Source organism: Phaseolus vulgaris, chromosome 6, assembly GCF_000499845.2.
Source record: "Phaseolus vulgaris cultivar G19833 chromosome 6, P. vulgaris v2.0, whole genome shotgun sequence".
In the NCBI taxonomy this organism is placed as follows: Eukaryota; Viridiplantae; Streptophyta; class Magnoliopsida; order Fabales; family Fabaceae; genus Phaseolus; species Phaseolus vulgaris.
Window position 1 is genome coordinate 24197721 of NC_023754.2, and position 139732 is coordinate 24337452.

Below are 139732 nucleotides of genomic sequence, written 5' to 3' on the forward strand. Positions count from 1 at the left end.
ATTTATTTAGTGTCATCTTTTAATTAGATAATCTTATAATTTTAATAAATAAAAAATAAAATATTCATTTATTTAATAATAAAAAAAGTAAATAAATTATTTTTATTTATTTTAAAATAAGTTAATATTTTTTACCACTATTTTTGCACAATAATACACATATATATATTTAAATTATTTTAAAAAATAATAAAACTATAAAAATGGCAAAACATATAATTACTTCGTCTATATAATTCTTTAATACTATTTTTACAAAATTATATATATATATATATATATATATATATATATTAAATTGTATTACTTTTTGCTAAAGTTGCCGTTTCTGTAAAAATATTAAAAACATAATTAGTTTATTCTAAATCCTCCTTTGAACTAAATTTTACAAAATGTAAACCCCATTCTACTCGAACACAAATAGACATCTGACTGTGATGAACGCCCTGAAAATTTACAGTGACGAAAATCCAGCAGCACAAGTAATGGGCGTCTGTGGCTGTATAAGGACTCACCCATAGTCCATGATGTATTTATGTTGTTATATAATTTTCCATGACTGTATTCATTTTGAGATGATATAATTTCACCGTCACAATGGTTGGGTTGGGTTGGGTGAACTAAATTTTTGGTATGGTGGTGAGATCCAAATGATAAACCTCCAAACTTCATGGCAGAGGTATATATGAACTGCATGGATGCTATATCTGCCGAGATGATGATGTCCAAACTTCAACCTAATGAGATTTCACATTCTGAATCGTACAACTTGTGTGCTGCCAACTCCTACGAGCTATCTATGAATTGCGTGACGGAAATTCTGTACAAAAAACGCATTCAGTATGTCGTCTGGAAGGAATCATGACGAATAGGGGCTCTGCCCATGAAATCCCGATCTTGTAGAAGTAAAAGGCTCCGCTGTCAAAATCAAGACAAACAAATTGCAATATGGTTAATTTCAAAACAAAATTACTTCATAGAAATACACTTAAAAACACTCGTTAGCTTAAAAAAAGTCAAGAGTTCCAAGAACATGGATGAAAAATAATTATTTGAAACACTTCTAAGTACAAAATATACTGAATACTCAACCTACAAGGATGTACAAACACTTCTAAATGGACTCATGCAGTAAGGGTGGACAAAAAATTCAAAATTCAAAATCTAATCCATAATTATCCATATCCATATTAGTTTTCATCCATTTAAATGGATTTATTTCAAATCTAAATCCATATTTTTGGATCCTATCCATTTAATTGAATATGGATTAGATATAAATTGGATACATTTTTGGATTATCCAAATTGCATTTTGGGATAGATTTTGACTTGGCCTGAGCCAAGTTATGCTAAGACAAACTAGCCGATGTCGAACATGCTAATGTTGAGCCGAACAAGCCCACACCAATGTCGAGCTGAGCAAACTCGGGTTGATGTCGAGCCGAACGAGTCCGAGTTAATGTCAAGTCTCCTGTGCCCAGGCCAATGTCGAGTCAATTGGGCCCAAGCCAACGTCTAGTCTCTCGGGCTCGAGCCGACGTCAAGCCGGCCACGGTCAATGTCAAGTGGAGCGGGCCCAAGCCGATGTCAAGTCGACTGGGCCCTGACCAATGTCGAGCCGAACGAGCCCGAACCGAGGTAGAGTCTCCCGGGCCCGAGCTGATGTCAAGTCGATTGGGCCTAGACCAATGTCGAGCTGAACGGGCCCGAGCAGTCTCCCGGGCTCAAGCCGATGTCGAGTCGATTGGCCCCAGGCCAATGTCGAGCTGAGCAGGCCCAAGCCAATTTTGAGACTCCCGGGCCCTAGCCGATGTCGAGCCGAACGGGCCCAGGTCGTTGTCAAGTCGAGCGATCTCGAGCCGATGTCGAGTCATCAGGGACCGGACAATGTCGAGTGGAGCGGGCACAAATCGATGTAGAGTCGATTGGGCCCTGGCTAATGTCAAGTCGAGCGAGCCTGAATCGATGTCGAGCCGATGTCTAGTGGAGCGAACCCGAATCTATGTCGAGTCGATTGGGCCCAGGCTAATGTCAAGACGATTGGGCCTAGGCTAATGTCAAGACGATTGAGCCCAGGCTAATGTCAAGACGATTGGGCCCTGGCTAATGTCGAGTTGATTGGGCCATGGCTAATGTCTAGCCGAGCGAGCTCTAGCCGATGTCAAGACGTCCGGGCCTAGATTGATGTCTAGTTGTTCGGGCCTAGACCGATGTCGAGTCGTTCGGGCTCAGATCGATTTCGAGTCGTCTGGGTTCATGCGGATGTCGAGTTCGGATTCAGATCGATTTTAAGTAGAGATGGCCTGGGCCGATATCGAGTCGAGCATCCCGGGCCGATGTTGAGTCAAAGGGCCCGACCCAATGTCGAGTATCCCGGGCCCGGGCCAGTGTCGAGTTGAGTTGGCCGGAGCCGATGTCGAGCAGAACAGGCCCAGGCCGATCTCAAGCCAAGAGGGCTTGAGTCAATGTCGAGTCGTTCAGGCCAGGACAATGTCGAGTGGAGCAGGCACAGATCGATGTCGAGTCAATTGGGCCCTGGATAATGTCGAGTCGTCCGAGTTTAGGTCGATGTCGAGTTGTCCGGTATCAAGCAAAACGGGCTCGAACCGATGTCGAGTCGTTCAACCAGAACTGATGTTGAGTAGTTCAGGCCCGAATCGCTGTCAAGTCGTCTTGTCCCGGACAGATGTCGAGTGGAGCGGGCCCTGATCAATGTTGATTCGATTGAGAGCCCTGGCTAATGTCACGCCAAGCGGATCGATGCCAAGTCGTCCGGGATCGGGCTGATATCTAGTGGTGCGGGCCCGGGTCGATGTCGTGTTGATTGGGCCATGGCTAATATCGAGCCGAGCAGGCTCGAGCCAATGTTGAGTCGTCTGAGCCCATATCTATGTCGAGTCGTCCGAGCCCGGACTGATGCCGAGTCGTTCGGGCTCAGACTCATGTTGAGTCGTCCTGGCCCGAACCACTCTAGAGTCGTCTGGTCCCAGACCGATGTCGAGTGGAGCGGGCCCGGATCGATGTCGAGTCGATTGGGCCCGAACCGATGTCAAGTTATCCGGGATCGATCTGATGTCGAGTGGAGTGGGCCCGAATCGATGTCGTGTCGATTGGGCCATGGCTAATGTCGAGCAGAGCGGACCGATGTCGAGTCGTCCGGGTTCGGACCGATGTTTATTCTTCCAGGATCGAGTCGATGTCAAGTGGATCGGGCCCGGGTCGATGTCGAGTCAATTGGGCCCTGGCTAATGTCGAGCCAAGCAGGTCTGAGCCGATGTCAAGCGTATCGGGCCCGAACCGATGACAAGTCGAGCGGGCCTCTGCTATTGTCGAGTTGAGCATTCCCGAGTCGATGTCGAGCCTAGCTGGATCGGGACGATGTCAAGCCGAGCTGGCTTGGGCCGATATCGAGCCGAGCATCCCAGGCTAATGTCGAGTCGTCGGGCCCACGCCAACGTCGAGCCGAACTGGCTAGCCCAATGTCGAGCTGAGCAAGCCCAACTGATGTCGAGTCTCTAGGGTCGAGGCTACTGTTCAGAGGTCTGAAACCGGGCCGATGTCAAGCCGAGCGGGCTCGAGCCAATGTCGAGTCTCACGGTCCCAGGCTGATGTCGAGCCGAACGGGCCGAGGCCAAAGTCGAGATAAGCAAACCCGGGCTGATGTCGAGCCGAACAGGCACGAACCAATGTAGAGTTCATTGTGCCCAAGCCAATGTCGAGCCGATTGGGCCTTAGCCAACGTCGAGTCTCCCGGGCTTGGGCCGATGTCAAGCCAAATGGGCCACGATCGATGTCGAGTGGGACAAGCCCGAGTCGATGTCAAGTTGATTGGGCCCTTACCAATGACGAGCCGAACAAGCTCGAACCGAAGTCGAGTCGATTGGGCCTGACCAATGTCGAGACGATAGGGCTTGACCCAATGTTGAGTCTCTCGGGCCCAAGCCAATGTTGAGTGGAACAAGCCCGGGCCAATGTTGAGTCTCTCGGGCCCAAGCGAATGTCGAGTGGAACGGGCCCGGGCCAATGGGCTCGAACCGATGTCAAATAGATCGGGCCCAGGCTATTGTTGAGTCGATAGGTCCAGACTGATGTTGAGTGGTCCAGAACCATACCATTGTCTACTCATCCGGTCCTGGACCTATGTCGAGTCGTCCGGGTTCGGGCCGATGTCAAGTCGTCCAGGATCGAGCCGATGTCTAGTGGAGAGGATCCGAGTCGATGTCGTGTAGATTGGGACCTGGCTAACGTCAAGTTCAGCAGGCTCGAGCTGATGTCGAGTCAACCGGGCCTGGGCCATTGTTGAGTCGTCTGAGCCCGGACTAATGTCGAGTTGAGCGGGCCTGGATCGATGTTGAGTCAATTGGGCCCTAGCTAAGATTGAGCCGAGCGGACCGATGTCGAGTCAGTCGGGCTCGACCCGAGTTCGAGTTATCTGGGCCCGAACTAATGTTGAGTAGTATGGGCTCGGGCCGATGTTGAGTCGTCTGGGCTTGAACCGATGTCGAGTGGAGCGGACCCGAATCGATGTCGAGTCAATTGGGCCTTGGCAAATGTCGAGTCGAGCAGACCGATGTCGAGTCGTTCAGGTTCGGGATGAGGCTTATCCGTCCAGGATCGAGTCGATGCCGTGTGGAGCGGGCCCTGGCTAATGTCGAGCCAAGCGAGCCCGGGCCGATGTTAAGCCGACCGGGCTTGGGCCGATGTCAAGTCGAGCTGGCTCTGGCCATTTTCAAGCCGAGCATTCCCCAGTCGATGTCGAGCCTAGCTGGCCCGGGCCGATATCGAGCCAAGCATCCCGGGCTAATGTCGAGTCATCGGGCCCATGCTGACATAGAGTTGAACGGGAGTTGAGCAAATCCGACCGATATCAAGTCGAACGGGCCCATGCCAGTGTCGAGTCTCCCGAGCCTAGGCCGATGTTGAGTGGAACGGGCTCGAACCGATGTCGAGCCAAGTGGGCCCGAGCCAATGTCGAGTCTCCCGGGCCCAAGCTGATGTCGAGCCGAACAGGCCCAGACCAATGTATAGTTGAGCAAATTCGAGCTGATGTCGTCAAACGAGACCAGGTGAATATCAAATCTCCTGGGCCCAGGCCAATGAATTTTAACATGTCTAGGTCATATCCATGCTTCCTAGTCCTATTGACTTCATCAATTTTTCAGTGAGAAACACAATTTTAGATAAAACTTACCTTCGTCGTCTTCATCTCCATTTTGACTAGTAAAGAATGGGGTGAGGTAGTTTTTATCAATTGCTGTAAAAGATGCAGCACTGCAACGAAGAAGCAAAGAGAAATTAGATTGGCAACATCATTATATACCTAACCCTATTTGCAGTTTCAGAACATAGACGATACCTCTTGTGCAATTCTTTTAGCTTCATCTTGATTTTGTTCCCTGAAGATGACTCTTCATTGTAAGGAGGAGCAATATAACCATTTCTTCCATCAAAATTCTTGCAAAAAAAATAAAAAAATTTGAAAGATTATCCATTGTCAGAGTCATCTTGGGACTGTCAAAATTGTGTACATCTAATATTGACGGGTGATGCCTACAGATGCAAATTTCAAGGTAAAAGACATACAAGAAACTCCGCAGAAGTAGAATAAACACACAAAATTGTCTTAAATGGCATTATTTGTTGTAAAACTTACTGTGACAGTACCAACTGAAGCCAAAGGGCTATCGTCATCACCACCTACAACATCTAGAGCTTCCAGCATGGTACCTGTTGAACCACCAATTAGCAATACCTGAAAAAATAGTTTGAGGTTGAAATTACTGCTCAGGGATGGGAATTAAACAAAAGCTCGGGGTAAAAGTTTCCTACCTGCTAATGACCTAAATAAGAAAATTAAATGAATTGGACAAATCTTTAACTACGCATCACTGATCTCATATTACTCATCCACCTCAAATTATTATCTTCTCTACACTTAGTTTTTGCCCTTGTAGGCACTATGTATGCAAATAATATTTACAATGTACACAATATACAACATCGTCAAGTACCTTACACTACCCCTTATTTATATTTTACAGTAATTAGCTTAGTGAATGGACAAGAGTGTGCCTACCGTCAAAACAACTATTGCAGTAGTTGCAGTAAAGATGGTCTGTCCATGTCCTTCTGGAAGATCATGAACGGATTGCAGAGCAAGCGCAAAAGCCATTGCACCTCGAAGTCCTATTCACGTGCACAAAGTGAACAACTTAGGCATGGCATTATAGAATATGCCACAGGCAAGAAGTAGTTTATTTTATAGACAGAATTAATCAATCTTTCACCGTAAATTCGAAGATTTAAGTTTTGTTGAATTTCTTACCACTATACCAAAGTGCCTTCTGATATTTTGGAGGTATCCTTCGATGACTGGGTCTGACCACATTTACCAAATAAGCACAAGAGAAGACATTTGCAGCCCTGCAAATAGAAACCCAAGAATATAATTTACAACTTCTAAGAGAAATGCAAAAGTATAAATATGCTTAAAATGGCATGCAAATATTTATACTGAAGAAAACTATCCAAAATGCCAGAAATGAGCATGTGCCACAGTAATCAAGACATAAAATGATATCAATCAGTATAAATTAAATACCTTGCAATTCCGATAAATATCTGAAGTGGTTATTATATGGGTTAAGGAAGAAGCACCAAGAAGAAAATAAAATGCTAAGGTAATATAAATGACATATCACAGCAGTTCCAATTTGAGGCCAAAAAGGATACAATGGAGAAGAATATAAATCCAACATGTGACCAGCTATGTTGCTCCATAGCAATATCAAAGCCCATGTATATAAATCTGTACAACACAAGACAAAAGGTGTGCACATCATTCAGAGGAAATGTAAAAACACAACAGGGTAAGTACCACAAATGAAATCCTCCTTACACAAATGTTTCAGCTAAAGATGATATCAACTCGAAAAAGGCTGATGCAAATCTTTGAGAACTTTGTGACAAATTGGAATATGCATAATGCTTCATGACCTAAAAAAAAACAAAAACAAAGCACAAGAATACTCATAAAGATGTCTTAACATGGACATGAAACAACACAAACTATATATATGTGTGCGTGTGCGCGTGCGTGTGGATGGACCAAATTACACCATGTAAGTTATGCCAAATGTTACACCGTTCAATATCCTTTGCTTGGATCATATTCTTTTAAAAGTCACTGTTAGATTGAAAGTTTCTATCACATAGATCATTTATACAAAACTTTATATTAATCTAAAATTATTTGATGCGCCTTTTATATAGATTAAGATTGACGTAATGCATTGCATACTTTTCAAAATATGCTAAAATATGAATAATTTAATCATCTTGTTATTGTGTCTCAGTGTTAACAAAATAGACATGAATAACCACCATGATATTAAATTATAATAAGCTTGGATTGACAAAATTCACGTTTTATATAAAATTATTAATAGTGTAACTTACACCAGTGTACTTTAATCCCTCCTCATATGTATACGTGTAAACAATATGTACTTACTATTCCAGTGAACAGTATTGATACAATACCAGACAGACCAAGGCCTTCAGCAAGCATGTACCTAAAAAAGAAAATATTTTCGTATTGATTTACATCATGAATGAAAGTTGAGAAGATTGTATGAAAGTTATGAACAAAGGATCCAAGAAGACATCTTACGAGAAATATGGGAAAAGGACAAATAGACAGCTCTCCAAGTTCTGAAGGCTGAATGGAACCATAAAATTCTTCTGATCAGTTTATTCCAAACATGATGGAATCATCAAACAACAAATCTTCCCATCAAAACTAATATAAAATACTTACTTGTCAATATCTAATCCTGCATACTTAAATAGGTTCTGGTAGTCAAGGTTTCACAACATATTTTTACTTATAAATCTGACCAAAATGAGTACTACAAATATATAGAACAAGAATGGATTTCAAAGGATATCAAAGCAGATATAAATCCAACTCCAACACCTGCAAAATCACCAAATGAATCACAACTAAGGAATAGCATCTGTGATGCAAAAGTTGACAAAATAAAACTAGTTCCTTAGTGAGGCTCCCCCACTCCCCTGAACCACAACCTAAACAGAACATTTTATAAAGACTGACCTGCTGACATTGACCCTACAAAAGTCTCCAAAAACCGAACAACCACCATGAATAAATTTTGTCCAGATGGATCAGCTTTAACAGATGACATTGTCCTGCAAAGTACGTGCTTAAGTTAAAAATGAACCTTAATGATATTGGTCTACTTCAGATAAAAGCCATATACTTCAGACATTCAGGTACCTGTACAAAGAAATAGCCATCTGCCCATAACACAAGAGGGAGGATTAAGACAAAAGAAAAAACAAAAATAACATTAGAAAAAACAATGAAAAAGATCATCCAATTAGCACTATCTATCTTTAACCATATCTGCACTACAGAAAAAAAAATTATGTGCATTCTCCAGCAACAGGAACTTACTGCATCATTCAAAACAGATTCCCCAAAAACCAAGGCGTATAGATTGACATCAGTGCCCAGCTCCTGCAAATAACAAAGGTGAAGTTCCATGTTAGAAATTAAATATATCATAAGATATAGATTTATTGTGCATATGCGGTCAGGATTAAGATGAAGGAAAACAGAAGACGAGCTCAGATAGAAAATAGGAAAGCACAAAGTTTAGTGGTCAATAGCAAGCTATAGCAGGATAGTGGAGCGGCCCTAGGCCACTATGGGCCTCAAATAGCAGCCAAAGTAGCAACTTTTACAAGATATAGCAGCACTACCATGATAAAGGCTTCAAAAAGGTATTTATTTTACCCCTATAACTAGTATTATCACCGGTGGATGACAGAATGGCAAAATTCAGCCATATAAAGATGCCATTGCAGCCTATGGCACTGCTACAACAGACCTTCCTTCACAAATTGCCTAAGGCAGTTGGCAAGAAATTCACCACACCAATCCACCATGGTGACCATGTTGCTGCAATTAAACAACATTTGCCTCAAACATCATTCTTTGGGGTTTTTTCGGGGTAAAATATTCCACAAGTTACCATTGTTTTGACCTTAATTTTTCACACTTTATATGACTACTTATCCTATTTCCATTCTTTCTTATTCCTTTGAACTTGCCAATTCACATTCTGCTAATTTTTTATTCACCCTAGATTGATGGTCATTCTGTGTGTAAACTTTACTAATGATTTATCCGGAATTTCTTTAATTTTGGGGGTTTTGTTTATTACTTATAAGTGTCGTATAAATTATTTAGTTTGTTTATAATATATATAATGGAGGTCATCCCACTCTTGCTTTTATGGACCACTATCTCAGATTGATAACTACGGCACAAATCTCTAATTTGATTCATAACTAGGCCATTTCATCCAGTTCTTGATGAGATGGTGAAGAATATTATAGAATTGTAAAATTTTAAATTTTCCTCACTATGGCTTCATGTTATTTTCCTGTTACGTACTATTAATGAAAATATGTTCTATAATGATATTTTTTGTCATTCATAATTTATTTATGGCATTATACCAAATGTTTATGATAATCTAAACCAAGATCTGAACTTGTGTGAAAAATGTAGAAACATGAGCAAAAAAAACAGACATAGAAGGGAATGTTAATCAACATGGCTATTGACATTCCACTGCCTTTTGTATTGGACATGCATATTGGATTAATGAACCTTATGGCTCACAAACTAGGATATTGAAACGTGCATATGGACTAACAGACTAAAGGTATAAATGGAAGAATTACAAAATAAAGAGGAAAATCACCTGAAATATGGACAAAACAGTAACAGGATCAGTAGCTGATATAAGAGCACCAAACATCAGGCACTCTACGAAAGGTAGCTTATACATTAGAAAGAGCACACCACCAAGATAACTGCAGCATAGATGAAAAATAATAAGCAATTAATTGAAAAAATTCCTCATACAATCAATAGCACACTATGGCAGCAGTATAGTAGAATAGTGGAGTGGAGAGGAGCTGCCTTGAACCACTGTGGGATTCAAATAGCAGAGTGGTTTTCAATGGCGACCATTGTGGCTACTATAGCAGCAAAAATGGATTTTTCTGCGGGATAGCAGCACTACCATGATACAGCCTTCAAAAAACCCATTGTTACCCTAGAACACCATTTTGTGGGGGTTTTCGGGTAAAATATTTCACAAAAAAGTAACCTTAGTTTTGACCTCTGTTCCTATACATTTTTTTCGCGTGTTCTTTCTTCTCCTTCCTGGGTCACATTCGGATAATTTTTATCTAATTTGCTATATTCATTTCCTATTATTTTCACAACGATATTTCATGTTTTGACATTACTATCATGTTATTATTGTTTCAACATTGATGGTGATTGTGTTTAACTTGTGAGCTATTATTTATCATGAATTTCTTTAATTTTGGGCATTTTTTTATTGAGTATTTATGTGTAGAATACACTTGTAATATGTATTCTAACTAAGCTTCTAAAACCTGCAATTGCAATTTCAGCCACAAGGTCAAAATTCTTAGGATCACAGTGACCACAATTATGACTGCATTGACCGCATTTGTCAACAGTATAGCACAATATCAAGGATTGCAGCGAAAATACTACCAGTACCATGACCACAATTTGAAACCTTTCATAACATTTAAATGGTGGTCATCCTGCTTCCCCTTATCTCTGGATAGCATTTTCAAAGTTAGTCGCTAAGAACCACTATCAAATATTCAAGATTGATAAAGGTCTGTCTGGATGAGTTTCTCTATAAACACATATAAGAAGAAAAAAACTTAAACTTACATAAAAGAACTTCCATAATTTAGCCTAATAAGAACGCGTACCAATTACACCAAAAGAGAGGTTAAAAAAAACTTACACCAAGATACCCGTAACAATTGAAGCTATAAAGGTGCCGAGGATAGCAAATGTGACAATTGCTCCAAAATTCGAGAAAAATGGTTTCTGCAAATGAATAACACCATTAACACCAAGTCAAAAGGCTTGTCCTAGAGAACAGAAGACTTGTTTGGGTAGAGGCAAAAAAGAGTTTCTGAGAGCTTCTCTACTGGAAATATAGAGGGATTCTTTTCTCGGTAAACAAATTCTCAAAAGACGTTCTAGCTTCGTATCCAAACAAGCTAAAACACATGTCTAGACAAAAGAGCACAGTGGAGGAACTCACAGGTGCGAGACTGAACCCAGACTGAGTAAGAGGAGTCAAGAAAAACACGAGATAGTGTAGCCACAATACATGATTAAAACAAATAACTAAAAATTCGAGGAAAAGAAAACAATAACAGTATCTATCAGAGGATATAATATGATAGGAGGTAGCAAGAACAGGAAGAAAAACTCCTCGTGAAAATTGAACCACGCCCTGTACAAATTTCACAATCCAAATGTCAGCTCCGGAAAATAAATTCAAAAAACCAATAACAGAGTTCATTATTAGTGAAAACAACCTGATACTAGTCTCGGTGTCTGAAATGTTTGCCAGAATGCCAACAATTAACCCTGGAGAGTGAAAGTTAGGTTAAAAAAACGGGAAAAAAGAAAAAAGAAAGTTCAAGAAAGGAAAGAGAAGGTACCTATGAGAAGAGAAGCACTGGCTTCGGGGATGATGTAAACCTTCTTGCGACGGAGAACGTGGCCGAGGACGAAGGACAGGACGAGCATCATGATCTGCAGAAGGATTCCGACGCCGGCAGCTTGTTGGTCCTTGCCGGGAGCCTTGCGAGTGTCGGCCGGAGAAATTTCAATCTCCGAAGCCATTGTCCTTGCCGAAAGCAATTATCCGATTGCTTCCGATTGCGATTGGATTTCTTGGCGAATCAGAACAGAACGCTGTTCTCTCAACAACTCTGTTCTGATCAGATTCTCTCTTTCAATTCCTTTTCTCCACTCTTCTTTCTTACCTCTACGACTCCGCTTCTGCAAAGAACAATAAATAATAGTAAAATAATAAACACATAATTTAACTACAATATTATTTTAGTGTAAATAAAAACTATGATTATAAATTATTCACTCTTACGATAATTTCTTAAAAAAAATCAGTAAATAGGGTATAAATTTATTCATCTAATAACATTTTGTATAGTTAAATTTGTTTTATATTAGTTTTTGGCTAACCTTCGTTTTTTTTTTCACCATAACTAATTAACGGTCTAACAATTTCTCCCCACCGTATTAGTCATGTACACCACCACATATTAACAATTTCACCTTCTAGAAACACTTTATATATTTGACTAACATTATTTCTAAGGAAAATGGTAATAAAAAAATATTACATCAATGGTATCTGAAAATCAAATGTGCAAATTTGAGCTGAGGGTTTTATGGATTGAGTTAGACTTAAAATTCATTTTGTAATATGGTATCAGAGTCATCTCGATCTTATTTTAGCGAGTGTTTGTTGAATCTATCGTGTCACTCACTATCGACTGTTATCGGACCACACACAAGCAGTTACCCTTAAGGTTAGGAATGTGTTGGAGATGCAAAGATCATGAAGTAGTTTTATGAGATTAAATTAGACTTAAAGTTTACTTCGTAATAAATGATAAGTAAATAATAAAATATTTTATGAATATAAGAAAAATAGTTTTTAATTAATTATTAATGGCAAAAGCCTTTGTAATTAGTTGTGTTATTAACTATAGTCAAATTTTCTTCTTTGCGTGTGCTGCCGAGTCACGTAACAAGAAAAAAGTGCACTTTTGACTTATCCTTACAGTACTGCGTGATAAAAGAAAAGTGATTCTACTTTTAATTTTAAGAACTTTATTTAAGATAAGATGTGTTTTCTTCTTCTTTTGCATGAGGTTGATTGTTTAATTGGCATGTAGTACGATTGTTGAAGTTTTATTCTGTTAATTAATACAAAAGTATTTAAATTTTAAAATAACTATTGTAAAAATCAATAAACTTAGTGTATATTAGTTTGTGATAAAATCAAATATATAAAATTTATATTTTGAATATATATATAGTTATAGTTATAGATGGAATTTATTTATAAAGAAACTAACCAAAATTAAATAAAAAGTGATGTTGAAAACTGAATATTGCATTTGATCAATAATAACATCACTTAGAAATTGATGCAAAAAATAATTTAAATATACATCTATCTTTTCAAAACAAAACTATAATAAAATTTCAAACTTAAAAAGTGACACTCAAATACGACAATTAACTAACTACACAAACTATTTCAATAAATCTTAAATCAACCAATATTATCAATTTTGTTGTGAAAAAATAGTATTCAAATGTTTTTTCTATACTCATTCTTTGAAAGTTTATTTAAATTTTATTTTGTAGGAATATATTTTAGATAATTAGAATGATTGTATTTTGTTAAAAATAATCTAGAGTTTAAAGATCCATTGAAATAAAAATTGTGCTTGAACCGACTTTAGAAAAAAAGAAGGCAGAATAAAGAAAATAGTTAAAATAATTATTTTCAAATTTTGTACTTTAGTAATACCCTAAAGAATAATTGAAATTAAGAAAGCTTTATCTTTTTGTCAAACTAAACACCATTTTCTTCTTATTTATTGACCGGTTAAAAACAGAATAGCTTTTTTTGTTAGATACATTGGTCAACAGTGATATATCTACGTTAAATTTATGGCTATTTTAATAAACAATTTTCTGTTCGATATGATATTTTTTTATAATAATGTAAATTCTTTTACTATACAATGTAAAATATATTTTTGCAATTCAATATATGGGTTTGGTAGAGTTAGTTATAACTACACTTCATGGTTGTGTGGTTGAAGTAGGGAATCAGAGTAGGAGCAGTGGACGAAGATGATTATGCGCTCATTAGCGCCAAACCTTAGACAGAACACGAGTTCCAGACTCAACCCCAACCACCTTTCAAACATCATCGGAAACATCAAACATTCTTTTTACCACCAAACTTTCAGAACCAACTTTTCGTCATCATCTGTCACTCATTTCCGCCAAGACATTTCCCAAACCAACTACCTAATCGCCTCCCACGTTCGCCGAGGCGATCCTGTCTCCGCATGGATCCTCTTTCACTCTTTACGTCGCGCGCGTGCCGTTGTCGATGCCTACACCTTCACCTCCGTCTTGCGCGCTTGTACTCTCTTGCATGTTTCTCAACTCGGGATACAAGTCCATGCCCAAATGCTCAAAACCGGTGCTGATTCCGGAACCGTCGCGAAAACCTCGCTGGTGGATATGTACTCGAAGTGTGGGTCTTTGGACGAGGCAGTGAAGGTGTTTGACGAAATGAGTCAGCGAGATGTTGTCGCTTGGAACGCTTTGCTTTCGTGTTTTTTGCGGTGCGATCTTCCTGTTGAGGCTGTTGGGGTTCTTAGGGCAATGGGGAGGGAGAATGTTGAGGTTAGTGAGTTTACTTTGTGTTCTGCGTTGAAGTGTTGCGCTTCTTTGAGGGCGTTGGAGCTTGGAAGGCAGGTTCATGGTTTGGTGGTGTGTATGGGGCGTGACATGGTTGTTTTGAGCACTGCTCTTATTGATTTTTACTCCAGTGTTGGGTGTGTTGATGATGCTTTGAAGGTTTTTTGTAGTTTGAAGGGTTCGAAGGATGATATGATTTATAACTCGTTGGTTTCTGGGTGTGTTAGGAATAGGAGGTATGGTGAGGCATTTAGAGTTATGGGCTCGGTGAGGCCCAATGCTGTTGCGCTTACCAGTGCTCTGGTGGGGTGCTCTGAGAATTTGGATTTGTGGGCAGGGAAGCAGATGCACTGTGTTGCGGTTCGACAAGGTTTTACTCGTGAGACTCAGCTGTGTAATGCTCTGTTGGATATGTATGGGAAATGTGGGAAGGTTTCGCATGCCCAGTTGTTGTTTGATGGAATTTGTGAGAAGGATGTGATTTCTTGGACTTGTATGATTGACGCTTATGGAAGAAATGGGCGGGGACCTGAAGCTGTTTTGCTGTTTCAGGAGATGAGGATGAGGAAAGAAGGGAGGAAGGTGTTGCCGAATTCCGTGACTTTTTTGTCTGTTTTATCCGCTTGTGGTCACTCTGGACTGGTGGAGGAAGGCAAAAAATGTTTCAAATTGTTGAGGGAGAAGTATGGTCTTGAACCAGATCCAGAGCACTATGCTTGCTACATAGATATATTAGGCCGAGCGGGTAACATAGAAGGGGTATGGTCTGCGTATCACAATATGGTTGAGCAGGGTACTAGGCTTACTGCAGGAATATGGGTAGCATTGTTGAATGCCTGCAGTCTTAATCAAGATGTTGAAAGAGGTGAATTGGCTGCAAAGCATCTCTTGCAGTTGGAACCCAATAAATCTAGCTATATTGTTCTTGTATCAAACTTCTATGCAGCCATTGGCAGGTGGGATCGTGTTGATGAACTGAGAAGCATCATGAGGTCAAAAGGGTTGCTCAAGGAAGCTGGGAATAGTTGGATTAAAGTTCTGGGCTTCAACCAACATGTCAGGTCACTATCTGTTTGATTGTTCAGCTAGACGGAAGTGAACCTTTACTGTTATTGGTGGATTCTGTTGTACTTGCCAGTATAAAAACATCATTAGCTACATTTGATCCCGCAGTGCGTATCTATCAACCCCTCATTCTTTTAGATCATTGATTAGCATTTGATGTTAACAGATCAACCAGTAAGTTACTTTTTCCCTATTCCTCCAAAACATTTCATCTATCCATTCCTTTGACTTGTAAGAAGTGGTTCATATGATTTGATTCACGATCAATTCATCGTCAGTGACAGGTTCTGAAATAGTACACTCGTGATCGTGTCTGACATGTAGAGAGGAATGTACCTTAGTGCAGTGTAGCATGTATATAGTCAATAGTCAATCTTTTAAAAGACTATTGTCCAATTTATATAATTGATTTTATAGATTAAGTGCATATGTTTACAATTGTGGTATGCGAGGTGTTGTCATGATGATATAAATGCTATAGGAATTAACCTTTTTGGTTTGTCTTTCCGTGATTTTTTCTCTCGCTTTTCTTTGTCACTGTTATCTGCTGTGTGGCTCTTTATGCGACTATTTGTAGTTAAGTTTGTGGCACAACATACTTAGTAATTTCTTACACCCCCAAAAAAGGATATATTTTACCTTCGGACATTACCGAGTGTTACTCTTTGTACGGTACACCACAAATGAGTAAAAAGAAATATCACCATCATGATAACCTCTACTGTTTCGATGTCCAATTGTCCCTCTCTCCCTTGCTTATATTAATTTGACAACTCCATTTTAACTTTTTTTACCGGGAATTTTCACTTTACTGTGCTAATGCCTCTTTTACAAGAAGCACTAAAAAATTTCCAGCTCCGGTTTTGAGATGGACAAGATTTATTGATAATAAATTTTCATAGATAAAATACACCTAAACGTGGACTAAATTGATATTTTAGAATCAAACCAAATTGAATAAAAAATGAAACGAGTTTTCAGATTTTATTGGTTATCCATCTCTCTGAGTCCATGCTTAAAGAATCTACTTTCCTGGTGGTAGTGATGCTTAGATATCAATTAATACATGGTTTCTACTCTAATTTGCATTACAGTTCATGAAAATGAGAGATGCTAGGATAGTGAGATAAGATTTGGTTGCCTAACTCGGAGACCAAGTAGGAAACAATGATCTGATTGATGTGACTACTACCTTGACCAACCAGCTATTTTATGACGCATATGAACAATATTGCATTGCATTGACAAAACTGTCTAGAATCCATTGTGAAATAAGTTAATAGTGAAAATCTAATTGTAAATTTGTTGCATGTTTGTCACACTGGTTTATCTCATTAAACTACTAGCTTTTTTTTGTGATAGACATCGGGTGCTGCTAGTTCTTCCAAGTTTGTGAGCCGCGAGATGAGCAAAGTTGAAGCCTTTGGAAGGTTTGTTGTCCATTTGTTAGTAAAATGTTATTATGTAAAATTAATTTTGTGTTTGGGTTATAGCTTATTGGTGTTAAAAACATATGAAGGAGTTTATGAAAAGAAAAAGACTTCAACTTAAAACTCAATCAAAGCCAACCATGAAATTAATTCCTTCTGACAAATTTGTGTGAATGTCCGTGTTCAGGTTATACTTTCTCCAGTTGATTCTGTAGCAGATACCTATCGTGCATTACTACCTGAGGGTACACGTACACCCATGGAATTCCAACGCACCCTTGAGCTTAAGGTTATAAATTATAATTAGCTTGTTCTATCGAAATCTCTAGTTGATTAATTGCTGGTTTTTGCATAATTTCTTTGTTCTGGACCTCTGATTATTGAGAAGATGTCTGCCAAGGCTCTTCTTATAGAATATATAAAATAAATTTATAGTTAAGTCGACGACTGTATAAAATTATTCAGTTCATTGTCAATTTGGCTCACTAATTCTAGCTGAGCAGTCATAAGCAAATATGTCATCCTCTTGGGATAACAGTAATGTTATATATGCAAATTTGAGGACCTAACAAAGCAGCACTTTGAGGAATCAATTGGTGAAAATTAGTAATTTAGAAAATCTGTCATTGTAACAAATAAAAGATCGGTAATTCAATGGACATTACATCTTAGGAAAGAAGTAATGCTATATCGCAGACTTGAGGAGCTTACATAGATTAGTAATTTTGGCAAATCTATCACTGTAGCAGATCACGGATCACTAATTCTATAGTCATCTTTGGTAAATTAAAATGTTATAACCAGTAATCTGATAGGAACCCTGCTGTGTCGTTACAGAAAAAGTGGTAGTAATCCTAATTAGACTGGTATAATGAGAAAAGGAAAAATGAAAAGATATAAAATTTCATCGATGAGTTGCAAGTCTCTCTTCCCAAATCTTACCAAATTCATGGCCACTTCTCTCTTAGTCTATCTTAGCTCAAATCCTCAATAATTCTGCCGTGGCACCCACCATGGACGTGGTGCCGATTGATGACTGATTTACGGTAAGTATACCGTGTTGTTAAAAGTAATAATTTGTTCCTAAAGACGGATATGCAATCCACAAAGAACACAAGTAAAATATTCATTAAATAGAAAACAAAATAACAAAGTTTGTTGGAAGTTTATTATGGTATCAATGATTATTGTTGGAAGTTTTTTTACCTGCATTATTAATTGATCGGGCCAAATGTTGAATAGATGTCAATGTCATTCCTGAAACAATATTTGTAATATGAATAGTATTATTTCTCCTTTCTCTATAAGTTTTTCTTCGTATAGATATTCCATTTGTCTTTTAAAATAGTGTACTAACCACGTTCAGTAACATGTGTGTTACTTGGTGTTGCTTCGTTACCGTTAGGTCCTTCAAATGTCAAGTTAAATGAATGAATGAATAAAATTATACAAAAAAATTATTAAAAAATAATATTTGTTGTGTTATATAATATTTTTGTTACCTGCACTATTTATTGACCGAGCCAAATGTCGAATAGATGACAATCTCCTCCTTGAAACAATATTTGTCATATCAAGAATATTGTTTTTTCTTTCTCTTTAAGTTTTTCCTCGTATAGATATTGCATCTGACTTTTTAAATACTTTTTGGAAATTGACATCTTAAGCATAAAAGTGTACTAACCAAGTTCAGTAACATGTGTGTTACTTGGTCCTACTTCGTTATCGTTAGATCCTTCAAATATCAAGTTAAATGAATGAATGAATAAAATATAATAAAAAAAATTAAAAAATATTTGTTGTGTTATATAACATATTTTTTACCTGCATTATTAATTGATCGAGTCAAATGTCGAATAGATGTCAATCTCCTTCCTGAAACAATAGTTTTAATATGAATAATATTATTTATCATTTCTATATAAGTTTTTGTTCGTATAGATATTTCATTTCGCTTTTAAAATATTATTTAAAAATTGACTTATTATGCATAAAAGTGTACTAACCAGGTTCAGTAACATGTGTGTTACTTGGTCCTGCTTCGTTATCATTAGATCCTTCAAATGTCAAGTTAAATGAATGAATGAATCTATAAAACTATAAAAAAAATTAAAAAATAATTTTTGTTGTGTTATATAACATGTTTGTTACCTGCATTATTGATTGATCGAGCCAAATGTCGAATAGATTTCAATCTCCTTTCTTTATAAGTTCTGCGTTGTGTAGATAGCTCATTTGTCCTTTGTTCAATGGTCATTCTTCGTTTTCTTAGAAAAATTATGTAAAAAATTCTAAAATATAAATCAAAACTAAAAGTAAAATAAATTATGAAAACACTTTCATAAACAATTAAAAAACATCAAATAATAGTATTATAGTACACATCAAAAGCAAGTGTTACTAATTTTAATGACAAATCACTAATGCAAAACAAACATACAGCAAGAATTATAGTTGACATTTTTTTTTATATGAGTGGTAAACGAAAACAATCAAAAGCACCAAACAATATTGATTTATGAAATAAAAATATAAAATAAATAATTAGTATGTGACAAAAAATTAGATAGCATAAATAAAAAGTATCTTCAGAAAATAAATATGTATGTAAAATATGATAATATTTAAAAAAAACATATTTTTAAGTATAATTTAAATATATTTTTAATTTATGTGATTTTTTATTATTTAAATACAAAAATTAATTTTAGTTCTTGAAATTAAGTATTGGGAGTCACTACTGTTAATAATTTAAGTAAGTATTGAAAACGTTACAGTTAATTTTTTATTTTTTATTAAATATAATTTAATTATGTTTTTATTTTATGCCATTAATGAGTAACAGAGTCTTCAACTCGGTAACGATTTCATCCATTCGAATCCAACCCCGAACCATCTACTATTCTTTTCTTTTTGCAATCTAATGGATTTGGTTGGCTTCCAATTTTGATTTCTCTGTACCCAACAAAATCCCAAATCACTAAATCCCAAATTCCAAATCACTAAATCCCAAATTCCAAATCAGAACCCATGCACACAAAGTGATATTTTTCATGAATTAAAGGCAAAGTTTTATCGAGGGTTCAGATTCGAAAATCCAAAGGAGATTCCAAGACTCGTATAATTAGAAAAGCTATTTAAAAAATGGTGCTGCTACCCTCCATCAGTATCAGTTGAAAATTCAAGAACGAAGTTTGAATTTTCGGAAAATTCAAGAACGGACAGTACATCAACATGCGGACTGCTTATGATCATTTCTCAATGATACACTTTTATCCGGTAAGTTTTTTTTCTGTTAAAATCCTAAACTTTTTTTATGGTGTTATTGTCATCATACATTGCATGAAAGAACAAAACTCTAAATCTAAAGATATGTTACATATTGCATTTCTATCTTTTACTTTATCTACTTTATAATTGAAAAAAAAATACATACTTGAATATGTGAATCTGGAATGATATTACAGAAAAGCCGTTTGAAAAAGGTGTTTAATGATATAAAAGATAAACAGAAAAATATGCAATTTTGAAATTTTCCCGAACAAGTCTCATTTTGTAATGTTTAATTTTAAATTTAAGATATAAAATAAAATTAAAACTGCTTTTAAAAATAAAATTAAATAAAAATATAAGAATAAAATTAAAAAAAATAAAATAACAATTAAAAAGGAGAATCCCTTTATATATAGTTATAAATAAAATATGTAAAACTGTTTAAATTCTTAAATTAGATATTATATTATAGTTATTTTATCTGTTAATATCTATCATATATTTTAATATAAAATATTAGTTAAATATATACTTATCATTGTGGCGGTTCACCCCTCCTATGGTGGAATATCTTCTTTTTCCTTTATTATTCACTTTTCAAAATCTTGATTTTGGGCTTGGCCCAAAAACCCCAAGCCAGAATAAAAGAGGGAATAAGTTCTTTGCGAACGTAAATCTTTTTTCACGAAGAGAGTCCTCTTTTACGAACGTGAATCTTCTTCACGGAGCGAGAACGCTAAGCCTGGAAAGCAATTATAAGATGAGCCTTCTTGGTCGTCGAGTCTCCTTTGAGTCATCTATGGTAAAAACTTACTTCCTCATCCGTTTTTCTGTTATTTTCTCTTCTCTTTTCACATGTTCTTTATCTAGGTGCTGCTCTGCTTTTATATTTCTGTGTTTTTTCTCTTAAAATTTCTGAACCAATTATTTGTTTTTTCTTACGTTTGCTTATAAAACATTGTTCCCAATTATTTTTCCACTTATAGATAATGTCAAGCACCCAAAACCAAACCCATGCATGCTCAAATTACTAAATGAAATATTAGTGTTTTTTAATCATGTTAAGAGTTTGTGATGACAATCATGAGAATGTTGAAAATATTATGAAATCAGTTTGTCATTATGCTATTTTTAATACGTTTGTCATTTTTGTCGTTTTTTTAGTGGGTGTAAATTTGTCCGCCATGCCATTTTCGATATTTATATTACGGATTATTTGCTGACCGCCATAGGGGTTATCAGCTATTGATAACACTGCCATTTACAAACCTTACCATAAGTCTTATTACCCTAGTACATGGATTATATGAAGATACTGATATAATTGCTGAAGAATCGAAACTGATGAGGAGCATGCAATGCATAAATCCAACTGAAGATATGTACAAAATAAACCAAATAGTTAAATTATCTATACTAGTTAATATTCCGTAATGGTTCATGCTTTGCTTATGGATTCTATCACATGAGGCATATCATTTGGTTTTTCAGAAGCAACTGAATGCATGATTTGCAAACTATTCTTCATGTTTGGATGATTTGACTTGTGTTTTCAGGGTCTGAAAAAAAAAGCTGATCAACAAAACATTCTTCATGACACCAACAAACTTGGGCCTGGAATTAAGCAAACTCAGGTTGCACCTACAATTGTGCCAGCAGCTCCTGTGGTATCTAGCCCCTCTGCGGTTGAACTCATCGCGTCGAGAGAGGATGTTCTAACTAGGGCTTCTGCACTTGGACGAGTAGCTGCCGCGTCGAGAGAGGATGTTCTAACTAGGGCTTCTGCACTTGGACGAGGAGCTGCCACCACTGGGTTCAAGCGCTTCCTAGCTATAACTGAAGCTACCAAAGACAGGAAGGATGGGCCTTTCAGGAAGCTCTTTAATCCGTAATCAAGATAGTGCTACAACCCCATTTTTTTGGCCAGTGCCCTTAAGCTTTTTGTGTTTTTTTCTTCTTCTCTTTGATTTTTTATGTAAGTTTAATATCATGTTTATCTGATTTGACTCGAACAACTGATAGCTGATAATACAGAGATCTATGTACAAATTTGCATCATTCCTTCTGTAGCTAGTAAGGCATCACACTATCTAGGTAATCAAGGACGGTTAAAATTGACATGTATGTTTGCTGCATTGTGGAAGTGTTGAATTTTGTGTAATTGATCTTGAGCTTTATGGTAGAGCCTAGAGGAAGATCTTATGCTAAGAGGGGAAGGATAAGGAATATGTAACTGTTAGTTTAGGAATGATACCAGGAAAAGCAGTTACTAACCGGAGATTTTTATTTTGAAAAAATGAAACCAACCGGATGCGAATTCTATTTTCTATTTTATTCTTATTCTAATATTTATTTTATTATGAATATTTGGTATTTTTGTTAAATGTGAACTAGATTTTAAAAATATAATATAGTTTTGTTTTAGAAACTGCTTTTTCAATATGTAAGTATCTGCGAAAAATTACAAAATATATATAAATTATTTAGTTTTTTTTTCTCCTTTGGTTTCTATTTTCAATTATTTTTTTTATACTTTTACTTATTTATTTTATGTTGTAATTCGATTTTTATTTAAAAATACGTAAATAAAAATAATAATAATAAATGGTATATTTTATGCAACTTGATTATTATTATAATTTAATTAATTTAGATATTCGTTAACCTAAAACAGAAAGACATCTCAAGTATAATTTTTTTTATTTCGTCTTCCATCTAAAAAAAATCAATTTTTTTCATTAATATATATATATATATATAATTTGATATTTAAAAGATATAAATAGTATTTCATTTAAATACAAATAGATATATGATAATACAAATTTAATAATACGATAAAATACACATAAATAATTAACAAATTTCACTTAATATCAAAACTACACTTATTTAGTTAAAATTTATTTGTTTAACTTTTTAAATATATTAAAATTAGTGTAACTTTAAAGGTGAAAAATAATCTAGATTGAGTGGTTAAAATAACATCATGCAGTGAGGTCCTATAAAAAACAAGTAATTATCATGCCTTAATGCCTTTTTATTCTTAATTCAACCATAAATACTGACAACTAATATTGATACAGAACATATATAGATATAATCATATATATATATATATATATATATATATATAAAAGTACAACTAATATTGATAGAATGTATAAGTAAATTAAAATTTCTTAAATAACCAATCAATATTTTACGAAATTGCAATAAAATACATTTTAAAAAGGAAAAATCAAATATATTATTATTTTTTGTTAAATTATATACAATTTGATAAATATATAAAAATTATAATAATAATTTATATGAATTTTTGAATAAATTATAACGGATTATATTCATTGATACATAAATAAAATATATGGGTAAATTTCCTTTTATTTCCATAACTAACACCCTTTTACTTTTATTTCCCTATCTAGCACCCTTTTGTTTTTATTTCTCTATCTAGCATCCTTTTATTTTTTATTTCCCTATCTAGCATCATTTAAAAAATAAATAAAAAAATAACAAATTAATTTTTTTTATAATTTTATTTTGAATGCATTAAAAAATAAGTATTTTTAATGTTTAAAATAGTTAGAAATATAATTAATGAATAGAGAAATGAGGTTTTACAAAATAAAAATTAAAAATTAAAAATGTTTAGTTTAAAATTATTTTTTAAGAATAAAGAAAATAAGAAATTAAACCTTACAACAATATAAAAGTTGAATTTATAAACATAAATTAATATTTATTTTTATTATTATTGATGGTGTAATCCTGTTAATTTCAAGTAAAAAATATTGAACTGTCTACCCTAAATGCAAAATCTTAAAAAAAACTAATGCAAATGCTACACTTAATACTTAAAAATGAGAAGAAAAAAATACAAAAATAAATAAGTATAGAAAATAAAAACAACAATAATAAAATAAAAACAAAAATAAATAAACAATGGCAGAAAAAAATAATTAAAAACAACAATAATAAAATAAAAACAAAAAACAAAAATAAATAAACAATGGTAGAAAAAAAACAATTAAAAAATATAAGATATAAAATAAAGACAAAACAAAATAAAATAAATATAAAAGATATAAAAATAAATAAAAATCCAAGCAATATAAAGATAAGAGATATAAGACGATACTAAATAAGCAGATGTTGGATCATAAAAAAGAAATGAAAGATGACCATTCATTTAATATTTTATTCAATGGTACATTAAATAGTTTGTGCAAAATGAAACATAACATAATTAATGATGAGAAGTGTACAATCCAATAATGTTGGGACATGTTCTTTTTGTGTGTCCTGATGTTTGACAATATGAACATTTTTTTGTTCGATCATGTTGTTCTCTTATGTTCATATCAGTCTTTATTCGACTTAACTTAGGTCTCCCCCTTGATGTTATTTTCATGTCAGGACTTGGGCATAGTATTTGACCAGTGTATGTAAACCAATACTCTTCATTTTTTAGTTTCATCAAATAGTCTTTAATAACATGAAAGATTTGTTGTAATGTTGTTGTTTTTATTTTCTATATTTATTTATTTTTACATTTTTCTTCTTTTTATTTTTAACCATTATAGCAATTGCATTAGTTTTTTAGGATTTTGCATTTAGGGTAGATAAACACTTCAATATTATTTGTGCGTTCAATATTAATTAATACTAATTGACTTTGATTTTTTTATAATTATATCTTGTATTTTTTACTTGAAATTAACATAATTAGATCATCAATAATAATAAAAATAAATATTAATTTATGTTTATAGATTTAATTTTTATGTTGTTTTACAGTTTAATTTTTTATTTTCTTCATTTAAAAAAAAATTAGACTAAACATTTTTAATTTATTACTTTTTTATTTTTATTTTGTAAAAACTTATTTATTTATTTATTGATTATATTTCTAATAATTTTAAATATTAAAAATATTTATTTTTAATATATTAAAAATTGAAATTATAAAATATTTAATATATTATTTATTTATTTATTTTTGAAATGGTGTTAAATAGAAAAATAAAAAGTAAAAGGATGCTAAATAGAAAAAAAAAATGCTAAACAGGAAAAAAAAAAAAAAGTGTAAATGGTGCTTAAAATATAATAGATACTTGTGATTTTTGTGTATTGGAGATTTCGTTATAAATTGTAATTTTTATGAATTTGTACAACAACATCACATACTATCTCCATTATTGTTTAGTTTTCCTTTATCTGGAAGAAGTTTGAAGGAACGTTTAGGGTTTGAAGTTGTGAGTTTTGTTTCTGAAATCCAATCGGAACAGTGAGAGAGAGAAATGGCGTTGAAATTTTTGAACAAGAAGGGATGGCACACGGGGAGTTTGAGGAACATAGAGAACGTGTGGAAGGCTGAACAGAAGCATGAAGCGGAGCAGAAGAAGTTGGAGGAGCTTCGCAAGCAGATCCAGGAGGAGAGAGACCGCACCGAGTTTCGTCTTCTTCAGGAGAAAGCTGGCCTCGTTCCGTAATTTCTGTTTCCCATTCAATTCAATTCAATTCCTAAATTTCGATTTCGTTAGGCTTTTCATTTTCGATTTCGTTAGGCTTTTCATTTTCGATTTCGTTAGGTTTTTCATTTTCGATTTCGTTAGGGTTTTTATTTTCGATTTCGTTGGGGTTTTCATTTTCGATTTCTCATTCCTGTTTCATTGCAGGCACCAGGAGAGGTTGGAATTTCTGTACGATTCGGGATTGTCCGTCGGGAAATCTTCCAATTCCGAAGGATTCAAGGTCCTTGAACAGTTGCCGAAATCTGATGCGGCGGATGCTCCAGGCTCCTCTGCTTCTAAGGTGTGTTGGTGTGTTGTGAACTGCTAGGGTTTTTGTTTTTATTATGGGTAGGGTTTGTTTGATGTGAATTGGTTTACTTACGATTGAATGGGTTTGTTTGCTGTAGGAGGGTGCAAGCGTGCCTGGGGCATTGTTTGAGGAGAAGCCTCAGTCTGCCAATGATACTTGGCGGAAGCTCCATTCTGACCCCTTGCTCATGATCCGCCAACGTGAGCAGGAGGAGCTGGCAAAGATAAAAAACAACCCTGTTAAGATGGCTATGATAAAGAAATCGGTAAGTTTTTTTCTTCTTTTTTTTATTGTAAAATGAGATGCCATTGCCTGTCATTAACAACTTCAGATATAGATTATGCTTCCCTTTTCATACCAGTTATTGTTATTCTTAAGATATGCTATTTTTGTTTTATAAACTGTTTGTTTCAAAGGAACTGAGGAGAGGGGAGGGAAATAAAACCCTTTAATATTAAAGGGGAGGCATGAGTTGCAGGGGGAGGGATTTTGGCCTCCTAATTTCCCCTGCCATGCACTCTGAACTTCTAACCAAACACTTGAAGGAAATCGTAATTTAAAAATTTCACTCACATCACATCTAGCTAAACATTATTAAACACATCTTAATTTTAGAAGTTTCCCTACCACCTAGTCTGGATCACATAGTATTGGACTTTCAGTAGCAATAAGAAGATCCATTTTCAATAATTTAATAATCTTAGGGGAAAAAGAATTGGTTATTAACTATCCATTAATTACATTAATCCATGTAATCCTTTTGCAAACCCCTCCTCCCCCAATGGCCCATTTTTTTTTGGATTAGAGTTAAGTATGGATGGATTGTTTGGACTGTGAATAATGGATTACTTTCACCTTTGGGTGCAAACCTGTGCCCATAGCAGCCACGTAAGTGTCCATGCAATTTGAGGCTGCTGCTCTCTTTCCTAGTGACTTTTGCTTCTGTCTGATATGGTGTATAATTCTATGAAATTTAGAACTGCATTGCTTTTTGCAAACTCATGTAGGCCTTTTATTTTTTTCTTCTTCTTTGATTAGCTGATTGGGTTTAGATTTTGAAGAATCTTTAAATTGCTTATGAAAACAATTGTTATGGTTTACTTTCAGCAAGACCTATTGTTTAATGTTGTGTCTAATTTAGGGCCTGTCTTAGTAATGCCTGGTATTGTTGTTAGATTGAAGGAACTGAAGACAAGGAGAAAGCACATAAAAAGGAAAAGAGGAAGAAGCACCGTTCTAGTAAATCAAAGCATAAAAAACAGTCTGATTCAGAAGATGATCCTACTGAAGGGAGGAAAAGGAGTGATAATGGAAATATTTACAAGAATCATAATAAGGCTCAATCTGATTCAGGGTATCAATCAGATGAAAGAGAAAATACGAGGAAGGATCACTATGAAGACAAAAAATACAGGGAAAGATCACCCGGCCACCAACAGAGACAGAGAAAGGGAAAAGACTACAATGAAGGTGCTGATGACAGAAATTATAGCAGGTCGAAGTCAGAGAGGAGTGTCCGTAACAGTCAATCAAATCCAGGGTATGAATCAACTGAAGTTGAAAAGAGAAGGATGAATCACTATGAAGATAGAAAATACAGAGAGAGATCACCCAGTCACCAACAGAGACAAAGAAATGACAAAGACTACAAAGAAGATGCTGGTGACAGGAATTATAATAGGTCTAAGTCAGAAAGATATGGTTCAGAAGATCAGTCCAATATAGATGCCCCAAAAAGTGGAGGTGGGCGATTTTCTGAAACAAGCTCCAACAGATATTCTTCTTCACATGAACATGGATATAAGCGCAGAAACGTGGCTCCTAAGCTTTCAGAAGAAGAGCGGGCTGCTAAACTTAGGCAGATGCAATTGGCTGCCGAAGTGCATGAAGAACAGAGATGGAAACGTATAAAGAAGGCTGAGGAGTCTGATGCACGTGAAGCAGTCCAGAATAATAACGCTAGTGGCAATAATTTCTTGGATAGTACTCAGAAAAGTGTTTATGGTGCAGACAAAGGGGGAAGTGCATCAATAGCTGAGAGTGTTCGTCGTCGGACATATTATTCTCAAGGCAGGTCTGGTGGTGAAGGAAATGCATTTCGGCGATGAATTCTGTGTCTTTACTTCACCAATGTAGTAGACATCCCTCCTGCATCTGTCTTCTTTCTTGGACTCCTTTGTTGTATAATATGTCAAAAACTGTTTAATTTCTATTCGATAATATATGAAGAATTCATAGTTCACTTTTTTCATTACTAATTTCTAATGTTCCTTGATGGTATACTGTAATTTTATTATTATTCTCATTAATTATGAATGATACTCAAGATATTTATATAATTAATTTAAATCAATTATTTAATTCAAAATAAGTTTTCAATTTATATATTAAAAACTTGACTAAATTTAAAAGACCAATGAATAATCTTTTTATTTATTTTCAGACTTTCGTATGTTAAAATTGGATAGCAAACTTAAAAGTGAACATTTTTTAAAGTACGTGTAATTTAGTTTGCTTTTTTTTTTTAATTCCAAATGTCAAGAACTACCAAAAAATCCTTTAAAATGTCAATTAGCATTATGTTAAATTTTAACTTTTTTATAAAATCCATCCAACATATTTTCAAACATACTCGTGTGTTAAAATTTATAGTAAACAAATTAAAATTAAGCATTTTTTTAAATTAAGTCTCATTTAATTTTTCTTTTCAATTTCAAATGTTAATAAGATAAAAAAAGAAAACTTTTCAAATGTCAATTAGCATCATGTCATATTTTAAATGCATTTCCATGTAATAGCTACTCAATACACATTTAAATTATCCATTATGTTAGGATTTTTAAAGTAAATCAATTATTTTCAAGTGGAATTGAGCTCAAATTTAATTTGATTCAACCAACTTTCATGCATTCAATTTTTCATCCAAAAAAATTAACATAGTCTCAAAATTGTTTCAATATAACTAATGGTCCTATTTGAATTAAACAAAATTTCTTTGAATGGAGGATATGAAGGCAGTGTACCCTGATGGCCCCAGTGCACACATGAAGGCAAAAGAAAATCACAGGTTGCTGGTTCACAATAAAAGGGAGTGCTTTTGTTCTTAATGCAGCAAGTAGCTAAGCTAGTGATATCATATAGCTATGCACTGTTAACTATGCAACGTTTCCTCCTTGATTAATAATGTGGCACAGATTACAGTTGCATGTCTCTCTCATCAGTTTTTTATAAGTAATAAGGCTTTAAATGAAGGCCAAATCATCATGTCATGTCAACTCCTACACTTATTGTAACTCTCATCAACAGCTAATCATGATTACACTTACTATTAATGAATTTCTGCCGACAGACACTTTGGTAACTAATATCTTATGATGGTATGGGGCCTCTGCATAGTAACATTTCATGCCGTTAAAAGTTAATATAGCAGAAGCAGATCATGTTGGTCACAGTTTATGGTCTCTTCATATCTTCCCTTGCCCATTCATTCACTGAGCTAGAAAGTTATAGCTTCACTATTAGAAATTTTTCTCCAGCAAGCATGGCTATTCTTCCTCTTCTCTTCACTTTTGCATGTTTGAGTTATGTGATCAATGATATTAATACTGTTATTATTGAAAAAGGATATGTAGGTGTAGTGTAGGTGCTCAGTATTTAAGATATTGTTGTAACAACTGTAGTCTATCATGGAGAATAATATTAATACCATAGGGTCATAGTGGACCATGTAGCTAGTTACTCCATTGTAATTCACGAGCTGTGGGAGCTCCTTGGGTTGGAGAACATTTAAAGCTTTCCCTATGCAGATAGTGAAGGAAACTCCTTTGAACTCTTGCCAGCCTACTATTTATTTTTGAGTGATTCCAAATCCTCGTATAGCATCTTTCTATTACTTCTACTACTTTCTTTGTATGGTAAATTTCAAATACTTTTCATTTTTCCAAGACATTCAATATTTTTGTTTTCATTTAATGTTTTTTTTATAAAAGAAAGATTTGTAAGCAATAGTGAGCATCACCCTTAATCATTTGTCTTGTAGGAAAAAGTGTCGGTTTGGCTACGAGTAGAGGCATAGTGTACCATACATATATCTGCTTTGGCAAGAGTTAAAGCCGTTCCAGAACCAATGTTGCAGAGCCTGCCAAGTGAGGTGTACAAGATGACCATATTTTGGTTTCTGGTTTTCTCTGCACATCTTGCTATAGCATCCTCTGCTGTGGAAGTTCAAGGCATGCATTTCAGTGACTTGTTAACTAGTTCTCAAGTTAGATTGTATTATTGCTGTGTTTCCTTTTCTGTATAGAAGCTTTTATCTAGAAAAAGAAAGCAATTTTGAGTTTGGTTTTCAATATTATAAAGAAATGTTGAGTTTGTGCAGGTATATATGCATATTAACCTTACAAATAGTTCAATTTTCAGATAAGGATCCAAGGCACAAGAAAGAGGGCATGCAGCTTAATTTGTACCATGTGAAAGGTCTTGAATCCTCCTTAACTTCCACATCACCATTTTCATTCTCTGACATGATCACAAAAGATGAGGAGCGGGTCAGATCTCTTCATTCCACACTAGCAAACAAGGAGGGTGTCAGAAATTCTGCCACCACTGCCTCTTCTGATAAATTGAGGGGACCTAACCTTTTGACCACACCACTGAAATCAGGTTTATCAATTGGTTCAGGCAATTACTATGTGAAAATAGGACTTGGGACCCCTGCTAAGTATTTTAGCATGATTGTTGACACTGGTAGCTCCCTCTCCTGGCTCCAGTGCCAGCCTTGTGTTATTTACTGCCATGAACAGGTTGACCCTATTTTCACTCCTTCCACGTCCAAGACCTACAAAAGCTTGCCATGCTCATCCCTCCAGTGTTCCTCTCTCAAGGCCTCCACACTAAATGCTCCAAGTTGCTCAAATGCAACTGGGTCTTGTGTGTACAAAGCAAGCTATGGTGACAGTTCTTTCTCAATTGGCTATTTGAGTCAAGATTTGCTAACCTTAACCCCATCAGAGGCATCATCAAGTTTTGTATATGGCTGTGGTCAGGACAATCAAGGGTTGTTTGGAAAAGCTGCTGGTATTATAGGTCTAGCCAATGACAAGCTCTCCATGCTTGCACAATTGTCCAAAAAATATGGCAATGCCTTCTCCTATTGCCTTCCCACATCTTTTTCTGAACCCAACTCTTCCCTATCAGGTTTCTTGTCCATTGGAACCTCATCATTGACATCATCACCATACAAGTTCACTCCCTTGTTGAAGAATAAAAAGATTCCAAGCTTATACTTTGTTGATTTGACAACTATTACCGTGGCTGGAAAGCCAATAGCAGTTTCTGCCTCAAGCTACAATGTGCCTACTATTATAGACTCTGGCACTGTAATTACAAGGCTACCTGAAGCTGTTTACAATGCATTGCAAAAATCTTTTGTGACGATCATGTCCAAAAAGTATGCACAGGCCCCAGGATTTTCCATATTGGATACTTGCTTCAAGGGGAGTGTTAAAGAAATGTCAACAGTGCCTGAGATTCAGATGATTTTTGGTGGGGGTGCTGGCCTAGCACTTCAGGCTCATAACTCCCTTATAGAAATTGAGAAGGGTGTTACTTGTTTGGCCATTGCTTCTAGCTCTAACCCCATCTCCATTATTGGAAATTACCAACAACAGACATTCACAGTGGCTTATGATGTTGCCAATTCCAAGATTGGATTTGCAGCTGGTGGCTGCAAGTGAGATCACAAAGCTAGCTAGCAAAGGGTGCAATTTATCAGATGTTGTTTGCAAATATTTGCTTTAATAAAGATTAATGAACTCTAATAAGGCATGTGCGCTATCTTATTCAGAATTTGTTACATATAACTTTTCTGTTTCTTTTTCATTCTTGTAATGTGATAACATGATAGTATAAGTGTTCTTATCACCACAGTCTACAAATTTTGTATGATCACTCATCTTAGGGCAAATTCTTCCTGCACCCTATATATTTTAAAATTTTTAAAAATATCTTTCATTTTGAAAATAAAAATCCAGAAATAAAAATAATACATTTAAAAAAATAGATTTGCAAGAGATTATTGTGTTATGAAAATAAAAATCCAGAAAAAAAAATCAAAATTCCATTTCAGATAAAAAAATCTCCACTAAAAAAATTGTTCAAAAAAAAATCCAAAAAAATATTTCAGAAAAGGGGCCTAAAATATATTTTTATATGTACCCCATTTTATCTGAGGAGATTGAAATTGGGTGCAGTTATATGGTGTAGGAAGTAATTACCCTCAACTTAATGAAAATGTTCTTCATTCTGAAAATGAAAATTCAGAATGGAAAATAATACATTTCAAAAAATAAATTCGAGATTATTATATTTTAGAAATAAAAATTTGGAAAAAAAATCAAAATCCTATTCTATATAAAAAAAATTGTAATACAAAAATTTTGTTTTAAAAAAAAATCTGGAAACATGTTCCGAGAAGGGATCTGGAATTCTGGAATGTATTTTTACATTTACCTCATTTTATTTAGGGGCATTTTTGTCTTTTCATACTAAAATGGGGTGCAGGAAGTAATTGCCTTGAACTTAACTTGTTTCAGATCACTGCAAGCCCAATAGTGTTAGGATGACTTTTGAAATAAATTTTAATTTGTCACAATTATGTTTTGAAAAAACACAGAAACCCATGTTTACTGCATGAAAAACACAAAACAACATATAATAACGTTTACTTTTATGTGAAAATTCACATTCTGCAAGCTTTTTCCAGATATACATTCAAACAGATTTAGCTTGTTGAATAAATATCCTCAATTGGGAAAGAATAAGTTCAATATACATTTATCATATACATTTTTTCACCGTCTCTTTTTACTTTCTAAAAAATTGGTACAACGACTACACAAACATATTCCTTAAGTACAAATAATATGTATGAAAATCGGACGAGGTCACATAAATCAAGTTTCAATTAAGTACAAATAATATGTATGAAAATCATGTATTATTGAGGGCGAGGTCACATAAATCAAGTTTCTATTGAATCTTGACATTTGAACCGTTATGCTCTTAAATAGAAAATATTGTGTCTTGAGTATCAGTTATAACTTTTGTTTTAGAGAAGTATTTGATCTAAGAATTAATATGAGGACTAAAATAACAAGTTTGATTCTTACTCAGATAATTGTTTAGGAGAATATTGATTCTCAAAAATAGAAAGGATTGCGCCTAACTATTAATCCTAATAGGTCACACATTAAAATTATCTTTCTGCATAAATTCGTAGTTTCTTTAAACCAACTTCATCCTCAAACAAAAAATTTACATCACAACAAAAGTCATGTCATAAGATAACTTTATGCATTAGAAAGTTTTCTAATGTGTATAACTAAGAAGTCACTCTTATATTTTATATCTGAAATAAAAAGTTTACATGTGTACCGGGATGACCGACCGGTCTATTGACCCGGTCAACCCATGCATCAAGACCATACTTAAGGTACGAGGTCGATCACGTGTCATATGTGGCCGACCGACATAAGGTGCTCAAGTCAAACCGTTGACCTAATTAGCAAAGGTCAACCTATGGTTAGGAAACGACCTAATTCAACCATAATCGCTAAACAACCCCCTAATCCGGCCCAACAACAAGGGCCCATCAAGGTAATATAAATATCACGCATTCCAAGGAAGAAGGTACGTCATTATCTACAGTATTCTAACCAGCCGAATACGATACCCCACTGACTTGAGCGTTGGAGTGCCATCTGCAGGTACCCCACCAGCCTGAGGAGTCGTTCAGCGAGAAGGACCGAAGGAGGAAGTGAGACACGACCGACTGAGTGACATCCAAAGGCGATAGTTCTCCCAGTTCTCAACCTAGTTCGAGAACAACATGTATTATTGATCAAACAATAAGAGTGGTGATTAAGGAAAAAGAATATAATAAAGTAACATTATTACTTGTTTTACACATTTAAAAACATAAAATGTGGACAAATAAGAGAATATCACCTAATTTATTTTAGTAGCATCGAACTTTTTAAAATAATAAATTGAACCTTAAAATTGTACTCCATAAGATTTGTTCAAAAGTGACTCAAACTCTTGTATTGTAATACAAGTGCAATCCACCTCAATATATTCAACCAGTTATTTGTTTTATTTAAAAAAATATCTTCATTTTTTTCTTTTTCTTGGATCCTACTCTTAAATTTTGTGTCCAAAGCAAAAATATGTGAGATTGCTTATAGTACAATTAACCTAACTTGTATAAGTGGATTTAACATACTAACTCAACTGTCACAATGTAATAAAGCTTCCTCCTTTGAGGGCAAATTTGTGGACCCCATCAAAACCTAATAATAAAGTATTTAAATAAAAAAAAATCGGTTAACAAAAATGAAAAGAAAGACTGAAATTAAGTTAAAAACCCCTTCTAATAAAAAGAATAGGAAAGTTGGTAAGAATCAAATGTTTTAGTTTCAGTCCAACTTATAAATTTATTATTTTTAAATTTTTAGGTGAAAGTAGTTATATTTTCTTAATAAAAATAGTTGCATGATCTTCAATTTTTGTGACATGTAGTTGAATGCATCACAACAAATTTTAGTATTACAATTTGTTAAATTTTACTTGTTAGAGAATCAATTTTTCTTAGCTTTTTTATTTACTAGGTGTCTAGAACTAATATAGAACATTTTTTCTTGAAAAAAAGCTCTATAAAAAATTTTAAAAAAAGAAAAAAAAGGTCTCTCAATAAATCAAAATTAGTTTATCTATAAAATAATTTGTAGAAGTTTCTTCATTTAACTTTTCTAAATTGTAATTTTAACTTGTGTGAACTAATTTTAATGTATAAACTTATTTCATTTTTTTTTTTAATTTTTTATTCTAAGTAGTATTTATGAATAAGTTTATTCAATCATATCCCAAAAATATAATCAGAGTCACACTTTATGATAAATAGAAGATGAATTTTTGAAAAAGTCCATTTGGACATTAACAAAAAAAAGGTTGGGAAATGAAGAAATATTCAATTCTAAATGATTTTTGTGATATTATGTATTTGAATAGATCATTAAAAAATCAGCATTATGAATGTTCTTCTACATTGAAATTTAAAATATCAGTTACATTTGAAATCAATTTCCAAAAGCAAGACAACACAAACTTATGCCATAAGGGTACACATTTTTCAAGATTTTAACCCCTCATCTCATTAGTCCTAAGACACCAACCTTATTGTTGCATAAAAGCTCAGTTTCATTCCTTCAATGTATTCAGCCTGAAAATTGAGACTTTTCTTTTTATTGGAAAAGTTGTTGTTCTTTTTTTCAGTTTTGGTGTCATTAAAATTGCTTTCATGGGGTATAGTCACTGTAGCATGAGATCAGAGACTAGTTAATTTATTTAGGAATTAGCAAATCATGTATGAACAGGAATTAGTTTGGCCTTGAGGGTCTCTGAGGGACCCATTCTCTGCTGTCATATTTCATTTTTCTCCACTGATGGTAACATGCATTTGATAGGGTAGCAGTAGAACAAATTGAGTTGGCCACACTGTGGCAGTGTACAAAGACTATGGTACCATTATTTTATACAAGTTTTAGGTGCAAAATTCAAACTTATAATTTAAAATGAATAGTGGGGTCCACCCATATTTGATTGTCAAATGATATGTCTCTTGCAGCCTCTCCTGCTGACCATCTCCAAAGTCCAAAGCTTGAATGAAATCCAAAGGGAAGGCAGAATCAGAAGAAGAATTGAAGATGAACAAGTGGTTCAGTGCATCCAAATCCATAAGGCAAGTAGATTGTTATATACGACACATGAACACATTATTTTGTATCTCTGTTAATGATCATGGTCAGTGATGTTGCAGAAAAGCTGTGCATATTGTTAATCTATGTTTGGTATTTCTATAAGGAGAGAATCATCTTTTGCGCAAAATCCGGATAGAAAATGCAGCTAACATTGAGCATTGTGCAATGAACATAAATTTATGCATACATGGCAAAGACATTGTAGATGGTATCATAGCACTTTCTAGACCTTACATAAAGAATGATCATGATTGATTCTCCACCTTGGTCCCATTACCACCAATTCACAAACAATTCCCAGATCTCAAGTTAACAAAATTGAAGGCTGGCTCCACTTGTTCACTCTAAGCATAACTGCCACAACTAAAGAGACATAGTTCCAACAAAATGGTACACTTTGTGATCAAAGGCCAGTATTTAAATTTTAGGCTTTAGGGTCTGTTTCATTGTAAACCTTGTCAAATGAGATAATAAAATATCTGTAATAAAGATGTGCCCTAGTGTATTGCTGGATTTTGCTTTTCATAGCTAAAAAGTGAAAAGTCTTGATGTCTAAAAGTGCCATGCTGGCTTTCAATTTCATCTTAAAAGTTTCTTGTTTCAGGTTCTTATCAGAGGGGCTATAGAGATTCTACTTTAGAGTATCCATTGACTCAACACTTCTGTGACCCCAGTTCTGTATATTTTGCAGGTGCAAACTATTGGTAAGGATTTCACATGTAATCCTCTAAACTTTAGAGTTTGCTTATTTTATCCTTACATACTAATCTAAATATATGCCTTTAAGACCAGTCATATTTCATGCTCTTTAGGAATTTGATTTGTTTTGTGAATCTTCGTTTTCTATGTAGTGATTAGTAACTCTAGTTGCTTCTGTCTCCTCTTTTCCTTGTCAGGTGTGGCTTATCTTTAAACCATGGGGTGTTTTTCTTCAAAAGTCATAGCCAGGTCAATTAGTTTCCATGAAGAGAGAAAGAAGAGATCACAGAGAACAACTAATGGTATTCCACTGTTGGAAGATCTAATCATCTCCTCAGGTGGCAGTGATCAGTACCTTGCTCTTGTCTGTGCAGCTAACACAGTATCCAACAAACTGCACTCTGGGAGTCTTAGTTCTAACAAATCCTCAAAACTGGCCATTGAACCTGCCAGTTCTGAAACTAGCAAGAAGTTGAAGCCTGTATCATCAAGACTAGATCAAGTAGAAGGGAAGCAAATTGAGAGAGATAAAAAGAACAGGTCTAAAAGTTGGCACCAGTTTCCAGAGCATATTGTGCAGTCTCTTGCTCAGGAGAATTCATCTGGTTTTGAGAGCTCTAAGGGTGCTGCTCGTAGTAAGAGTTTTCACACAGTGGAGGAATACGATGATATAGTTAATAAAATATGGTCAAGCAAGTGTCATACAGATGAACAAAGTGAGTACAATGATGAAGAAGATGCTGGTTCAGGAACTAGTACAACTCACCATACTGAGGAAAAGGATTGTGCAATAAAGAGGATGCAAGCACCAAGCTTAAACAAAAATCATTCATTGAAAGAAAGAAAAATAGTGAAGGAGAGCAACAACTTGAGTACAGCATCAGAAAGCAGCACAGTAGCTCCAAATTCAAGTCCTAATAGCCACATATCTAGTTCAGGTATTAAAAATGAGGAAGTGGTTACAAGTCATAGAAGAAGCATTGAGAAGGGAAATAAGAGAAAAGCTGTGGCAAAGAGGCTAGAATCACTTAGAATCCCTTCCGGTGTTGAATATCCAGCCATTGCTAGTCTCAGAGAATGGCTCCCTGCTGGTGGAATCTACTCTCCTGGATCCTATGTCACCCCAAAATTTGGTAGCTATTCTATAATGGACATTAGTAATGAAAATGAGTCTAGTGAGAATTCTATATTTAGTCCAGAGTTGGTGTCTGCTTTTGAACAATGTATGCAAAAACTTGAAGCAGAGGAAGAGAACATCCTGAAACAAATTGTAGAGAATGTGGATGAAGAAAGTGAAGCAAGCAGCCCCAAGAAAGAACACCATGCATGAAAGTTACACTCTCATACTTAAGGTGAATTTTGTTTATAAAGGATAAATCATAGACAATGTTGCCATTTCTACTACTCCTCAATATTGTTATCATCTTCAATGCCTGTGAATTTCCAGTTCACATTTTTTCATTCAAGATTATTTTGGGAACAGGTGCCAGTTTACACGGCAGTGAATGTAAATGTACCTTCATTTCACATATGCTACTTCCAATGCCTTGACCACCTTTGTATATCATATCAGAGTTATAAAAAAATTGGACAAGTTTTCATTGCCAAACAAGTAACTTGAAGCTTTTGATTCCTATACAAGTGGATATTATGAGTTTCTCGCCTTCTACAATACAAAACAACTACATTTTCAAATTTTTATCTAGATGTTCTACAGTTATCTAATTTAGAAAAACTGAAGTGGTTGAGTGCTAATGGGAGTGTACAACACAGACTGTTGAGTTTCTTAACTAGTCATGAGAATATATAAACCCTTTTCCTATGAAACTACACTTCTCTTAAATGGTGTGTCCGTATCGAATACACGTATTGGATACTGACACTCATACAACACTTGTAGGATACGTATTAGTGAAGTGTCCAATTTAAAAAATTGTTTGATTTCTAACAATTTTAGCACGGGTCTAATATAATTTTAAAAAGAAAAAATATATTAATTTTCTTAAAACTCAAATTTATTGTATAAATTTTTATTATAATTATAAAAATAAGGAACAAATCATTTTGAATCGGCCATAAAAAAACATCTTTCTACTAAAAAAACTGAAACGTACTTAATGCAGATAAATTTCTATTATCAATTTATATAATTCGTAATTATATAATATATAGATTTGTGTTCTATGTTTTACATTTTAGAGATTATACATATCTTCGTATTCATGTCTGTGTCGTATCAATGTCCGTATCACTGTTTATGCTACATAGTCTCATTCATTAGTTAAATCAATACAACTAATTTGTAGTAATTTTCTAATTTGAAATGTTCGCATAAATAATATAACCATGTTTATCTTTAGTCAATGTCATTTTTTTTTTCTTTTTGTAATATTCAATTTCACTAAAAAAATACTTGTGATATGTGACGGCATCAACATTGTCACACGGCACAGTGTCATGTTAAAAAAAATATTTAGGGGGCAACAGATGAAGCCACCAACATTTTTTTTATACAAAAACATAAAGGACAAAGAGTTTGAAAATCATAAATAAAAATTATTACAAGAACTAAACAAAAACCATCATATTTGAACACCTAGATTTTTTTGCTAGGTATTTCATTTACTTAAACGTTAAAATAAGAATTTAAAGATAGAAGTAGATTTTTTTTTGTTCTTATTTAACTTAAAAGCCACTTTTAAAATAAAAATTATTTGGTAGACCTCTTTAAAACTTTAATTTTGTCTAAAATTAATTAGTATCTTGTCCAAATACACATTAAAAAAAATAGTAAAGCTCTTTTATCATTTTAATTTACTATAAATAAATAAAAACGTTAGAATCATATTTCTAAAAATTTAATTTTTATAAATATCAAATTATTTTAGATTATTTACAAATTACACACACACATATATTAATCAAAGGAATTTACATTGATTACAAATTACAATATTTAATTTAGTGTATAATGTTTAATACTATTTTTAAAGTTAAAAAAATACATTTATTAAAATAATAATAATAAAGTAATTCTGAGACTATGTTTAGGAAAAAATACAGAGAATTGCCCAATAAAAAAATCTTCCAGAAAGTAATATATAATAAGGATAAGCATCAAGATATAAAAATACGAAAAAACATAAAGTATGCCCTTAATAAAGTTACCAAAATTTGATCTTACTAATTTTTTCTAAAAATCTCATGCGTTTATATTTTCATAATAATAATAAAAGTCCTTAGAGAAAAGAGCAAAAATAAGGGAAGGTGAAGACTACCCTAGTCCATGTGATCAAACACAGATGAAGCCTCCAATGTTGGCTTCATATAGGGTAAGCATTCTTTGTTGCATTGTTGAATACATGCAAGGTATAATCACTGATTCATTCTCAGCAAGATCCAACCATGAAAAACCATGAAAAAGACAAACAACATGTGTATAGATCCTCTGTACAAACTTCCTCCAATTTATTACCATCCCAAGATTGAAAACAGACATCCCAAGTCAAATGTTATTTAGCATCAAACAACTGTAACATCCTCAACCCATGCTCTACAATGTATGATGATGAGGCAATCCACCAGTTTTTCTTCTTTGGCTAAGATGGTAGCACCAAACTCAAATTCCTAAACACTACACAACACAACATACACTGTAGGTACTTACAAGGTGTAAGGTTACAAATTTACAAGCAGTCCAGATACATGTAGTTTCTTCGTCGATTCAGCTGTAGAAGGCTTCCATAGGTGCGGTCCCAAACACCAATAAAAAGTGATTCTGTGTCAGGGCTAAAGGATACACCAGAGATCTCCCCAAAAAAATCAATCTCCTGCTCCTTTTCAAACCCATGCTTTGCGTCGTAAACATGCACGAAGTCGGCTGGCTCTGCCGTCGCCATGAACTGACCATCGGACGTGAAACGTATTGAACGAATAGCTCCAAGGTTGCCCTTAAGAACAGCAACAGATTTTGACAAGTTCCGAACATCCCAAACACGACATGTTTTGTCTTGGTTCCCGGTAGCAAATATTTGCCCATTAGGATGCCATGCGGATGCAAATGAGAAATCTAAGTGTCCATGCAAAGGTGTGATAGTCTACAAAGACAACCAAAACTAAAATTAGATATCCACAACTTTTCACACTTGCATATATAACAGACTAACAGAAGATGCCAACCTTTCCTGTTTGAGAATCCACCAGTAGTGCTTCTGGGTTGTCTCCAACAATTGCAAGTAGTTTCCCATCAGGGCTTAATGAAGTATGCTGCAGACCGAAAGAAAGCACGTTCGTATTACCATTTATTCCATTTACCAATAGACATTAAATCATATTTTCGAACACTATCAGCAGGCATCCACAATGCACATCAAACTAGAAAATTAAGAGGATATAAATAGAAACTGAGAGGGACTAGAATTATACTGAAATTAAGATATATGTTCAACCGGAAACTCTCGTTTACTAAAGAAGAAATTCAACGGGTAACATAGAAAGTGGGCAGAACAGATAACAAGCTGGATCCTCAGACTCTTCACTCCCAGGCCAGAGCCACTAAGCCACCTAGCAATTTCTCCTCCTACTTTACTTCATCATTGCGTAATTTTCCTCTCCAATCACTTGCTGCCACATTTACATTTGTTACTCTCCTTCGACCATTTCATTCTTAATCCATAACACATATATGTCTCTTCTTCATTCCACCTTCACTGGTCCATTTCCTTTTTGCTTCTTTCTTAGATACATGTGCAGAAGGCCCATAGACTCAATTATTATCAATTCTCACTCCCTTTTAAACTTTAACCATAAGAATCTACCCATAATGATATCATACAATTTTGTATTTGTAATTGTAAGGAGTTTCTAAGATAGATGTAAAGCTGAAAAATTAAAATAAGTGCTGTCTTAAAATTGATACCAAATGAGAGTTTCTTCTTACTTTAGTGCATGGATATTTTTTAGGCTGCTCATCCAGAAATTAATATTTCTTAAGTTTTAACACCAAGTTCAAGACATACAGACACCCAATTCAGCCCCAATTGACCAGAAAAGGGTATTCAACATTCAAGTTCACAGAATAAATTTATTTTGCAAGCAAGCTGTACAAATTAAGGCCAAAAGATGGTCAAAATGGTACTAAAATGGTCCTTTATAAAGCATAACTCTGTTTTTCCCCTTCTATCCCCTTCTCATTACTTGTATCCTAAAGAAGCACAAAGCCAAAGTCACGCCAATTTTAACAACAACCACACCTTTTTAATTCCACAAAGTCATGCCAATTCTCAATTGGTAAAAAATCCTAGCATAAAGCAATAACTATGCATCAAAATAACAATAACAACAATGTCATTATTCATATCTATAATTTAAAACATGGAAAATCAAGTGGAAGTACTTACATTTACTGGCCAAGGAAAGGAGAAATGCTTTGAAAGCTGAAACCTCTCCATATCAAAGTCTCTAACTCCAGAGTCATTGTTTGAAGCCATGAAATGAACAGCTCCACTGATAGATTAATCAATCGTTAGTAAGAATCCCTATTTGAGAGCTGTGTACAGTTATTTCTAACACCATATCAACAATTCAAGACCTGGAAAAAAATCAAGGAAAACAAGAAAGCAAAGAAGAAAGACCTTGGATGGTCATAAATCTCCACAGCATTTGTGATTGCATTGTCCTCATACGTAGTTCGAGTACAAAAACTAACTCCAGGCCGGTCTAAGTACTGCAGGACATTGAGATCAAGGAAAAAAAAATTAAAAAAATTGAGGATGGCTTCATATTATTCCCATTTTATTAAGCAGTTTCAATTAATCATACAAAAAAAATAAAATCAAGCCTATCTCAAAAAACAGGGTTAACATCTATACTGTATAATAAGTGAGTGTATTAAAACCAATATACTAATTTGACCAAAAGCCAAAAAATTAAAAAAAAAAGTGTGCATGATATTTTCTGGGGCAACATCACATAGAGAGGAAGAAGAGTAGAAGGTTTAGTACAGATGAATAATTATTTGTGTTAAAATACTAATCATTCATAAGTATAAAAAGTACCTTGCAAATAAGTTCTCCTTGAAAACCTCCAGCAATCAACAAGTTATCCCGTACTGACAGTGTACTAATTTGTGTCTGAGTAAAACCTTCCAAGAGGCTTCCAGGATGTTTCTATTAACAAAAAAACATTTGAAAAATCAGATGCTTTGTTTCCAAGTAAAGTTTTGAATAGAATAAAATAACTGAAAAATTATTACCTCACAGGGAGCTACATGGCCTGATACATTCAAAACTTCAGATCTCTTAGAACTTAATGAAGACCAGTGAATAATTGAGTAATTTGAAACAAGATATACATCATGTTTTGATGTTGACCAAACTAAATTCCTCAACTGCAAATGAAAAAATTAGAGTTTCACATAATAGTATTGCCAACAACTGCTTAATATAAAGTTCCACAAGAAAATAGAAAAACAAAAACATATATCCGATGTAGCAAAACACTGTCAGTTATGACAAAGGTGTACAGTGAGGTACAACAAGTCATTCCAGAAGAAACAAGATGACAAAATGGAGTGTAGACTACACAAATCTTATTACATCCTCACATGAATAGAAGTAAAGAATTACAAAATTAACATACTTGGAAATGAAGTATTGTTGACTTCACAGATCTAGTGTTTTGCCAGAAATCATAATAATTTCCCCCTTTATCTGTTGCTTTGCATTCCTATAGATGTGGAGAAAAAAGTACAGGGTCAAACGACATTTTCAAAAATGAAAAAAACTACACAGAAACCTCCAAACTAACATATTTACCTTCTCTGACAATTCCCCAGATTGTGGTATATTTTCATAATTCTTGTACTGCTCTAGTCTGGTTTGTCTATATTTCTCACGACTAATGGTCAACCTATCCCAAGGTATACCTTGGATATCCTTCCCCCTCCTAGCTTCTGCAGCAGTGGTATCTGTTATTCGGTCTTCCTGCATCAGGGAACCAAAAAGAGAGACGTGCAAGAAAATGAAAATATTATGTCAACGACCACATTCTATTAAGTTGTTGAATAAAACCAAAAGGCAGCAAATACATATGCAATAATACAGAGAAATATGTGTGCACACACACATAACATTGAATAGGGCTCAAAAGTTAGAATGAGCAAACAAGGTTTTGCTTATGAATCGAAACAAACCAAAGGGTCATATTCATAGTCGTCATCATCATCTGAATCTGATTCACCAAATGCTATGCCGCGAAAATACATATCATCTTCTACCTCTGCCATTTCATTATCATCTGCCGCATAGTCCATTTCATCACCATGGTATTCAGACATGTTTCTTGATGCCCTTCGGATTTTGACAACCGATACCTGGCATTGAGATAGGGTACTAAGATGAGTTCAAAATCATCAAACTCCATGACCTAAGCACCGCAGATACTAAGCTTAATTTTTTAAAGAATACAATTGGTTCATAAACCACTTATTGGTTCAATTTTACAGAGCAAAGAAAACTACTTACAGCCATTTAGCAGCAACAAGAACTTCATAAAAACCCTAAACCCAAATACTTTATTTTTTAAAATCCCATCTCATCTCATTTAGATTCCAAACCTAAACTGACAAGCTAAGTGAAAACAGGCAAAGCTTAAGAGCAACATAAACTAATTTGGGCAAATTTCAATTACCCCACGACGAAAGTAGACACATCTACATACATAGCTGGATTTTTTTCTACTAGATTCAGAAATTAAAAGAATGGTTTCACATGGTCCAAGATAACAATATTCGAAAACCATAAACAACAAATTAAACGTAGCTAACCGGAGACGAACTAGCAGCAAATATATACAAAAAAAAAAAAAAAATTAACAGAGAAAAAGGATAATTGAATTAAGAAAATGAAAAGGGGTGAAACAATTGCAATTCATAGCAGGAATGGTGAAAAGGGGGGGCTTGAAAGGTTGAAAAAATCGAACCTTTTCAATCTAATTTTCTGGGTTCGTGAATCGAAGGGAAAAACAGGTCCTTGTAGTTGTGAAGTTGTTGGATCTTAGTGATAAGGACCCGAATCGGATCTGGGCATAGAAATGAAGCAGCTTTGCAGAATATATAGATTATAATAACGGCACCTTTGAGTCTGTGATTGATAAAATCAGACACAGATTACTCTGTAGATTTTCTTTTCTTTTTTTTTCTTATATATTTTAAAAATAAAATAATGCTACTGTCTCCAATATCACTATGGACATCACAACCGAGTTACCCAGGATTTCACTCTCTTATCAATTTTTAGTTAGGTTTCAAATTTTAATTTTTTATTTATTTACTTTTATCTAATAATTATAAATATCATTTTAGCATAGTGATGATTAGGATTCCAAGTGTTTAAATCTTATTTATATTATGTTAGATTATATTATTTGCATCATAACATGTTAGACGATAAATCTTTAAATTATTTACATTATTTTAATCTCATTTTTTCTTAGTTTTATATTAAAGCTATAGTATAAAAAATAATTTTTTTTAAACTAATAACCAAGAAAATATTTTGGTTTAGTGGTGCTATTATGTTTAACAAAGGATTTGGTTCAAATAATGTAAGCATTTAATTGGGTAATTCCTACTAAATAATAACTCAGTTAATTTCTTTGAACAAAAAGAGTAAGAGATCCTTTGCTCATGTGCTCAATACTTTTTTTCCTCTCTTGTGCCTTTTATATCTCATTTTGTAAAATATTCCCAAAATGCTCATTTTTATGTTATTTTCAATAAAATCCAAACATAATTCCTAATATATATATACAAAAATGTAGAAAACATATGTTTTTATTATATAAAAATAAAAATATTAAATAAATTTAAATAGTGTCTCTGAAAAATGTGAAAGTGATTTTGGTAAGAGGGTGGAATCATAGATGTGTGTATTTGAGAAAGTTAAGGAAAGAGGAAAGGGTAAAATCCTGAAAGTGTAAGCATTCATCAGAGAGAGAGAGAGAGAGCATGAATGTGGGTTTGTGTGAGATGCATTCTGTAATCTGCAGCACCGCCGTCGCACCTAGCCTTTCCGGTCGCCGGAGCAAAGTTCGAAACCCTAATCAATTACGCGCCAAATCGTCTCTGCTCATTAAAAAACAGGACACCCTTCTGGCAGAACCCTTCTCCGACTCCGTCTCCGTCTCGCGCCGCCTCATTCTCCTCCGCCATGCTAAGAGTTCCTGGGCAAACCGCTCTCTCCGCGGTAACCAATCTCCTTCCCTAGTTTCAGTTTTAAACTCTCAATCTTTGCGCAATTACTTAGTGAGAACATAGCCTTCTAACAAATTGGAATGGAAACAGAGCTAAAGTGGTACTGCTTCCAAGTAGAACAACTGGTGGGATTCTGCTTGGTGCAATTCCGTGGTCAAAGTCTCGAACTTCATTACCTTACCCGTGTGAATAATGTTTGTGTTTTCGGACATGCATGCTCCCAGAACATCTTTTTAAGAAGAAAGAAAAAAGTGGCTTAAATACTGTTTTGGGTCCATGCAAATATACCAATTTTTTTTTTTTTTGGTTTATGATCCTTTGTATGTTTTTGGTTCCTACTGTACGTTTCTCTTTCAAACTCGGTGTAATGTTTTCACAATGCCACACCGGTATTCTTATAAGGTGGGATTGCCACAACACCTGGTGGAGTGATTTAAGCGATTTTGTGAGAGAAGGATAAAAACAAAGGTTTTAATACGGATTAAACAAGAAATATAAGGAACTTAAAAGCAAAATGTGAAATATTTGCAGGTGAAAAAGAATATTTAAACCTTTATTTTAAGAATTTGAAAGGAAGATAAATGAAAAAAAAAGTTTTTTATTTCAGACCATGACCGGCCGCTGAGCAAATCTGGGAAAGAGGATGCTGTGAGAGTTTCCCGCAAGCTCCAAGAGTTGGGTTGGATTCCTGAACTTATCTTGTCTAGGTTAGCAATTTCGTGGCTCTTACTTGTGTTGTGGCATTTCAATTGAGGGTCGTTGGGATGAATCTGCTTTTTGAGTTGTGTATTGATTTCTCGTGTTGCAGTGATGCAGCGCGGACTAAGGAGACACTTAAGATAATGCAAGAGCAAGTGCAGGAGCTTGTGGAGGCTGAGGTTCATTTTGTTTCTAGTTTCTATTCAATTGCAGCTATGGATGGGCAAACTGCAGAGCACCTTCAAAAGATTATTTGTAGATATTCAAAGGATGAGATACTTACAGTCATGTGAGTATCTACAAACTCCAGACCTTTTGGGTGGTTTCTAAATTTTGTTGTCTTGGTATTTGAAGGTGGAGGTTGATGAATGAAACTACATTAGAAATGTCGGTTTTATTTTTTTCACAAGCACAACCTATGGATTGTAGTTATTATCAATACTTTATTTGCTGCCATATTTGTATATTGAATTTGCTATACTCGAGAAATCACACGTGCATTTCAAATACAGAAAGTCAGCAGAGTCACATTTCACATTTTCCTTTTTCATAACCATATATTAATTTCCTTAAACTACTTGAGTAGTGTCTTTGGACTTCTTCCACAATGAGGATTGAGATGCATATGACTCATCTGTTCGTTGAATTTGGCTGGTAATTACCCTGTGTGTAGGTTGTTGTTATCTCAATCATGTAATGTAAAACCTATAAATAAACAATATTGTTCATTTTCAAGGATTCTCTCAGGGGCCTTCATTTATTTTTGGATGATATGTTTTAATTTTATTTTTAAGAAACAAAGTTTGATACTTACAAACTAAGATTGATAAGTTTTGATGGGTATTTGATCATTGAGTGGTATACAGGTGCATGGGACATAATAGGGGGTGGGAAGAAGCAGCATCAATGTTTTCCGGGGCCTCCGTGGAATTAAAGACATGCAACGCTGCACTGCTTGAGACTGCTGGAAAATCTTGGGACGAGGTTTGATTTCATAACCTTGCACAAGACTGCATATGGTGTATTTCCTTTCAAGGCTTTACCGTTTCCCATCAAATATTAGGTGCTATCTTTCATTGTTTACCCTTTTTTATACTTTTATGAAAATAAGTTATTCTACTAAAATATTTTATGGTCTTGTCTTTTGCAAACTATTATGTGCTCTGATTAACTTCTAATTGTTGGAGTTTAGAATCAATATCTATGAGGCTATAAATTAAATTTAGTGTTAGACCATTCTCTGTACAAGTAATTAAAGTGATTATGTACATGCATGGCTAAGATTTCATATGTTTCAGCCATTGGAAGTTTGACAAATACAATCGTTTGTTTCTACGTGGCCAAATATTGGCCATGCATGTATAAATACCTTGCTGTTATAACTACTTATTTTCATTCCAAAACAGTGAGAGATTATAATGAGAGAACTACTTTAGTAAGAGAAAAATATTAATTTAAATGTTGAGTGTTTGTAAACACTATTTTTATGTTTCCTTTTTCAAGTAGTTGAACTCCATTATAAATTGTGTTATTATTCAGCATTTATCATATTTCTCACAAATCAGATTATAGGGAATGTGCATAATTTCTCAACAATTGGTAAAGAGTCATTACTAGGACCCATAATATTTTATGTGGACATACCCCAAATTCCATGGATCTGAAGTTGTGGTTTCCCATTAAATGAAGAAATGATACTCTATTTATGCTTCTTTGGATTAGATTTTGTGTATATTATAGATGTAGTAGAACTATTCATGATCTTCACCTAACTACTTAAGCTTTTATGGAATTCTCTTCCCAGTGTCTACCTATCACTTGATGATTAATCACGTGTAAAACATGGTTAACTTTGTTTCCCAGGTGATTTAAGAGTAAAAGAATTTGATTGTATGTAATTATTGATCAATACTTATGACAGTAACGGGTAAGCATGTCTCACAAATGGTTAATAGTGTCATGAAGTTATTTAATGGAGATTAACTTTGCTTCAGAAGCGGTTGAGTAAATGAATGTATTGTATGTATACAATTATCAATCTTTTCTAGTGGTACTAATGGTTAAATATGCTACACAAATGGTTAATAATAGTGTCTTGAAATTATTGAAATATCTAATGTAGTTAACTTTGTCTCGCAAGTGGTTAAAACTTAATGAATGTGATTGTATACAATTATTAATTTATACTTCTGGCACTAATGGGATATACCTTACAAAGGTTTGATAATGTCATGAAGTTATTAAAATGTCTAATGGTGGTACTGTGCCTTAAAAATGATTAATTGTGTCGGATGGATGTTTTAAGTGGGACTTTTTTTTTCCTTAGTAGAGTTATTCCTTGACAGTCTCAAGTTGCTTTTACCTGGATGCAATGTTGCTGTTCATTGGAAGTGTATAGCTTTTCTCATGTATGATTGAGCGTCCTTTGTAGTTCAAAATATTTGTTGAGTGTTTTGTGGAGGAAATATCTATAATTTCACTTATGGGAAATGTTTATTTTTCTTTTGATAGCTTATAATTAATTTCTGGGGGTTAAGTGACTCTTGTTGATTAGAGGTTTGGGAAATCGGTAATAAAATTATATTTGTGACATGAATGCTGAATGGCTTGTTTGTTTTTTAGTTCAAGCAACCTAAACCCTGATGAACTCAAAGCTTGTCTTGGTTGGTTGAGTTCAAGTGGGGTTCGAACTGTTTCAAGTGAAAAACAAAATATGCCAATAAAAATTTGGAATTCCCTTTTAACATCAAACTTTGTTGTATAGCTGTTAGTTTTAGATTTCCAGTAACTGCGGGCATAGTGGAGAGTCTTTTCCTTGTGGTCATCATCACTCCCTGAAAATTACTCCTTCTCCTAAATCTTATAAAACTGTGACTCATAATGTGTTGAGGTAACTGTAACCCAAGATATTTTAGTTATTCCTTCCTTGAATTTCCGCAAAGTTGTTTCTTAAAACTAGTTGCTATTATCCCTGACACTTGCCCCAAAAAAGAAAAGCTATTTATAGGATTTTACTTTGGAAACAGGCGAATCGTGTCCATTCACCACACTGCTCACTTTCTAAATTTTGAAGTCTATGCTAGAAAGTGTCAATAATTTTAAACTCGAAATCCTTGGTATACTTGGATTTGCCTTGTACATGATTATCCACAAAACTTTAGTTTCTAATGCCAGGGTAGTGGCAAGGGGTATAAGTTTGAAATTTTGTACCATTATTGTAACCCTTCCCGCACCCAGAAAGTGCTCCAGAGTGGGATAGAAAACACTTTGATAGGAGTGGTTTGACCTTTCAGTTTATTTGAACAGGCATATAAAGAGGGGAAAAAAAACTTTATTACTTACATATTTTCATTCAGTATTATATTAGCTTCCAAAAGATAAAAAGTATGCAGTTTTGAAGTGACAAAAAGACGTGTATCTAACTTAGTATCTTACAGGCATTTGCCACCGCAGGATTTGGTGGATGGAAGCTTCAGGGTATAGTAAAGCCAAGTAGCTAGCTTGTTGTGATTTTCCTTGCTGAGTAACCTTACAAATAGATATGCAAGAGGTTGGAAGCATCAACACTTATCAAGGAAACCTAAAATTCCTCAGCTAGGTAAAGGCTACACAGCTGATGACTTCGGAAAGTATATACATGGTGATTCAAGATGATACATTGCTGAGGATAATGTGCAGGATCCCAATGGTTCATATATGCTGCTTAGTGTGAGGCATTTGTTCATTGAAGTGAACTTATGCTGCTCTGTGGTTGATGATTCATACACAACTACAGGTTTCCAAAGAAAAGAAATATTGCTTCTGTAAATCATATGCTGTGAAAAAAAAAAAGGCATTACCTGTTACTTTTCTCCCATTACCCCCCATCTCTTCCATCTTGATAATAAAGACTGAAAAATCTATTTTGAAATACCAAAATGGTATTATTGGTTAATGATTATCAGCAACCAAAAAGACAAGAAGCCTCGGCTTAAATTTAGAATGAAGAGCAAGATAAGATTCCCCTAAAGGAATGACTAATCAAAGTTCAAAACCAAACAGTAATTACCGTGTTCAATATGTCAAATATGTTCAATAAGATTCTCCAGTGGTAATTTTGCTCAACATTCTGTATCAACTATGTAACCAAAGTTACTGATCTATGATTATGACATTGGTTTATGCTTCAAACAGAAAAGGAAAAAGCAAACGATACCATAAACAAATTGTACTGAATAATTTGACTGAAAGGAGCATAATTAGACAAGTAACTATGCCAATTTTTCCTCACTTCCACATTTTTTATTTGCCAGTTTGTATTTTCTTCAAAAGCTTAAAATTGATTAAATTCTCAAAATAAACAAAGAGACCTAAGCATGACTAGAAAAAAAATAGAGCCGAACCCAATACATAGACTAATTTTGATAAAAAAAATTAGTTAAAAAGATAACTAAATAGCTGAAAACTAACTAAAATCTAAAAGTGTATGCAAAACTAGCTAAAAATTATAAAATGATAATTTAGGACATGATTAGTTATTGAATCAAATCTCAATATTAGGTAATTGTATATTTTCAATTATTATAAATTTATCCATTTTAATTTGATTTAAACTTTTTAATATAAATTGAATTTCACATAATATTTGTGTGAAAAACTATTCTTTATTATAATTTAAAATATTTATCATTTTGGAATAATTTTTTAAAATAGAAATAAACAATTCCATAATTAAAACAATAATTAAAAAGTGTAAGATTAAATAATAATAATACAAAAATGTAACAATAAAACAATAACCTAAGAATTATAATGATAAATAGGATTCTGACATTCTGATTTTTATTATTATTTTAAAAGGTAAAATAATATATTTTATCTAAATAGATTATTTTGAAACGTTAATATAAGTAATTTTTTAATGCAAATTTAAAGCTATTAAAAAATTCATTATAAAACATAAATCAAATAATCTCATAAAAAAATCATCTAACACATATGATTTACTCACAAACTTAGGATCTTAAATTTCACTGAATAATCAATAATATTTGATTTTCATATTGTTTTTGTTGTAAACCTTCTACTTTTAGTTCTACTGCATCCAACAAAACAACACTAAATCTTTGTTTTTAATTAGTACATTTTCCATCTCATCTTATCTTTCTTTAATGCACACATTTTAACTACTACTACATTATACAATTACAAGAGTTTATTATTTTCAATGATATTGTTGAAAAAATAAATTAATAATTTGTATATTCTGAAGTACAAATAATTTGAGACAAAGAAATATTCAAAAAGTGACAAATCAAACGACAAAGTTATCAGCATTTAGATTTGTAAAGAGAAATAAAATAGTAACCATTGTTGTCACAATCTAGAAGGGAGAAAAGTGTGCAACTTTAACCTTTTCAAAATATTTAAATTTCAGCCTATAATATATATTATGTAGATGGTAAGTGTTTATTTTTATATAATTAAAATTTATAATAAACATATTTTCAATATGTAAATTATGTTATACTTAATATTTATAGTAAATAAAAACATTTTAATATATTATATTTATAATTTACAAAAAACCAATTTAAATTATAACACCATACACAATTTCCATAGAAAGAAATTAAATCTTAGTTTAAAAATAAAATAAAAAAATCAAAAGGATAAAATATATTAACATACAAGTAAGTAAAAAAAAAAACTGTTTAACTAATTGTAACAAAATGTATGAATACACATTTAAAAAAATAGAGAATAAACATCTTCATCTCTAAATTGTTTATTTTAATTCTTATATATATAAACTGAGTATTAATAATTGATCATCCAACCACAGCCTCTCATAAACCTTTCTAGATAGTTAAAGGTAATAATACTATAGTGTGTAGAAATATTTTTTTAAAGCAAAGTTATTTACTGTCATTTAATGATATTTGATATTTTTCTTATGAAGTTATTAAATGTCATTAAATGGTATTGAATAATTTCAATTAAAAGTTAAACTATTGATATTTAAAAAAATTGAAATTTAACTTAAAAATTATAATTTGAGATGATTGAAATAATTGGTTTGGCTAAATTGTAAGATATACACTAACTTTTTAAAAAAATATAAAAAAATGCTTATGTTTTAATTTTATCAGTATTTATATGTTTACTCTTTATAAATAACTCAAACTAAATATTAAGTTAAAAGAGTAATACTACTATTGTAGAAAAATTAGTACTCCTTGTGAAAAAAATGTTACTCTCTTCGGTTTATGAGTTGTTTAAGCTTTATTTTTACATAAAACTTAGTTTAAATCCTAAACCTAAAAATATACAACTATTTTATATTACATATCAAAATATATCCCTCTTTATACATAAAGGATTACAAACAAAATATTCAAATGAAAACTTATATTTCTTTGATTGCTCACTGAGGAACTTTATCACCTGCAGTCTCATATACTCACATGTAAATTAATAAATTAACACGATCATCACATATTAAAGAAAACAAATACAAAATAAAACACATGATATGTTAACTATTTTTATTTATTTATTTTTTATTGTTGATAAAAAAAAATGTTAACTATTTTCAAGAATTCTAATATAAATTTGACTTTTAATAACAAGTATAATCCATCAAATTCTCATCATTTGCACAAAATCATAAAGTGTCTTTCACATTCATAATTCATATTATTCCTATCAGATTTCTACTAACACTACTTTCAGAAGACTATATATTGACATTAGCATCCAAATACATGCATCTGTCATATTATTCCCCGTAAATTCACACAGTAATGTGCATAATCATATCAATATCTCATCATCTTATATAACAGGATAAATCCATATGATCTACTATGATCAATTCTTTCAAACCTCAGACTCAGTCAAATGAACCTCTGACTTTCACCAACTAATTAACTTCATCTATATGATGATTCCGTTATATCAGTAGAATCAAGTCAAGATCGTCTCATTCACAAAATACTCTCATATCAATACACACTAATAAATTACATCACTTCTAATCTAAGGTTATTTTCTAGATCCTTATATTACATGGTGAGAAAAATAGATAAAATAAAAAATTGTACATTTAATTTACTAGAATAAAGAACATTTATTAAAAAATTTATTTCAACAAAATAATCTTAAAAGCATATAAAGGAGGAATATATTATAGGGGCAATAACAGTTTAAATTGTACTTTCACCTCTCAAATATATAATATATTTAATATTTAATAAAAATCAAATTCTCAATATAAAACTCTAAATTTAAAAGCTTTGCTATAAGAAAGAGTAGTAGTAAATATAATTTTGTTCACTAAAATAATTATGCACTCTTCTCTCTTCGTTATTTGCAATTGTTGCACATCTAATATGTCAATAATCAAGTGTTATTGAAATTATAAAGAAATATATACAGGAGAACTATTTGTTTTCAGAGGCAATTTTTTTTTTTCAGAAAATATGAAACTGGGATAAAATGAAACAAAGGGAGTAAGTTTTACATAAAATTAATAACATTTAATTTATTTTTATGAAGACAATAACTGTCATTTAATGTTTTTAATTGAATATGCTCTTCACGTAATTAAATAATGGCATAAAGTGTTGAAAGTTTATTGGTTAATATTTTGATTGAAAGTAGAGAGTATAACATAAGATGCTAAATTTGTATAGACTTCATTAATTGATGTTTAATTATGAGACAGACAACAAGGTGAGCATGAATGAATGAATGAATAAGAAAGAGAGAAAAAGTGGAAATTTAAGGAAATTCCAGCTGGTTGCTTCAGATGTTCTGTCTGTTTTTGATCTTCTCCTTCATTTCCCATCTCCGATGATTTCTCCTACTCAGTAAAATCCAAAGGACAAACCAAAAAACAACAACAAAACTTTCATTCTTTCTTATTTCTGCATACTCTTCCGATTGGCACATGCTTCTGTTTCTGGGTCATACCCTCTTCTTCTTTCTGGTAAAGTTTTTTTCTTTTTCTTTTTCTCTTTCCATTTCCCCGGGCTTTGCTTCCCCTTGTTGTTAAAATCAGATTCAGGGGGCATTGGATTGATATTCATCAACATGGTGAATGTGGGATCTGACAAGGAATTTTTGTCCCTTTCTTTCATCTCTCTGCCTGCATTCATGGCTCGTTGCTTGTTTCATCAGCTTTTGCCATTTTTGTTGCAATGTTTGGGACTGTTTCGTGGGACTCACGTGTATACTGTTACTCGTGATTGGAATTTTTTAGCCGTGGATAAAGTTGATGGAATGATGGTGGAAAAAAGTGGGGTTCAAAAGGAGCTTTTGTTTGGGGTAGAAATTTCGGGCTTTCTGTGCCTTTTGTATGTTTTTTTTTCGTAGAAAGCAGCTTTTGTGAACAAATTATGGCGTTTGATTATGGAAACGCTTTCATTTTATTCGTTTTTCCTCATGTAACCTGTTCTCTTTTGATTGAAAATGACACTTTTTTCTTAGAAGGTTTGGTGTATGTTTCTTGCAGGAATAGGGCATTAACAGCATTTGCTGGAAATGGTGTTCCTTGAGTAACGTCTGTCATTCAAATTCAGGCTTGAATGATTTGAGATTAAGGAACAACTACAGGAGTTTCTTCTGCTTCGAAAGATGAGGGTGAATTGACTTTGAGCTTCTCAGAGGCTCCATCTAGTTGTAATCTTATGAAGTGGAGCTTCTCTGAGATACATGTTGAAGAAAGATGATTGAGCAATTCATCAATTTCATTATTCGGCCCCCCAGGTATTACATTTTCCTGTTTGTAGGTGGCTTATCATTAATGTATTTGCATTACAAGTTTGACTAATATGTTTCTTGTGTGTTCAAAATTCATCTTTTTATTTTATCGAAATTCGAATTGCTCTGTACTTTTCAACTGAATGCCTCTATCGTTTTAGGCAAAGCTATTCAAACAACTTTCACTACATAATTAAATTACTGCTGTTTCTGAATTTTTCTCTTGTATTCAGCTAATTCAACTACCTAAGTGCCCCTGCATGCTCTACTTGTGGTTATCTTTTCTCTAGTAAATTGAATTACAGTATCAGTGTATCTACTTTGTCAAATATACAGGGCTGAATATGATCCAGATCAGTACCTATGGGAAAAGGAATTCACCCTTGCAGGAAGAACGTACCAACGGCAGGATTTGGAGGCAAGTATGGACATAGTTTTTTTAGATTCAACTACTATTGTCCACTTTTAGAAGTTTCTTTATGACTACAATTTACTGCAAATCTTTGAAAAATAGATAGATTATCTTCCTTTTTTCTTATAAACCTTGCAGCTCAAGAATTCCAGAGGTTATACCTTGCAGTGTAGCCATTATCTACCTTCACCTTTGCCTGAAGATATTTCCCTTCCCTGTGTTATATATTGCCATGGAAATAGGTAAGTCAACTTTTACAAATACTGCTATCACTTCAATAATCATAAAGATCATTTTTAACATTTTTTTCAGAATTATACGCTCACTCAATTCTTCTCTATTTTGGTATGTATGTACATGTACTATGACACAGTGGATGTAGGGCTGATGCCAATGAAGCTGCTGTTATTCTTCTTCCATCAAATATTAGTGTTTTTACTCTTGACTTCTCGGGGTCAGGCTTATCCGATGGAGACCATGTTAGCCTTGGTTGGCATGAAGTAAGTTACCTAAATATTTATTTCTTTAATTAGTTTCCAAGATTATATGTTCATCCATCTGACTAAGTTTTCTCGAGTATCTTTAAATTTTATCTTTCATGAAATCAACAATGCAACACATGTATACACTTGCATGCTTATCTGTGTAATTTTCCTGCAATGTTTTCTCAAGTTTAATGTTTTCTATGACAGAAAGATGATCTCAAGATGGTGGTGTCATATTTAAGAAGCAAAAAACAAGTATCTCGTATCGGTCTCTGGGGACGATCAATGGGTGCTGTTACTAGGTATTACTTCTTCCAGTCAGCTTCTTTGATTTTTGATGCAGTAGTTATTTCTTTCTATGTACTTATATTACATGTTAATTGTATATAAACCAAAAAAAGGCTTTTCAAGAAAGTCTAAACTTAAGAATTCAATGCTGGGTTTTAACAGTTTGTGTAATTATAAGCCTCATCTATGAGAATCTTTATTGTAATTTATTTCTCACTATGCTTTGGTGTGGTGTAGCCTTCTTTATGGAGCTGAAGACCCTTCTATCGCTGGGATGGTGTTGGATAGTGCGTTTTCAAATCTGTATGGTCTGATGATGGAGCTCGCTGATGTCTACAAAATTCGACTTCCGAAGTTCACTGTACGTGTTCTCTCTCCTTCCTTCCCTCTCTGTGTTTGTGCATATGTAGTACTTTAGGTTCTACCTTCTCCTTAGTGATAATAGTAAATTTGGAATTAAAATAGAAAAAGAGGATCTTCTTTTGGTTAACTTGTTACTTCTTGGAGCGATATGGTATGAATCTATAGATTGTAGTAGTTCATGGTATCTGCCACATATGGTGTGGTCTGTATCATCAATATGATTTTTTTTTTTTCTGGTTGTGAAAGATTTCAGTATTGCATTGCTATAAATCATCTCAAAAGCTGTTTAGTGGTGTTTCTCGGGGAAGAAATAGGAGGCTGTAATTGTAATGTTTAATTTAATTTAAGAACAATTTATCATATATGTTTGTCAGGAACAAAGACATGAAGTAAGAAAGGCAAGAAATTTTTTATTGAATAGGATGAAAATAACAATGAATAGGAGAAAAATCTCCCTCCCAAGGGCTTCCCTTTCACACAGGGCTAGTACTCAATTTACAAATGAACAATACTTTATCAATTTTGACCTTGAGTACAAGGTTGATTTTTAGAAGGGGTGGTATTGTTTGGACTAGGAGAAAGAGGGAGTTAGTTATGACAGTTAGGATATTAATCAGTTAGTTACTGGTTAGTTAGGATATTAATCAGTTAGTTACTGGTTAGTTATTTTGAGTTCTTTATAAATTGAGTATTAGCTCTTTGTGAAGGGGAAACCTTGGAGGAGAGATTTATCCTATTCATTTTTAGAAACCCTTTCCTTTCTTTCTTGATTCTTCCTAACAATGTTATTTCCTACACCCAAGTTATCTGACATGGGACTTTAAATAAGAATTTATTCAGGATTTAAGGTTTCTTGCCTCTTAGGGTTGTTTTTCTAGTTGGAAATTCAAACGATAGTATTGTTTAATATCTATAAAGTGATAAAGTATTTCATCTTAAATCTTTCGTATGCATATTCTTGTCATGGTTGGATCTTTAATTTGAATTTATGTCTATTGCCTTTTGTTTTTTCCTTTCATTTTTTCAAGCAAAGTGGATCTAAATGTTAACTCAGAGAGCATAAGGCTAAAACCCTGCCTTCTTCTGCTCGATAATTCTCATATAAGTACAATTTAATTGTCAATCTGACTTTCAGCCCACTAAATCTGCTAAACTGCATATATACATTACAGCATATTATCCTAATTAAGATGATAGAATAACAGTTACAAATACAAATAAATGGGCTATAAATTTGGATTGTCTTCTAGACTGTAATATTTCTGACCATTTCTAATTTTGATCAAGTCTAAGATTTTGCTGATTTGTTCCACAATTAGGTTAAAATGGCTGTACAATACATGCGACGGGTTATTGAGAAGAAGGCAAAGTTTGATATTATGAACCTGAACTGTTTGCTGGTATGGATTCATTCTGCAATTTTTTCTTGACCTGGTCCACTTTTGAAATTGTAGAATTATTAATGTAAACTTAATTTATCATGTGTGTTTTCACCGGATTGGGATCCTCCTCTTCTATTTATTGTTAACAAGAGAGATAAATTTTAACCATTTATTGCGCTTTACTACTTAGTACCATTGAAATAAAAATCAACTAAAGCTATGAAAGAAGAATAGGGAACATGCATGCCTGATTAGTGGGTTATTTGGCTTTATTTCAACCTTAATAAATGGTTAGGATTTATTAAACAGAACATCTTCTGTTAACAAGAAATAGGACAGGATCCCAATCCTATTTTCACCTTGAAATCTTGCATGTTTGAATTCACTCAATTATTAGGGAGAATTCACCACTTTTTTTTATCGTTAATTATGTTGAACACAAACTATTTCATACATAACTATAGTATAATAGCATTCATTTTTTGGCTAAACAATTAGTTTAGTCACTTCCTTTCATGACTATCTTAATGCTTTAAAAGCTTCCAGGCTGCACGGAAGACATTCATTCCTGTTTTATTTGGACATGGTAATGATGACCAATTCATTCAGCCTCATCATTCTGACCTCATCTCTGAATCATATGCGGTATTCCTTCAAGCCATCAGGCTAATGCTTTTAAAAGAAATATGCTATTTTCCACTCTTTGCCATAAACAATATATATATATAACTTGGTCTCTAAATTTGTAGGGAGACAAAAATATCATAAAATTTGATGGTGATCACAACTCCTCTAGACCACAGTTCTTTTATGATTCAGTATCCCTTTTCTTCTACAATGTCCTCCGCCCTCCTCACATTCCCAGAGCTCGCAAGCTTGACAGGTATTTTGAACTAGGGGATTTGAAGATCGGTTCTGCAGTGAATGAGGTAAGTAGCACTTGAGAGAAACTGAGTCTACAGGAAATGTATATGAATTTATACTTTGTGCCAAGAATGTAGTTTGTGGACTCAAACAATGATAATACATCAGCAAACTTCAGTGACAGTAACTTGTCATCGAAAGGGAAAAAGAAAAAGAAAGGAGATACGGGCTCATCTAGGCTTAAGTGCCTGAAACCTGTAAAATTTAAGATGTCAACTTCCAAGTCACCTTTTGAAAATATCAGTAGAAAATGTTATTATATGGTCGCTCAATTCAGTTTTGTTATGTGTTTTATTTGAATGACAAAGACTAATTTTCTCTTGCTTTCATTCCAGAGTCTATTATATGGGATAATCTCTAGTCTACAGTCTGCAACTATTGATGCTGCAAGTTCATCTTCCGCTCGTCCAAGAAATTCAAATTCAAACACAGCTTCTGTTAGAGAACTTATTCCAAAAGTTGTTGCAGTAGCTGCTCCTGTAGGATGCTTCCTTCCATTTGTCTCTGTAATTTTGATTAAAAATCTTTGTGCTGTTAATTCATTAATTGCTTTTAATGCAGGAGTCCGTGATCAGAGAGGAACTAATGCGTGGAAATGATGTAACTGGCCATGATGAGCCTCCAGATATGAAGGTGATTTTATCAAGGACCCTCTCTGAAATTAAGAAATTGTTCAGGGCTTTTTCACATCTAGATCGCACTATTTCCATCTAGAGAGGAATTGGTTACTTTTTTTTTTGGTTATAATAATTTGCTATCCATTGCATTAGTGGTCTTAAAATTCCTTTGTAGATCTTGACTCATTTTTATTTTGTCCTGAAATGGACTTTTAATGATTCAACAGGATGAGCCAAATGACCTGGCTGAAGATTATTACTCATACACTAGCTCAACTCGAGAAAGCTGGGGCAGATGTTCTTCTTTAGTATTAAGCGATGAAGAATCTTATCCAGATTACAGGGATGATGATAATTGTTCTGAGGTCTGTCTCCAATACACATGCATGCAAATGCACATAATATTTGATCTAAAAGTGACGTGAGAAACTTATTTGATGGTAACTTGTCTGCTTGTAAGAGAAAATATCAATTTGCATTTTCACTTTATGAAAAAGTTTCTCGAAGCAGGGCCTTATTTGTAGTAGACTATTTTATTTTCGGGTAATTAATACATTGGCATGGTTGTTATGTGCTTCATGTGTCTAATAATATTGAAATACTCTTGAAGGCATTTGCAACACCCCTTGGAAGTCTGAGAGAAATGTCTGCAGACCCTAAAGAAGAGGAAAAAAGCCAGAAAAAGAAGCAGAAAGCTGAAAGATCCACAAAGAAGCACAAGTCTGACAGATTTGAGAAGTGGGAGTCCTTAAGTCGGAAGCTGCGACTTTGCATTCTAAAGGGATCTGCCAATCGGAGACCAAAGCGCTCTTGACATGTCTTGACTGCTATGTGTTACATAGTTAGCTAACTACATGTTTTCATAAGATCAATGTAAGACACTGCTATGTTTAGGCACTTCATGAAACTCAACTTGTTTGTAGGTTAACTAGTTGATTGACTTGACTCTCATTTGGGAAATAATTCAACATGTATTTATGTGCGAAATGTTGGTTTCTCTTTCTGGCTCATCAAGTTCTTCTTCTATTTATATTTAGGTCTCTTAATTAGATTCTATTCAATATTTATTATTGAGTGAACATCCATTTTGGTCTTTGAAACATATAAACGGTGACAGGTAGATAGATTCCTGAAAGAATTTATGACATTCAGGTTTTTATGGTTTTCAAATGTTGGACACATTAGTTCTTGTGTTAGGATCGTAAATAGATGTCTGTTAAGTGTGAAGATGTCATTTTTTTTACTAGTTAGCGTTTCACTGTTATCCAGGTCTTCTTCTATGCAGACAAACCCTGCTGCTTCGTCTCTTCAATTTCCTCATGTTTTTCTCTCTGGCTACTCATTCATCTCTTTCTCATCATTGGGATCTTTAAACTCTCATTTTCTCTACTATCTCTAGAAATTGAACGTGATTTCTGCAACTTTTTTGCTGTGCATTCTCCTCCCTACACAGCTAACACTAGTAGATTCTGTGTTATTGGACTCATCCACACAACCCCTTTTGCATTCAGGTGGACAAAGTCAAAACCAACCCTCTCTTTTTCTTCCCAACACAAGAAGACATATCTTTTCTCCCACACATAACAAAAAGTAAACTTCTTTCGCTCACAATTCGGCTGAATTTTGGACCAAGATGGGTGCAGGGAACTATTACTGGATCCTCTAGGTGAACAGCAATGCCACGGATGAAGAAATCAAGAGGGCAAAAAAAATGTTTGCCATGAAATGACACCCAGATAAGAAGGGTTTGCAGAGGAGGAGAAGAATGATATCTTTTACAAACATCAATTATGACAGAACAATGATATCTTTTCACATAACATACAACTGTTTACATTACTGACAGAGTTAACTGATTTTAACAGAAGGATTTATATATTCAACAGTTGAAAACTATAAGAATTTAAATGTCACCAAAAAAAATTCAGAAATCTACCTATCATGTCCTATGCTTTTTAGAGACAAAAATATTATTACTCATTTATTATTTTTGAAGTTGTTGATGATAAATCACACCTTAAAAGGTAATTTAATATGCTAATAATTATTTAAAAATATATTGTGTACTTGTAAGTTAATTTTTTTCTGCACTTTCATCATGGTAATTTCTCCTCTTATACTACTAGAAATATTTGGAATTTCGTTTATTTTGTTAGTCATTCTCTTCCAATGTGAAATACATTGTTCAGTAATTGTTGTACAAATAGTGTAAAAAAATAAAAAATAAAAAAATGGACATAATTAAAAGTTGAAAAGCTATTGAAAACGGGGAATGTTAGGAGTGAGAAAATGAAAATGAATAAACTAATTGAATTAAATATTTTTTATCAAACTATTTAACTATAGACATAATTACTTTATTGTCACCCCAAATGATAAAATTTGTCTTCAAAGTATAAGTAATTAATTGAAGTTTTACAGCTAGATAATATCTGAAAGTTAAAAATAAAAGTCTTATTTTTAATTTTTTAAGGATTATGACATCATATCATTTTAAATTTATTCATTCAACTTAATTACTTGTTCTGGTTTTGAATATATTTTTGAGTTGTTAATTAAATCCTACATTGCACGTGAATTATTATTTATATTTTTATTTCTTATTTTCATATCTGTTACATAATTTATGGTTCGTCTTGATTTTCGTTTTTTATCTTTTTATCAATTTCATAATTTTAAATTTAATATTTATAACATTAAGGTGTATGAGTCCTAACTTCAAGGTTTATTATGGAATTTGAGTATTTTACATTTCCAATGATTTAATTTGTCTGATTAAATAAATATATAATTGCGAATGTTATGATATCATTTGTTATACTTATAAAATATCCATTTTGTTCAACAAGTTCAAATTTAAAAATCTTATTGCAGATTTTAAAGCTGTATATTGCGTTTATTATTAAAAATTATAAAAATACATATTATCATATAATCATTAAACTAACTATTCAATATAGTAATAATTATTAACTAAATCCAAGACACCACTAATCAAGTTATCAACTAATATATTATTAATGTACATAAAAATTTTAGAACGTATTTTTAAGCTTTTGTGATATTTAAAAGTATATTTTAAAACTTATATTTAATCTTATGAGAATTTAAATTTTAAATGAAAATTGATATAAAAATGGATAATACGAAATTTAAAATGAATCATAAATTTTGTAAAAAGATGGTAAAATATATGATAAGATATTAATGTGTTTGATAATAATTTAAATATAATGTAACATTTTATTGAAAATTTGAAAATATTTCCAAAGATCAATGACAGAAGTTCTTGAGTTTAAACACTTAATTTAAAATGAAATTTTATGAGATGTCATAAGTGTTTGAAAAAAATAAAAATAAAAATAAAACAACTTTCACTCTGAATCACACAGTTCCTCTGGGCAGTGAAGTGATTTGAATTACCCCACCATAATGTTCATGTGAATTACCATGGTTTATGAAGCAAATGACAAGATTTTTTCTATTAACCCAATTCAACTTAGTTCTCTAAAACAATTAAAGGGTGGATGTTTAGTCAAGTACTGAACATTTGAACTGAAAACTAAGAACATTGGGAATCTATGATGATCAGGTCCCCTGGTCTATTAAGGAATACAAATAAAACAGAAACTAAGCTTAGAAGGAAGATAAAATGAGTCCTAGAACACAACCTACACATTACACCAAATCACAGATTACTGCCACCAACCTTATCCAATTCTTCACCACTTCTGCTAGACATACCCATTGAAGGATCAAATTGCTCTTGCCCAAGAAAAACAGTGTTAGGATGTTGGTATGATGACATGCTTGACTCCAGTATCTGAAGTGGAAGCACCATGTCTTGCTTAGAATAAGATCCGTCCATGTTTAGCCGTTGCTTCTTGGTTGATCTCTCCCCTTTAGGACTGTCAGCAGGGGAACCACCATGGCATCCAGAATCTGGTGTCAATGGTTCATGGTGTGATGAAAAAGATTCCCCTGAAAGACTCTTTGCTGGGACACGGTCCTTGGCAGCCTTTTCCGGGTCCGGTGTAGACGGGTCGGTATCAGGTTCTTGGCACACGTCCCCTGGAACCACAGCCACAACCCCAGTGTCAGGTGCCTCTGAAAGAACTCCACTGAGCCGCTGTTGTTCTTCAATTATCTTTTTCAGGTATTTACCCTGGGCTTCTATCCGTAGTTGTAGCTGTCTCTGCACCTGTTCCACATCAAAATACAAAATTACTAGCTTGGCATCTTAATTACAAATAATTCATCAGTTTGTCATTTTTGTCTCCACTTTGTACAAAATTGAAAATTTATAACTTAAATTTCAGAGCAGCAAATACACAAATTTTAAACTCCATTTTCATATTGTGCAGTACAGAAGTCTCAATGTTTCATCATGAGATACGAATACACTTTGTATGGTACAACCAAGAAGTTAGTTATTATATAACTAGAAATCAATACCATCATTTCCTCTCACATGATTATGTGAAATAGAAATCATAAATTACAATCAGCTAATAGTGTGAAGTCATCAGATCAGTTGAAATAGGAAAATATACCTCCAATTGTTCATGAAGTCGCTTCTGCACCTCCATTTGAAGCTTTAGTGCTTCAGTAATCTGCATCCCACTGCAGAAAGATAAGCCCACAAGTGAATTATTAATCACTTGTACCACCAATCATCAAACAATCAAGAGCTTTTGGTAAAAGTGTTACATTCTCCGTTAAAATTTAAAAGGCATTGAATACAGAAAAATAGATAAAATTTGTCCTCTGGTGTTGGCCTAGCAAAATGTAATCTAGTGACCCACATATATATATATATATATATATGTGTGTGTGTGTGTGTGTGTGTGTGTATCTTTTTTAAAATTTTAAGTCACCACCAACAAGTAGAAGTATAAAATCCCAAATGTAAGGGGGGGAATAAGAGGCAGCACAACTCACGATGAACCATCGAGATTCGAAAGCACATCCCCAGTTTCTTTCTTGTCAGCCTTTTTCCCTTCTATCAAACAAATTTAAAAGTTATCATACAAAACAAATATAAAGGAGAAACCAGAGTAAAATGAATGTTTAATTGACTAAAAAAAATCTTGAACGTGATTTACACTAACAATTTAAATTGCATAAATCAGATAGACATACCATCAGATGAGGAATCCGGTAAATATTTTGCTAGTCGGTACTTCTGTAAGAGAGAAGAAAAATGAAAAACCAATATTTATTGAGAATAATGGACATCATGTTAAGAGGCCCTTTAAGTGCACATTACCTGTAAATGGCTTTTGACATGGTAAATGGTCAAGCCTTGTACACCCATAACTCTGAGGACACCTTTGGGTGTGGCACCTAGCAAAGATGACAGTTAAATTTAAAACATTTTTTTAAGGAATGTTAAAATCATTCATAGAAGCTTGAAATACTCCTTAGCTAACAATAGGATATCTAACCAACATAAGTATACAGATGTAAAATCGATGAGAAGTCAATGCATTATTTTATTATCTGCTACACAACCTAGCCTTCTCATTTTACAGACTAAAGTCGTGTTTTAAGTTTGAGGGGAGCAGAAAAAAACAACTTTCAGATTCCTGCTAACCAAAAATAAGGGGGGAAATACTCACGATCTGGCCCACCAAGTTGAGCCACAGCATCAACGAAGCGCTCATGTAATTCATGTGTCCACCGTAAACGTTGTTTTGAGTTGAGATTAGAGTTGTTACTATGACTGTTTCCTCCATTGCCATGATCCATTGCGCTGCCACCACAATCTATGTGCTGACCATGAACTAATGAATTACCTCCAACTAAACTTGCACTAGGAACATTCTTTGAATGATACATTTGTCATTTATCTGACAGCAAACAAATAAAAGTGAATACAATATAAAATGGAAATTAATTCAATCATCTTCAACTTGACACCATATTGGAAGAGGTTTGTGAAAAACAGAGGGGAGAATCAGACAAGCAGGCAGACAGACATATAAATCTACTGGTTCCACAAGATAAGAGCAACCTTTTGAATTTTCTTCGTTTATAGTGTATACATTTCTTTTAATTATTACAAAATTAGTATGTTCTGAACCCAATTCCTAATGTGAATCAATTCATTTCATATTTGGTTCTGTCGTGAATTCACATTATGTAAGTCTCTCAATCAACTTTTCCGATTGTCATTAACAAAATTTACACAATGAATCTTTTAGAACTCACAACACAAACTTTAAAAATGATCCCTGATATCCAATGGACCATTTGATCAAAGTTGAATAGAATGTTCATTCATTTTATTGCAAAGGCCTTCTTTACCTAAAGCCTCCTGATTTCTTTCTTCAGGTGAGTTCCCAGGAAAAAAACTCGAGCATCATGGAAAAGGCACACTGTTTCCATGTCTAAAACACATAAAAACAAGTGATTTTTTGCCTAAAGTCATCTAATAACTAGGTAAAATCTTGTAGTGTTTTTATTTGATGAAAGCACTCTATAGAAACACAAATCCACTGAACTTATAAGTGATTTTTAGCCTATGTAAATTTATAAATAGGACCCTTCAAATATCATCTAATTCTAGTACAACTAAATTATCAACTGCAGTTTTGCAGAATAAATATATCGCTTGAAACGAAGAACACATAAGAAGACAAAAAACATCATAATTTAAGGCAATCCTTCTTTCCCTAGCATAGGTTAAACCCACCCAAAATATTCGAGATGAAAAACCTAGCACTCCATCCAACAAGGCTGATTTTTCTATATGCTAGGAAGTTGAGAGAGACATCATTCTTATTTGTAGAGCGCTAAAAATTCAATATCATAATTGCTACTTGCAAAAGAAATCATTAATCAGATGCAATCTAATAACATGAGCAAATTGGGACCCAGTGCTAAAAGTTGACTTATTTTCATCACGCTAACACTTCTGAATATCAATTAACAACAACAAAATCGATGATTAGAAACATCACACATGGAATAGAACACCCCCAGGACTCTCACCATGGCTGAAACAATTGTAACAAACCAACCAACCAACATTAAAAAACACAAACTTACCACTAGTAATTGGGGTTCTGGCCCCACATGAAGAAGAACCCAACAACTCCCATGATGAAAAAACTGAAAATTTTACACCTTTCAGACCAACTCTTTGAAATGTTCCATTTCCCAGCACCAAGCCCAAAACTTTAAAAGTGGGGCAATACAAGAATCAAAGTAAAAAAGTGTAAAACACGAACTTGAGGCCTAGTCAGGGTCAGTAGCATCATTAAAATGAAGCTCAAACCAAAGAAACCTAAAGGGTCACAAAAAATGATACAAATGAAAGAAACCAGAGAAGCACAAGCCTCAGAGACAGATACAGAGAGAAAGAGAGAAACGAAGAGAATACAAAGAGTGACTGAAAACTGAAATTGATAGAAGGAATAAATGGGGGAAGAGAAATACTTACTCAGATCTACGAAATCCAACGCATACAAATTTTCTCCCCCCTCCAATTTCGGAGCTGAGGAGTGTTGTGCTCTGCGTTTTCTCTTTCTCTCTCTTCCTTTCTCTCCCTTTCTCTCTCTTCCTTTCTCTCTCTTCATACACAGTGATACCCTCCAATGAAATTAATGATTTTTTTAGGGGGCTGCTATGGTAAATTATTAATCTTCTTGTTACAAACTAAAAGAATGAAAGAAAAAAAAAATCAAAGCAAAAACTAAAATCAATGCCACGCGTTTTCTTTCTTACTTTACGTAATACTATTGATATAAATAGTTTAATTACGATAGAGTTTTCAAACTCTAAAATTCTAATTATGTCCTATGATTTAATTAAGAGTTGTTAACTTTTAAGTAATGATTTCAAAATCATCCTATTATCATTTAATGATAAAAAAAATGGTCATGTTAAAACTTTTTATAATCATTATTTTGAGATTTATATTAAAAATAAAATTATTGATTGATAATATGAAATCATCTGCACCGCTGTCTATTAAACTTTATTTGTTTTTAGTTAATAATATATTACAGTTAAACTCTAATTCCTGTTTATATGTATCAGTAACACATCTGTTTTATAAAAATACAACCCAGGAGAAATAAATAAAATTGAAATATCAGTATTTATTAATAAATAAAATTGACCGCTTAATGGTATAATAAAATTATTATATAAACTTTTGAAACATATAATTTGTCAAATAAATTAACTTATAAACTTTTAAAATAATTTTCGTATTTTTGAAAATTAATAAAATTAAATTAGACTTTTGACCGTTCAACCGGCCAAATTCTCTCTTTCTTCGATTTGTCTAATCGTTTTCGGGTTTTTATCCACCGTTGACTTTTGACCGTTCTCACTGCTATTACTGGTACTAGAGAAATAAGAAACTTTATTAGTTTAAAAAATAGAAGGGAAAAAATAAAAAGAAAAACAAAATTATAATATATGTTTGATTTTTTTTTATAGAAAAGAGAAAAAAATAGAAAATGTAAGAAACTGAGGATTGTTTGATAAGAAAAATGTTTTAAATAAGTAAGAAAACTTTAAATTGACATAAGTATTCTTAAAGGAATGGTAATAAAAATATAATGTTATTTATTTTTCATAATAAAATTTTATTTTTTATTCATTTATGATTGCTCCACTAATCTCGTATTAAAGAAGGGATATTTTTCCCTCTTTTCTTTCTTTTTTTGACTTAAACCAAATGTTACTGTTGTTTTTAAGAGGCTTCTAACATATTTTTTATTTATTTAATTATGATTGATATAGTAATCAGTTGACATATTTGTTAAGTATAAGATGGTTTATATGGATTAATAAGGTATTTTTTTATAAAATTAATTTCATTGCTAAGATGTATTTTGAGTAATTATGACTTTTTTTAATTATTTTTATTTAATATGTATAGTATTTTTCAAAATTTAATTTATTTATTCATTCTATTACTAACTTTACATTATATCTTAAAACATTTTCAATCAAATTTAAAATAAAATAAGTCAACATAAGGTCAGTCTATGCCATAATTTTATTATATTAATATATAATAGCTAAAATTTCCTGAAATATAATGTAAAATGGGATAAAATTTTATAAAAGATACAAATAATATAATGGTTAAAAATAAAAAATATGTATAAAAAATAATAAGAAATTTTAATAAGTGTTTTAAAGATAAAAAAAAATGAACAAAATGTAAAACTAAATTTGAAATAAAATATAAAAACAACTTATTCTATTAAAAACTGTTTCTTCGTGAATCGTTATTAACAAGGAAAACAAGTTTTTCAATCACTAAAAAAAGGCTAGTAAGAAACTAAAAGTGCTTGCCCAAAAACATACTAATTAAAACCAATTAAACTATTTTTTGTATCCTAAAAAGACAGCAACATTTGATACTATTATGCATTTTATTTTAATTTCACTTTTAAGGTTTTATGAAACATTAAAAATTCAAAATTTTATTTTCTGAGAATGTAATTAAAATTCAATAGAATTATCTAAGCATTATAATTTTAATATTTTTAATTATTTTGTGAATTCCTTCAACATTATTCTTAATACAGCTGTTTTTTTACTAAATAGCACCTATCTTAAAATTATTTTCTAACTCTCTTTTCATAAACACTTCTATATATCCATCTAAATTAATGCATGTGAGCACTAAATTACACCATAAAATCTCTAAAATTAGTTAAAAAAGTAAACACAAAATTTAGGTCCAATAAAGTCTTCAAAATTGGACATGGCAATGTGTGCACTGCAACCAAACATGCAAACAAATTATTGTTTCTAGTGATTCCATGCACAAACACCCTTATATGAACTTGTTGGAACATATATATAAATACTCACATAGTATATAAGTTTAAATATAATGAATTGGAGCTAAGATAGTAGTCCACTTAAAACTTATAATTGTCATTGCCACTTAAGCTAATTAAGATTAGGAGACATAAGAACACAAAACGCAAAAAAGAAAGGGAAGCAAATAACAAAAGAAAAACATGAAAGTGTGTTAATTTGGTTTGTTTGATAAAGAGAATAGAAAAAAGAAGAAAACATACCTGTGAGGCATGGATATTGGAATTAATGACTCCCTTTGTATCTCTGTAGGTTTGATTAGTGAGTTTTATGTATGATTTGGGTGTGTGGACATCCTTATTCTTTGTTGTTTTGGAACTTTGTTTTGTTTTTTTGTTTTATTAGGATGATTGGTTAGTGTGAGAAGGATTGATCCAAGTGGGTGAGGGTGAGTAGTGAAATAATGTAATAGTTAATAGTGCTTGTTGTGAACATGACAACAACAAGTACCATTGTAATAAGCTAACATGGAATCTTCCTCGTAATATTCCCTTATATCCTTTCTTCTATTAACAAAAACTATGAATCAATTTTAAAACATTATCACTTCAAATATTAAAAAAAATTAATATCTCTTTCTTTTTTTTTCTCTCCATTTTCAATATCCCATTTCATCTCCCTGCATTAAATATCTAATGAGAGTGGAAGTGGTAAATCTCATTCCTTTAAACAAAGGTAATAATAATAAACATTATTCCGACAGTGTGGTCCTTTTCCTATTGCTTCCTGCGCATGTTGTACGGTTGTGTATTCCTTCACCAATCAAATACAATACAATTAGAATATTCAATTTCTCAACATAAAAGAAGAGAAGTTTGTGGTTGACTTCATAATGAATATCCAAAGTATGCAGTTTCTCTGGAGTAAAAACTTCACCATTTTCTTATCAAAATTACACTTTAAGTATTGAAAAAAATATACAAGAGAGATCTCAAAGTATATAAAACAAAGTAAAACTAGCTCTTGATTAAGTTTTTTTTTTTTAACTATAAATTTAAGAAAGAGCCTATTAGATACTCTCTCTTGAATGTTTCAAACAGAAAGAAACAATTTAGAAAAATTGCACACTTGTTGTAAACGGAATTCCACTGAGACGGTCAAAGAGAGGTGGTGTTCATTGATGATATCAACTATGATGTTATACCTAATCATGCAAACCCAAATCAATAATAACCCTCCACGTGTCTCAGATGTGCATTTATTTCTTCATGCCATTTTTATATTCTCTTATCATAGTACTAGTCATGTAATACCAATAATGTCTTTCTTCAGAGTCTTCATTATTTTAATTATCTTCAAGAGCTTTCATTTCAAATCTTGTGGATAAAACAAATAAGATGAGACCATAAGTTTGTTTTCTGAAGTAAATTTATTTATCCAACTTAATTAGATTTTTATTTATTAATTTTATAATTTCTCCATTCTATGACCGTCCATCGGTAATATCCTGAGAAAGAGGCTGCTCATAACAGTTAGCATCTCCACCACTGAGTCTATGAAATAATCAACTTTTTTGTTTTTTTTAAGAAACAACAAAATTTGAACACTTGTCATATTCCACCTACCACTTGCATGATGATACAACATTGCAATTTGAGCTGCAATTTTCATTTCATTTGACTGACAGGCCAAGACTATGTCCCCAAGAAGTGCAATGGAGTATATTATTCAATGCTAAAGCCACATTACAAAACACGTAAAATCATAGAATACAACAAAAAGTCACATAAAAAGCAAATGCCACTACTTTAAAACATGATTTGATGAGGAAAATATTTTGTTTAGGGAGAAGCATGGATTTTAAGTCAAACCAATTAAAAATTGTCTTCTCATTCATTGAATCTCCTATCTCTAATGACCCAAATATTCATAGATTAAAACAATTGTTGGAAAAAAAAGTAACTTGTGGGAGGCTTGTGGGAATTCAGCAGTTCTTAGAAGAGTTCAAGAGTTTACTAATGATTCCACTCCTATAATTGAAGGGGAGGAAGTATACCATTTATTCAGCATGATGCAATAAGCAATAAGGAATCCATAAAAGTCATTCAAACACACAAATTTTGTATAGTCAAAGCTAGTTTTTGCAATGTTTAAAGCCAGAGAGAAGTTTGAATTTACAAAAGGGTAAAATTGATTCCACCTATGCCTCACTACTAACTTACAAGACATGGGTTCAAGTACCTGTATAGAAAAAGGAATATATGAAGCCCAAAGGTGTACTATTAGAGGATGAACCATCAAGTAGACCTTCCATCCCTACATGCCATACCTAGTTATTCCTTGAGGATGACTACCCTGGGCCACATTGATGGCCTGAGTTCTCATCTTAGCTTCACTCCAGATCAAAGGAGCTGCCATAGAGTCCATGCCTAGCATCCTTCTTTTCCCCCCACCTGGAGATCCTTCTAAAGTCAATCCTCCAGAACTTTCATGTGAGGTTAAACAACTTTCAGTTGAACAATCAGCCCTTTGGGGTGGAAGACTATGTGGTATTTCTTCATCCGGAACATTCACTCCAGCCACCTCAGCTGATGGCAAGGAGTAAAATCCAAGAGGATCAACCAAAGTACCTCTTGGTGTTTTGCTTCCAATTGCTTGAAACTTTTGGCTATCAGTGTCTATAACTGTAGCACCAATAAATTGATCAGCCAGCATCTTGCAAGCTCTTTCAAGCATGGCCATGTATCTCCTCTCTGCATCCTGGCGAATCTGCAAATGCTTCTCTGCCTGCAGTGTGATACTTGTTTCAATTACACTCAATATATGCAAACCTAAGATACCATACGACTAAATTACCAATGTAGCAAAAAATTTGTTAAGCCATATTGGAAGCATAACTTTGCACTAGGAAAATTAAATTTACCTCCACTTGCAAATGTAATTTACTCTGCACTTCCATCTGTGCTCTCAATGCCTCCTTGATTTCATAACCCCTAGGCACAAAATTAACCAATCCTTCAATTTGGTAATTCAAATCCATTGAGACATTTGCCACAACAAAAATTCTTATTTATGAATTAATGAAAAATCTTACTCGTTTGTGTCGGAAGTTGGCAGCTTTGGAGAAGTGTTCTCAGTGCCAGGGCTTTCTAAAAGATATGAACCTGATATTCCTTCCATAAAAGAAGTCAGTTTGAAGCCAAGACAATAACAGAAACGCTTAGAGTACATTACTGAAGTCCTGGAAAACTTTTTCCAGTTTAGAAAGTTGTTTGCAGAGAAAAAAAAAACTATAATCAATGTTCAAATTTAAAGAGTAGTTAATATGTTAAGCATAAATTAACTGGGTTATCCAATTTTTCAAAATTAATCTAATTGGCTCCCTAATTACCAATATGTCCATCAACAATTTGCTACCCAATTGAAATTCTGCATGGAAAGTTCCTCATCAGTTTGCATCAACAATATAACCTAAGTAGGTGACATAAGATTATGGCATTGATTCATCATACTCTGTACAGATTTAAAGTCCAGGTGGACCCCCTCTCTGCTGAAAGGGAAAAAGAAAGGCAACTACAGAACACATTGCACAAGCAAACTCAGATGACGGGAACATAATTAATCCAGAGAGGGGAATGACGATCATACCATCTTTGCATCCTTCACCCAAATCTTTCCCAGATTGCTTACCAAGCCTGTATTTCTGCAATTCGGAAAGAGGGGCTTCATTTTTGGCTCATAGCTTAAATTGGGCAGAGTATGATTAAGAGAATTAAAGAGACCTGAAGATGACTCTTCAAATGAAACAGAGTCAAACCCTTGACATTCATGGTCCGCATTATTGCTTTTGGTGTAGCTTCTGCAGATAACATCCACAACCTAGTCAGATAATGATATTGATGTAAATCTATGCATGAAGACTTCAAGATAAGCAATGGAAAGTAGGCTTAAAATTTAATAACTACTTTGCGAACAAGTCAAGCCAGTTTCATTTCTAAACTTCAGCAGACAACAAAGGCAAATATAATGAACTAATATACTTTCAACATGGACAGGTAATGAATTCATGGAAAAGTATCTTGCTTTGTTATAATTATTAAATGTAGAGAACATAAGCATGTGGTTTGGGTTGAGGATGTAATATATCACAGGCACAGTCACACATGAGTTGGACCCCCTTAACCTGGCAAGTATTTACAAAGGAAAACCTGAATTTGACACTATATAAACTCATTTTACTCCAAACACAACATGATTGACCCAATAATGAATACAATATCATGTCACAAACCCAAATTGTCACCCCTCGTTGCACATTTTCTTTGCAGTTATAATTTAGTATCTTTACAACCAAAGCTAGAAACTTGTCAGAATCTTATAGCAGAAAATGGCACTGAATAAGTATAAATACATGCCCATGATAAAAACTCGCAACCCATCTTCTCGTTCAAATCTGGAAACTAAAAATAGCATCATTTTGGTCCCTCTCATATTACAATAAAATAATCCTACCAGGAAATGACAAAAAAATTAACATTTGTTTGCCTTGCTTTGTTTCCTAAATAGCAATCTACAACAAGAATGTTTATTATAAATTTTCATGATTAATATCACCTGTACCATATAATGTGAATTGGGAACTATGCTAGTATGTTTTTGACAACTTTTAGCAAAGTCATATTGGGTCTTAACGACTTTTGCCATGTTTATGAAACACGACCTCATTATTGGCAATATTCACGGCAGTTTCTCTAAAACAATAAAAGTACTTCATGGTTGTTGGTGGCTCAGTGGAAATGACACATGGTGGCAAACAAAAAAATGCTTTAGTTACATAGCACATTATTGAGACAGCCACATCAACGAGGAAAGTGAATGAAATGAAAAAAAGGAAAAAAATTGTAAATCCACATAATTGGGAATTGTATAGTTCCAAACTTAATCGAGCAAGAAGGGGAACACATTTGATCCTTGAAATATAAGTCATATCAAATAGGTCCTCAGATGATAATTTTCTGTCATCCAATGACATCAATTCGGTCCCAATCATTTTTGGACTATTGATATCAAAATAACTCGTGTGAGATCAACTTGATTTTCCAAATCTTTCAAGGACCAACATTGGGGTTTAATAAAAATAAGCAATGAAAATATAATGGAAGAGTAAAAATCAAATTATTATAAAAAACAGATCAAGATTAACTAAATTCTTTCAGAGCTTAATAAAACAGTAATTATTACAAACATAAACAACTTGCATTGATTCGTTAATAATAATATAGATAGAAGGAAAAGAAGAACAAGAACACAGACAGCTCCATACTGTCAAGGAGATTCCTTATTCATAATTTCTTTTGTGGGTGCCAATGTACCTAAACTCCCTAACTGTGCATCCCTTAGATGAAGGTGGATTTTGGACTTTAGTGAGGTTCAAACATGAAATTTGGATCCTAAAAGAATGGGTCTGTTATGTTATGGCTGTCATTGCAGATTGCATCTCTTCAAGACACAACAGTGGAACCCTCTACCAAAAGTATTTAGGAGCAGCAAAGAGCCATTCAGCTCTGCTTTGCCACTGAAGCAACTGTGACAGAAGCAATTGACAACGTAGTAAACAAATCTCTACATCTAGCACTATAAAATCAATTTTAAGGAGTCACACCTAGTAAATTCCAAAAGAATCCCTTCAATTATTTGAAAAGTGAGTATTATACTTTACAATAACCAAACAAACCCAAGGTGTTAAAAACAATTGTTTTACAATTTGATTCATTCTCTTAATAATCTAAACCAAATGTGCTGCATTGTTCTTCAACTCTTACAATTAATGCATCTGTTAATGCCACATTTAATGTATAAGATCAGTGCCTTTCAAACCACTTTTCTTTGGCAACAGAAGTTCAACAAGGTTGACAAGTATTGACAAATTGTATTTTCTTTTATTCATTCATGAAGTATGCATATGGCAATTTAACTTAGTTCCAAAATCCAAACCTCTGCTAGGTACTTCATTTCGGAAAAAAGAAAATTAATATGATCTTACAAGATGGTTCCATCATGTAAGAAAAACAGGGAGGGAATGCATAATGATAATTGATAACCCACAAACCAAAGGACAAAATATATTGTAATGTTTCATCATATTCAAAAGGCTAAAAAAATCAAATGTGGCAACTAAATAGATCAATGAAACTATGGTAAAAAACACAAAGTGCTAGATCTAAATACTGAAAAAGCTTTAAAGCTATGTCTGGTACCATACATGTTCATCAATAAGCCAACTTCATTACATTCGTACTGCCTATGCAGAAAAATAGTTTCTAACCATTCTTTGGCTCCAAGCAAATGCTTAAAGCTCCCAAGTCAATCATGAGAACATTCAGCACCCATCAACAAACGAGGGTCCCGAAATTGAACAATGATCTCTTCTAAACACAACTCTCTCCAATAAGTTTTATACTTTGTGGTCAAACTCAGAACCCACTGATTGAGAATCTCATTCAAACAAAACAGTATCATATTAAAATTTCCATTAAGCAGTCAAACAAACTAACACACGACTACCAGTAATCAGCTCATGAAAGTATTCTCCACCTACATTGTTACAAAAAGTTCTACTCGTCACAGTTCACATGCATCCCAAGCAAGACCAACAAATCTAGATAAACATAATTGATAATTCCAACTCCAATTATGACAATTTACAACCGAGACAGGAGTATAACCATAAACAAACTCCACAACACCTAAAATTCAAAACAGTAAAATAAAAAATACTCCATTTTCCCTTGCTCCCAAATGCAAAGCTCTCTCATTTCATTTCAAACAAAAAAGCATCACACGCAGCCAGCATAAATACTCAAACAAATCCACCCCAATTTAAAAAAAAAAAATCTTTTTTTTTGCAATTTCCTTAAAAAGAAAATTCAACCAACTTAAGACAAAGAAGGACTAAGAAGAGACTCACTACTTGCTCCCCCAAGCTGTGTGACGGCATCAACGAAGCGTTCGTGCAAGTCCTGAGTCCAACGAAGGCGAGGTTTGGGATCAGCAGTGAGAACAAGACAAGGGTCTCCCTTGTGAGAGTGGGAGAGGTTGGAAGCAGCAGCCTGCATGTCATCCTGCGCCACAATCCCGTCATGGGGGTGTATTAGCCTCGGGTACATCCTCCTTCAATGGGGGAAGCCCAGCAGCCCAGCAGCCCCAGAGAGTAAAAATGGAAGCTTTTTCAGTGAAAGAAGGGACAGAGATCCGAGACAGGGAGAGTAGCCATCTGGGTGTGGATGAAACCAGGAAAGGAGGGAGCTTTGAAGTTGGTTGGGAGGTGAAAGATGATGATGATGAGGATGATGATGAATGAGATGAAAGTGAGAAAGCAAAAGGGAAAACTGAGTCTGACGCTGGCTCGCCTTTCCGGGATCTTGTCCCTTACTGGTCTTTTGAGTGAAGAAAAGGAAAGAGAAAAGAGAGAGAGTTTTTAAGGGTTATTGTCTCTGCCTGTGGGACTCTCTATCTCTCTCCATGCCAATATGTCTACATCCATTATTGCTATCTCTCTCTCTCTCTCTTTCTCTTTCTCTCTCTTTCTACCCATGTCACTCTCTCATTCTACACTCATTATTGTACTCTTTTTTCACATTCTTTTTCTTTTGGAAACAACTCTTCTCCTATGCTTGCTCACAAATCTCAACATTTTCTTAAAAAAGGTTATAACTTGAATTGCCTCCTCTTTCTTTCAGAGACGAAGGAGAAATAAGAGAAATTAATATCTGAGAAAAGAAAAGAAAAGAAATTCAATTTGTTGATTAAAATAGTTTGGCTCCAAATAAAATTAATTATAACGCACTATATGGTTACGCAATCAATTATGGAATATGATTTAATTGATTACATTTCTACAAATGAAAAAAAAAATATCAATAAGGGATTTTTGCATTGTGTTTTAGCTATTCATTTCCATTACTTTCTTCACACTTTACTTGAAAAAATATTCCCTGCATTCCAAAACAACATTTTGTTTCTATTTTCCAAATAATAGTACTTTTAGTTTTAGCCCTTTTAAGCTGTTTTTCTAGTAATACTTTCATATAATTACGAGTAATTAATAATAATAAAAAAAGACATAATGTAGTTAGTCGTTCATAGTGTTTATTTATTTTTTCTTTTGAAGAAGCAAATAAATGCAATAATTTATTTATAAAATAGTTATTAGATGTTTTTACTCTTCTTTATTTGTACATTATAGTAAATATATATGTATAAAATAATTAAATGTTAAGTAAAAAGTGTAAAAAGTGTAAAAAGTAATAAAGGTTTTTCATTTTTAAAATGATAATTAAAATAAAACTATTTAATTTCACAAAACTAATTTTAGTTAGATTTAACTTTAGAGTAGAGTGATTTATATTTGTATGCTTTTATTATTTAATAATAAGGTTCAGTATAATTGTTTCTATTCAAAACAACAGTTATCTAAATTTTAACTTAGAAACAATTATGAATCATTAACAAGTTCCGAACATGTTAAACATGGGATTAAATATGTAAAATTTGTCTAGAATCATGTTATAGTTGACATAAGTAAGGGTAACAGAAAGTCAAATTAAACAGACTTGGTTCATAGAAGTCACCGTATAATTAAGAATTCAATAGAAAAATCATTGTATAATTAAGAATTCAACGTGTTTTTAGTACATGAAAATTAATTTTAATTCCAATAAAAAATTGTTTTTCCTCCTAGAAATTTTAAATATGTTTCTAATAAAAAATAAAATATGTAAATTTGGGATTTAATTCCTAAAAAAAATTATTCCTCTAGACTTTCAAATTATTAATTTTAATTTTTAATATTTATTTGAAATAATAATTAACATTTATTTTATAATTTTTTAGAATCTATTTGAATGTCACATGTTTATAACATTGATATGCGAATTCGAAATTGTTATTTGATTTGATACTTAATACATAAAAAATAACAATTTTCAATTTAAAAAACTAAAACAAGCAAAACAAATATAGAATTAAAATCAAAATTTGCTATTTTACTCGGACTAAGATCTATTAATCACTTAGAGTATTGTATGTTTAAGTAGTCTAATTTTAATACAACTTATTTTATAAATTAAGTTTGTTTTAAAAGATAAATAAAATTTAATTCAATTTTATAGATTTGTACATATTTATATATTTTGAATTGATTTTTTTTAGTTGATGTGAAATATTCAACACATTTGCTTCACGTTAAAGTTGTTAACTTGTGAACGAGATTATCTATTTATAGGTAATTCAATAACAGTTCAATGACATTGTATATCCAACAAATGAATTTCTAATGATTTTAATATCATCTTAAAAAATAACTTTAAGTATAAATAAACTTTATAAAACTAGCTCGTAAGATAATGTTTAAACACATTTATATATTTTGAATTGATCTAATTTCTTATTGAGATATATCATCAACATTTTATTAGAAGTTTTTTTATTAGTTTAAACTTAGTTTTAAGACAGTCATAAAAAAAAAACACACCACTTAAAAACTAAAGCAAACATGTTTTTCATGGTCTAATCAATCAACAACTTTTCTCTTCTTGTTTTTTTTTTTTTGGTGCTTGGATGAGAAGGAAGAAGCAAGAAAGAAAGGTGAAGGGGCATATGGTGGTGTTCCTTTTGATGGAGGGTTTGGTTGGTTTTATTTGCAGCTTCTATTGTTTTGGAAAAGCTAAATAATGATGGTTGATGGTGGTGTTTTTTCATGGTCAACCTTACCTCTCATGATTGCTGTTTATTTTTCTAAATTTGTTTTGGTGCATTGTCAAGTTAAGGTTAGTTTTGTGGTTTGGTTTGTCCATTGTGTAATGTAATCTTGTCTTCTATCTTTATTCTCTTTCTATTCTTATCCTTTGACGCGTAAACACATGCAAAATATCATCACAAAATTCTATTTATACAAATTATATGATTATTTATTTTTTAAACCTACTATTAATTCAACTATATATGTCTTATGAAAACACCCTCTTTCTCTCTATCCTCTTACTTCGATATTCTTAAACACCTCTTCGTAACACTATTAATGATTATGTTACTGAAACATGTAAAACAATGGCATGTTATCAATATTTTGGAGGAAATAAATAATGTATTTTTATAAATAAAACTTTGTATGAAAATAAGTTTATTTTTTTCTCTATTTGAAAACTAACTAAAAGTATATAAAAATAAAGTGAGAAGATGAAGGACCACTTCACTTGTGTTGTGTCAAAATGGATCGTGACTCTGTCTTATTCATTATTATTTGACCATTTTTCATAATGTACTATGGTAGTTGTTCTTCATAGTTTCATCAACCTAACTTTTTATTTTATTTTATTTTTTGTTTTAGTCAACTCCTCCCTTATTGTTTAATGCTATATATTTACATATAAGGTGGAAAACATATTTATATATATATATATATATATTATTGTTCTTGTTAATGCTTATTTAATTATTCAATGGGCAAACAAAAATAAAGGTAGCAGTTCAAATAAATAAATAAAAATTGAAGTATAAAATTAGAAGACTTTGATAGCCAGGTCAGGCATAAGGATTAAATAATTTAAGTTAGGTGGGTTTTAATAAGTGCTTATTATTTTCATGGAAAAAATAAACGTTAGAACACAATGAACTTTTATTTAATTTTTGGGATAGACTATAATAAAACAATTTTTATTTGAATTATATATCAAATTACTGTCTTTATAAATATAACCTAAATTTCAAGAACTAAAAACCTAAAAATTTGTTCCTTTGTTGGAAAAGAAAACTTTACAACCAAAAGAAAAATCCACGTGGTAAAGTGATTCTTTTTATAGATCATGTTCTTGAAAACCATTGGTTCAATCGCAAATTACCTACTTGTCATATCAATTACGTGTTAACGAAATCAATTTCAAAAGTTTTTCACCCAAGAAAAAAGTAATGATCTTGTGGCCTACCCAAATAAATTTTAAACTTTTTTTTAGTAAACATGATTTAAATTAACGTAGTAGAAGAAAACATTTAGAAATTTTAGTCGGTTTTATGGGATTGAGTTAAACTTAAAGTTTATTTTTTAATATGAAATCAAAGTTATTTAAAAAAAGTCTATCATAATCAGTGTTTGTTGTATTTATCTTATCATTCGCTATCGAACCGTTATTACCCATAATATGTTATAACACAGCTCGTTATTTTCGGTGTGAGGGTGTATTGGAGATGCGTTATTTTTATAATTCTATATTCAAATACACTTTGTAATTTTAAATTTTTTTACATGAATGTTTTTTCTACTTTTAGTAGTTATAATAGAGAATAATTAAGTATTATTATTGGTGAATGAATTATAATTATAATTAGATTTTACGTTTTAACTACTATTTGACAATTTGTGATGGGATTCATGCATGTGTGTGCTGGATGATGGTGACATCTAATATTTAATATTCAGCTTTGCTATATAAAACAAAATATCACGAAATAGCCCTACCACTTTATTCATTTATTTTCAATGCATACTTTTATAATATTCCTAAAAAACAATAAAGGCACGTGAATGTAATTAACCCACATTATTCATGCATTAAGTGTATTATGCTAATAATAAAAATATAATTGGACTCTATTATCATAATAAAATTAATATTACATATATTTGTACATTGCTTCGTATCTATAAAAATCAATACTCCGAAATTATGCCAAAAATTCATTATTTTATATTTAAGTGTCAAACGAACTAAATTTGATCTTATCAAAATCCTTTCCAAGTGAAATTTTGAATCAAACACATCCTTATAAATATACATACACAAAACAACATATTTCAAACATTACCAATCCTTTTATCTTATAACAAGAGGGAAAAGCTTATTTAAGAACTAAAATTACTAAAATTGAGTTTTAGCTCATAAATCTCAAAATGAAACTTTTTCAAAAGTTTAACAGTTGATTTTTTTTTTTAATTTGATTTACAAATTATCACATGCATACATGTTACGACTTAAAACTTACACTTAAAAAAAATCATGAAATAAAAATCAATTTTAGAGACAAAAAATAATTAGTTGATATAATGACTAAATTAGAGACATTTTAAAGACTATTTATTTTTGGTTTCTAAATTAGTTTCTTGTTAAATAGTTTTTAAATTGGTATTTAATTTTGATAATTTAGAAAAAAAAAATTTAATAGTTTCTAAAATGGTTTATAATTTAGTCACCGTAACAATTAATTATTTTTTATCTCTACAATTGATTTATATATTACAATTTTTTTGTAATATTAAATTGGAATTTACAAACTTTTCTTACATTAGTTTTCCTTTTGGTTTTAATAAATACTAGTTTTATTAACCCGTTGCACGGAAAAGGAACGCGGGATATTAATTATTTATGAACTACTATTAATATACTAATAAATAAGGATATTAATTATTTATGAACTATTATTAATATACTAATAAATAAATAAATTGCTTTAATTAATTTGTGTTAGGTGAAAAATTGAGTTTTTTTATTCTAAGAAACATGCATGCATGAAGTTTTTTTATAGCACCACGTGTAAAAGTTTTTGCTTTTAGTAGACTATTTTTTTAAACTTGAAAAATTGTGGCAGTGAAACGCGATAAAACTTTCTGTTTGTGTTCCATTGAAATATATTAAGTATACATTCTTCAAAAGTAAAAATTGTAGTCATAAAAAAATTCATTTCACACCCAAGAAACCATAGGCATGTGTGGTTGTATTTGAGGAAGAAGATGAAAATGAAAGAAGAAGAAGAAGGACTTTTCTTACTTCTATTTGCAACCCCCACAAAATACTATGCTTGCCCTTTTTATGCATCTAATTTTTCCAACCCATACTTAAAACCCAAACTCTTTTTACTTTTTACACCATTCAAAAAAATATTAATTTTGTCCTTAATTTAAACACCACTATCATCCTTTTATAAAACTAAAAGCTAACACAAAATTTATACATATCTTAAATACACAATTACCTAATTAAACAAATTTAATTTAATTACGACTTTTAAATTGTTTACACATTTATATTAACACATAAAAACAAAACTCCTTTTAAATATATTATTATATAGTAATGTTAATTTCACCTACACAATTATAAGATATATATCATTCTACAACTTTTGTTTCTTCTGTTTTTCTCTTATCCTCCTCTATCTGTAAAACAACACAAATATGAAAGGAGATATTTGAAGGCTACTCCTCAATCCACATTCTCTCTTTAAGTATGCATTTGATAGACTTAAAGTGAGAAGGAATGTGAATGTGATATTTTTTAAACTTTCTACCATTTGAAATATAAGAGTATCATTCAGCAAACTTTTCAGCAAATTTGTGCTTCTTATCCAAGTATCATTCCCAAAACTCAAGACAGTATTAAGTAGGAATTTACCATTTATACCACATCTCTCCCCTTTATCTTTAATTAGTTTATATCATTGCCTTTAAACTGATTTTAAGTAAAGTCAAACTTAAAATGAAACAAAACAAAACAAAACTACATTAAAAACAAGTTACATATGCAGTGTTTTTTCTTTGTTATCTTTGTTTTCTTGGTTGTGTGAAGAAATAATCTCTTGTATAATCTTTTCCAGTTGTATACGATTACAGGTCTAGCTAAAAATATTGAAGACAGCAGGGATGGCCTAGAACAAAATAGCCTCACAGAAATGCATTGGTCTACATAAAACAATAGTTGTAATTTCAAAGTCTATAACCATGCAAATGCTTGGCCCATCTTCTGGCCATGTAAGGGCCATGAAAATCCCAACTTTCAACACTGCTAGTCCTACCACCACCACCACCACCTGTGTTCATATCCCTCACTGTTTCTTCACCATCTTCTGAAGCATCACCTTTATGTTCTCCAACACCTACAACAGTTTCTCCTGTCCTCCTAACACATTCATCGATTTCACCTTCAATGTAGCTATATTCCACATACACATGAGTGCAGTCACCAAGGTCTAACAGAATCCTTCTTTCTTCTCCACCTCTTATCTCTCCAATCCTTATGACTCTGCCACTGCCAACTTCCTCTCCAGCACCACATATTCTCAGCTGGATTTCGCGCACAATGCCTCCCAACATCTTGGCCAAGAACTCCTCAAACTCTTGTATGACAAATCCACTAGAAGTGCCAAAGCCAAATCCAACATGAAATCTATGAATTGGTGTAGATGGTAGTTCCATGCTTACTGCATGGTATGGTCTAGTAGGATTATCTGACAAGTGCAGGATACATGATTCGGGGTTCTTGTGCACACGGTCTTCAAGTATCTTGATGCCTTTCTTCAACCCTTCAACTGGATCAGCTTGCCCCATGTAGAACAACCGGTCAATGACTTGAAGGGCTGTGCGCTTTCCATAGGATGTCATGCGTCTTAAGGGGAAGACACGAGCCGCAGCTGAGGAATATGTAACGATGGCCAAACGGTCTATCTGTCTAAGGGAGAAAACCACAAGAGCCATTGCTTGTTTGAGAAGTCTTAGGTGTGGTCCATTTGGACTAGCCACCAAGACCAAGTCAGTGGCTCGTTCATGGGTCAGTTTCACAGAGAGATAGGCTCTATTTGAGGAAGGGCACATGATATAAGGTGTTTGCATTGGTGGAGATTGTACAAGTGACGAGGAGCTGCAAGTTAAAGGGTGGAGTGATAGATGGCAAGGGCATGAGGCATGTTTAGTCACTTGCAAAGCTGGATGGTAACTGGTTGGTGCATTTGGTGGAATAGGCACAAGAGAGAAACACAGCTTGGGACTGTCAGGTGTGTCATCAGGTTCAACTGGATCATCATCATCATAGCGCGCAGAGCGTAGAAGTGATCGGCGATGAACACGGAAGGTAGCAATGGAATCATCGAGGATTCGAAGAATGGGATCGCTTTGGTTAGTAGAAGTGAGAGGCCCACCAAGGTTGTTGTTTAGGTTGCGAGGGAGCTGGGTCCAATGAGCACGGCAAATGGGGCAAGTGACACTTCCATGGCGGACATTGGAAGAGATGCAGGCAAAATGGAATGCATGAGAGCACTGAGCAGTGAATATAGCTTGACCTGGACTGCTGCCCTTGCTGTGGTAGCTAAGAGGATCTAAACAAATTGCACACAGATTCTGCAAACATATAAAACGAAGCAGGTGAGTCAAACGAACAGTGAAGGAACAAGTACATTCATGAATACTAGGAAGAAATACAAGAATACACTCATAATTTTGACCAAGAAAAACGTGTTACAGATTGACAAGAAAGACAGACAGTGAGATTTGATTCAGGAACAAATGAATCAAGAAAATGAATGTTACACTGACACAAAACAAACCATGCTGTATTTGCTTGTCCCTTTCAAGCTTCTAGTCGTATAGATGAATGTACATAACATACATAGCTCCGATATTTTCAAAGCTAACAGTACAAAGGGAAAAGAAGAACTCCCATATTTTCAAAGTGATATCACACTCTACTCAATTCAGAAGAAAATGATTAGATTGTGATGATAATGTAAAATATGGATTGCATTTATGATGAAACTGTTGACTTTTGTAATAATTGTTTTAGAAGTCATATCTTGTATGCTTTCTAGTTGGTGGATGTATAAAAGTCTTTACACTGATAATGAATCAAAATTAAACTCTTTCCAAAATAAAAAAGTTGGGATAAAACCAGATGATGATTGAAGAATACATAACATATGTAAAATCTTATCACTCCGGTGGTTTCATGCAAATATTCACACACAAATGCATGATTTCTTCAAATTTGTCAATTTTTACCATTGGATTAAAGTAGAGACATATACAGTGAAACTTTTGGTAAATGAAAAATGACATTCCACACTCAAAGTGACAATGGATTGTGTTCATCACAAAAGTTTATTCCCTTCATTATGAAGCTATTGGATGAAATAGAGAGGTTATCACGACAATAGAAGAAAAGGTATGATCATGCATGTAGTGGCAGGTGAAACTTCCCAACGTGGGGTCTGTATTTAATGAATTGATTCTTGGCTTCACTAATGTGCCATGTGCAGGTATTCACATGCCAGTATTCTCTATTAACCACATTCGGTGTTCTATATATTTCAGTACCAAAATAAATGCTTTAAAGCCATTTGGCAAATCACAGAAAAATAATAAAGCAAAAGGGTAGTTAAAAAGAAAGATTAAGCATCAATTACAAAAAAGTAAGAAAAAGAAGAAAAATGTTCCACAAGGTCAAACTTTTAGGTTCATTGGATTCCGAAGAGTTACAAAGCAATAATAGAATGAATACAAAGATAGGAAACGCATGAAAGAATTGAGTACCAAAATGTGTAGTAGCTAGAAGTTGGAAGAGTTACTTTAATCCTAAACCCATTAATTCATTAAAAATATTAATAAATCTCCAAGTTACCTCTGTAGAATCAACAATGTTAATATTTATTAATTTGCCAACCTAGAAAAATGAAAAGCCTTGTGGTGGTTTAAGGAACTAAACGTGAATTACCTTGCCATGAAGCTCATTGTTGATGTTGGTAGTGATACCAGAATCTGTTTCTTCTATTACCTCCCCTGGGGAACTTTTTGTTCTTGATGGAGACACAAATGAGGAATTTGAGGCCTGCAAACACACAACAATAATGACATCTATAACCACGACAAATTCATAAACAATCCAAGTCACCCCAACCACTATCATCAAAAGTATTATCAGAGAAAAACAAAAGGAAAACCACAAAAATCAAGTAGCAAAGAGCATTCCCAAATCCAAGATTTCACGCCCAAAACCGATGATGGATGAAGAGGCCCATCCAATTGGACACCAATTTAGCAAAATTGCAGTGCATCCCAAAATGCAGATAAAGTTTGAATCTTTCCCCAAAATGCAAACAGCCAAAGAAGAAAGAAATGCATAGTGTTGAGAAAAGGGAAAGTGGGAGTTTACAGTGGCAGATAGACTACAGGACGTGTCAATGGATACTGGATCCACCAAAGCCTTTCTCCTTGAGAATGAGCCACACGCATATGCTGCTGCCACAGCCACCTTCCTTGCTGCTTCTTTCAGCTTTGAAGTCCCTCTTCTTCCCCCTCCTCCTTCTCCCATTCTCTCCTTTCTTTTCACTAGCCCAGTTGTTTTTTGTCAAAGCTTTCAGTGTTAGAGAGTTACCCTCTGAAGCTTTTTTGTGTTTGTGTCTCTGATGAGGCCACAAGTGATGCAGAGGAACAGATGAGAGAGAGAAAAGAAAGGAGACAAAGAGCTCTGCAAAATTCAGCAATGAGCAGCTTCTGTTGCCGTCGCTGCTGTTACTTTTGTAAGTCACTATTATTGTTGTTGTGTTCTTTCTTCATCAGCACCACACACACGCTTATATAACATAAGTACATTACATTTCACAACCGCTTCTAAGCACTGCCACCCCTACACCATTATTATATTTGCTTATGCTCATTCACATTTACCAATAAAAAAAAATAACCCCTTTTTGTTTTTACCCTCTTACACTCTTCACTTCAACTTCAAACCCTCAAGCTACCCCAATTCCCATTTTATGCTTTCATCCATAAAGTTAGGTTTTTTATTTATAAATATTAAATCTCTTGAAAAATATTTTTAATTGAAGGATCTGCCTAATTTATTGTAGTGGAATATTTTTATATTCTTTTATGAAGGTTTAAATCCAAATATACATAAATCAAAAATAATCCGGGTACATTTTTAGGTTTGTACTAATTTTAACACAGTTGAACCTGACTGAAAAAAATGTCAGGGGTTGAAAAACTTTTTGAATGGAGAAAAAAAAATTCTATAATGTTGAATAGTTGATGTGTATTTAGGAAAGTGAGTTTTTAAGTGATTTAAAATGCAAAAAAAGTTATTTGATACTTGTTGAAAAGGAGTGTGAGAACCATATTTACTATTTAGGGGAAACAACAGTATTCTTGTCAAAGATTGTAATTTGATTGCTTTGAAAGGAAGAATGAAGTTGGGCTTGACAGTTTCCACTTGAAGGCATAGATTTAGATCCTATGGGTAACCTTTTTTTTCATGGGAAACAGACCAAGGCAAATTTTAATTAATTAGTCTACAAACTGTAGCATCAAACATCAACGTTACTTGCGTTTAAAACTATAGTTTAGTAAAAAGAAAAAAAGGGTGTTGAAATTGATGGAATAGCATGGAATTAGGAGAGAGGAAAAGGACCAATTTGGCCCTTTACAAAAACAATGATATTATGGGGCCATCCCACTCAACCTAATTGACCAATACTAGTTGTTTACAGCAATAGTGAGATCCCTCCACTTGGACCACGCTTATATTTTCATCCATTTTTTCTTCCAATGTTTATTGAAAAAAAATGCTCAAGCTTTCAAAATTCTATGTGTGCATCAAGTGTGTGATAAGTTTATGCACTTTTTGAGGAAAAAAAACATTTTTATGGCCCTAAATTTAGAGTGTATGTAGTGAGCGTTTGTGAAACATAATGACAATTTATGGGATGAGTTCAATGATGACAAGTTTCCATTAGATTTAAAGCACTTCACCCCACATTCTCCACAGAGAATTGGGTCCACCAGTTTGTAGCACAGGGACACATTTTTTTTCTTATTCTTCTTTTTCCCTTTTAAACATAGTAGCAGCAATGTAAATCTTTAATATTGGTACCATTTTTCAGCATGCGTTAGCTACGACTTTGAATCACTTTGGTACCAACCTGTTTCTGAAAAAAAAGAAGAAAAAAGAATGAAACTTGTGAATTGGCTCACTAGAGTCAAAACAGAGATCTGATTTGATGGCAGGATTGAAAAGCAGTGCAATGGAGAGGAAAAAATGGGGAAAATATAAAAAGAACAAAAAAAATGAGAGAGAAAAAGAGAAGGGTCAAAAGGGTTCCAAGAGGTGGGGAAAATGACCGTTTTATTTGAATTTAAAAGGTTCATTGCATTGATCCACAATAGCTTCCATAATTCCATTCTTTGGCTTTTTGTTCTTCTTCTTTTCCTTTTAGGATGTAAATACATAAATAAATGGACAATTTATTTGCAATGCAAAGCTAGTCAAAGCAAGAGAGACTAATGGGCTGGCTCCAAAATGCTTTTCTTGCACTGCTTGTATTCCACTTGTCTTCTTCATATACTTACATGGGCTACATTATATCTCTCCTTTTCCTTTTTTCTATATTCTTCTTCTTTTATAGCTCATGCATATTTATTGTTTAGCTTTTTAGGTTAGATATCTAATGCCTTCTTTGTTGGTGTAGTTATATGGATTAAGGGTGTCTTAAGATTCACTTTATAGGATGAGTTTAGGATTGATGGTTTCAATGACATGGTATTTTTTGTGTGCTACACTGGCTATTTGATTACATAATGAGAAATTTTGGTTGTGGACAAAAAGTTAACTGCATATTCAAACCAGGTTGTTGTTCATTTATGAGATATTAACTGGTTGTGCATGTGGTTTTAACTAATCATAATTGAACTTGATTAGACATGGAAGAGTAAGCAACACTAGTTCATGTGCTTAATTAAATAAGTCATATAATTAATTGATATGGTTAAGCTAACTGTGAATTTTGTTATTTGAATAGCAATATGAAAAAAGGCAAAGTAAAATTCATTTGATGAAAATAAAGCACACTGTGAATGAAAAAAGAGAAGGGGGACTCAAAAGGGGTTATTCTGTAGTGTAGTTTCATTTGTGCTTTTGCATGCTTGTTGTTGCTAATTAGTTTCTTTCCATTCCCTTTGATCAGAAAAAGGATGAGTTGTCCCATTGATGATTAAACCGCGTTAGAATAATAGGTCTTCTTTGAACTACTGCCATAGGTGACAATCAAATGTCTCTTTCCTCCTTTTACCTTTTTTTGCCATCCAAATTCTCTTTTTTTTTTGTCCCAAAATACCAGAAGAGGGTCCCAAAATATTACCTACATATTAGGTTACTGTAGTACTCTATATTCAGATGAGATAAATTCCATAAAGTATCCATATCACTCAAAAAATATGAAACATAAGCATCCCAAGTAAAGTAAAATATATTCCACTCCTTGAGAGATGTTTAAATTGCAAATGTCTCCCTCTTCTTCCATTGACATAACTTATTCCATTTTAATGTAAGTGAATTTGTTAGTACTAGTGAGTACTTATGAACAAACCTCAATTGAAAGTTTTTTTTTTTTTTTCTACTTTCAAGGCCATGACAGATAAATTTTGATTCCTGTGTTATCAAGTTTTGCACTTTAGCAGAGAGAACAATATTTTTTGAATCAACCATCTATCCTTTTTCATTTTTTGTTCAGAATCTTCATTTCACCTTTTTAAAGTCATAAAGTTTGTATTAGAGATTCAAAACTAACTGTGGATAATGCCGAGTCTTGTAAGATGAGAAAAAAAGTGGCCTCAAGAGGTCTGTTTATATGAAAATAGATTAAACTGTAGCAGCTCTTAAACTAAATCTATCAGGGTTTGGACTTTGGATCATGCTCTTCACCAAACTAGGTGGAATTTTTTGAGTTAAGTAATAGACACTAGACAACAATTTAAGCAATCAGCTAAGAAATCAAACGTGTACATAAATTATTAGTACGAGCAGAAACGTATTAGCATAGCAAGTTTGCGTCCACGTATAAATATTATCATTTTCTTTTCTGTCCACAAGTTATTTGGAATGGTTAGGTAGTGATGATGCTCCTACTCACATGCTTCAGGCAAGACATATAACAAGAAGACAAATGACAAAAAACCAATAATTCAAATTTAATGTGTACGAACGAGCTTGTATTGAGTTGTCGTGGTAATCAATCACTAAACTTGAATGTGCTAATTTTAATGCAGATTCAGGTTTATTCATTAATTGTGGGGTACGAGAAATGTATCAAAATTGGATATTTTCTCTTGAAAGCAAGTTCTTATAATGGAGCCAGAAAACGATGGATGCACCCAAAGGAAAATAATGACAGTACTGAGAACTTAGGGAATCTCTTTTTGTGAATGACATGGGAAAGCTATTGGTGATCCTCTCTTGCCTCTCAAAAGAAGGTAAAGGGGAAAGTTTTCTTGTGTCCGCAAAAACTTGCTGCTTGCTAGCCTACAAAGAACGAGTGTGTTTGATTGCTTCTTCAAATAGTTCAGTTTGACCTGGTCAAAGTATAAGGGAGTTGAACTTGGATTATAGGAACATGACCTTATTCGGAACTTACTTCACCTTTTCAAAATAACTTATGGCTTCTATAACTTATTTTTGAAATTATCAAAATAATTTTTCAACTTGTTTCAATAAGCTTTTATGGTAATTCAATTGACAACATGTGTTGAGTTATAAAAAGAATTTAGTGTTCGTTCTAATAAAAAAACTCTCCATAAAAGAGTTCTGGGTTTTAAATATGACTAACGAACCAGAAGACTTAAACTCGTTAGCAAACTTCATAATCTCACAGAAGAAGCAAAGACTCACTTTACATGATTAAGAAAAATCATGTCATAAGGTTTATATAGAAATAAGTATTTTATTAAACTGTTGGTTGTGCAGCTTGAGCATATGTTTTTAATCTTATTCCAAGATGTTGCTGTCTCTGTCCGTATCTTCTTTCTTAGTCATGAATAGTTTTTCCTTAATACATGCACCATATTTCCCGGTGGTTGTTAATAGGTCAGGTCACAAGACTCACAACTCACAAGAGGCCAAAGTTTGTCATTTTCTAATTGTTTGACGCCCTCACTTTTCATAGTCCATTAATCATAATGCAACTGGATTTCACGGTCACTTCTGAATCTTTCCGTTCCAATCTGTACCACTACATAAAGAAAAAGAAATAGTTATATCCACAGCTTTTAGAAATCCCATGATTAGAACAGAAGGGTAAATCATTAGCTTATTTGAATTTGATTTGGACTTTGGAACTGAACGGTTAGCAACAATTTCACTTTTTACCTTTTCAGTTCACTCTATACTTATGTGTGCTCTCCTTTCCAATACAATAACATAAAACACCTTCTTAACTTAACTGTTGTGTGTCAACTCTGTATTCTCACCCGTTTTGTTGTTCTTATATCAATAATTTATATCATGCTAAATAGCACACCAAGTTTGAAAGAACTAAGCAGGGGCCTTCATAATAACACAATAAAGTATACATTTTTTTATGTTAGATGTAACTTTGGTTAGTACATAGTTAATTGAGAACTAATCTACTAGCAACATGTTCTCTGGTGTAGAAACCATTTCCCTCATCAAAGGTTGAAGATTCTGTTGCAACAATCTGTCAATTTCCTCAATCTGGGGATGAGATCTTTCCCCAACAACAAATACATGATTTTTCCCTTTTATCTGTATTTGACTATATCCTGGAATTTTCTTCAGATATCTCTCTTTCATTCTTTTCCTAACTTTTGCAAATTCACCCCACTGACCCTCTGCAGCGTATGTATTGGCTAGTAGTACATATGCCCCCGAACTAGATGGATCTAGATCTAATAGTTTCTCACCAATGGAAATTGCCATTGCAACATCCCCATGAAGCCTGCTCGCACCAAGCAAAGCCATAAGAACAGCTTCATCTCTCTTGGAAGGAGGAACAGTAGACACTACATCTATTGCTTCATCCATAAGTCCTGCTCTACTTAGAATGTCTACAAGGCAGGAATAGTGCTCAGCCTTAAGATTTAAATTATAAGTACCCTTGATTGAGTCAAACAGTCTTCTACCTTGGTTAACAAGACCAGCATGGCTACAAGCAGATAAGAGTCCCACAAAGGTGACCTCATCTGGCTTAATTCCTGATACTAGCATGCGTGCGAATACCTGCAAGGCATGGTGACCACGTCCATGATTTGAATAAGCTACTATCATCGCAGTCCATGACACTACATCTTTTGTCTTTAGTAACTCAAAGACAAGCCTAGCTGAGCAAAGATCTCCACTTTTGGAGTACATCGTAATAAGTGCATTTGTAAGCCATGTGTTGTGCTCAAAACCGAGCCGTATAACCATTGCATGAGCTTGCATGAGTTCCACCATGCCATCACAGGAAGCTACTACGCTAGTCATAGTGGTTTCATTGGGTCTAACGCAAGATCTTAGCATTACAACAAACAGACATAAGGCTTCTGCTGTATCACCATTCCTTGCGTAGCCATCGATCATTGTATTCCAACTTCCAACTTTCTTCTCCGGCACCTGGTTGAAAATCACGCGGGCTTCATCCATGTGACCCTCATCAACACATGCACTGATCATTGCAGTCCATGCAGCCATATCTTTATGAGGCATGAGATCAAAATACTTCCTAGCAAGCCCAATCATCTTGTTGTGTGCCAAACCCGAAACCATAGCCGTCCACGAAACATGATTCCTATCCGGCATTGATTCAAATAAACCTATAGCCTCATTCACTCTATTGACCCTTAAAAAACCCGAGATCATGATGTTCCAAGAACGAACATTCCTTTCAGGCATTTCAAGGAAGAGCTTATAAGCCTCATCAAAGCAGTCATTGTCAAGATATGCCTTGACCATAGCTGTCCAAGCTATGATATTCTTTTCAGGCATGAGATCAAAATACTTTCGAGCATGGTCCATCAGCCCATTGCGAGCAAAACCTGAAACCACTGCACTCCAGGACACAACGTTTCTGTCAGGCATTTGATCAAACAAGTGCATAGCCTCGTCAATTCTTCCATAACTAAAATACCCAGAAATCAAACTAGTCCAAGAGAATGCATTCCTATGACTCATACTATCGAACGCCTTACGAGCATCATCCAAGCGACCAGCTTTAGCATACCCAGCAATCATTGCGGACTCTGCAACAATGTTTTTTCGTGGCATTGCTTTGAACACTGTTTCGGCTCCAAGTAGGTCCTTGTTCTTCAAATAAACGGTGATCATGGAATTGTACGAAACATCGTCTCGTTGAGGCATTTGGTCGAACAGCTTCTTTGCTTCTTGGAGCTTGCCCTGGAGACCCAAAATTGTTATCTCCGCATTGCGTCTGTGGAGTGCATCATCCGAAGACCTTGGCTTTGTTCCAGCCCCATTGGAAATTTTCACCAAACCCTTTTCTTGGTCGCTGGAAATGGATGCTTTGAAATGCCTCAGAAAACGAAAAGTAGGCTGCCAAATACTCCGCACGTGCTGACAGACACACATGTTGATCATCAGTACTACGTTGATATGTGAATTCTTGTCAATTACTAAATATTTTCATAATTTTTTTTAAAAAACTGAGATTTTAAAATATGTATTAAAAAAATAACTATGTATTTAAAAATATGAATTTTTTATTTGTTTTTGATGATTGTTGAGAATGAAAACAAAAAAGGTGTTTATCCAGGTTAAATATTCATATGGGACAACCTCATGCAACCAATAAGATAAAAAAGCAATCTCAAAGCAATTATTGTTATTGTTATGAGGAAATATCTGAGCACAAGATTATGAACAATTTAGAATCAACCACACAAATTTGGCAAACACCCATTAAGGCCTTGTCCTTATAATAATTCATTTTACAATAATTGAATAGATCTGTAGGAGAATTTAAAAAAAAAAATAGACAGGGAAAACATGGTTTTATAGTATTGAAACTTCAAAAGCTTTTTCTTTAAACTTCTTTTTGTTTTTCAACACTTTTAAATTTATTAATCATTGGAATTACATTTTAATTTGTATTAGGTGTCTGTTTTTTAGTCAATTTCTTCTATATGTTCAAGTGGAAGAAACCTAATATTTTAATAAAGGAATTTGAGTTTTCAACTCTTTTATATGTAAACATTAATTTATATTTTTATTCCTTGTATGTTTTTATACATATTTATTTGTTAATAAATATTTTTAGGTTTCATCACATAAAAGAAACTACCTAGGATAAGATGAAAAATTGAAAATATAATTATAATAATTAATATATATATATATATTAATTTATAGTTTGATGACTATTTTTTCAATATAATACTAATTATATCAAGATTTTAATTATATTCATTGTTTTTTATTATCATAAAATAAAAAAATAAAATAAAAAATAATTTTTACAATAACAATATGTATAATATGAAAAAGCCACTGTATTTCTTTTCATGTTTTTTTTTTATTTTTGTCAATAAAGTATCATTACATATTTTAGCAGGATTTATTAAAGCCAAATTGGAAGGTTTTTAAAATTTTCAGAATAGTCAAATTTAATTAAAAAATACTTGAATATTTAAATTAAAAAAATGAAAAAATATTTATTTTGGGAAGTGGTATTCTATTAGTACAAGTAAGTTTGCTGTTTCCTATACTCGTGACAGTGTGTTAGGTTAGACGTGTAAGCAAAATCTAATTCAGAAATGTACTATATTATGCAATTTCAATGTAACACTCACAAACGTTACATCCAATCACACCCATATAAAACCAATATATGCTGATGCAAGTGAAAAAGAGACACAAGAAGAATAACTCAGATGATGAAACATTCTCACGTTAATTTCAAAGAATATATATTTTAAATAAATTTTAAAATTTAACAAAGAAATATTCTAACATACTCTAAAATGCTCCAAAGTATTATATTATCAATTAAGTCACAATTTTTTAAATTATGGAATTTGTTGTTCAGTTTTGGGCTATGGTGACTCACATTCACACTATCATTTTCTGAAGAAAGCCCATCACAGTGAGAAACAGTGAGTCATGGTTATAGGTTTGTGCACGTGATCACATCGAGAAACCACACTCCATAGAATAACAGTGGGTTCCACCACCATGTGATAACAAATATACAAGTTGTGATGGTGCTGATTTATCATCATTTCTTTGCATGTCCTATTGGGTAACAGATCTGAATATGGGGCCCTTCCACCATACATTTTGCTGTAATGCACATGAACGTTATTTTCATGCATTCTCCACTCAAACCTACTTCCATCTTATATTCATAATTAATACATAAGCATGCACACTTCAGTCACCATATATTTATTTTCTGTTCTACCCTACTTCTACTTCCTCCCTTTATGACAACAACATTTCTTAACCATTTGCTACCATGATCTACTTGCAGCAACCTAAAAAGATAAAACTCAAACCTGATACTGAAAAAGTGAAGAGTCACTACCCAACCCACCAAATATATTGTCGGTGGGCCAATCCTTATGATTATATCTAACAACTTTTGTTTGAGTACCAAAAATACATTGTTTTTTCACTTCGTTTCTTGTTTGTGTAAAAATACACTGAAAGTAGAAAGCAATACAAAATGTTTTTCTTGTTTCATATATAAACATTTAGAAACTAAAAAACAAAACAGAAGTCATGGTAACATCTTTGAAATAAGTAAAAACAACGGTTTCTTCCTTAAATCAAACTGCTAATAAACTTCACTTAACCATAATTGTGTTGTAGAAACTACTGAAGGTCGAACAAGGTATAACAAACAAAAGGAAGACTACTACTTAGAAGACAAGATGTTTTGAAAAAGGAAGCACAAAAGAGAAAAAAAAACTAACCTCTTCATTTCATTTACAAGTACAGTACAGTTAGCATTCTCTGCAGGTTTTTGAGTCCAAAAAATACCAATGTAAAATGGGAACACGTATACAGAAAGAATTGTAAAGCTTTAAAAAATAGAAGCTCTACAGAGATGGAATTGTAGACCTAAAAGGTGCACTTCAACTTTGCTGAGAAAACTTCTATGGTCAAGCAACTAAAAGAACACTCTCTCTATGGATTTATGTTGCATTCTCGCAAATACACATGATTGTAGTCCACATACTTTGTCCAATAACTTCGGAACTTCGGAATACTTATCTCAAGCCATGGTTTCATGTTCCCATTATAGTGTACAACAGCAGACTGCTCGATATCTTTTTGGCCAACATTGGGGTTGTAGCCAAGACCTAAGACATGCCAAGATCGGTTCAGCGGGAAAGTACGTTTCCAGAATGTTATGAGACCAGGCGGCAGCGTTCCTAACTTCCATAGTTGTCTATCACGATTCTGTAATTCAGTTTAATTAGAAAAGAAAAATCAGTTCAAATTTAAATCAGTAAGAAACACAATACATTGCAAAAACAACATGGACTAGAATGGAGATGTAAATGCAATTTGAATGGATGGATAATGAAATATTCACACTTTTCACAAACCAAATACAAATCAGGAACAAGCCAAAGCACACAAAATGAGTAGGCATATGACCAAATTATAATATATAAACGAGTGTAAACATTACCCTATAAGTCGTTTCACTTTTATAAAATAATACGAGAGCCTATCCTAACAAAGTTTAATGAGCCCATCATGCAAAGATCCCATATTAGCTAGAAATATGACCAAATCTCACTTTTAAAGTTAATACAAATCTCACATTACAAGTCAGTTTTGTGAGGTTAAGTTAGACTTAAAACTCTCTTTCTAAGACTTACTTAAGTAGTAACTCAATTTTAAAAGACAAAATATATGTTCCTAATACAACATGATTAATGCTACTGTCAATCACATGGGATACTCGCTGAAATGTAAATCAAAGTGTTACATACCAGATGCTGCCAGTTGTGGTACACCTCTGTGATTTTTTGCCTTTTCCATTGCACTAAATCAAATATATTCATTCCATATGCCCACCCGCAAGCATGTGGGTCAAAATTCTTTGCAATGAGAGGATGTGAGAAGTTGAGATATCGGTCAAATCGGTGAAAACTTTCACCACAAGTTTCTACTGCACCGTTTACATTGCCTTTCAAATCAATCGACCACAGATCAGTCAGATCCTTCTGCACAACTATGTCATCATCCAAAAACAGCACTTTGTTGAGCTTTGGAAAGATCTCAGGCAGATAGAATCGGAGGTGGTTCAAGATTGATAAATACTTTGGATTCCGAAACTTCAGATTTGAATCAGAGGTTGCTCGATGAGCCTTGAAGTAATAATCAATCATGGATTGAGAACCCAGCTGCTTAAGAACAGGACTGTAACTTGAATTCAACCATGTAAAGTCTTCAATGTTTTGTACTTGAATGGTTGCCTTGCCGGGTGGATTCACCAAAAACCACATTCTCATCGCTGCGTAATTGAGTCTATCAGTAACAACATGGAAAACATGTTTTGAGGCGTCCTGCAAATTCATTAAAATAATATCAATGTGAACAACTGCTTTCAATAGGAAATATAAGTAACATTGGCTTCAATGATATTAGAACTTCTAGTCTATTTATTTTGTTTGAATTCTTTATTTCATAAACTCGGGTCTAAAATGAAACCGAGACCAGTTTTTATTACTCAAACCATATAAAGTGTAGTTACACCACAGTACAGTTAGACCAAATTTCTTCGACGTTTCTCAATGATCTCGGCAGCAAATAGAATGTCAAGAGTATTCTAAAAGTGTAAAGAATTTACCTTAGCATTGGAAACAGTTGAGTTCACAACAACAGTTGTTGCTAATATGTTGTCCGAAAATATGGCATAATGGTATAACTGAGGGTCTTCTATATTCTCTTGATTGGGGAACTGTTGCTGAGAAGAATTCATGTTATAATACTCAGTTGTAAGACGCAAGGGAAGACAATGAAGACCTTTAGGCAGTGTTTTTGCTGTCAATTGTGTTAAGAACAAGGTCTGCTTCTTGAGAATGTGAAGCTGCTCCTCTGTCGAGTGGAGCATGGCCCTAAGTTTCTTCACAACAGCAGCACAATCATCTTGAGCTTGCTTTCCTTTCATCAGTGTCTGTTCCATCGCTTTCATTCTCTCATTTGCACTGCCATTATTACAAATTTAGATTAAGACAGCACGCATATGCAGCTTAGAGCAGAATATTCATCATGTTTATACCAGTAGCATAAGAAATTTAAAGAGGAAGTACACGGTCGAGAGTCATAACATAACAGGGAAACATGAAGGCAGATAACAGCATTCTTAAGGGTGAACTTACTTCCTAGGTAAATCAGAATCTTTGCTTGCATCCCCAAGTGTTCGTGTTACGTCTTTTACCCGTAATCGAAGCTCTCGAGTGAGATGAGGATTGCTTTTTACAACTGGAAGGGAAAGAAAGACCTTAGCTTGGATAAGCTGATCTTTTAGCTGCTTTACTCGATAATCAGATGGTGTTTGATCATTATGCTTATTGGTTTCAGACACTCTAGAACCTTTATGGTTGACTTTCCTAGAAGCTTCTGTTGCTTGTTCCTGCTTGGCAACATGAAAACAGATACATCAAATGTGAAAAAAAAACTCAAGATGCATTGAGGTTGGTTTTCCTAAATTAGAATGATGCAACTTTCTGAAAAAAAAAAACAGTTGGAAAAATATAATTATGAGTCTTGACAGGTAACACTATACTAGTAACTTGCTTGTTCCCTTTCATTGACTGTAAAAACAAAATTGCACTAATTGGACATGACTATGCAATTGTATTTGCAGCACAGGGTTGCGTTGCATTGGACCCTGCAAAAAATAGTTTCATGTCCTCTGCTACAAATGCACACAGTCTGATCTAAACAGATGCCTAAATCATGAAGACATAAACCTGTCTATATTTAAATTAACATGAATTCTGTTTATCAAACTACCAATTTGCCAGTTCCTTTTTGAAATTCAGAAGAAATTATGTCGAGCTACCAACGTATATAATAGAGGGTGAGCCTTGGCACAACAGTGAGGATGTTGCCTCGTGCAATGAACAACCCTTTTTCATCAGTGTACCTATTCAGTCTTAGACTTAAACACTTGATAAGATTACCAAATTCAGGCATCAGAAGCACTGAATATACAAAGTACTTTATTTGACAGATGATGGGCAACCCTCTACGGATATAAATATGCAAAACCTTTTTCAGCAAGACCAGAAGCCAAGATGAATTTTCTTACACAATTATCACTATTTATAACTTCGGAAAGAATGGGGCAGCAATACACAGAAAAAATGAACACAGAAGCATATAAAACAACAAAAGCACAATTTATCACCGACCTTAATTTCAGGATCTTGAGTAGAAACGCTGGTTGATGTAGCAAGTTTCCCATCATTGTCATCAACATCAATAGCAGCTTCCCCATTTACATTTTCACCAGTAGCACCTTTATCCAAGGACCCGCCCACTTGATTTCCTTGTCTAATTCCACCAGTAACCAATTTAATGGGGTTCTCCTTTTTAGTCTGATCTTCATCGGTTGTAGTTGACAGCACCCTGGCAGATAAATGCTCCATTGATTTCACTAATTGCAAGCCTAGCTCAACATGACAGTGAATGTCATTAATTAGATATGACAAAAAATATACAAGACCCAGAAAAGAAGGGGAAAAGGACCCAAAACCTCACTCAAGAACAGAGAAGCCCCAAAAAAAATACCTGGAGTGAAATCCCTTCTGTTAGTAGAATCCTCCTCAGTATACACAACCCTAACAGGTTCTTTAACGGTCGTTGAAGTTTCCTGTTTGTAAAATGAGATATTTCATCAATAAATAACAAATCACCACAGATTCAACACCAAAGAGAAGAAAAACAAGAACGGCACTATTAACAATACCTGCGGCAGCAGATTCAAGTGGCTAGAGTCTGCGGCACTGAAAGCCTGACACAACAAAATAAAACAAGATTCAGAAACTCAAAGATCTCTATCTCTCTGACCCTGACTAAAATAACTGAAGAATCTTTTTCAAGAACATCACTTACAAAAGCAGTAACATCTTCAACAAACTCCTGTTTGTCTGCATAATGAATAAAACCCAACCCAAAGAAACCAAAACCATTAGCAAATAGCCAAAGCAAACGAATTCAGAGGAAGAAAATCAATTGAAACTCACTCGAAGGAGGCTCAAACGTGCCAAGGCGATCAGTGTAGAGCACAATCGGAGCAACAACAGTGATGCACAGCAACAACAGCACAATGTTTCTCACTGCCACCATTTTTTTCTCTAGAGAGAGGAAATAAAAAGCAACGAGACCCTTTGGAGACAGAGATGAAGAAAACGAGGAGACAGGAAGCAAGAAGGAAACTTTCCGAGAGGAAAAGAAAACCCACTTTCCCTTTTCTTCCGGGTTTGTTGGAAATAGCCTCTGAGCGTTAAGGAAGAAATCAGTTACATTGAGCGAAGAAAAGAAGAAAAAAACGCGTTATGAAAGACTGCGATTTATCTTTGAATAGCTTATACGCATGGTGTGAATGTATAGAGAAATAGAGAAACGGTGTTAGAAGAAGATGAAGATGAGATAAAGAAGAAGAGCAAAGCAATGGAGGAGAAAGGAGAAAAGGGAAGAGAGAGAAGAAGAACAGTGAACGAGCGTACACCTTTCTTCTTTCTTCGCCAAGCCTATTATCACTATTTCTTAACGGAAACTTTTTCTCTTACAAACAATCTTAATCTAATGTAACCATTATTACAAAATATTATAAATAAAATATTACAAATTCATATAAAATTTCGTAATCATATAATAACATCCCCTTTTTTTAGCAAAAATGGTCAAGATTATGAAATGGAAAATATTTTTAAGTAGTCACAGTTTTACAAATAGCCACATTTATTCATTTTTAGTAATAAAATATTTTAGTCAAACAATATAATAGGATGTATCTTAAAATAGTTACAGAAAATGGATTAACACTAAAGTTCAATTTAAAAATTTAGAAATAATTACTATAAAAACAAATAAATTAATCATACAATATGATTTGTCAATAGTAAATTAATTAATTAATTATTATACGCGTGAGGTTGTGCAGCATGTGATGCTTGGTTGGCCACTCGGACGCGCCTATTTTAATATCAAAAAGTTTATTAATTATTTATTTTATTTTATTGCTTAAACTAATTAAACTTTATTATATTGTAGCAGATAAATCTGAATCATTATTAAGTTATGATATTCATTTCTTCTATTCAGACATGGTAGAAAAGTGGGTTTTAATAAGTTTTTCTATTTATATATGCAAATTTTCTTCTATAAACATTAAGTCGATCTTATAGTAAAGTTCCGAATTTAAGTTTTATAATAAATATTAAAATTTTGTTACTAAAAATATTAGTCAAAAAATATTTTTTAATAAAATTAATAAATACTTTCTTTATGACCTTAAATTTCTTCAGTATTAATTATTATGGTTCCTGTCAAAGTTTAGAACTTCACCGCATCCTTGAAAAATGTGTCAAAAAAAATAAGAAAGAACATATATTTAAATTATTTTTAGTTTTAATTTTCTGACGATGTACTTACCAAAATAAATTACATAAAAAAACTGGAAATAGTATTCTTTATATAATGTAATGATAAAAGAAAGAAAAACATTTAATTATATTTTTGCAGGCTATTTGTCAACACGAACCTCAAAATATTTAATTAAGTAGTTTTTAAACATTTTTACAATATGGTTGAAAATATTTTATACCTAACGTGCAGTCACTAGGTCGGTTTTCTTAATAAATAAATAAAAAGTAAACATAAATGTCGCAATAACAATTTAGTTTGAATCCAATTTGAAAAAAAATGCATTAAACCAAATAACTTTTATTAATTTATATTGATTCGCTTTATTTTTAAATTTACATAATCTAAATCAAACTGAGTCTATTAAAATTCCTTTCGGTTCAATAAGTATCTCACCTACAATTGTGCAGATATTTATTTTAGAATAATATTTTATTTAACAATTCTTACATAAGGTTATCATTAAAATATGCAACTTACTTATTTTATTATAATATTAGCTTATAGAACAAAAATTATATAATAAAACTTCGTGTATAATGCTTAGAATAAAAATTTAGGTTAAATATATTTTTCGTATTTAAACTATAATAATTTTTTTTATTACAGATTTTAGATCTATTAAATACTTATAGTATTTTTGTTACGTATAATATGAACTCTACTATAATAGATCTCTTCATACTTGTAGTATTTTTGTTATATATAATATGAATTGTGATGAGTGAAGTGAAATATTTTTGTTACTTTAGAAATTCATTTTAATAATTTTTTACTATATATACATATATTGTCATTGAATTTATTAGACTAAAAATTTAATATAACCTGATTTAAATTCCATCTTGCATCCTACTACTACAATGGTGAGATACTACTTTGAATATGGAAACATAAATACACTTAAATACAACAAAATCATGTATGTAGGTAATTTTATTACCAAGTATATTCCATAATTGAAACATTTTAGTGACACTGAAATAACAATATATGGATTTATTTCAAGAACATTTTGATTGTTGTGGGAATATGAAAACCACAAATTATTGCTCTATGAATAATAATGGAAACCCTAAGTGTCGGCACAATGAAAGATTGCAACTATTCACCAAAGTAACCCTTTTCAATTATTGATGCTCTTTTATTTTATTTTTCTTTCATTTTTTAGTTTTGAATTTGTGATGCATTTTAGTCTAAGAATAGGAAATGGGACCAAACAGAGTCATTCATAGAATATATCAAATGAAAAGGATTTAGTAATATAGTAACTTTGTGTTCTTTTTCTGTATTTTTCTTTGTCCTTACGACATGGCTGCAGCCACAAGTAAGTTTTCCAACATTATTTTCTTATAAGTTCAACCTTTCCTTTGTTGCCACATTTGAGATTTCAACTACCGTTTGCTAGAAATTGGTTTTAAAATATTGCAGGTATTGAATTTGGATGGTAACATCATCACAATAGAAAAAAAACAAACATGTTACATTATTATATACAAAACTTCCTCTTCAAGTCACATCTTTAACTTTCAACAAACACAAAGAATCATGCTTCTAAACCATAGTGCTAATTTTTTATCTTAAACTATGCAGCACTTTTTGTTTCTATCTTCTACTAAAAAATTATAGTATAAAATGTTATTTTTACTTCACATCTTTTTGTTAAGATATTCTCATAGTTTTATTATTAAAAATACTCATACTTTAATTTTTAAAATTTAAAATGAGTTTTTTTTTTAATTTTTATAATACAAAGTGTTAAATTCCAATAAGATATATATAACTTAAATATCGTCATGGTCCAATACAAATATATTATAAACTCGGATCTTAGGTTTACGATTATGTATTAATAAAAAAATTTATCAAAAGATATGTTTTCCATTGTGACAACCAAAGTGCAATTCACCTAGTTAAAAATCCTACATTTCATTCTCGGACAAAGCACATTGATTATCGTTATCATTGGATACGAAATGCTTTGGAGGATGAAAGTTACAACTAGAGAAGGTTCATACAAATGACAACTGGTTTGACATGATGACCAAGGCAATTTCAGCTAAGAACCTAACAAACTGTTGTGGGGGAGCTGAAGATACCCCTCAAATAAGTAAGTCAGGAAGGGAAAGAATTGTTAGGGATCCCTCCTTAATTTAATGGGAGACTGTGACCAATGAATATTGATAACATTGTTGTGGGGGAGCTAAATTATTTATACCCCTCAATTAAGTCAGGAAGGGGGAGAATTGGAGGGATCCCTCCTTAGTTTAATGGGAGACCATGATCAATGAATATTGGTAACTGCTCCATTGAATATATTCAATGATGGTCATTCTAAAAGTTTTTTGAAATTGTAACTCTCTCTTGAGAATGTAATGAGCATTAATCTCTTTATAAAGAAGTCTTCATCTATTATCTGTATAAAGGGAACTTCCAAGGAAGAGAAAAACAAGCAAGTGAGAAGAGCAACATAGAGAGAAATGAGAGAATAGATAATCACCATAATGGTGAGATAAGAAATTCTAGTGAGATGTTAGAGAGACTTTGTATTTCATCATTCTTGGGTGAGATTAGAGTTCCTAGTAAGATACTAGAGAGACTTTGTATTCCATCATTCTTGGGTGAGATTAGAGAGTAAATGAGAGAATAGATATTCACCATAGTGTGAGAGTAGAAATCTTAGGCTGTGTTTGGATGAGAGAGTGGAAATGAGGGAGTGGATTTGAGATGATTTGAAGAGAAAGTGTAAAGAAAGTTATGGTGTTTGGATTAAGGTAAATAGAGTGGAAAGTGTGAGGAAAGTTTATGAAAGTTTGTGAGTGATGTGATGGATGTGATTGAAAATATATTTTTTTTAATTAATAAAAATGTAAATTTACTAATTTATCCTTATATTTAGAAATTTTTAATTAAATATTATTTAAATATTTATAATTATAAATATATAATAAAAACTTATTTTTCTATTAAATAATAATATTATTTTATTTATACTCTTTTGTAATTAATATAATTATTATATAAATTTATTTTTTTATTATTAAAAAATATATTTATTTTTACTATTTTTTATATTTATAATTTATTATATATAAAATATAATTAATTATTTTTATTTTATAATAATTATTTTTTATAATTTTGATTATATTTTTAATATTTAAATTGTAATTTTATTTTAAATAAAATAATGATAATTTAAATATAAATAAAAAGGGTAAAAAAGTAAAATAAAATAAAATAATTAAATAAATATATATGTAGACAACTTTCAAAGTTTTGAAAGTAAAAATTGTCTCGATTTTTGTGTTTTTCAAAAAAAAAATTATTGATTTTCCAACTTTCTGCGCTGCCCATTAAATCTTCGCCTTTCCATCATGAGAAACAAACACAGCCTTAGTGAGATATTAGAGAGACTTTTTTTATTCCATTATTTTTTGGATGAGATTGAGTGTTATCCTCATAGGGTGAGAGAAACAAATATTGTAATCTTATTTTCATAGTGGAGACATTTTCTAGATTAAGTCTCGTGGGTTTTACATTTCAAGTTTTCCCACGTTAAAAATTCTCAATGTCATTATTCTATTTGCTCTATTTTTTATTATTTGTTTATTACTTCCGCAAGTGTCCATTTTGTATTTACAGCAAATGGAAGAATTAGTTTTGAATTTTTCCCAACAATTTCTTATTTCTTACTTTAAATTAGTCATTCTTGATCTCTTTTGCCTCTTTTAAATGTACAATATTAGCAAAAAAAATAAAAATATTTGAACCATCTCAAATTACTTGTTAATTTTATTTTTATTTGATTTTCTAGAACATGTAAATGCTGTTTCAAATTTGCAAACCTTATCTGTTTACGTCGCATACAAGACCTTAGGCCGATTTTTTCATTAATTGTACTTTAATTTATATGGGTTTTTCAAATATCATTTTTCTTAAATAAGGAAAATAAAGCAGTGCATCAAATTTATCATCTTTTATTTCTATTTTTAAATTGAATTTCATTGGTGTTTTTTAAGAATTATCAATAATTAAAACTAACCCTATGTCATGATTTAATTTATTTAAGATATACTTTACATTAACATGTATTCAATTTCTCAAATCTCCCCACTTGATGAACAAAATCAGAAGTCTTAAACTCTGCTAAGAAATACCTTGTCCAAGGAAAGGTAGTGGTAGTGAGCTATTAATAGTTGAGTGTATAATTGGTGGTTAAAGTTGATATTTTCTAAAATGAAGAGTTTATCCACACATTTATGATTTCCATTTTCAAAATGTCTAAGCAATTGTTCCACTTAAAAGGATCAGTGGTTTGCATAAATGAAAATCTACAGCAAGCCCCACTCAATCTTTTTTCACATAAATGCCTTTATAAACCACACAACAAATCAAACCAACATATTATGTCCACCACTAAGCATATCACTAAACATATAATGGAAAACCAAGCAAGTTGTATATGTCATAATCATCAACCATTTTTCTTTCAAAATTTCACACAATCATGAAGTCATCAATTTCATATCCTCTCGGTCTTACATAACTAAGCAATCTTGATTAAATGATAACTACAAGTAATATCATAACATTAACCATGAAAATCATTACTATAAATATAGTTCCAAAAGATATAAAATTTTAATTCATCCCTATAATTAGGTTGATGTTAAAGTACACATTTATTAAGCATTTATTACTGAACACTAACTTGAGAGTCAGATATCTTTTTGTAGGTACCGACATTTTAACTGAAAACCAAAATCCCTGAACCAACAACACCGGCAATTACAAAAACAAACATGAAATTAACTTCTTTATAAAAAAAATTAACTTAAAGAAATTCCTAAAGAATGTTTAATATTAACTTTTTTTTTTTCTAAATTTATCTTTTTATTCATATATAAACTAGTTTTATCACAGAGAAACTACATTAATTTTTTTCTTAGTACTTTTTTTTAAGATGTTTTTCCAAAGAAACCTATATAAAATATGAGTGTCTGATCTCCATGGTCTCAATCCTTTGGACACGTGAATGGATGAAAATCTCACTCTAGAACACACTTATGTGATCAAAAGACATAAAGAAGACAAATATTGCTTTTGATGATTCTAAAAAATGTTAACACAATCTTTGTGCCTCTATAACAGTCATTACACGTATTTTAATATAGAAACTCCTCAAAACTATAAATTTACTCTGTAATGAATATCACATTCACAAAATTCCCTTTTTTTTAACTGAATATGAAGTGTTTTTTCTCCCATGCTTAATTTGGACTGTAGTGTTTTCAGGACCATGTTATATGTTGTACCATCAACTGATCTACATACATCACTATGAGATTCTAAGTTTAAATTTTAATATTTTATATCAGAATACGTGGGTGGAATGCAAAGAATATGGAAGGTATACATGAATTCCACATATAAGGTATACATGCACAGACCAAATAGTACATGCATCTCATACTCATCAATGTTGCATAAATTCAATTTTCTGTAACAAAACGTTTTATAATTGATAACAATACAACTCTAGGTAATTTTATTTGGACAATCAAAAAAGGATGTAACAAAAATTGGTTTGGGACTGTAATTGATCAATAGGCACTACCATCTATGATGAATATTATAACTGTGAAGGAAGATATCCAATGTTGTTTGTCAATGGCAATCTAGCTTTGGGATTTGTTGACATTTTCAGATCATCAAAATGTGAGTTTTTCTACCATTGAATAGAACATATCTACAACATTTCTTATTCTAAATCTTGAGCATCAATCCCAATAACTTTTTGAATTATGGATACAAGATTCTGAATTCTGTCAAAGAGGCTTATTGAGAAGAGAACTCCAGATATAATCTCCATCTTCTGCTTCTAACTCTAACCAATTACTCTCAAATGGTTGCCACATATCATCTATCAACTTGGCTTCTTCAATATGAACCATTGGTAAATCTGGAGTTATGCATAAGCCATATTCCTCTGAGAAATCAACACTATGTTTGAATAAAGTGTCTTGGTGTTCTAGAGATGATGAGAAACTGTCTTCAAAATCCAAACATTGATCTAATTTGGACATGACACCATCTTTCAGCCAAGGGAAATCAAACACTCCCATAGCCAAGTGGGAATCCCATGCCCCAAAATAATCTTCCTCTTCCATTTCCTTCTTCTCCTTCGTGAAGCTTATGCCATATACATTTCTCTTCTTTACACTGTCGTTACTTTCAGCAGAAGATTCAATCTCAATCTCGTCATCTTCTCGTGCTCTCTTATTCTTCTCCCATTCCATTTATATATTTTCTGTAGAACCAAGATTTACCAAAAATCATTATCCAATACCCCTTTGTCACACTTGTAAATAATCAAACAAAAAGTGTAAAAAGACATCCAAAGGTTGTACTACTGAGATCAAAATTGTAATAAACAAAGGAAAACATGTTAAAAAAGTCGCAATAAACATAAACCAGAAGAAAAAACAGTTTAGTACCTGAGTGGATCGAGGGCTAAGGACGAATGAAAAGGTAGGTATATCTATGTTTCAATTTGAAAGATGGTAAGGTAATGCTGCAGAGAAAACTGATATAGACATGTTATGCTATTTTTAAGGTAAAAGTAAAACTGTATCTTCTAACTCATGGAATAGAACACCACACTCACAACACAATATTAATCAATCACACACTTGCACACATGCATGTACATTTGTTTCACCCTTAACTTGCGGTCCTATCTACAACACCAACAATATCAAGTGAGATAGAAGGTAATTCCCCATTTAGCGTTCCTAATTTTGGAAAAGGAAAGATCACAAACTCAATCAAACCAAATAAAAAAATGTGCATCTTGGTACCTTTCTTATTTCTCCCAGGACCACAACTAAACATGGGTAATGGTAATATGTTGCAACTTTAAACCCTAACAGCTACATGTTTCATGGTTTTGTGGTGGTGATTTCAAGCATGGCAAATGATTGGATCCATTATCATGAGTTTTGGTTTGAGTATAATTTTACACGATAAATTAAGTAAACAACATATCAAGTTTTAAAAAACTATTTCAGAGAAAGTTAATTAATCTTAGCATACATGACAGTATAAATGAAAAGTCACTGACTTATTTTATCTATTGCCACTGTAATAAAAAGTTTTATTCATGGTGAGATCTTGGAGGTGACTCTAAAATTAAAGCTTAGTTAAAAATTAATTTAACTACATACTCTTAATAAGGTATCAAGAAAACATTGTTACCAGAATATAACATTCCAACTATGTTGAGACAATTAGATGCTCTTCTAATAATATATGTAACCTATAAATTAAGAAAATGTATATTCTAAACCAAACCAATTTCTAAAAAAAGAAAAACTTATACAAGAAGAAAGAATAGTCAATCACACCAGCTTAATTTAAGACTCTACCACCAACTTAACAAGTTTATGACAAATTTATTTATCCCTTTATAAATGTGAGAAACTTTCAAATTAAATATATATATATATATATATATATATTCTCAGACAACACTTTTATCTTTCATTTATGCACCAAAGAACCATAGAAGTGAACACCCAAATTTTTGTTGTCTTTGCTACACATCACATTGATAGTGCACTTTAAGTTAAAAAAATTGTTTTTCTCTGGATTCCCCCCCCCCCCCCTGAGGGGACCATTAACTCAAATGAGTTACGTTAACATTATAACATGGTATTTGGATTGGGGAAGAGCTAAAAATAACATAAAATGGGTGAAAAATCTGGCAGCAACAATGAGCTGCTTTGCTTTCAATGGAAAAATTAATTGATTCAACTTCCCCGTGCCACTATTCCAAACACACATCGAGACAATTGATATATTTGCGGTGCTAGCATGAGCAAGTTAAGCACATTTACACTTTGTAGCTAATGCTAAATATAGTAAGTTAACTCAAAATTTTAGAAGCTGAATTAAATACAAATCTTTAGTTAAATTGATTGCGACCCATTACAAGCTTAGTCCAAAACACCTATAAAAGTTCTATAATCCGAAAGTTCTATAAGCCTGCAACCTAATTAACATTGGGCCAGATAACTCGCTTTGCTAACTCACTACAGAATACAGAACAGTGCATCACTCAATAAAATGCTATTCTAAATGATAAAAAAAATAACCTTCTATAACACGTGTGTTTCTCTAAAAGCACTATACCAACTTTTCTTTTGAAAACGATAACCTGAAGCAACCCACATGAAATATCTTAGCAAAACAATGCAAGCTATGAAGCCACTCCCATGTTCTCAACTACTAAGAGGCTCAATCTTTTGCAAGGCCAACCCTGCTGTAGCAGGATGTAATGACCAGTCAGACCTTGCTACAGCCACTTCCAGCCTCAACTGCTACCTACCCTGGAGTTTGTTTACACTCCAATGGCAGCTTGGAAATTACAGTTATTGCAATGTTGACTTCTTTGCATGGGGATGTCAAAATTTTCCTTGTCCATCATGGTAAGGCTATAATGTCTCTAAAAATGATAAAGACGCCTGAAGGAGCCAGAGCAAAATGTAAAACAATAAGCATACAAAAATGTGAAACTATGTCACACAAATCAATTGTACCAAAATTCTAAGTACAGTAGTTCATTTAATTCCTTCCAAGCTATCTAAATATCTATACAGTTACAAACCAAAGTTGATACTTAACACTTTCTGCACATATGATAAAATAAAATACAACAATGTCATTTACAGCTCAACAACACCGAGTTTATGACATGCATGAGAAGGCGGATTGTGCTCGCTTCTGAAGGGGAGTTAGTTGGTAAATTCCGATGATGGCCTAGTGTGTGGGACACTTGATCCAATATTCGCCGCACATGTGCAGCAATCCTTGGATCTGCCGGGTTTATAGCAGCTGCCACATCTGTCATCCATGCCAATTTTCTGGGTGTGTCTGTACTGATGTCACAGGACAACTGCTGTAGAAGAGACAGAAGTACTCCTTGGCTTAATGGCAACGGCACCATTGCCAAAATGCCAGATAAATCAACCTGGATAGGAAAAGGTACAAAATTGATCATTAGATACATTGTCGTGGACTTTGTCTGATATAATCATGCACACTATAAAAGGTGTTTACCAATAATGATATGCAGAGGTCTGATTTGATTTTGCTTAGGGATATTTGGAGTGATCGGACTGGGTTTATGAGATGTGAATTCACTCTTAACTTAGTGTGTGCTTGGTTTGGTGCTTTAAGAATGTGAAAAATTGAAGTTATTCAAAGTAGTTTCTAGAGAGATGCCTTTTATTAAAAATAAAGTAGTTTCAATTTGAATGTATATCATGGAGCTACATTTGACTTGACCCAATGTCAAATCAATGCTTGAGGGTCCCACCTAATGCATGGTGGGAAAGAAAACGCTCAGTACATTTCCCTCTCAAGGAAAGGGCTATTTTCAAGATTTGAAGCCATGAGCTTTAGGTCACAAGGCAGCAATCTTTCCATCATGCCAAGGCTTATCCTCTTAAGGTTAGACAGAAAGTTGGACCCAAATTATTATAGGAACTGCAAATCCATTTCACATTTAAAATTTTGTTCTTATTTACTTTAGTAGGGACCCCCATCAAAATTTATTATCCTTTTCACCTTAGGGAAAACTCAAAAATGTCTACAGGTTAACAATGTTTCCCCAGAATCACTTAATATTGCTTGAAATATACAGAAGTTATCCTTTCCTCAGTTGAATTTAAGGGAGAAAAAAAAGGAAAAAGCTCCCCTTTTCACTTTGTTTCATTTTGACTAGTTCCTACACACCATTTCCAACAGAATGTAATTCTGAGTAGCAACTTAAGTCAACAGAAGAAAGATATCTCTATCATACCTGAGAACATAACCAAGAAACTATTGAAACGTCACTTCTATGAAGAGCTCCTGTAAATGCTTCCTCAAATTTTCTCTCACTAATCAACCTTGATAGTTCTTTGGTAGGATCCTCAGTCTGTCAAAACGAAAGTAATCTCAAAGTATTAAATAGAGTGAACACTCGTCAAAATAGAAAGATAAAGGAAATGACGAACTAACATACCATCTCATGCAAGCCATTGTTAATTTGTGCTACAAAGGGATCCACTGTTACTTTGGAGTTAGCTGCAATTTCTAACAGTTTACGTTGGCCATCAGCCAATTGTCCACTCAAAGTTTGAGTGATTGATGATGCTGAATTAATTGTATCCTGTGTAATCATAACACTACACATTTGAGTATTCAAACATGACAAACCAGACAATCAAAACATAGAGAGAGGAAAGGCCACTAATATATTTGACAAGGTAGTGAAGATCACCCACTGCATGACAGAATCTTGGTTTATAATTAATTAGCTTCTCATTCCCAAAAATGAGACAAGATTCAAACATCTTGTGGACATGTATACGTAACTTGAGAGAGAAATATGGAAAAAATGCTTAAGAGATATTATTTCATCTCTTTGCTAATTCATTCATTTATAGGAACCCTTAGATCAAAGATATACAAAAAGATAATGATCAACGGGGGGATTATATGGCAGGAAAAAGTCATTAAACGTAAAAAGTCGTAATAGCTGTTTTCAAAAATAACCATCCTACACATACCCTCAACGTCATGGCTAGAGGAGAATGAGTAGAATCAAATTGCTGTTGAATAGCAGTTGTGTGCTTCACAAGTCCATTTTGAAATGCGATATCAATTTGCTCAAACATAGACTTGCAAGACATCTCAAATGCCGGAACGACTGAAGCTTCCAAACTAGTCTTAAGTCCCTCCTACAAAGTGCAAACAAAACCGTAAGAAATTGATTAACCAAATCCACCTACAAGGACAGCAAATCCCAGACTTTTTTGAAGGCAAACATAAAAATAAACCAAAAATATGAAGAAGAAAAAAACAATTGTACTACCACGTGAAATTTTACCTACAGAATCTTCAGATTCATATTTTGTGACTATTAGTATTCCGAGGAGTTACATTTCACTACACTATCTAAGACATTGTTTCTCTTCCACTATCCTAGACATCAATTCTAAGATATAAACAGTTTCCATCAGACCATGATAGGGACTTGGATGTTATGGAGTTGTCTAGCCCACCACATTGAGTAATATAGAAGCTCGGTGGAGTATTTAAGTGTTTGGTTTTCTCCTTTTAACAACTAGATTCTAAGGATGGGTTCCCCAAAAGTGATGGGTATTTATCAATTGGTATTACGTACAGTTGGTTGTCCGTGTCTCAAAAAGGATTACCCATGGAAAATTGTCGCTAGTGGAGGATTCTAATTAACAAGTTGACTGAAATGTCATTGAATAAAGTGTTGAAGAATGAAAGCTACCAAGAAGTCAGCTCTCAAGGACAGTGCAATCATAGGGACTGGGGTATTATGGGTACCTAAGTCCCAAATCAAGTAACATGGGATGCTCAGTGGAGTATTTAAGTGATTGGACTCTTCCCCTTAACAGCTAGTTTTTAAGGGTGGGTTCCCAGAGTGCTTGCAAACTTATGACATATGCAGCAATGATAAGACACAGGAACCACAGGCAGACAGAAGTTCACACTCATCATGATAAAAATAAATCATGCAAAAAAAAAGCTTTAATAGATATTGTTGATGTTGGCCACAAACTGCTTACCTGAAGAGCTTGCTTGCCAGTTGTTTGAAATTGTGTCTGTATCTGCCTAGCCACAGTAGCTTCAAGTTTTGAACCAACTGATTTTTCTAGTTGATTCAATGCCTTGTCTCCCACCCCCTTCTGCAGAATTCATGGCACAACCTTAGTCAAACATATTCAAGCAAAAATGAGCAATTTTTTTTATTTAACATATGGGTTTTGGTCTAATCTCCCCATGTTTTTGTATTTTCTTTTAGCAACAGAAAAATTTGGATGGGAAATACCAATTGAAGAACTATAACTGGCACATAGATTTCTGAAAACATTTCAGTTTACCACATGACATGGCATCCAACTACTTGATAATGTAGTGTCCGAAAAGTTGCAAATTAACAAGAAAAAAACAAGCTAACATAAGCACAAACACATTTACCATTTGAGCAGTAGAACTTTCAAATGTTGAAATTGATTAACTTGAATTTGGGTTGGGCCTAACTCAAATCCAAAAGGTAGATCATGAGGTGAGGATAAATAAACCCAAGTCTTTATAAGCTCTACTTTTGTCATATTTATAGTTAATGTGTATCTCAAAACACACTTCACATGTCAAGGATTGGACTTCTAGAATATGGAGATTGTAGGATTGTGTTTTTCTTTTTTCATATTGCACTAGTAAAGTTGTATGACCAAGCACATTGCACTGGACAATCCGAGGGGCCAGATAGATTCATTGTATATTGCACTTCGAAAGGTGCAGTGTCAAGTGGATTTTTGAACAGTTGAAGGTGGCCCAATATGATATCTACGATAAGCTTTAATACTATCTTGAATTTGGGTTGGGCCTAGCTCAACCTCAAAAGCTAACACATGAGGTGAGAATTGTCCAAGACTTTAGTTCTACTTTAACCATATCTATAGTCAATGTGGGGTTACAACAAATACAAACCTGGAATGATTCTGTAATAGCTGAAGATATTGTTTTCTCTATAACTTGACTTAATGAACGAGTAATGGTTGTTCCAATCGAAGATATTTCCTTCTTAATGATTTTCTCCAATACAGACACCATATCTTTGTTTACATAATTGGAGATCAAATTTGTTATTTGCTGTGTGCGGTCTCGCTCTAACTTCTCTTGCTTTGCATTTTCTTCCTGCAATCGAGCCCACAAAGCATCAGTGTGAGCCTTGACAACTTTCTCCACGTTTCGACCCAAGGATCCTTCTAATCTTTTGCCTTCCTTAGTGACTGGAACAGAAACCATTGCATTCATCTGCTTTTGCATTTCTTTATGCATGCTTAACAACTGTAAAATAGGAAATGAAGGAGAATAAGAAACTGAGAAAACCTAAAAATATCTCATTTTGTGACATGAATATATGAGAAGCAAAACCATATTAAACACATAAAGATCCCCTCCTAGGAATGATATAGTTTCTATAAATGTTCTTTTGGATGGGTGTAAGGGGGAGTGGCATCATTACAAGAACTAGCAGTTCAAAATAAAACAACCTCATGCTATGATTATATTATATCATGAAGTCATAAAAAAGGTGGAGCATATAGTGCATGTATTGCTAATCAATCTTTCAGAATAAATCGAATGGAATAAAGCCAGGCGAGTTACATAAAAGGAAAATGACAAAAACAATCAGGGTTCACTACAGGACATGTATATATTCCACTAATCCATTCTACGGCTGCACATGCCACACATTACCTTTATCCCAAAAAAGATGTTTCACATTGTAGCTAAACTATATGCATATAGACACTTCCACAAAGTTTGATAGAAAAAATATTCTCTCCCAAATTTGATGATGATAAAGATAGTTAACAAAAATACCATGAGGTTACAATAGGAACAGACTATTAATCCAGTAAACAATTAAGTGTGATCTATTTGTAGCATACTGAATCCATACCACGCTACACACAATACTATAAAAATCATGAGTAAGATACAACTATAGAAAAATATAGTTCAAATGCAAATTACTAACCTGACCCATCATCTCCTGCATAGTAGATAACTGTGGTAAGACAACTTCCACGGATGGTCCTCCTGAATTTCCACCTTGATCATTTGATGAATCTGTTGAATTAAAAGGACTAGGAGAAGTGGAAGATGCACCAGACACGTGTGAAGCTTTCCCTTTTTGTCTTTTACCTTTCACAGAAGGTGCAGGTGATTGCACAGCAGTAGCCATGGTTTCTGATTCACTGATGTTTGCAGGTACATCCTTACTTGTGTCTTGAACTTCTTCCTCAACAGAGTTACAACTTTGATCAGGTGCATCAATGGTCTTAATATTATCAGCTTGACGAGCTGCCTCAATGTTATAAGTCTCTCTAGCCACCTGAATGCCTAGATCAGAGGCCTGAGAATAGAATAACTTCTCTTTCTTCTCAGCAACATTGGTGTGAGAGTCTCTGTCTCTTTCACACTCGGTACTTTCTTGATTAGAACCCATCTCCCCTATAACTTTAACATCTACTTCAAAGTTTTCTGTATCACTACGGGCAACCACATCTTGAACATTCATACCTTGAGAAGTATGGGAATTATCAGAAGATAAAGCAGTTTTAGAGAATATCTCAGATGGAGTTACCAAATGGGTTGGGTGTTTATAGGTTGCTGGGTTATTAGAAACCACAGAAACATCATTTGGAACAACTTTATCATCCTTTCTCAAATTGTCACCTGATCCAGGCACATCTGCCATATCTTTTTCAGACTCCGTTCTCCGTTCAGCTGAAGAATCAAGATTAGTCTGCTCACTGCTATGGTCAGCAGTTGTTGAACTAGTCTCTAAACTATTTGATGAATTTTTGAAACCAGATAACTTCTGGGACAATCTTGGACTCTGAGGAAGTGGAGGTGGAGCAGTTTGAATATGTTCAAAACCATTACGAGAAGGTAAATCGTTAGACTTGGGCTCTGCTTCTGATATAGAAGATATAGAAGCTTCAGGTAGAACTGAAATATCTGATGAAGGCAAATTTACAGAAAGGCTCACAACAGGAGCACTTTCAGAGCTGCTAGAATGAACTTGTGGCATATTTCCAGTTTCCAGATTTGTGGATCCATCCATAGCATCAAAAGAACGTGATAAATTGGATTCTGTTTTCTCAAGTTCAACATTGTCCATGGGTGGAGGCAAACATTGTGACAAATTGAGTCCATACTGTTGAATAGCTTGTGTTTGGACGCAATATATCTGCACAATATGCTCTCCATCTGGTAAATTATCACTGGTTCCCGTAAGACTTAATATAGGCATTGTGACTGTGAACTCGGCAATGTAATCCATGCGGGTAGCAGTTGGATTGGATCCATACTCTATGTGCACAGCATATATTGTATTTTTCTTGGCATTTGCAAGCAGAAACAGACCAGCACGGGGCAATGCTACAACTTGATTAAAGAATGCATCCTCTGGGTTGGATTCAGACGAACTTCTTATGTCTAAAGTCTGAATACAATGCCATGACTCAGAATCACTAGGCAATAGCCAGCCCTCCTCATTATCAGAGACCCATATCTTCACTTCCTGATTAAGTGGCCCCTGTGGAAAAAAAATAAATAAATACACACGCACACAGACAAAAGGAAATTGGTTTTGAAAGATGTGAGGGGAACCTAACGCGACTTCAAGCTGACAAGGCTGATCAGGGAAGGATCCACATTAAATAAATATTTTTTTGTAGTCTTTAACATAGAGAGAATTGCATTAATTCATCTTTCTAGACAAAATATTGAATACCATTTTAATAGTGCTTTCCTTATACAGTTCATTATTATTTTAAGGACTATAAATGATAGAATTTGCTATCAAATAACTTTATTAGTTTTCTTTTTGTACTAATTAGATTACAATTGATTGGACAATTAAAAGTTATTTATTAACTTTTAGTTACAGGGCAAACTTATTATGAACATAATATATAATGATTGACAACTTGACAAGAGATCCCGATAATTATTCTCTTTTCCTAACACAGTTATTGATGTATCAAAATAACACTTGTTATACTTATTCTTGTTTAGAAAAATAATTATTCTGCAAATAAATTTATTTAAAAGTTTAATTTAAATTCAATTATAAAGGATCTTTGCTAAGTGCAAGAGATATATTTCAAATCAAGGTTAAGACTAGAAGCATATACCGCTGTGATAAGACCAATGTGCTCAGGACGGTGAGGGGCAGTCAAGAACGTCACAGAATTTACTGGTTTACCATCATGTGGTCTTAAAACAGCAAGTGGTGTTGCCTTTCGTTCTTCCCATATCTTCACCTGTTGGCAAAAACAAGTTATTTAGAATTTCAAAATAGAAGAATGATTATAAATATTTCTTCATTCCCAACTTCAAGACTTAAAATAATGTCAACCATTCAGCATCTCCTCCCCTGTCCTATATAAAGCCAGGGAATTTGGGACTCCAAACTTTTCACTGACAAAACAACTCTAACATGGGATGAAAAACTAAAGGAAGCAACAAAACAAGGCAAGGACAGAGACAAATGCAGACCGTGCCATCAGCTGAAGCTGAAGCTAATCGACTCTTCATCCATTGGCACATTGACAACTCAGTCACATTGCCATCATGCTTACCAACAAGTTGCACCCCATCAATCAACTTATCAATGGAACATTTGAGAGGCTCCTCTGCAGAAAAAGTTTCACCTTTTCCAGCTTTCATATTATCAATTTTGAGGATACGGTTTCCAATAGCAACCATTAAAATCTCCTGTAAATCAAATTCCAAATGATAAAATAATTTTTTTAAAGGAGTTAACACCAATGGAATATAATAAACTTAAAGGCCAAAGTTATAAAGTCACTGTTACTTGTTTGTGGGGATGCCAGCATACTCTTGGATGAACAGACTCACTCTCTCCTAATATTTGAAGTGCTAGGATAACTTTTCCAGTAATTTGAGGCTTGTCATCCTCATCAGGGCCCTCATTGATTTTCCATACAAATATTCTTCCATCAGTGCTAGCACTGTGAACACAAGTATATTCAGGGGTAAAATAATCAATAAACTTAAAAATGAAATAATGACACTAGAAAATCAGACTTGAATATTCAGAAATGCCTGAACAGAAATACCCCTCAGCAACATCAGTTATGATGATGCAGTAATAAAAATTAAAAATTGCAAGATCCATTGATTGAAGGGATGGGAGATAAATCAGATACGAACCAAACAAGAACGAAAACATGGATATTATAATGGAGGAAACCAGGTAAGTAAATCAATCCCAACAATGACAAACAAGAAACAGAAAAGGTACATTTACCTAGCCAACAGGTGAAGATCCTCAGCAAAGAATGCCATGTCTGTCACTCTCTACATAAAAAGGAGATATGCATAAAATGGAGACCGGTACAAAGAGGAAATTGAATAAAAGGAAAAAAAACAGCATCTCAAATGTGAGTAACAACAGTGAATTCGCTATAACTTTTAAGAGGTAGTGCATGCTTTGCAAGTAGAAAGTTGCAATTATAAGAGTATTATCAACCCAATGGAACAGTTACCAAGAGTATGCACATCATATGATTCTAGATATCAATAAGTATATGATCCAAACCAATAAAAAGTAAAGACAAAGTCAAAAACAAAACTCCAAAACAGTCTTTCTCAGACATGAAGAAAGCTCACGTGTCATGTTTTCAGACAATATATCGCCATTCTCATAATCAGCTATTTAAAATTGGCATTATAAACTTACAGTCTTTTGCATTTTTTAGGTACACATTCCTAACAAATTTGAGGTAAAAACATAATCTCGTTCATTTATTTTCATGTGGCCACAGACAACAAAGGTGGATTATATGCAATCAGTGCTCAGTGCAAAAAGAATATAACTTCGTCATATAAAACCGAAGTTTATATTACCCAGCTGAAAGCACTAACAGACATCAAGCTTATTCAGTGTTAATGTCAAACAGGAAAAGGGCAAGCAACCCAATCAATCACAGAGCCAATTCATCAACTCCTTGCACCAAGAAGCCACATTTGACTAAACAAATACCAGAAGTACTGCATATTAATCATTACATAAACCCAAAAATTAGCATCGCATTCGCAATCAGGCCAAAAGTAACTGCAACACAACCCACCTGAGTATGACCTCGAAGCAAGTATCTCAATGCAGTATTGATATTAAGCACCCGGATGGCCCCAAGTTTGAGACCATAGCATATGTAAGACTTATTCACCGCGATTTGGCGTCCGAGTACAAGGCCAGGATCAGAGGCATACTTGGTGATTGGAGTGACTTCAAGCTGAGGCTGCACCTCACCAGGCATCCTAACATCAATGTCATACACAGCATGCTCTCCAATCAAATGGCGCCCCTTGGGCAGCTTGCTGCTGAGCATCCTGGTAGGAGTGGACTGAACACTAGCCAGATTCACAGGAGAGCCTGAGGGCTGTGTGGAGGGCAACCCTGAAGGGTTTGGTGGCACTGAAAAATCAGAAACCATAGGTGATGAAGATGTGCCAGAAGGAGATGAGTACACAACCGATGGTTCCTGATTGGAGGGAGGGTTTTGGGTGCCCAACAAGGCCATGAGGCGTGCACCAGTGGTGGGATTGGGGGATGAAGGAAGGTGTGGTGAGGAGGGAGAAGGAGAAGGGGGTTGGAAAATAGGTCTTTGAGGGGCGTGCATTTGAGGGAGGTGGTGAAGGATAAGAGGGTGTTCTTGGTGTTGTTGATGGTGGTGAAGGGCTGGATAGGGGAGAAAGTGAGGGTGGTGATAAGGGTATGTGCCAGTCGGTGGGGGGTAGGAGGAAGAAGGGGTAGGGTAGGAAGAAGGAGGGGGTGTGGAAGGAGAAGGAGCAGGGAATGATGGAGAAGAGTTCAAATTTGAAGGATTAGGGATAGGGGGTGATGCTGCTGATACTGCTGCTGCTGGTGTCTTGAAAAGCTTATTGAAATCAAAATGGGTTGTTTGTTGTTGTTGAGGTTGCTGCTGCTGCTGTTGATTTGGATTCCCAGATGAAGCCATAAACTTTGACCAAAAATTAAGGCAAAAAATCCAAACTTTTGAATGAACAAACAATCAGATGGGATCTGGGAGGAGCTGATTGTGAGATCTGAGATTGATTTATGTGCCTCCTCTTTCTTCCTCACACTGCTACTTTGTCCTCTGTGTTTCCTCGTACCAGCTTAGTATTCCCAGAGAAATAAATAAATTTAGGAAAAAAAATGAGAGAGAGAAACAGAAAATGGTGGTTTTTAACACAGACCTGCTTCTCGGTTTTGCTATGTTTTTCTGTGTTTTTTTTTTTCTGGTTTTCGTGTGTTGTTCTTGTCCTGGTCTCCTCTTCTCCTCTGGTGTGACCAGAATTGGACGAGTGCTAGAGGAAATTGGTGTGAAGAGAAGAAGGTTTAATCAACAATTTGCGTTTTTGCATCGTCCAATTTAAAAAATAGCAGCCAAAGGATGGGGATTTGGGAACAATGGCAAGCATCACAGCACTACAAAGATGGTAAAAATGGTGATGATAGGGAGCAAAATCTAATAAAAAAAAGGTTTTTTGCTATCTAGAATTTAGTATATGAATTGTTTATTGCGCATAAAATCAGTGAAAAAAAATGTAGTTTATCATTATTCATTATTTTATTCTATACGCAGCTCATACTAAATTCCAGATACATCAACTTATTTTTTACCTCAACCCCAGTTATTTTAATCATTTTTCAAATAATGTAATTTTTAGTACTTTTAAGATTAAGTAGTATATAATTAATGGTGCAAACCAATTTATTGCATTTTTTGTTCATTTTTCAGTAATGTTCAAAGAACATATATTATAACAAACTTGAGAAAAAATGATACAAGTATACATATATATTCTGCAATTATTTATACAAGTATACATAATAATTTAAAAATATTGCAGTGATAACAAAATAATTTCTAACTTTAGATATATCATTTGGTCTTAAGAGATACATATTCTTCCCCTCTACATATACATTATAAATAAAGTTGCTGATTAAGAGTCTCATTATCATATATTATACTACAATTTCAACCATATAAATTAAACAGTGTGTACCTCAACTTTTAGCAAACTCCATGTCCTAAAAGACAAAAGACTAAATAGAAAATTTATGACTAGTTTTTGGCTTTTTAAATTTAAGTGTGTAGACTCTATTGGTGTGGGTACTATTCTAGTTATTTAAAAAGAAATTAAACAGCAAGTGTGCAAGATTTTTACATCTCATTACTGTAAAAAGGCAGCAAGAAATTGGAAGATCATTAACTATGTGCATAAACAAATGATGAACCTCAGACATGTATGATCACCAGTTCTGGTTTTTTGAAATTGATTACTGCATGTTAGGTTCTGTAAACTCCTTTGATCAACCTCAAAAAATATAGTTGCAGAGGTTCTCTGGTGTTGTGCAGAGGAAATGGTACTCTGAAGGTCTTTCAGCACATGCATTGGAAAGAAACATTAGAAGCTAATGGAACATTGTGATGGCACTATCAAAAGTCCCCTTCCCTTATGGCATTGTCATAGGTTGTCTTTGTCATACAGTTTCATGCATAAAGGATTGACGGCTAGGGCATTACCAACCATGACCCACATTTGTTTCTCACAGGATTTCATGGATCCATCTTTTCTTCGGTTTAAAACCCAGAATAGTGATACTTCATTGTTTCCGACTAATTATTCAAACTTTCATTGTGTGAGTATTTTTTAAACAAAATGTCACTGCATTATTAGTTTGCTAGTTATCTACTTATTTGAGGTGTACAAAATAATTTCAAATATAGTTTTTTATGAAGCATAAGTTTTAAATATTTTTTTATTTTTATTTTTAGACGACTTTAGATCTCAACACCTATCAACTTGTGCGTGATAACTATATATTATTATCTGATAACAAATGAATTGATAAATCTAATAAATTTTTCCTCTAAATAAATTTAATATTATAATAAAAAAATTTAAACATAATTTAACTACTGATTTATAATGTAAGATTTGCACTCACGTATTCATATTCTTATATTAAATAAATATTCTTATCCCTAATAGATCTGACATTTTAAATGATAATTTTTTCTTTAGACTCCCAACAACATAATCACTTTTCTTTATATTTATTGGAATTTTTACTTTTTTTGTAGGTTTTAACTTTTGTGTATTCTATTTCACTTTAAAGTCAACTAGTCATTAATTTTAATCAAATAGATGATCTCTTAATATAAAAATTTTCACCGTTTAAAATAATTTTAATGAAATTAATTATCTCACAACGTATCGTCTCTCGCCAGATTTAAAGAATATTAGTCATTAATTTCAATGAAATAAATTTTTTTTAATATATCAATTCTCATGTATTTTAAAATCATTTAGTTATTACTTTGAATTATATAAATTTAAAAATAAATAAACTATCCTCGTTATTGAACTAATAAGTCTTCTTTTTTTCCTTTAAAATATGAGATGTTTGTCAAACCTTAGGAAAAGATGCAGACAGACAAATGCCAACAAAATGACAGAGTTATACCAACAAAATATAAAATGTTAAGCATGTTAATAGAATTAGGAATGCCAAGGCCATCCATATATTTTATCGTGGATATAGTTGTTCTTATTTCTTTACTATTTTTTACAATAATAAATATAATACATCATCTCAACAAAGTTATATAAAGACAAATTATTAATTGTTTTATTTAATATTTATAAAGTTCACTCAGATTTATAAAGTTATTTTTTCTCTTAAACCTTAAGTTTTTTTTTTGTGATTTTATTTAAATGATGTACTGCATTTGAGAAATACAAACTTTAATTTGATTAAATCAAATAAACATTTATAAATTTGATTATTTATATCATTTTTTTAATTTATTGTTTATTGTTTCACATAAAAATATTCCAATGACAAGTGTTTAATCTTGTAAACTTCTACCGTGTATTTTTTTAATATTGAATCATTAATAATATTATATATATATTTTAAATTATTTAGTTAATATTTAAAATAATAAGATAAGAAATATATCTAAATTGAATAAAGATGAAAGAAAGAATCATAGGAGTTGAAGATGGCGGTTGAGTATGAAAATGAAAATGAGGTTTTACTTTAAAATACTGATGAGATAGTTACCATCCCTGGGAGCAAATCTAGTTTTACACTCCTCTCAGTTTTAAAATTATATATTTTGTTTATACTTGAGTCCAGAGATAGAAAAGAGTGTCTATATAAATTTAGATTGCAGATTTAGCAGCTTGAAATTGGCCCCTGGTGACTCTTTAATTTATCTTACAACTTTTACACTCAAAAGTTTTATAAAATTCATATTTTAATACTTTTATTTTTACTTTTATGATTCGGAATTTTAAAGTTCATATTATATTTCTCTAATGAAAAATGAAAATTCTTATAAAACTTATATCTCACCCTCCGTTAGATAATATTCCGTTTTACCTTCAATGTGACGTGACACGCAACATCTGAAGCAATATATACTAGATTTTGCGTGTTAGACGTGGTAATTAATAAGTATATCAAAAACAGATCCAAACAAACCAAGAAGAATGAAACAACAGATCAATTAACTATGCACACAAATATAGACAAATAATCAATTCAAGTCAAAGAACACAGACAAGATTAAAAAGAAAACATTATACAATTATCTGATTTTATCAATGGACAGAACATTTAATCTTTCATATCCAAACCCAAAATATAGAAAAGAAGAGAATACATAAAGGACTATATTGATGCAAATTGGTTCTGATATGTTCCATTCAACTGCAGCAACCTCCAGCAGCAGCAGAAGGGCCGTCCCTACCTCCAGAAGGTCCAGGAATTCCACCATATCCTACTTTAATTCCATAAGACTGAAACCAAACAAAAATTTCACTGCCGTAAGTAGTTGCTCTTTGAATAAAAAAGAATGTTTTTCGTTTTAGAATAGTTCCCCCTAAATGCATTCGCAGATTGTAAAAACACAAGATAGACAGTAATTAAATACCCCAGTGGCTCTTCACATTCCATTGGTGAGAATTTGATATAAAAGTGATAAACAGATGAAGTAAAGAATGACATAAAGCTGGAGAGAGATAAACTAACCTCATTCGATACATCAAACACTCCATCTTGAATCTTTTTGTATATGGTTGCAGCTGTTTTGATGAATGCCTGCAGAAGAATGGCTATATATTAAAACTTCCATCTAGATGATAAATTTTCAATATATTTTTGGTTTGTTTGGATATACGTCCCCGTTTCATGATAATTTTGAAAAAAAAAACACACAGAAGCAAACTCTCTGTAGCTTCTTCAACTGGATGGAAGTGGATTCATTATTAAACGAGTTACCAAACACGCAGTTAACATACGAGCTTAGATATGTTGAAAATCAGACTTTTCTCTTGAGAGTGGGGCTGGGAGGGATAGGTGAACAAAATTCAAGATGCTATATGATGTGATTTTTTACCTCTTCAACATTCTGAGCAGTTTTTGCTGAGGCCTCCATGAATATCAACCCATGCTCCTTCGCAAATTGCTCGCCTTCCTCTGTGCTTACTGCCCGTCTATGAGCAAGATCACACTTGTTGCCAATCAGCATAATTGTCATATTTGCATTTGCATGCTGCCTTGCATCTTCCAACCAGCTAGCCAAGTGATTAAATGTCTCCCTCCTATTGGTAAACACAGTTCAACATCATTTATTTCTTTATTCAAGATAAAAAAAAACTCCTTATACAACAAAGCATGGATGTACCAAATTGTCACGCATATTTTGTTGCCCAATCATATCGAATAAGCACAAAACATTCTCCTAAGCAAATAACTACTCATAAAATACTGTTTTCTATCAATATATAGATATTTGTTCATATCTCCATATAACTATGTTTAAACTTCACTTAAATTGTGTTTAATTTATAGAAATGAAAAGAACTCACTTTGATTAAAATGATTTACAAATCATCTGAGGTGACGGGATACATAATATACAGTTTCTTTTTAAAGACTACAGATTCCTAAAACAAAGTAATTACTTTACAAATGAAACAATTATTTAATTTTACGATTTCAAACATATATTGTAAAAGTGAAAATTAGAGGATACCTGGTTATATCATAAACAAGAAGTGCACCAGCAGCCCCTCTATAATAAGACCTTGTAATAGACCTGAATGATTCTTGACCAGCCTGCAATATTACAAGGAAACTCAGTGTCTTGAGGACAAATTATATAACTCAAAAACTAACGCAAAATATTTTCCACCAGCAAAATCTGAATAATGAACCTAAGCTGAAGATATATAAAATGAAATCCAAATTTTAAGCTTGCAGGATGATTATAACGGCCAGCCAAAGGCCATGTCCTACCCACCACTCCCCACTAGCCGCTAAAAGTGTTTTCGTTCCACCCATATCTCATATCATAAGTCATAATTTGTCACCACTAGATAAAAAGCATTCAACCTCCTAAACCAAAAATATTATTATCTCATGCATAAACTAACATGGAAGGTTTCTCACTATGAAAAGATATGAGGGAGGGTTATTGTACACAGCCTTAACCACTTGCATATGAAAAGAGTTGTTCCCGGATTTGAACCCATGAGCAACAGGTAACCAAAGGCAACTTTCCTGCTAGGCCAAGGCTCAGCCTCATGAATATAGGAACTTTTTTCTTAATTGGATAAGCTCATGAATAAAAAAGGCTTTAACCCCAAATTTATTAGGTTTTCCAAGTTCAAGAATAGCAATGTGTCAGTATGCGAGTACACTCCATACCATGCTCAGCAAAATGTTCTTTGGAACAAAGAAGGCATGGATTTGTATGATATTATCATCTTCAAACATGTAAAACTATTTTGAGTGGACACACAAGCTAAGGGTGAACTGCACCCAAAAATAAAAGGCCGTGGAGCGCGAACAATTACCAGCTCCCACAAATTAGACAATAATTGTCGTATTTTACTAAGTCAATTTGGATACATGCATCATAAAAAAAATTGTTTCACAAATTCCAAAAATTTAAACTGATTGGATAAATAGCAAAGCTCTGTGGAAGTGAGGTATAACAAACCGTATCCCATATTTGCAACTTGATTGGCTTGTTATCAATTGTGATCATCCTGGCACCGAATTCAACACCGATGGTCAAGTCATGGACAGGTTGAAAGCGCTTGTCTGTGAATTGAAGTAGAAGACAAGACTTTCCAACTCCTACAGAAACCAAAGTTAAATAATTAAGCCACAGACCCAGTCAGTCCTCTCCACACAAACAGCTACTACTGTTTAATACATGGTAAACAAAATACACAGATAAAACTAAAGAAGACACGAACATTTAATATTTCATATTTTCAGTTAAAAAGACGCGAGTAGCAACGAAGAGTAAATAAATCACAAAAACCTCTTTCCAAATTAAAAAACGTAGCTCCAACACAGAGCCCACTATAGTTAAAGCAGGTGAAGCAGAGGAGTGTTAGAAGCAGGTACAACACAACCACACATAATAAAAAGTATCAACAGTTTCATAATTCTTTCAAAAGTTAACTCAATTGAATACAGTAATAAACATATTTTGCGAAAAATATAACTGCGAGCACACGAAATAAAAATATTAGAATCAGAATCCCTTCATCAAATCCACTATCCTATTACGCATAAATTCATCCATCAAAACATTGTCACAAAACCCCAAATAGGTAAATCCGATCATAAATTGAGCGCAGAATCGAGATCAGAGAGGGCAATTGAGATTACCAGTGTCGCCGATGATGATGTATTTGAAGAGGTAAGCGTAAGACATTACGAGGAGTTAAGGTTGGAATCTGTAAGGAGAATTGTTGTGAAAGGAAACAGAAGAGAAGAGAAGAAGAAGATGATGATGATTAAGAAGCAATCACGGAGAGAGAAAATAAGAGAGAGAAAGAGAGAGTCAAATGAAATTAATAACAGTTCTGTTGTGTTCTGTTCAGTTCCAGCGATGCGATCCAATGCAATGCAAGATAATAACGTTTGGTTCTTCTACACTATACCTTCCTTCTCCCTTCTCACTTTCTTTCTTCTCTCTTAAGATTATACCATAACTATACGCGTGCGATACGTATTTATGGCCCAAGCTATTGGGCCTTCTAGGCCCATCTGTTATCGTGGAGTAAGAGATAAAGAATTCGATAAGAGAAAAATCCGATTCTGTTTTATTGTTTACTCATATTTCATTATGGGTCTGAAAGACCTAATCTTTTAGATTATATAATATATTTATTAATTAGATAACAACAACATCATATGATATAAAGGTTAAATATTACAGAGTCTGTTTTTTATTTTTTTTAAATTTTGATAATTTATCTGTTAAATTTGAATCAATTTCATATTGTTGTGATACTGATTATTTTATATTTTGAAACGTAATTTAAAATTTTTTTTGCCTACTTAAAACGTGTATCATTGAATTTATTCATGTGAGAAATTTCCCAACCAATGTTGGAATTAAAATTGTGAAAATCTTATAAAAAATGAATCCATTGAGTAACGAGAATATTAAATAACTTAACGTCACACTCTTTTTATTCTTTGTATGCCTATTTTTTTACACAAATTTCAATGTGTTTAATCTGTTTTTTTTTGTGTTTGTTTAAATACGAGTTGAGTGTCATCTTTTGTATATATGCGAATCTAATTGTGAAAATTTAACATTTTTAATGAATTAGAGGCAAATATTAAAATAAAATATAGTTATGGTTCATGAATATTAAATTAATTTAAAATGAAAACAAAAAATTTAAATATCAAATATAAAATCAAATCTCATAATAAATAAGATAAATAACAAAAGAAAATATAGTATATAGCTATTTATAGTATACAAGAAAATAATTAAATTGAAACTAATTTTAAAGATAAAAAATAATTAGTTATTATATAGAATAAAAATAATTAGTTATTATATTGATTAAATTAGATAATATTTTATAAATAAAAAATAAATAATATCTAAAATAGTTATGAAGATTTTAGCTATCAAATGTTTATATTAGTTGATTAAATATTAATTTTGAAACTGATTTATAAATTTAAAAACTAGTATAGATAGCAATATTTTTTTAATATATAAAGTAATATCAAATTTAGTCAAGTAACTAATTATTTTTTATCTCTAAAATTAGTTTTTATTTAATGATTCTAATGTAGTGATATAGAGAGAAAAAATATATAAAAAAAAATCATTAAATATAAGCTAATTTTAGAGAAAAATAATAATTAGTTACTATAATAACTAAATTGGATACTATTTTATAAACTAAAAATGATTGATATCTAAAATAATTTCTACTATTAATAAAAAAAATTAAATTAATTTCTAAATTGGTATTTAATAATTTATCAAGATTTTAGCTTCAAACTTTATAATCTAAAGTAATTGATAGCTAAAATTTTAGTAGTTAATTAAATATCAGTTTAGAATTGAATAATAACAAATTATTTTTTTAAAATTATATGATTTTTTTAATAATATTATTTTGATATAAAGAATTTATATGTTTAATTTTTTATAATTAGTTTTTTCACATTCTCTAAATTACTTATATCCATAGATAATATACTATACAATAAATCATCCACTATTTATTATTAATTATTATTATTAAAAATATAGAGACTTTATTAATTTTTATTTTCGAGTAGTTTAACATGATTTTAAAAAATTACATAATTTTTTTTATAATTTTATCATCAAGTAATTACATGGTGCAATAAAAAAATTTGGTTTGAGAAGTTTGATGGTGATGGACACATAGAAACGCTCTTAATATTCAAATCAATAATAAAATATAGAGAATGAATTATGAGATTTATATAGTTGCATTCTTATTCTTATGATTGATGTCATAACATATTTGTGATAGGAAGATGGGTAGATTGAAATGCAACGATAAAGAATGCAAAATAATTCATGAATGCTCATCAAAAAAGGGATTGTGCCTTGTCATGAAAAACAAGGCCTCAGTAGCTGATGGTGATGTCCCATGAAGTGGTTTTAGCTGGAATTGTTACTACAAAAAGTTTATCTTCCTCTCTAAATTTGAACTCCAAATCTTCAGAATTTACACAGCAAGACTTTGGTCTTAAGTTGGAGTAAGCTCCAAAGTCACCTCCTCCTCTACCCCTTATGTGTATTTTAGATTCAGAAGAATCACTGGATTCAACTGCTTCAACAGCTCCACCAGAGTTATACATATTTGTTAGTCCTATTGGTGCAAATTGGATTGCTTGATCATAAACCTGTGTATATGACATAAAAAGATGCAGTTCAGTTTTGGTAGATTTTAAACAGAATGAACGATGTGTAGGTCCTACCTTTATAGGAGATACTGTGAATACTTCACACTGCAATACTTTTAATGTGACATCAAATGATTCTTCCTTTGATAGTCGTGTAAGAGATCCTGAAATTGCAAACCGAAACATGTAGTCCATTAACCATTCCTAAGTGGTTAACATGAAACATAGTTGTTGGTGATCTCTCTACAAAATTGCAAAAGGAACACCATATCATGTTGCATCTGCGACTGTGAAAACTATATGATCCAAACCTGTATTGAAGCGAAAAACTGCACAATCTTGAGTCCATGGCCCTCCTGAAACCTCTTCAAAATACTCAATATCCGAGGGAGATACCTTGCCAGATAGCTCAAAAGTGTCTTCCTCAGACTTAGTTTCAAGACCAGGCCAGGAACCTGCTCCTTGGCAATTAAAGATGCCTATGACTCCCCCACATTTGTTCAAGTTCCAAATCTTGAGAAGGCTGTGATTGGAAATCATAAAATGTGACAAGAAGAACTTAAATGTTTCAAACTCTATTGCAGCATAAATTTAGTACATATATACCTCTTCTTATCCATGACTGGATCAGTAAATAAGCAATCACGCGATGGTCTCCCAGGATATCTGGCTCTGAGAACTGATCCATCAGGAAGTACAAGCTTTTTCAATACATTGAAATCATGTTGGCCAGGTTTGTCACTGTTTGTCACAGTGCCATGTTGTGGTTAGTTGATGCTAAAACACTACAGAAAATGGATAATAGAGATAACAAGTATACTTCTGCAGTGAACTAGACCAAACTGACTGAGTAATGATTCAACTGCTGCATTCTCATTTCTTTAACATATCCAACCCATTTGATCAGTAGTCAGTATTATAAGCCATCCATGAATATAGCAAAATGAGCAAATATATAATCTTCACATTCTATATTTCTTTCTCTTGAAGTGAAACAAGATTTCGTGTCATTATTATACTTTGACTACTATCTGTCATTTGAGAGATTCTATACTTACATATTACATTTTTTTTTACCTTACATATACTCCACATCCTCCAACCGCTCTAGCAGCTGCATGGAACTCAGCTGCATCGTGGAGACTCTAGACAATGAAGTTAAAGAATTTAATCAGATTCTGGATACAAGTTTATAAACTGGGTAAAATAATTGAGGATTCCATAGCATACATAGAACATGTCCCAGTCCGGTACAACAATTTCACCAAGGAATATGCTGTTGAAAGCTACAGCAGCTATATGAAGAGACTGAGTTGTGGGGTTTTGAGGATAATAATCATCAGATGCTCGCGTAATTGCACTTTGTTTTGAGCTGTCAAACTCAAGACGGGGCAACATTATTATCTAGGGGAATAATGCATTAATGTATTAGAAATTGAGATAATACTGAAAAAGTATGCCAGAGGATTCCCACCCAAAGTACTAAAGGCCAAATTTCTTGAACTTGTGCTACCTTTTTTTCTCTTTTTTACCCCATTTCAATGAACAATATTTAAGCACTTACTAGAACACTTGACATGAAAAAATGCATGCTCACAAAAAGTGGTTCTTAGAAGTGCTATAGTTCCTGATAAAATTACAACAGAAGTAGTATGGAGATGCAACTTTTAAGAATAATAGATAGTGCAAATTCAAATACTGCCAGCATAAAAATATGCATAATTCATTTCTTAGTATGCAAAGCAGATTCTGAATTCCTAATTATTGATATAATTTGTCAGAAGACAAATTAGTATGCAAAGCAGTGTTTAATGTATGTACTGGTAAATGGAGTCTGTGTTATGACCCATGCAGCAGATTATGCTATTGTCCTGAAAATTGGTTGATATGGACTTTTCAAGCTCCTGTTGAAAATGTCTAGTGAGAAAAACACGTCCTCCTTGATCACTTGAAATTGTTTCCAGTATGTTCTGAACATCAACCTTAACTCCATCAATGTTTTGAGAGACAAGATAACTGTGTAGATCATCGTAAAACTCTGAAATTTTTGCTGGATCAATGACACCAATACCATACTTCTCCATGGCATCAATAGATAAATCCCTTGTATTTGCTAAATTCCCTGGTGACTGTACTGGGTATCTAAGTTTTGGATCATACTTCTTAGTTCCAGATGCATTTGGATCTAACCCTCCCCAGTAACCCAATAGGGCATGCCATACGTAGACGTATCTGAAGATTAACAAAAGGAAAAGGAAGGTCAATTTTCCTAATTGGAAGGATAAATCCTAACAAAAGGAAAAGGATAATTGATGTGTTTTTTTGTTAAATATCACCAGGGTCAGTTTGGATAGAAGTATTTAGAGTTTTTCGACTGGAAAACTCTCAAAAAAACTTAAGCTTTGTATACAAACAGCTCATGTATGTTAAAAAAAACATCTAAGTACAGGAACCTGACTTGAGACCAAAAGTGCTCTTGATTTCTGAAACAAAATCCCTTAGACTAATTGGTGCCCCATTTTCAGTTACATTTCCTACTGCTCGGAATTTATTGTTTTCTTTGATGCTGATTAATCTGCCACCAAATCTACAGTTTCAAAGAAATCAGAAAGTAAGTGTTCGATTTCCTCAAGGAATAAAGATAATGAACAGAAACTCACTGTGATCCTTCAATAAATGGCTCCCCATCTTTTTGAAACTCATTCACAGTGTCTTGCCATCCATCATCTATTATCAAGAATTTTGCTGGTGTGCTTCCTTCAGATAAACTGTGATTCAGATTTAATTTAGAAGGTTTTCCACAAACAGAAAGAACTCAAAGAAGTAATGAAACAGGATGACGGGTAGAATAGGAGTGCATTTAAGCTATATAATATGATAAACAAAAATTGAATGGACAATAACTCTCTTGTTACTCAAATATCACTTCTTCCCTAGAGTTATATTTAAGATACTTCATGGTGTGAGCCTGTAAGAGAAATTTAGTTTATTAACTATCTTAAATTTCATTTACAACGAACAGATGAAAAGTAGCTGAAGTAACCTCTTGAGTCCATCCCTGATTCCCTGAGGATTAACACTGTGATAAAAAGCATCCCAAGTGCACCAACCAAAGCAATCTAACATGCCTGGCATCTGCACCAAAAAAGTGGTTTGAAATAAGTCTGTGAAAGAGTTCCAGGTTTTCACTTTACTGTCTTTACGGCAACAGACTAACCTGTTTGGTTTCCCTCTGTGAAAAGGTACCACTGTGTTCTGATAAGAACCTGCATATTGTTTGAAACACGTAGATGAAGTATAAATTCACTGGTGTAGCAATGGTATTTGTAGGTGTAAATTTGTTGTCTCGTATATATATTTCAATTGCTGACCTACTTGATAGATTCCTTCACTAGATCAAATGGGTGGTCTCCATAATTTATGAAAACAGCATTTAGGGATTGGGATGTTACTACTGCTGGGTCTCCTACAAAATTCAAAGAGCACTCTATTTGATAGACAAAGAATATGAATAATAAAGAAAGCATAACTAATTTTCTCAGGTACAATTGGGTTCATGTTTTCTTTTTATTTCATTTCTATTTCTTGGCTGAGTTGATTTATATATAGAGAGAGAGGTTTTGCTACATACTATTCAGTGCAATCATTTGACCTGACACTTCACCTCACTTATATCAGAAAATGGTAGAAAAGAAAAATCACTTTATCACTTCCATTGAAGAGTTTTTAAGGAAAAAAAAAAAGATGATATTTAAATATACTGAAATCTTTACCACTTTCAACACAAAGCTCAAGTTCATTAAGTGAATTTCCTTGCAAACTGCTTCTAAATTCACCATCTAGAACTGGCAGGAAAATGATGTATGAATTCTGTTCCTTGGATGATTGTGAATCCCTTCCACCTCTTGCTTCCAAGAGCAACATCTGAGTTTCAATAGGAATGTCCCTCCCCGAGTTCCCCACACGTGGTATCATCCACCAAATTTTGAATCTGTACAGGCACAATAATCTGACATCCCTGCATCACTCAAGACGAATTATGATTACTTTTTTCTTCGCATTATAAGAATTTTCATAGGCAGACTTAGCAGAATAATTTATCAAGAATTCTGGCTGACGTACAAATTGCCAGAGATTATAGTGATTATTGGATTCATCATACAATGTAGCTGAACAGTTTTAAGATAGACATTGATTTTTTTTCATTTACTGTCAGAAACAACAGAAGAGAAAAATGAATACTGGATAACTCCAAGCTTGAACACAAGGCGTGAACTAGCATCAGCACAAGAGGCCCCTATGAAAGCAGATGAAGCAGTGAATGGCGTGACCACCACATTTTCAGGCACACCCCTTAATGCATCCTTGCCATCAACACTGAGAGTTCCATCTTTGAGAAAGGGTTTTGCATTCACAGACATGGAATGCCTCCATTGTCTGCACCCTTTTGAGAGGAGCCTCTGGGGTGGCGCAAGGAACGTGGGAAATGGTGGAAAAGTGAGTTGTGGAGTTTTCGTAGGTGAAGAGAACATTCTGGTTTGGAACAAAGTGATGTCGTTGACAGTTAAAGAAACGTTATAACTGTTTACCTTCCTCCACTATATGAGAGAGAGACTTTGAGATCAGACTACTGTTCCTGCTCACCACATGTTGATTTTTTTTTCTTATATATTTTCATTAGTAAAATTAATTTATTTTAATTCATGTTAATTTAATTCGTACTGTTCCTTTGAATACTTGCATATGAAGTGATCAAAATTAATCATATGAAAATAAGTATAGTGCATTAAGAATATAGATAACAAAAATAAAAAAAACTAAAAAATAATTAAAATATTGCGATAAGAAAATTAATAAAAAACAATTCGCTAGAAGGAGGGGTTAAACCTCCGACCTTGTGGTTAACAGCCACACACTCTAACCAACTGAGCTATTCCAGCTTGATGACAATTATTTCTACCATGTATTAATTAATATTATAATAATAAAAAAATTCCTTTTATAACAAGTACTATATTATTGGGTAAGTTTAACAATTTCAAAATTTAAATGCGATACTTAACGAAATTATGTAAAAATTAGTTACACAACACAAACTTTTTATATACACAACACATTTACCTTCTATTTTGAAGAGAAATTTCATAAGATATTTAAATAGATTTCATTTTAATATATTTTATTCAAATTAAAAAATTATTTATTAATTTTTATTTTTTGGTTTAGAAAGAGTATTTTAATCACTGTCAATTTTTTTACAAAAAATAAATAAATAATTAGTAATAATTCAAAAACATCCATATTAATGACATTTTGAATATTTTTTTATTGATATTATTTTTCAGTAAACATTTGTCAAAAATAATTCAATTGAAATTGATAAAACTTTTTCTCGATGTTGGCTATAATTATTTAAGTGAAATCCATCAGATTTATTTTTGTGACATTGTTAATTGGGATAGTTTTATCTTTTTTATTGATGTCGACGACAAAATTTATTCAAATAACATAAGAAAAAATAATTATTACAGACATTGACAAAAAGATCATTACAAAACAGACATCAATGGAAAATTATAGATTGCATATGAAAAAAAAGAGTTTTTACAACATTTTTTTTTTTTATCAGCGAGTTTTTACAACATTAATTTAGAAAATTCTAACAAATAATAATGATCTAAAATAACAATAAAATAATTCTAAAAAAGAAAATAAAAATAAATCCTATTAAGATCAATAAAAAATATATAACTTGAAATCACTCAAAAAAAATACTTCTTCCAATATTAGCTAGAATTTTGTTAATTAACATTGATAGAAAAAAACATCGACATATGTTGTTTAGGGTTTTTTAATTACATTAAATATCAATTACATTAAATAATTAAAAGAAATATTTTATTACTTATGATAATGCTAACTTGAAAATTTTCTACAATTTAGAATTGTTATCATATTATCTGGCTAAAAAAAATTAGAACCTAATTTAAACTGATCACTTTTTTGTCGGCCGTTGTAAACAGAATCGACATGTAGGTTTTAGAATTAGTTCTCTTTTAAAATAATTGGAAACAATATTTTATTAATATATACGTATATATTACAATTTAAATATTAAATGACTATGTTTAAAAATTGATCATATTTACATTATTTAAATTTTAAAATTACATATTTTAATTTTTAATTTTTCACATTTATAATTACTTTTTTTTTATGTAATGAAGAGTTTAACTTATTTCATTTACTTTTTTTTCTATTTGAACTGTTAAGTCATTATATAATATTTTAATTGATTTTTTGTTTAGCCCCATAAATTGTTATACCTTATTCATAATTTTTACTAACTTTAATTAATATGTAATTATTAATAATTTTATGATTTAAAAATATTTTTCTTATTATAATTTAAAGTCTTAAATTTTATGTTATATCAATCTGTTATAATATATTTTATAAGATAATATCTTAAATTGTATATATCTTTATAATAAATATACTCTTAAACATTACTAAATTAAACTAAATTAAAGGAGTAGACGAGTCAATAAAAATTAAGATTTAGTTAATTAAAATTTTCATAAGTATTTCTAATAGAAAAAAATTAGTCCATGGTGTAAAGTTTTTATAAATTATCCTATTTTTTTTTAGTTTATAACAAATAATTTTATTTTTATTTTTGATATTCTAAAATTATTTAAGAAAAACACCATGTATCTCTTCAACTGAATTAATAATATGAAATAAAGTTGGTAATGTTAAAGTAGTATGAGTGGTAGGAGTAGATATAAATGATTTTTTTTTTTACCTAAAAGTATGTCTTTTACATCTTACTTTTCATTTGGGTTAATTTAACAACCCATATTATTATTATTTTAATAATTTTTATATATTTTTTTTTTTATTGTTTCAGTTATAAGAGATTTCTTATTATAACATACACTTAATTATAAAGAATATTCATCTTTTTCTGTTTCTTTTATTTTTTTTTATTTTTTTTTCAATCTTCATAATTAATGTTCTTTATTCTCTATGAGAAATAAAGAAGATTCTATTCATTAATTCGAGAAATTGACATCATCATCACCTCACAATTATAAATATATATATATATATATATATATATATATTAAACAATAATATCAGAGATTTTTCTCCTTGTTGTCAATATATTTTTTTCACCTAAGATGATTTTTTTCCGCACCTAATTAATAATTTATTGATTTATGTGTTCATACCATAGAAAAAATATTATCTGGGACGTTCTGGAGACGTCGTCTTGGTCAAAGCGATCACACCTTATCCTACATTTTCTTCCATCAATTTGACTGAAATGAAATTTAAAAAAATTATAAAACAATTCTCCATTATTATCGAATTACAGAACACCATCCATTAATACATTTATTGAATCCTAGAATAATTATCTTAATTATCGTACTAATATTTTATTTATTTATTTATTTTACAATATAATACTTTATGTTGATGATAGAGTCACCAATAGAATTGATGAAAATATTTTTTAATGTTTTAACACGCGTTCAATCCATTCCAACGACTGACATAAACATCAACGTGACAACATCAAAATTTCAACTCATTTTGTTTTATATGAAAATATTCACTTCAAATGTTTTTAAAAAGAACATGTTTAAAATCCCGTCATTCTTTAATTAAAATAATAAAAAATATTTTATAAAAAACTTATTCAGTTATAGAAAAAAATAAATATATATATATATAACTTAAAAGTAGCAACGCACAAATACAATTTCTCTGATTTTTTTTTAAATTTTATACATTATTATTATTTTTAATTAAAAATGTATATTTCATATAGAAACCGTATATGAAATATTCGAATTTTAATTTTTTTAATTGGAAATATTATTATATTTTTAAATTGAAAACGTATATTTCATATATGATTTTAGACTGAAATATACGAGTTTTTTTTTAAAGTAAACTAGATTGACCATTTTGTTTTGAATAAATTGTATATATACAATTTATTCATATATGGATTTTTTTTCATTTCAATAATTTGCTTTTAAAATTGCACTATATTGAGAAAAAAAATCGAGAAAAAAAAGAGAAAACATACGAAAGTCGAAAGATGATATAGTACTCCTGCAAATGTAAGAGAGTAAGACAATCCAATACATGTTATAATACACTATATATAACATCCCAGTTAAATTTATGTTTTGGTTAAAAACAATGATAAGTTTATGTTCGAAGTAAGATAAAAAGCTCTAGAAATGGTGTTTTTTGCAACATCAAACTTAAATTTTAAAATTAGTTTATATTTAATAATTTTCTTATTCCGTTTTAAAGAGAAAACATGTAGAAAAAATATTAAACGTAAAACAAAACACATGTTATATACATGCTACTTAACATAAGTAGAATGAATAGAGTAATATATATATATATATATATATATATATATAAAGAATTAGAAATATACTGCATCCATAAAATATAATAAAAATAAATAGATGCAAAATAAGAACGCAATAAAAATAAATAAATAAACGAAAAGAATAGTTCTGTTATTTTGTTCTTAGCTTCTCTTTCTTAAATTAAATAATTAATATATTTTTTTTCTCTAACCAAACAAGGCTAAGTTAAGAAGAAAATTTGAAAACAACAGTGACGAATTCCTCGAAGGCTCTATCTTGCGAGTGTGTAGAACTAGAAATAGAGGATACACGGTTTAGACTTTTTCATGCACTCAATAATTAAATATTGTTGGAAAGCAGATATGTATTCAATTAGTACAATGATTTCATTTTCAACTAATGTTAATTGACTTGACTTGGCTTTGCTTTGCTTTGCTTGCAACATACCCTACTTGCTTGCATATAAAATGTCAACACAACTGCTTCTCCTTCCATAGTTATTTCTAAGGTACAAGAGGAGCTTAACAAAATGAAGGTATATATACATTTATGAAAATGCAATCATATGCTATGCTTTCTTCTTTTTCTTTTCAATACTCAACCTTTTTCTGTGTTCTCTTAGACCAAACCAACTAACAGCACTTTTTCATTTGGCAGCAAAAGATTATGATGAAGGTGCACATGACTTGCCAAAAATGCCGCACCAAGGCACTCAAAGTTGCTGCTGCTGCAAAAGGTTGGTCTAACATTTTTCTTCTATAGTTATCTCTTTACATTGTTTATGTGAAAGTGGTAAAAAATGATGTTATACAAGTTGATGTATATATGTTTTTTTCAAACATAAGAACTCGAAAACTTGGATGAATGCAGGTGTGAACTTTGTGGGGTTAGAAGGAGAATCGAAAGACAGATTGGTGGTGATTGGAGAAGGTGTAGATGCTGTGAAGTTAACTTATTCATTGAGGAAAAAGGTTGGACAAACCGATATCATAAGCTTAGCAGAGGTGAAAGCAAGTTAGAGGGGTGAAACCATGATCAAGAGAGTGAAAAACCATGTTCATTTACTGTACTTTTCATTTTTGTTCAGCTTTTGTGTTAAGAGGAATTAGGCATTTTCATTACTGGTTTGGTGTATCATGCATGGTGCTGCATGACCTAAAGTTGTAAAGGCAGAGAGAAACAGAGAGCGTTTTTGGAGTTCAATAATAAAGATATTATAAATAGAAAAATTATACTTTCCCAACTCTTTACTCTTTTAAGTTAAGTTGTATATAATTTTTGAGTAATGGTTTAGAAATAAATATATATAATAAAAAGTATATTTATAATTAAATAATATAAAAATATATATTAAAATAATAATATTGAGAATTGTAATGTGGTTATATAAAAAATTGGGGTTGTCATTAATGTATCCCTTATAAATAAAGGGTTTTCTTCCTGCACTTCTATATATTTTTCTCTCACCTTCATAATTTTTTATGTTTCTAAAAATATCCATCTGTAATATTTTGGATTACGTAACCTATAAGTTTTTTTTCAAATTCGTAATTAACTTCCGGATTACATAATCCATATGCATGATTAGTTTTCAAATTATGTAATTTGGAAGTGTTTTTTAGCTTCCGGATTACATAATCCAAAAAAACTTTTTAAACTTTTTTCAAATGCGTGTCCGA

The 139732-nt window shown here is 32.6% G+C and overlaps 17 protein-coding genes and 1 non-coding gene across 29 annotated transcripts; 7 read left to right on the top strand and 11 right to left on the bottom strand.

The window, feature by feature from the left end:
• Positions 1 to 337: 337 nt before the first annotated feature.
• Positions 338 to 11939, bottom strand: LOC137832089 (sodium/hydrogen exchanger 6-like). The gene is made up of 22 exons (XM_068640076.1): positions 11607 to 11939; positions 11481 to 11532; positions 11336 to 11395; positions 11201 to 11225; positions 10895 to 10980; positions 9800 to 9911; positions 8482 to 8544; positions 8302 to 8321; positions 8119 to 8213; positions 7952 to 7980; positions 7822 to 7853; positions 7675 to 7722; positions 7516 to 7576; positions 6901 to 6998; positions 6735 to 6810; positions 6604 to 6623; positions 6328 to 6425; positions 6079 to 6188; positions 5656 to 5754; positions 5359 to 5456; positions 5194 to 5273; positions 338 to 918 (listed from the first exon to the last, which is right to left on the bottom strand). The coding sequence occupies exons 1-22, from the start codon at positions 11788 to 11790 to the stop codon at positions 860 to 862; spliced, it is 1605 nt and encodes a 534-aa protein (XP_068496177.1). The 5' UTR covers positions 11791 to 11939; the 3' UTR covers positions 338 to 859.
• Positions 11940 to 13780: 1841 nt separating this feature from the next.
• On the top strand, positions 13781 to 21882 carry LOC137832090 (pentatricopeptide repeat-containing protein At5g66500, mitochondrial). 4 transcript variants are annotated; one of them, XM_068640077.1, is made up of 4 exons: positions 13781 to 15482; positions 16849 to 16916; positions 17104 to 17205; positions 21746 to 21882. In XM_068640077.1, exons 1-2 carry the CDS (start codon positions 13843 to 13845, stop codon positions 16880 to 16882), a joined length of 1674 nt encoding a protein of 557 aa, XP_068496178.1. In that variant the 5' UTR covers positions 13781 to 13842; the 3' UTR covers positions 16883 to 16916; positions 17104 to 17205; positions 21746 to 21882. The 4 variants fall into 4 exon arrangements, with proteins under 4 accessions (XP_068496178.1, XP_068496179.1, XP_068496180.1 ...); XM_068640079.1 differs by having other exon boundaries at positions 13782 to 15660; XM_068640080.1 differs by having other exon boundaries at positions 13782 to 15593.
• A 3443-nt stretch (positions 21883 to 25325) lies between these two features.
• LOC137832092 (uncharacterized) lies at positions 25326 to 28269 on the top strand. The gene is made up of 4 exons (XM_068640081.1): positions 25326 to 25683; positions 25874 to 26009; positions 26116 to 26283; positions 27194 to 28269. The coding sequence occupies exons 1-4, from the start codon at positions 25496 to 25498 to the stop codon at positions 28124 to 28126; spliced, it is 1425 nt and encodes a 474-aa protein (XP_068496182.1). The 5' UTR covers positions 25326 to 25495; the 3' UTR covers positions 28127 to 28269.
• Positions 28270 to 29374: 1105 nt separating this feature from the next.
• Positions 29375 to 31940, top strand: LOC137832093 (aspartyl protease family protein At5g10770-like). 2 transcript variants are annotated; one of them, XM_068640082.1, is made up of 3 exons: positions 29375 to 29932; positions 30058 to 30247; positions 30438 to 31940. In XM_068640082.1, exons 2-3 carry the CDS (start codon positions 30145 to 30147, stop codon positions 31751 to 31753), a joined length of 1419 nt encoding a protein of 472 aa, XP_068496183.1. In that variant the 5' UTR covers positions 29375 to 29932; positions 30058 to 30144; the 3' UTR covers positions 31754 to 31940. The 2 variants fall into 2 exon arrangements, with proteins under 2 accessions (XP_068496183.1, XP_068496184.1); XM_068640083.1 differs by having other exon boundaries at positions 29838 to 29927.
• A 3769-nt stretch (positions 31941 to 35709) lies between these two features.
• On the top strand, positions 35710 to 38362 carry LOC137832094 (uncharacterized). Of its 2 annotated transcripts, none has more exons than XM_068640085.1 (3): positions 35710 to 35817; positions 36441 to 36540; positions 36733 to 38362. In XM_068640085.1, exon 3 carries the CDS (start codon positions 36753 to 36755, stop codon positions 37863 to 37865), a length of 1113 nt encoding a protein of 370 aa, XP_068496186.1. In that variant the 5' UTR covers positions 35710 to 35817; positions 36441 to 36540; positions 36733 to 36752; the 3' UTR covers positions 37866 to 38362. The 2 variants fall into 2 exon arrangements, with proteins under 2 accessions (XP_068496186.1, XP_068496187.1); XM_068640086.1 differs by having other exon boundaries at positions 35719 to 36226; positions 36733 to 38170.
• A 1622-nt stretch (positions 38363 to 39984) lies between these two features.
• LOC137832095 (uncharacterized WD repeat-containing protein C2A9.03-like) lies at positions 39985 to 44812 on the bottom strand. Its single transcript, XM_068640087.1, has 10 exons — positions 44516 to 44812; positions 43728 to 43907; positions 43351 to 43518; positions 43175 to 43261; positions 42789 to 42923; positions 42592 to 42702; positions 42169 to 42260; positions 41935 to 42040; positions 40715 to 40801; positions 39985 to 40632 (listed from the first exon to the last, which is right to left on the bottom strand). The coding sequence occupies exons 2-10, from the start codon at positions 43869 to 43871 to the stop codon at positions 40222 to 40224; spliced, it is 1341 nt and encodes a 446-aa protein (XP_068496188.1). The 5' UTR covers positions 43872 to 43907; positions 44516 to 44812; the 3' UTR covers positions 39985 to 40221.
• A 623-nt stretch (positions 44813 to 45435) lies between these two features.
• Positions 45436 to 50332, top strand: LOC137832096 (uncharacterized protein At3g52155, chloroplastic). Its single transcript, XM_068640088.1, has 5 exons — positions 45436 to 45780; positions 46396 to 46495; positions 46597 to 46776; positions 47354 to 47471; positions 49925 to 50332. Exons 1-5 carry the CDS (start codon positions 45543 to 45545, stop codon positions 49985 to 49987), a joined length of 699 nt encoding a protein of 232 aa, XP_068496189.1. The 5' UTR covers positions 45436 to 45542; the 3' UTR covers positions 49988 to 50332.
• Positions 50333 to 54168: 3836 nt separating this feature from the next.
• LOC137832097 (uncharacterized) lies at positions 54169 to 60690 on the top strand. 2 transcript variants are annotated; one of them, XM_068640089.1, is made up of 14 exons: positions 54169 to 54459; positions 54985 to 55238; positions 55569 to 55650; positions 55783 to 55886; positions 56018 to 56144; positions 56337 to 56431; positions 56655 to 56778; positions 58100 to 58180; positions 58709 to 58807; positions 58912 to 59091; positions 59422 to 59565; positions 59648 to 59719; positions 59931 to 60068; positions 60314 to 60690. In XM_068640089.1, the coding sequence occupies exons 2-14, from the start codon at positions 55198 to 55200 to the stop codon at positions 60515 to 60517; spliced, it is 1491 nt and encodes a 496-aa protein (XP_068496190.1). In that variant the 5' UTR covers positions 54169 to 54459; positions 54985 to 55197; the 3' UTR covers positions 60518 to 60690. The 2 variants fall into 2 exon arrangements, with proteins under 2 accessions (XP_068496190.1, XP_068496191.1); XM_068640090.1 differs by having other exon boundaries at positions 54254 to 54459; positions 55569 to 55654.
• A 2467-nt stretch (positions 60691 to 63157) lies between these two features.
• Positions 63158 to 67413, bottom strand: LOC137832098 (myb family transcription factor PHL7). Of its 3 annotated transcripts, none has more exons than XM_068640091.1 (7): positions 67151 to 67413; positions 65325 to 65555; positions 64973 to 65049; positions 64846 to 64888; positions 64645 to 64705; positions 64257 to 64326; positions 63158 to 63904 (listed from the first exon to the last, which is right to left on the bottom strand). In XM_068640091.1, the coding sequence occupies exons 2-7, from the start codon at positions 65542 to 65544 to the stop codon at positions 63392 to 63394; spliced, it is 984 nt and encodes a 327-aa protein (XP_068496192.1). In that variant the 5' UTR covers positions 65545 to 65555; positions 67151 to 67413; the 3' UTR covers positions 63158 to 63391. The 3 variants fall into 3 exon arrangements, with proteins under 3 accessions (XP_068496192.1, XP_068496195.1, XP_068496194.1); XM_068640094.1 differs by having other exon boundaries at positions 64645 to 64702; positions 67151 to 67337; XM_068640093.1 differs by lacking the exon at positions 67151 to 67413 and adding an exon at positions 66757 to 67129.
• Positions 67414 to 71599: 4186 nt separating this feature from the next.
• On the bottom strand, positions 71600 to 77179 carry LOC137832099 (protein PHR1-LIKE 2-like). 3 transcript variants are annotated; one of them, XM_068640096.1, is made up of 6 exons: positions 76466 to 77179; positions 73281 to 73357; positions 73147 to 73201; positions 72593 to 72662; positions 72422 to 72491; positions 71600 to 72285 (listed from the first exon to the last, which is right to left on the bottom strand). In XM_068640096.1, exons 1-6 carry the CDS (start codon positions 76662 to 76664, stop codon positions 71815 to 71817), a joined length of 942 nt encoding a protein of 313 aa, XP_068496197.1. In that variant the 5' UTR covers positions 76665 to 77179; the 3' UTR covers positions 71600 to 71814. The 3 variants fall into 3 exon arrangements, with proteins under 3 accessions (XP_068496197.1, XP_068496196.1, XP_068496198.1); XM_068640095.1 differs by having other exon boundaries at positions 72593 to 72671; positions 76466 to 77120; XM_068640097.1 differs by having other exon boundaries at positions 72593 to 72671; positions 73281 to 73377; positions 76466 to 76997.
• Positions 77180 to 83194: 6015 nt separating this feature from the next.
• Positions 83195 to 87039, bottom strand: LOC137832100 (probable E3 ubiquitin-protein ligase WAVH2). Its single transcript, XM_068640098.1, has 3 exons — positions 86466 to 87039; positions 86028 to 86141; positions 83195 to 84658 (listed from the first exon to the last, which is right to left on the bottom strand). Exons 1-3 carry the CDS (start codon positions 86622 to 86624, stop codon positions 83252 to 83254), a joined length of 1680 nt encoding a protein of 559 aa, XP_068496199.1. The 5' UTR covers positions 86625 to 87039; the 3' UTR covers positions 83195 to 83251.
• Positions 87040 to 91606: 4567 nt separating this feature from the next.
• On the bottom strand, positions 91607 to 93807 carry LOC137832101 (pentatricopeptide repeat-containing protein At4g02750-like). The gene has a single exon (XM_068640099.1). It carries the CDS (start codon positions 93675 to 93677, stop codon positions 91704 to 91706), a length of 1974 nt encoding a protein of 657 aa, XP_068496200.1. The 5' UTR covers positions 93678 to 93807; the 3' UTR covers positions 91607 to 91703.
• A 2191-nt stretch (positions 93808 to 95998) lies between these two features.
• Positions 95999 to 101007, bottom strand: LOC137832102 (probable galacturonosyltransferase 4). Its single transcript, XM_068640100.1, has 9 exons — positions 100310 to 101007; positions 100179 to 100213; positions 100033 to 100077; positions 99855 to 99936; positions 99476 to 99732; positions 98438 to 98691; positions 97906 to 98263; positions 97046 to 97621; positions 95999 to 96503 (listed from the first exon to the last, which is right to left on the bottom strand). The coding sequence occupies exons 1-9, from the start codon at positions 100410 to 100412 to the stop codon at positions 96228 to 96230; spliced, it is 1986 nt and encodes a 661-aa protein (XP_068496201.1). The 5' UTR covers positions 100413 to 101007; the 3' UTR covers positions 95999 to 96227.
• Positions 101008 to 110275: 9268 nt separating this feature from the next.
• On the bottom strand, positions 110276 to 120912 carry LOC137832104 (enhancer of mRNA-decapping protein 4-like). 2 transcript variants are annotated; one of them, XM_068640101.1, is made up of 13 exons: positions 120606 to 120912; positions 119474 to 120524; positions 118651 to 118700; positions 118195 to 118351; positions 117876 to 118094; positions 117512 to 117640; positions 115345 to 116910; positions 114288 to 114647; positions 113363 to 113482; positions 112331 to 112501; positions 111784 to 111930; positions 111580 to 111696; positions 110276 to 110745 (listed from the first exon to the last, which is right to left on the bottom strand). In XM_068640101.1, the coding sequence occupies exons 2-13, from the start codon at positions 120362 to 120364 to the stop codon at positions 110437 to 110439; spliced, it is 4236 nt and encodes a 1411-aa protein (XP_068496202.1). In that variant the 5' UTR covers positions 120365 to 120524; positions 120606 to 120912; the 3' UTR covers positions 110276 to 110436. The 2 variants fall into 2 exon arrangements, with proteins under 2 accessions (XP_068496202.1, XP_068496203.1); XM_068640102.1 differs by having other exon boundaries at positions 119474 to 120505; positions 120606 to 120882.
• A 3005-nt stretch (positions 120913 to 123917) lies between these two features.
• LOC137832105 (ras-related protein RABB1c) lies at positions 123918 to 127445 on the bottom strand. Its single transcript, XM_068640103.1, has 6 exons — positions 127120 to 127445; positions 126437 to 126576; positions 125468 to 125550; positions 124829 to 125033; positions 124462 to 124530; positions 123918 to 124229 (listed from the first exon to the last, which is right to left on the bottom strand). Exons 1-6 carry the CDS (start codon positions 127163 to 127165, stop codon positions 124137 to 124139), a joined length of 636 nt encoding a protein of 211 aa, XP_068496204.1. The 5' UTR covers positions 127166 to 127445; the 3' UTR covers positions 123918 to 124136.
• A 1851-nt stretch (positions 127446 to 129296) lies between these two features.
• LOC137832106 (probable galactinol--sucrose galactosyltransferase 1) lies at positions 129297 to 134250 on the bottom strand. Its single transcript, XM_068640104.1, has 14 exons — positions 133888 to 134250; positions 133419 to 133663; positions 133021 to 133111; positions 132863 to 132911; positions 132689 to 132780; positions 132306 to 132413; positions 132104 to 132232; positions 131467 to 131877; positions 130876 to 131017; positions 130723 to 130790; positions 130252 to 130386; positions 129957 to 130168; positions 129721 to 129809; positions 129297 to 129645 (listed from the first exon to the last, which is right to left on the bottom strand). The coding sequence occupies exons 1-14, from the start codon at positions 134175 to 134177 to the stop codon at positions 129367 to 129369; spliced, it is 2340 nt and encodes a 779-aa protein (XP_068496205.1). The 5' UTR covers positions 134178 to 134250; the 3' UTR covers positions 129297 to 129366.
• A 261-nt stretch (positions 134251 to 134511) lies between these two features.
• On the bottom strand, positions 134512 to 134585 carry TRNAN-GUU (transfer RNA asparagine (anticodon GUU)). The gene has a single exon. It is a non-coding gene; the product is annotated as a tRNA-Asn (tRNA).
• A 3967-nt stretch (positions 134586 to 138552) lies between these two features.
• LOC137833137 (heavy metal-associated isoprenylated plant protein 47-like) lies at positions 138553 to 139282 on the top strand. Its single transcript, XM_068641507.1, has 3 exons — positions 138553 to 138588; positions 138711 to 138789; positions 138924 to 139282. Exons 1-3 carry the CDS (start codon positions 138583 to 138585, stop codon positions 139070 to 139072), a joined length of 234 nt encoding a protein of 77 aa, XP_068497608.1. The 5' UTR covers positions 138553 to 138582; the 3' UTR covers positions 139073 to 139282.
• The last annotated feature ends 450 nt before the right edge of the window (positions 139283 to 139732 follow it).

What these genes read in the sequence shown, in the direction of transcription:
- LOC137832094 (XM_068640085.1), top strand. Translation starts at nt 36,753, where the DNA reads ATGGGGTGTTTTTCTTCAAAAGTCATAGCCAGGTCAATTAGTTTCCAT.
- LOC137832104 (XM_068640101.1), bottom strand. Translation starts at nt 120,364, where the DNA reads ATGGCTTCATCTGGGAATCCAAATCAACAGCAGCAGCAGCAACCTCAA. An exon ending in GCTGGCATCCCCACAAACAA is followed by an intron (nt 118,095 to 118,194) that starts GTAACAGTGACT and finishes TTTGATTTACAG; the next exon opens with GAGATTTTAATGGTTGCTAT. An exon ending in ACAATGGCTTGCATGAGATG is followed by an intron (nt 111,697 to 111,783) that starts GTATGTTAGTTC and finishes TCGTTTTGACAG; the next exon opens with ACTGAGGATCCTACCAAAGA.
- LOC137832090 (XM_068640077.1), top strand. Translation starts at nt 13,843, where the DNA reads ATGATTATGCGCTCATTAGCGCCAAACCTTAGACAGAACACGAGTTCC. An exon ending in GGCTTCAACCAACATGTCAG is followed by an intron (nt 15,483 to 16,848) that starts GTCACTATCTGT and finishes TTTTTGTGATAG; the next exon opens with ACATCGGGTGCTGCTAGTTC.
- LOC137833137 (XM_068641507.1), top strand. An exon ending in AGTTGCTGCTGCTGCAAAAG is followed by an intron (nt 138,790 to 138,923) that starts GTTGGTCTAACA and finishes GGATGAATGCAG; the next exon opens with GTGTGAACTTTGTGGGGTTA.
- LOC137832095 (XM_068640087.1), bottom strand. Translation starts at nt 43,871, where the DNA reads ATGTCTGAATACCATGGTGATGAAATGGACTATGCGGCAGATGATAAT. An exon ending in CTGGGGAATTGTCAGAGAAG is followed by an intron (nt 43,262 to 43,350) that starts GTAAATATGTTA and finishes CCACATCTATAG; the next exon opens with GAATGCAAAGCAACAGATAA. An exon ending in TGGATTCTCAAACAGGAAAG is followed by an intron (nt 40,633 to 40,714) that starts GTTGGCATCTTC and finishes TTGTCTTTGTAG; the next exon opens with ACTATCACACCTTTGCATGG.
- LOC137832102 (XM_068640100.1), bottom strand. Translation starts at nt 100,412, where the DNA reads ATGGTGGCAGTGAGAAACATTGTGCTGTTGTTGCTGTGCATCACTGTT. An exon ending in CACGTTTGAGCCTCCTTCGA is followed by an intron (nt 100,214 to 100,309) that starts GTGAGTTTCAAT and finishes TTCATTATGCAG; the next exon opens with ACAAACAGGAGTTTGTTGAA. An exon ending in ACCACAACTGGCAGCATCTG is followed by an intron (nt 96,504 to 97,045) that starts GTATGTAACACT and finishes ACTGAATTACAG; the next exon opens with AATCGTGATAGACAACTATG.
- LOC137832101 (XM_068640099.1), bottom strand. Translation starts at nt 93,677, where the DNA reads ATGATCAACATGTGTGTCTGTCAGCACGTGCGGAGTATTTGGCAGCCT.
- LOC137832097 (XM_068640089.1), top strand. Translation starts at nt 55,198, where the DNA reads ATGATTGAGCAATTCATCAATTTCATTATTCGGCCCCCCAG. An exon ending in TCAATGGGTGCTGTTACTAG is followed by an intron (nt 56,432 to 56,654) that starts GTATTACTTCTT and finishes GGTGTGGTGTAG; the next exon opens with CCTTCTTTATGGAGCTGAAG. An exon ending in TTCGACTTCCGAAGTTCACT is followed by an intron (nt 56,779 to 58,099) that starts GTACGTGTTCTC and finishes TTCCACAATTAG; the next exon opens with GTTAAAATGGCTGTACAATA.
- LOC137832098 (XM_068640091.1), bottom strand. Translation starts at nt 65,544, where the DNA reads ATGTATCATTCAAAGAATGTTCCTAGTGCAAGTTTAGTTGGAGGTAAT. An exon ending in ACCGGATTCCTCATCTGATG is followed by an intron (nt 64,706 to 64,845) that starts GTATGTCTATCT and finishes TTTGTTTGATAG; the next exon opens with AAGGGAAAAAGGCTGACAAG. An exon ending in TCGAATCTCGATGGTTCATC is followed by an intron (nt 64,327 to 64,644) that starts GTGAGTTGTGCT and finishes ATCTTTCTGCAG; the next exon opens with TGGGATGCAGATTACTGAAG.
- LOC137832093 (XM_068640082.1), top strand. Translation starts at nt 30,145, where the DNA reads ATGTTGCAGAGCCTGCCAAGTGAGGTGTACAAGATGACCATATTTTGG. An exon ending in CTCTGCTGTGGAAGTTCAAG is followed by an intron (nt 30,248 to 30,437) that starts GCATGCATTTCA and finishes TTCAATTTTCAG; the next exon opens with ATAAGGATCCAAGGCACAAG.
- LOC137832089 (XM_068640076.1), bottom strand. Translation starts at nt 11,790, where the DNA reads ATGGCTTCGGAGATTGAAATTTCTCCGGCCGACACTCGCAAGGCTCCC. An exon ending in CTGGGTTCAGTCTCGCACCT is followed by an intron (nt 10,981 to 11,200) that starts GTGAGTTCCTCC and finishes ATTCATTTGCAG; the next exon opens with AAACCATTTTTCTCGAATTT. An exon ending in AATCTGTTTTGAATGATGCA is followed by an intron (nt 8,322 to 8,481) that starts GTAAGTTCCTGT and finishes TGTTATGGGCAG; the next exon opens with ATGGCTATTTCTTTGTACAG.
- LOC137832100 (XM_068640098.1), bottom strand. Translation starts at nt 86,624, where the DNA reads ATGGGAGAAGGAGGAGGGGGAAGAAGAGGGACTTCAAAGCTGAAAGAA. An exon ending in CCTGTAGTCTATCTGCCACT is followed by an intron (nt 86,142 to 86,465) that starts GTAAACTCCCAC and finishes GTGTGTTTGCAG; the next exon opens with GCCTCAAATTCCTCATTTGT. An exon ending in ACAATGAGCTTCATGGCAAG is followed by an intron (nt 84,659 to 86,027) that starts GTAATTCACGTT and finishes ATATGTTTGCAG; the next exon opens with AATCTGTGTGCAATTTGTTT.
- LOC137832099 (XM_068640095.1), bottom strand. Translation starts at nt 76,664, where the DNA reads ATGTACCCGAGGCTAATACACCCCCATGACGGGATTGTGGCGCAGGAT. An exon ending in ACAGCTTGGGGGAGCAAGTA is followed by an intron (nt 73,358 to 76,465) that starts GTGAGTCTCTTC and finishes TGTTATCTGCAG; the next exon opens with AAGCTACACCAAAAGCAATA. An exon ending in CCAACTTCCGACACAAACGA is followed by an intron (nt 72,492 to 72,592) that starts GTAAGATTTTTC and finishes TTTTGTGCCTAG; the next exon opens with GGGTTATGAAATCAAGGAGG.
- LOC137832096 (XM_068640088.1), top strand. Translation starts at nt 45,543, where the DNA reads ATGAATGTGGGTTTGTGTGAGATGCATTCTGTAATCTGCAGCACCGCC. An exon ending in CCTGAACTTATCTTGTCTAG is followed by an intron (nt 46,496 to 46,596) that starts GTTAGCAATTTC and finishes CTCGTGTTGCAG; the next exon opens with TGATGCAGCGCGGACTAAGG. An exon ending in GATGAGATACTTACAGTCAT is followed by an intron (nt 46,777 to 47,353) that starts GTGAGTATCTAC and finishes AGTGGTATACAG; the next exon opens with GTGCATGGGACATAATAGGG.
- LOC137832105 (XM_068640103.1), bottom strand. Translation starts at nt 127,165, where the DNA reads ATGTCTTACGCTTACCTCTTCAAATACATCATCATCGGCGACACTG. An exon ending in CTTGTTTATGATATAACCAG is followed by an intron (nt 125,034 to 125,467) that starts GTATCCTCTAAT and finishes GTTTACCAATAG; the next exon opens with GAGGGAGACATTTAATCACT. An exon ending in CTGCTCAGAATGTTGAAGAG is followed by an intron (nt 124,531 to 124,828) that starts GTAAAAAATCAC and finishes ATTCTTCTGCAG; the next exon opens with GCATTCATCAAAACAGCTGC.
- LOC137832106 (XM_068640104.1), bottom strand. Translation starts at nt 134,177, where the DNA reads ATGTTCTCTTCACCTACGAAAACTCCACAACTCACTTTTCCACCATTT. An exon ending in TTCAAGCTTGGAGTTATCCA is followed by an intron (nt 133,664 to 133,887) that starts GTATTCATTTTT and finishes TGAGTGATGCAG; the next exon opens with GGATGTCAGATTATTGTGCC. An exon ending in CGGACTGGGACATGTTCTAT is followed by an intron (nt 130,791 to 130,875) that starts GTATGCTATGGA and finishes TTCATTGTCTAG; the next exon opens with AGTCTCCACGATGCAGCTGA.
- LOC137832092 (XM_068640081.1), top strand. Translation starts at nt 25,496, where the DNA reads ATGGCGTTGAAATTTTTGAACAAGAAGGGATGGCACACGGGGAGTTTG. An exon ending in GAGAAAGCTGGCCTCGTTCC is followed by an intron (nt 25,684 to 25,873) that starts GTAATTTCTGTT and finishes GTTTCATTGCAG; the next exon opens with GCACCAGGAGAGGTTGGAAT. An exon ending in TGGCTATGATAAAGAAATCG is followed by an intron (nt 26,284 to 27,193) that starts GTAAGTTTTTTT and finishes TATTGTTGTTAG; the next exon opens with ATTGAAGGAACTGAAGACAA.